This window comes from Salmo trutta, chromosome 4 (assembly GCF_901001165.1).
Source record: "Salmo trutta chromosome 4, fSalTru1.1, whole genome shotgun sequence".
NCBI lineage: Eukaryota > Metazoa > Chordata > Actinopteri > Salmoniformes > Salmonidae > Salmo > Salmo trutta.
Window position 1 is genome coordinate 34003395 of NC_042960.1, and position 144179 is coordinate 34147573.

The 144179-nt window shown below is 42.7% G+C and overlaps 2 protein-coding genes across 3 annotated transcripts; both read left to right on the top strand.

Annotated features, from left to right (window-relative positions):
• The first annotated feature begins 18452 nt into the window (after positions 1–18452).
• Positions 18453–103953, top strand: LOC115192273 (zinc finger CCCH domain-containing protein 3-like). 2 transcript variants are annotated; one of them, XM_029750584.1, is made up of 13 exons: positions 18453–18541; positions 18786–19034; positions 19131–20379; positions 20934–21154; positions 61845–61995; positions 70998–71167; positions 85179–85260; positions 85377–85532; positions 85648–85717; positions 88060–88191; positions 94977–95146; positions 95425–95615; positions 103630–103953. In XM_029750584.1, the coding sequence occupies exons 1-13, from the start codon at positions 18496–18498 to the stop codon at positions 103659–103661; spliced, it is 2919 nt and encodes a 972-aa protein (XP_029606444.1). In that variant the 5' UTR covers positions 18453–18495; the 3' UTR covers positions 103662–103953. The 2 variants fall into 2 exon arrangements, with proteins under 2 accessions (XP_029606444.1, XP_029606443.1); XM_029750583.1 differs by having other exon boundaries at positions 18786–20379.
• Positions 103954–113153: 9200 nt separating this feature from the next.
• On the top strand, positions 113154–117616 carry LOC115192274 (transcription factor MafAa). Its single transcript, XM_029750585.1, has one exon. The coding sequence runs from the start codon at positions 114310–114312 to the stop codon at positions 115234–115236; it is 927 nt and encodes a 308-aa protein (XP_029606445.1). The 5' UTR covers positions 113154–114309; the 3' UTR covers positions 115237–117616.
• The last annotated feature ends 26563 nt before the right edge of the window (positions 117617–144179 follow it).

The window sequence follows — 144179 nt, forward strand, 5'->3', positions numbered from 1 at the left end:
CATACTATATATTGACTTAGGGGTGTGAATACTTTAGGGGGTGTGAGTAGATCTGTATTTCATTTTAAGTACATTTGCAAAAACAAATAAAAACATGATTTCACTTTGTCATTATGGGGTTTTTTTGTGTGAGAGAAAAAAATATATTGAATCCATTTTGAACTCAGGCTGTGATACAACAAAATGTGGATGAAGTCAAGGGGTATGAATACTTTCTGAAATCCCTGTAAGCGTCAACCCTATGATACTCACCTTTCTCATTGAATGCCAAGTTTTGACATAAGCATCTATTGGTTGACACTCATCTCTTCCCATTGACTGCAATGTATTGACATAAGCACCAATTTGTTGATGATCATCTTTATAAACTCAGCAACAAAAAGAAACGTCCCTTTTTCAGGACCCTGTCTTTCAAAGATAATTTGTAAAAATCCAAATAACTAAACAGATCTTCATTGTAAATTGTTTAAACACTGTTTCCCATGCTTGTACAATGAACCATAAACAATTAATGAACATTCCCCTGTGGAACGGTCGTTAAGACACTAACAGCTTACAGATGGTAGGCAATTAAGGTCACAGTTATGAAAACTTAGGACACTAAAGAGGCCTTTCTATTGACTCTGAAAAACACCAAAAGAAAGATGCCCAGGATCCCTGCTCATCTGTGTGAACGTGCCTTAGGCATGCTGCAAGGAGGCATGGGGACTGCAGATGTGGCCAGGGCAATAAATTGCTATGTCCATACTGTGAGACGCCTAAGACAGCACTACAGGGAGACAGGACGGACAGCTGATCGTCCTCTCAGTGGCAGACCATGAGTAACAACACCTGCACAGGATCGGTACATCTGAACATCACACCTGCGGGACAGGTACAGGATGGCAACAACAACTGCCCGAGTTACACCAGGAATGCACAATCCCTCCATCAGTGCTCAGACTGTCCGCAATAGGCTGAGAGAGGCTGGACTGAGGGCTTGTAGGCCTGTTGCAAGGCAGGTCCTCACCAGACATCACCGGAAACAATGTCACCTATTGGCATACATAGGCATACATGCATTATCAGCAACCATCTCTCCTGTGTTCCAATGGCATGAAGTGTTAGCTAATCCAAGTTCATCATTTTAAAAGGACAATTTATCATTAGAAAAGTCTTTTGTAATTATGTTAGCACAGCTAAAAATTGTTGTCCTGATTAAAGAAGCAATAAAACTGGCCTTCTTTAGACTAGTTGAGTATCTGGAGCATCAGCATTTGTGGGTTTGATTACAGGCTCAAAATGACCAGAAACAAAGACATTTCTTCTGAAACTCATCAGTCTATTCTTGTTCTGAGAAATGAAGGCTATTCCATGCAAGAAATTGCAAAGAAACTGAAGATCTCGTACAACGGTGTGGACTACTCCCTTCTCAGAACAGCGCAAACTGGCTCTAACCAGAATAGAAAGAGGAGTGGGAGGCCCCGGTGCACAACTGAGCAAGAGGACAAGTACATTAGTGTCTAGTTTTGAGAAACATACTCCTCACAAGTCCTCAACTGGCAGCTTCATTAAATAGTACCTGCAAAACCCCAGTCTCAACGTCAACAGTGAAATAGGCGACTCCGGGATGCTGACCTTCGATAGCAAAGGGTCTGAATACTTACGTAAATAAGGTATTTCTGTTTATTTTTAATACATTTGCATAAACGTCTAAAAACCTGTTTTCACTTTGTCAAGGAAATACCATACACCTGGCGACCGTGTCAGCGTGCACTGCACCTGGCCCACCACAGGAGTCGCTAGTGTGCGATGGGACAAGGATATCCCTGCTGGCTAAAGCCTCCCCTAACCCGGACAGCACTGGGACAGTTGTGCGCCGCCCCATGGGTCTCCCGGTCGCGGCCGGCTGTGACAGAGCCTGGACTCGAACACAGAATCTCTAGTGGCACAGCTAGCACTGCAGTGCCTTAGACCAATGCGCCACTCGGGAGGCCCCTTTTCTCATCAATCTACACACAATACCCCATAGGGCCTCTCCCGAGTCCGTACGGGAGTTGCAGCGATGAGACAAGACTGTAACTACCAATTGGGGAGAAAAATGGGTAAAAATAAAATAAGTAAATAAAAAGATTGATTAGAATTTTTTTTATTTAATCCATTTTAGAATGAGTCTGTGATGTAACAAAGTGTGGCAAACGTCAAGGGGTCTGAATACTTTCAGAATTAGGTATGCATGATATATCGGTAAGCATATCGGAATCGGACGATATTAGCTAAAAATGCCAACATGGGCATCGGCCCGATATGTAGTTTTACGGTGATGTGCAAAACCGATGTCAAAGCTGACGTGCATGCCTATATAACGTAGGTAGATTACGTAATGACTCATTGAAAAATATAGCACTACACCTGCAACACAGCATTCCTAACCTAGCCCACAATGTCTGCTGTGTGGATCGAGCAGTCAACAAGTAGAGCAGTCATTTGAAAGAGTAAAACAATTTCAGTGAGACAACTCAAAGGCGAAATCAATTAAAGCAAAAATAATGGAATTCTTAGCCCTTGACAATCAACTGTTCTCTGTCGTGGATGATGTTGGCTTTTGCCGACTGGTCAAGCACCGGTACCCACTACCAAGTATCGTGCTATTTTTCAGATGTTGCCCTACCGGAGTTAGACAGTATTGTTGAAACGCACATCCATGAGCTACTTGCTATGGGCGTCACTGCTATTGGCTTCACCACTGACATTTGGACCAGCGATGTCAGCCCCATGACAGCAAAGTGGGTTGACGAGGATTTCATACTGAGGAAAGCTGTATTGCATGCTCAAGAATGTGATGGTTCTCATACTGCTGCTGCCATTTCAAAGGCCACACTCCTAACTCCATTCGAAGAACTGACTCGAGATTTAAGCTCAACTGCGTCTGTACAGCAACATTTGTAGACGACACTGCTGAACACCCATCACATGCACACATACTCAGCTGTGGGGCTTACAAGACTTCATATAATTTCATATCAATGTAAGACATCAATGTAGCAGTGGAACAATTGTCACAATATTGGAATATAACTTCAAATAAAATAAATCAATATAGGCTACAGCAGAACACACATATGAGAATATATAGCCCTCCTGCCTACGTTTACATTTACATTTACGTCATTTAGCAGACGCTCTTATCCAGAGCGACTTACAAATTGGTGCATTCACCTTAAGATATCCAGTGGAACAACCACTTTACAATAGTACATCTATATTTTTTTGGGGGGGGTGTAGAAGGATTACTATATCCTATCCCAGGTATTCCTTAAAGAGGTGGGGTTTCAGGTGTCTACGGAAGGTGGTGATTGACTCCGCTGTCCTGGCGTCGTGAGGGAGCTTGTTCCACCTTTGGGGTGCCAGAGCAGCGAACAGTTTTGACTGGGCTGAGCGGGAACTGTGCTTCCGCAGAGGTAGGGGGGCCAGCAGGCCACAGGTGGATGAACGCAGTGCCCTTGTTTGGGTGTAGGGCCTGATCAGAGCCTGAAGGTACGGAGGTGCCATTCCCCTCATAGCTCCGTAGGCAAGCACCATGGTCTTGTAGCAGATGCGAGCTTCAACTGGAAGCCAGTGGAGTGTGCGGAGGAGCGGGGTGACGTGAGAGAACTTGGGAAGGTTGAACACCAGATGGGCTGCGGCGTTCTGGATGAGTTGTAGGGGTTTAATGGCACAGGCAGGGAGCCCCGCCAACAGGGAGTTGCAGTAATCCAGACGGGAGATGACAAGTGCCTGGATTAGGACCTGCGCCGCTTCCTGTGTAAGGCAGGGTCGTACTCTGCGAATGTTGTATAGCATGAACCTACAGGATCGGGTCACCGCCTTGATGTTAGCGGAGAATGACAGGGTGTTGTCCAGGGTCACGCCGAGGCTCTTAGCACACATATTGATATTACAAACTTGTTCTGTGCTGTGAAGATAAAGGGGGAAAAAAATCTACCTTTGTATTCAAAACCTTCCACAATGACTCTCCCCGCGTCAAGTCCATGAGAGTCAACTCCTTGCTCAAAGCAATGAGCGGGCATGAGGCTGTGATGTGTAGCCTCCAAATGCTGTTCTGAAGACTCTGTAGGCTGTAGTGTCTATTTTTTTTTTCATTTTTGGTGTTAACCTGTGTATCCTCTTTAAGGTTAAAGATTATTTTTTTTCTTGCTTTGAGCAAGGAGTTGACTCTCATGGACTTGATATGGGGAGAGTCATTGTGGAAAGTTTTGAATACAAAGGTAGAATTTTTTCCCCCTTTATCTACTAAAGGACACCAATAATAAGAAGAGACTTGCTTGGGCCAAGAAATACGAGCAATGGACATTAGACCGGTGGAAATCTGTCCTTTGTTTGGATGAGTCCAAATTGGAGATTTTTGGTTCCAACCGCTGTCTTTGTAAGACTCAGAGTAGGTGAACGGATGATCTCCGCATGGGTGGTTCCCATCATGAAGCATGGAGGAGGAGGTGTGATGGTGCGGGGGTGCTTTTCTGGTGACACAGTCTGTGATTTATTTAGAATTCAAGGTACACTTAACCAGCATGGCTACTACAGCGTTCTGCGGCGATACCCCATCCCATCTGGTTTGCGCTTAGTGGGACTATCATTTGTTTTTCAACAGGACAATGACCCAACACACCTCCAGGCTATGTAAGGGCTATTTGACCAAGAAAGAGAGTGATGGAGTGCTGTGTCAAATGACCTGGCCTCCACAATCACCCGACCTCAACCCAATTGAGATGGTTTGGAATGAGTTGGACTGCAGAGTGAAGGAAAGCAGCCAACAAGTGCTCAGCATATGTGGGAACTCCTTCAAGACTGTTGGAAAAGCATTCCAGTTGAATCTGATTGAGAGAATGCCAAGAGTGTGCAAAGTTGTCATCAAGGCAAATGGTGGCTACTTTGAAGAATGTCAAATATAAAATATATTTAGATTTGTTTAACACTTTTTTGGTTACTACATGACTTAAATATGTGTAATGTATGTCTTCACTATTATTCTACAATGTAGAAAATAGTAAAAATTAAGAAAAACCCTTGAATGAGTAGATGTGTCCAAACTTTTGACTGGTACTATATATTAAGTTCACAATTTTTTAACAGATTGACCTATGGTGTTTATATAAATTGTGAAGAGAACAGGTCCCAAAATCGACCCATGTGGTACACCAGTATGCAATTCAGACTTAACCCCAAAAATCACGATGGCCTGAGTTCTGTCACTAAGATAATAATGAAACCATGACGAAGGTTCAGAGTTCAGGCCTACAGTATCAAGGACAACTTATTCAATAATCCTCTTTTAGTCCACAAGGCTTGCTGCCACCAAATGCGCCTTGGTTCAGGCATGTTCAAAAACATTTTTTCTGAGGGCTCTTTGTTGTTGTTATTTTTTACGTCTGATGCATAGGATGTTAAGATGTTACTGTACATTCCACCCACTCTTTTGCTTCCCTTCAGTTGTTTCTAGACCCAAACTCCCTACCTTTTTGCATATAGTACAGCCCAAGTTTGAATTCTGCATGACAAGCTAGTGGTTATACGTTTGCTTGTTCTTGAACTGCAAATTGCAGCTGCTCCGAGCACTTCGTGAGTGGATGCACTGCCCCCCTTCCCCCCATTGCCCCATCTCCCTCTCCCACTGAGCCTGACTCGCTAGTAGGCCTACTAGCTAGTGGAGATGCCGGTGGTGATGCTGAACTGTCGGGATTAGCATCGCCATAAGGAACAGTGTGCCCCTCACTCCTCCGGCACTGACAGTTCTCTGGCTCGTTCTGGGTTCAACTCACCATCTTTCTCTGGATTTTTGGACTTGAAAAATGTCAAACTCGATTGCCTTTTCTTATTTATTTTTTAGTTGGCTTTCCCACGATTCAAATTCAGAGATGGCTAGAAATAAAATCGAATTTTAATGGTCACATACACATATTTAGCAGATGTTAATGCAGGTGTAACGAAATGTTTGTGTTCCTAGCTCCAACAGTGCAGTAGTATCTAACAATTCACAACAGTGCGAATAGTGAAATAATTAATAAATCATGCCGCGAGAGGTACCGGATCTGGGCAAATAGGTGCCTAAGTCAAATCTGAGAGGTGCCTTATCAGCTTTGCACGCTCTTGGCATTCTCGCAACCAGCTTCATGATGTAGTTACCTGGATTTCAATTCAGTTGTGTTGTGACAAGGTAGGGGTGGTATACAGAAGAACTCTGTGAAGCTGTATCAAAAGCATTTGACAGGTCCACAAACAAAGCAGCACATTTAATTTTAGTGTCTAAAGCATTGACAAGATCATTAACAACTAAAGTGGTTGCTGTAATAGTGTAATGCCCAAGCCTAAACCCTGATTGGTTTACATTCAAAATACATTTCTCAGATAAAAAAAGAACAAAGTTGTACATTTACCAAGGATTCAAGAATCTTAGCTTGACAAGGAAGCCTTGAAATGGGGCAATAATTATTAAAAGCTTGCCAGTCCAGGCATAAGCCTGTGTTCCTGGCCTTGATCCAAGCATCATCTCTTTTATGAATAACTTCTGATAATTTTGGAGTGTACCAGGCATTTGACCTACCTTTTAACCCATTATTTTTTTGAAGGGAGCATGATTATCAACAATAGTATTGAAGACATCTACAAAAAAAGCTGAAATGTAAATCAGGTTCAGGGATAGGTGAAATACAATTAAGGTCACTAAAATGAAGATAATGAAAAAAGCCTGTTCACTGAAGTTTCGAAAGTTCCTTTTTGTAATATCACGAGGCTTCTATTTTTTTTAGAATTCTCCATACCTTATATTCCAATTCGTCCAACATTATGCATGCCCACTATGGTATTGGGCAGCCACTATTTGAGAACTCATCTGGTTTAGAAATCAAACTCTGGTTATCTTATTGCAAGGTATGCTATATGTCTAGGCTATGCCATATGTTTTGGCTTATTTGCATATGCAGATGTCATTTTTAAACCTCCATTCTAGAATACAGTACATGACACACACTGCCGTGTCTGGACTATCATTAAATGTGAAGACTGTTATTTTATCAAATCAATTCTCTATGTGTAATTATTATTATGTGATTAAATTAATCATGTAAACTTTAATTAACTAGGAAGTCGAGGCACCACGGGAAAATGTTTATAGAGTCTCTATTTCCCGAATCGACTCTTCAGATATTCTCACATCTTATCGATTAGTCTTCTATTAATGTATCATTATTACCTCATCAGTTCTCATTACTGAACGTTGCAAACCCTTGGATATCTGCACGAACCCTAGCCTAAATGATGAATCAGCGATATACAAATTGGCTTAATTATTTATTTACTAACTAACTAAATAATCACAGAAATACATAACAAAGAAACAGTACATATTGGTTACTAACACAATGCATTGATAAGTCCCTAGTGGGCTAAACCGGTATCACGGCTTGGTAGACAATGGAAAGGGGTGGGGACAGGAAAAGCGGGAAAGACAAAATGGATTCACTACACTCAGTTGATAATTATATTCATTGAAATGCTGATCCTTTGCACATGAATGGCCGCTCATTCAAAAATAATTGCAATGTATATATTTACACCCACATATCGTTGTTGTCTTCTCTGTTGGAATCGCCGATCCGTCTGTTGGAGAGTCAGTTCATCAGAGAGTCTCTGGTTAACTTCCCCAGAAGTCACAATGTCTTTCGTAGTTGTCGCTTTCTCAGTGGCGCTGGATAGTGTCTGTTGTAATGGATACATCAGGCATACAGATGGTCGTTGCATAGATAGATGCTTCCACGGTTGTCGGTATTCTCGTACTAGACTTATGTAATTTCCAGCTGCAGACTAGTAATTATACGTCTAGGATTTGCTCTTATGCTGTAGTGATTGATAGTCTCAGAGTTTAAACATTTCCAGCCATGTAGCCAAAACTACACGCTCTCTGGTCTCCTGGGCCTATAGAGCTGTAGTTCTTAACCATTTCAACATGTAGTGTCAGTTCCATATTTTCTGGTCTAATGTAAAGTTCATCAGGAGTGGGTTTATACACTTCTGAGAAAAGGGCGGTCCATGACGCCGACGTAATGTCTATGCTCATGTGGGCGTGGCCCCTGATTTGGTTAGCTTTATATGGAAATACATATTTTCTCATTTAGAAGGTTAACATCACATGACATCTTTTCACAAATAGTTTCATGTTTAATCACATACGCTTCACAATATTTAGATGTAAACCCCATAAGTAAGAAGTGTACACAACCAAAGACACAGTAATGAGTGTTTCCTGTCCTTCATGAGATCACCAAATAAAACCCACTCGTCATGACTGTCCCTTAAGTGTCCATGGACCACTCCCACATTCTCAAAAATAGAAATATTGTTTAATTATTCAAACTTTTGATGTCCAAGGGTCTCTCTGTGTTCCACAGTTTACATTCCAATCTCGAATACTACAGAGCATAGGGGCAGCGTATATTATGACCGACCATAAAACATCAGACTTCCCACTTTTACGAGGAGCACGCTGTAGAGGGGACCCACTGTAACTTGATCCTTCAGATCGTCACAGGAGAGTTATGACAACACACACACACACACACACACACACACACACACACACACACACACACACACACACACACACACACACACACACACACACACACACACACTTACCTTTCAATATACATGCTTTTATTTGGGTTTCTATACAAAGTATATGATTGAAAGTTTCTTTAAGCCTGCAGCTAGTTACTTGGAATGAGACATATATTCATGCCAAAACATGATAAAAAAAATACTTATTTGAGACTTGTGCTGTACAGTTTATAACTGTGGCAATGAACACAACAAAATACACCTTTTTTAACACACAAGGTATCTTTTGTCTAGCGGCAAACATTTACTACAGGCTGTGGTGTATCCACTAACATATCTTCACTAGCATCACTTGTTTTCTAAATTATATTCATTGCCTTCGCATAGGAGATTCGATTGACCACTAAAACTTTTGCCACTTCAATCTTCTTCACCCTTACAGGACACTCCAGGAACTCATGCTCGTGATCCCATCACAATTGCAACATCGTTGTCCTTCTACACACCGTTCTTCAGTATACTCTGTTCATCTGCATACACTTGAAACATGGCCAAATCCTTTACGATTCTTACACTGTAGTGGTTTGGGGATGAAAGCTCATACAACATATCTTACATAACCAAACTTCACATGCGTAGGTATTTGCTCTTTATCAAAAAAACAACAGGACTGACAGACTTTCTTTTTTTCTCCATTCACCCAGCGGGTCAGACACTGGGCACCAACTACACCAGGAATTATCTTCAGGTATTCAACCTGAACATCCGTCGTCAACCCTGAGATGACTCCTTTGACAGATGCTCTACTCCGAAGTTCAAATCACAAAACTTCTGTTGTCCGTATTCTTTTGAGGCCCACTGCAATCTTCCTCTGCTCTTCAGAATTACAATGAATCAAAATATGACCACTCCTGGTCACTCTGACAGACTTCACCTTTCCAAGCGCATACTTCACCATTTCCGACACCTCAAACGGGTTTCCAATATATGCATCCTTACTCAACAAACACATCCCCCAAAAAAGTGATTCATTATCATTCACACACGTATTCTCCACCCTAATTTTAGACAATTTCCTCTTTGTTCCAGTTTTTTATACTACTATTGTCCATTCAGAACGTTCGTCTTCACCGAATGTTCTCGACGCGCTGCTTGATTCGAACTCAGCATCCAATTCTGCCATATTCCCACCCTTTCCCAACTCGCGTTTTCACAAGAGGCTGTGTTTACATCATAGATAAAAGCATGCCAATGGCTGCCTTCAGCACAAGAGGTATGTTCAGGAGTTCTGATTGTGTTTGGCAAATTTGCCTAACAGACAGTGTTGAAATATACTCTTTATGAGAAATTGTGCAAGAATTGAAGGTGGCAACAAATGTCATCACAAGAATGCTTTACTGTCATATACAAATAGTCTGCTCCTTTGACAGGGATGATCAACTTCAAGGTTTTCAGCTTCGGCCCGCCACTTATTTGATATGAAGATGTTTTTGATGAAAATGAAAACGTGGCAGTTTGTAACTTTCACCAGGTTGGGGTAATAACATGTTGTTGTCAGGCATGGTTTGTCTGAGATGTTATTTCTATGTAAAATATTCTGTAACAAGTGTTGTTTATGTGCTCAATGGTGGATCTATTCATAATTATTTAAGGTATTGCTATCATTTTATTATACGGATTTAAATTGAAAATAAGTGATACAATTTTGTATCACTACATTTTTTGTCATCTTTGAATATGTTTTAGTTTGATTTAACTACTTAAGACATTGGTTGGATTCCAGGTTGTGCCTTTAGATTTAGAGAAAATGAACAACTAAAGAATCATTTTTCACTTCTCTCATTGGGCACGTTCCAGGGGATCACTTGTCTTAAGTCGGTGATCAACCATTTCAAAGTGTGTTCACATTATGGGGATAAAAATTGTCCGACTTGCGCCTAAATGTCAATTGTATGAACTTGACAAAATCATGTGATCATAGGTCATGAAGTTGGTTCAACGTAATTTTATAAAAATTACGTGGAAACAACTTTGATTCAACCAGTGTGTGCCCAGTGGGTATTGTGAACCAAGGGTGTTTTTGTTTGACCCATGTGAACGTGACCAAAGACATGACAAATAGGAACCAACTTTGCTGCAATTCATGAATACAGTGGATATGTGCAGATTAATGTGATATTTGAGTTTCTCTCTCACCAATTCATTGTACACATATATTTTTCAGTGTGTGTCATGTCCTGACCATAGAGAGCTCTTATTTTCTATGGTAGAGTAGGTCAGGGCGTGACTGGGTGGGTTTATCTAGTTTATTTAGTTCTATGTTGTTTGGTTGTAGTTTCTTTTTTCTATGTTGGGGTTTTTGTATAATCCCCAATTAGAGGCAGCTGGACATCATTGTCTCTAATTGTGGATCATATTTAAGTACTTGTTTTTCCCACTTGTGTTTGTGGGAGATTATTTTGAGTTAGTGCATGTAGCACCTCTGTCATCACGGTTTGTGGTTTGTTTATAGTTTATTGTTTGTCTTGCAAAGTTTCACATTAAAATAAAAGATGTGGAACGACACCCACGCTGCGCCTTGGTCTCCTTCCTACGACGATTGTGACAGTGTGTGATATAGGAGTTGGAGACATGTTTATTTCGACGTTTTAAAGAATAATTTGTATAAACAATGGCAACACTGCCATGTTGTGCTAAGCCTTGCTGTTGTCTTAGGTCTCTCCTTATGTAGTGTTGTGTTGTCTCTCTTGTCGTGATGTGTGTTTTGTCCTATATTGATATTTTAATTTTTACATTTTTAATCCCAGCCCCCGTCCCCGCAGGAGGCCTTTTGCCTTTTGGTAGGCCGTCATTAGAAATAAGAATTTGTTCTTAACTGACTTGCCTAGTTAAATAAAATAAATAAATCAAATGTTGGAAAACCACATCAGTGTCTGACTTTTGGCTGTCGCAGATGCACCTCCCCTGACTTCAAGCCTCGACTTTGGTCTGCAGTCGGTTGCTTTTTTCTTACCACTCAAATGCGCCTTGTGTCTGTGGTGCCACAGCGAGAGGGATAACTGGGCCCTAAATCAGTCTTCTTCAGCAGGTTGCGTTTTTTTTTTGGAGGAGTTTTTAAATGAGTGTTGAATTTGGTTAACAAAAAATGTAATGACTTATTTGCTACATGTGGCTTATTTGATCAAACTGAAGTTTCCTAATGCTTAGGTTGTTATGAGTGTGCTGATTAGTAGACGTGACATCCCGGCAATTTAGAGAAAAAACACTTTATGTCAGTGCCTGTTGTTCAAATTCGTATCTGCTCTCTCATTGGTTAGAATGGTCCCACCTTGCCTCCTCCCGACTCCCTTACATTTTGGAAAACATTTATTTTATTTTCATTGTTAGAGCGGCCTCTTGAGTATCTGGACAATATAATGGATAATCTGTGCCACAGTGGAAAAAATCTGGTCATCACTAGTTACCACTGCCACAAGGTCAGGATAAAGATGAGTCTGTGACAGTAGGGGTGAAGTTTTTGTAAAAAGTGGACCTTTGCCTTTTGGCTGATCCACAGAGTTGGGTGCTGCGGAATCGGTAAGGGTAACCAGAAGTGGTCTTGTGATAATTGTTTGTGTTTCTGCTGGTCAGAGGGAGAAGGCGCTCAGAGCTAAACAAATGGGGGCAATAAATACTAATTGTTTTGCTCTCAAGAAAAGGGCGCCATTGAAAGAAGTGATTACTTGGGTAGCAGTAAACATAAATGTTGACTAACTGAAGGGGAACATTACCGGTGTTTGTGATGCTCGTCGTTTGGTGTGACGCAGACAGGGTGGCGTGAGTGGTGAAACCAAAGAGTCATTGTCTGTTCTTTTGAGATTTGATGTTGAGTCTTTGACCGACAAAGTGATGTTAGGATATATAAGTTATCCTGTACGAGGTTCCTAGGTGTGAGAAGTGTGAGAAGTATGCAGAAGGGCATGAGACAAAGGAATGTGTCGCATTGGGGAAAGTAGTGGTATGTGTTAATTGTAGGGGTGCCCATGTGGCTGGGGATCAGAAACGTCCCGTGCGAGAGTGGCAGGTTGAGGTTTCCAGGGTTAGAGTACTGCAGAGGTTGTCATATGCTGAGAAGAAAGTAGAGGAAGATGGGTCAAGGGGGAGGGATCCTGAAAAGGGTGGTGTGAGTAGTAGATCTGTACCAGTACAGAGGGATAGGCCAACAAGTGATATATGTTTCAGTAAGATTGGATTTTTAGCATTTATAGCAATGTTTATCAATTGTACTGCAGGGATGGAACGTAAGTCGCAGAAAATTAAGATTGTGGTGGCAGCTGCAGAGAGGTATTTGTGTGTGCGAGACTTGACATCAGAAGAGTTACAGGGTGTGTTAAGTGGTGGTGTCCCATCCTTTCAGGTTGTTGGCCTGAGGTAAGACTAAATAGATTTAAATAGTGGAGTAGGGTGGGGTAATATATATATATATATATATATATATATATATATATATATTTTTTTTTTTTTTGTGAGTGTAGTGTAAGATGGTAGGGTATTTGCTTATTTATTTATTTTCAAGCAAAGTATAAGGGAGTTGTACTCCAGTCTAGTAGGTGGCGGTAATCCATCATTTATTGGATGCCAACCGCTGTTAAACCTCATCGAAGAAGAAGGACCAATTAACTAAACACATTCGGTAACAAGAACTGGCAACATCACTAAAATTCATAACATTGAGAAAGGACAAAAGTTCTGGGATAAAGGGTCAGTTGTATTTTCTTTGTTAGATAACTAGTAGCTAATTTTTGCTACCGTCATCTAAAATGAGCTAGCTAGCTAGAATAAATCAAGTCAAATCAAATGTTATTTGTCACATACACGTGTTTAGCAGATGTTATTGTGGGTGTAGCGAAATGCTTGTGCTTCTAGTTCCAACAGTGCGGCAATATCTAATAAGTAGTATCTAACAATTTCACAACAAATACCTAATACACACAAATCAGAGTAAAGGAATGGAATTAAGAATATATAAATATATGGATGAGCAATGTCAGAGCGGCATAGACTAAGATACAGTAGATAGTATAGAATACAGTATATACATATGAGATGAGCAATGCAAGATATGTAAACATTATTAAAGTGACATTATTAAAGTGACTGGTGTTCCATTTATTAAAGTGGTCAATGATTTAAGTCTGTATGTAGGCAGCAGCCTCTCTGTGTTAGTGATGGCTATTTAATAGTCTGATGGCCTTGAGATAGAAGCTGTTTTTCACTCTCTCAGTCCCAGCTTTGATGCACCTGTACTGACCTCGCCTTCTGGATGATATACTGACCTTGCCTTCTGGATGATAGCGGGGTGAACAGTCAGTGGCTTGAGTGGTTGTTGTCCTTGATGATCTTTTTGGCCTTCTTGTGACATTGGGTGTTGTAGGTGTCCTGGAGGGCAGATAGTTTGCCCCCGGTGATGCGTTGTGCAGACCGCACCACTCTCTGTAGAGCTCTGCGGTTGTGGGCGGTGCAGTTGCCTTACCAGGTGGTGATACAGCCCGACAGGACGCTCTCAACTGTGCATCTGTAAAAGTTTGTGAGGGTTTAGGTGACAAGCCAAATTTCTTCAGCCTCCTGAGTTTGAAGAGGTGCTGTTGCGCCTTCTTCACCACACTGTCTGTGTGGTTGGACCATTTCAGCTTGTCAGTGTTATGTACGCAGAGGAGCATAAAACTTTCCACCTTCTCTACTGCTGTTCTGTGGATGTGGATATGGATATGGGGGTATCCTCTTGTTGTTTCCTGAAGTCCACAATCATCTCCTTTGCTTTGTTGACGTTGAGTGAGAGGTTATTTTCCTGACTCCACACTCCCAGAGCCTTCACCTCCTCCCTGTAGGCTGTCTTGTCTTTGTTGGTAACCACGCCTACTACCTTTATGTCATCTGAAAACTTGATGATTGAGTTGGAGGCGTGCATGGCCACGCAGTCATGGGTGAACAGGGAGTACAGGAGGTGGCTGAGCATGCACACTTGTGGGGCCCAAGTGTTGAGGATCAGCAAAGTGAAGGTGTTGTTTCCTACCTTCACCACCTGGGGGTGGCCCGTCAGGAAGTCCAGGACCCAATTGCACAGGGCAGGGTTCAGACCCAGGGCCTCGAGCTTAATGATGAGCATGGAGGGGACTATGGTGTTGAATGCTGAGCTATAGTCAATGAACAGAATCCTTACATAGGTATTCCTCTTGTCCGGATGGGATAGGGCAGTGTGCAGTGTGATGACGATTGCATCGTCTGTGGATCTATTGGGGCGGTAAGCAAATTGAACTGGGTCTAGGGTGACAAGTAATGTGGAGGTGATATGATCCTTGACTAATCTCTCAAAGCACTTCATGATGACAGAAGTGAGTGCTACGGGGCGATAGTCATTTAGTTCAATTACCTTAGCATTCTTGGATACAGGAACAATTTTGAAGCACGTGGGAACAGCAGACTGGGATAGGGAGAGATTGAATATGTCCATAAACACACCAGCCAGCTGGTCTGCGCATGCTCTGAGGACGCGGCTAGGGATGCCATCTGGGCCGGCAGCCTTGAGAGGGTTATCACTTTGAAATGTCTTACTCACGTCAGCCATGGAGAAGGAGAGCCCACAGTCCTTGGTAGCTGGTCGCTTTGGTGGCACTGTGTTATCCTCGAAGCAGGCAAAGAACGTGTTTATCTTGTCCGGAAGCAAGACGTCGGTGTCTGCAACGTAGCTGTTTTTTTTGTTTTAGTCCGTAATTGTCTGTAGACCCTGCCACATACGTCTCGTGTCTGAGTCTTTGAATTGCGACTCCACTTTGTCTCTATACTGAAGTTTTCACCTGTGTGATTGCCTTGTGGAGGGAATGACCTCTCTGTTTGTATTCTGCCATGTTCCCAGTCACCTTGCCATGGTAAAATGCAATGGTTCGCGCTTTCAGTTTTGCACGAATGCTGCCATCTATCCACGGTTTCTGGTTAGGGTAGGTTTTAATAGTCACAGTGGGTACAACATCTCCTATACACTTCTTGATAAACTCAGTAACCGTCTTAGTGTGCACATCAATATTATTCTCCAAACTGCCCGGAACATATCCCAGTCCGCTTGATCAAAACAATCTTGAAGCGTTGTTTCCGATTGGTCAGACCATTATTGAATAGTCCTTAGCACGGGTACTTCCTGTTTGAGTTTCTGCCTATAGGAAGGGAGGAGCAAAATGCAATCGTGGTCAGATTTGCCGAAAGGAGGGCGGGGGAGGGCCTTGTATGCATCCTGGAAGTTGTAGTAACAATGACCGAGTGTTTTTCCAGCGAGAGTACTACAATCGATAAGCTGATAGAATTTAGGAAGCCTTTTCCTTAAATTTGCTTTGTTAATATCCCACGCTAAAATAAATGCAGCCTCAGAATATGTGGTTTCCAGTTTGCATAAAGTCCAGTGAAATTCCTTGAGGGCCACCGTGGTATCGGCTTGAGGGGGGATATAGACGGCTGTGACAATAAGCGAAGAGAATTCTCTTGGGAGATAATACGGTCAGCATTTGATTGTGGGGTATTCTAGGTTGGGTGAACAAAAGGACTTGAGTTCCTGTATGTTATTACAATTACACCATGAGTCATTAATCATGAAACATACACCACCGCTCTTCTTCTTCCCGGAGAGATGTTTATTCCTGTCGGCGCGATAGACCGAGAATCCAGATGGCTGGACTGACTTCGACAGTATATCCCGAGAGAGCCATGTTTCCGTGAAACAGAGTATGTTACAATCCCTGATGTCTCTCTGGCAAGAAACCCTTGCCCTGATCTCGTCAACCTTGTTATCCAGGGACTGAACATTAGTGAGTAATATACTCTGAAGTGGTGGGTGGTGTGCGCACCTCCAAAGTTTGACTAGAAGACCGCTCCGACTTCCTCTTCTCCGCGGGCATTGTTTTGGGTCGGCCTCTTGAATCAGTTCAATTGCCCTGGGTGGTGCGAACAAAGGATCCACTTCGGGCAAGTCGTATTCCTGGTCGTAATGCTGGTAATGCTGGTGAGTTACCGCCGCTCTGATACCTAATAGCTCTCCCCGCTTGTATGTAATAACACATAACATTTTCTGGGCTAACAATGTAAGAAATAATACATAAAAAACTAAATACAGCAAAGTTTCCTAACAACTACAAGCGAAGCAGCCCTCTGTCTGCACTATCTTATTTAAGGGATTCCATTCCAAGCATAGAAGAGTTATTCTATTTGACAGAGCAACGTTGTTAGTTTCCTACAAGCCTTTAATTCTAATAGTAATATATCATATTCTTGACCTTCAACAGAAGAACAGCCTTTGGCAGGAAAAAAACTCATTTGGAGAGTTAAAATCTCCCATTCAATGGTGTTCTGTCAAGTTGTGGGCACAAAGACGTATGAATGCCACCAGGGCAAAGACCGACAAACAAACGCCAAAGAGAAATATGCTGCTGAAATGAACATGAAGGCAGTAAGTTCAAAGAAAGATCACTGTAATTTATACTATATACTTTTACAACATTAATTTAATTTTAATAATGTTGAAATACCAACTAACAATGGAATGTTCCTCAATAAAATTGAAGAAGATGGGACTTCAAATGGGTGTCCTAACTCTGTGGTCACTAAAGATCCAATGACACTTATTACATGTGTATGCAATGATGAGTACCATTTTATGTGTAATGTGTATATCAAAATGTATTCTTATCATGTAATACTGTGTATAAAAGTACCCTGTATGTAAAGTGTATGAATAATGTATATATAACAAAATATCTGTAAAAAAAAGAAAAGTTAAACAAGTTTACTTTGGGCCAATAAAAGTAGAGTATGTAAGTTGGGTTAGCGTGGTGAGTTTCCCCGTACACTGTTTGGGTGCTTTGGGTGTTTAGAAAAGTGTCATTTAATTCCAATCAATTATTTATTATTAAATGTTTTGCCATCTTCCATAGCTTGAAGACCATGCCTTTGTACAGTGGCCAACTGGTTCAAAATACTGTAAAGGTGGACTGCATGGCTATGTTAAGTTAAATAAACAAATTACTATAGTAAGGGCCTAGGTGCCAAATAAAGTCACAGGGTTGAAGTTTATATCTTAAACCAGTTAAAAAATATATATATAATTCGGTGAACATTTCTGTTAAACTGTTGTGGATTTTGGAAATAAAAATCTAAAATGAAAATATGTCAATTTGTTTGTCTATATGCCATTTAAAATACAATGCAGATATTGGAGTAAACCTATTTTGGGGTAAGACAAGTAACTATGAGTAAAGGCAAATATCATGATACGCTTGCGAGCTGAGTTTGAATAAAACATCTGATTACCATTTTGCATTTACAACGTTTGGTTTTATTATAGTTAATAAATAACCACATCATTGGTGAATCACTAGATAAAACAAATGCATGTCTCTTTTTAAAATAAAATCTTAATTATGGTTAAGGAAACCGAGCAGCATATTCTCCTATAAAAAACAAAAGTCATCAAGAATATTAACAATTATAAAACTGTGAATATCTTACCATAATTGTTTTACATGTAGACAATACCAAAATAAACGCGAAACTGTTTCTGGATGCTCAACACAAAAAGTACAATCAATGTTCATGTCTTTTTTTTTAGTTTCTTCAGGTAATGATTCGCAGGGTAATACTTATGGATCATTCTGAAAGAGACCTCCTTGACCTTGTTAACAAGCACGTTTTTGTGTGGTAATATTAGTGACCAATGTATTCGAGTAAGTTGTGACATATTGCATGTCTAGTCTGGCCTTGCATCTGATTGGTCGAGTAGGTGGGATTTCTGACTTTGTGGCTGTGGTAACGACCAAACTCCTCCACACGTAATCTACAATCGCGACGCTGGATGATGACGTTTGAGTTTAGGACATAAACAACATGGATGAGAGAGAAGCGCTGAAAAGGCAAATCGATCTTTTGCAAAGTAATGTGGTGTTTTACAGTTCAGTTAACATTACTGATACACAATATTTAATAACTAATACTTACCAGTTACAATTGAAAGCTGTCACGTTGGCTGTTGGAACCACCACGTTCTATGTTGATGCCTGGCTAACGCTATCTAATTTAGCTGGCACAAATTGACGTTGCTAGCTAGATACACGCTTTTCAACTTTAATTAACCACTTTTGCCAGTTACTTCTTAACCTCTTTCTGTCATCTCACAGATCTCATCAATAACCATAGAAGTATCCATGGTGATGCCCCTTCTTGTTCTGGCCAGCAGTGGCACCCAGCGAGACCACCAGCCCGAGGCAGGAGTCCCAGCTCATTTTTCAGCCCTACATTCCCCTCGCGGGGTGGGCCTCAACCCACAGGACACTGGAGGAAGACCTACACTCTCAGTAGCAAGACCAGCGCATCCCAGCACAGTAGACCTACTACACGGACTGCCAAGCCCTCTCTAGAGCAGCAAGGTAGACCAATACAGATTACCAAGCCCTCTTTAGAGCAGGCCTTAGATTCTGCATCACCAAACTCCTCTACTGGCTTCCTGTCCCTTCATGTTGCAGATACCTTACAGTCCAGCCACAGCAGTAAGGACCCAGCTAGAGGAGAGAAGGATGGAACAAAATGTGCTACGTCTAGGGATCTAACAGGGCCAAGGGGCCAGCAGTACGCACTCACAGGGGGAGTGAGAAGATCTATGACGGGGACAGGCAGTGGATCCACAGCTATAGAGACAAAGACTGAACTCGGCAGAGGAAGGACAGAACCTGGGGGCAAGGCTGGGCTGGGAGTCTCGGGGCTTGAAGGGCCTGGACCTCCAGAGGACCAGCATAGAGAAACAAAACACGATATTCAGGCCAAGACTGAAGGGAAGAGCATAGGACTGGGACTGCCTCTGATGATTACCACCCCTGGACAAATGGACTTGTCAGGTTTCCCTACCTCAGCCAAAACGACCACCACTGCCACCAGGGTCCAGAGCACTGCTCAGCTACATATTAAACATTGTGTGACTGGGAAAACCAACACAGCAACTAAGCAGGTTGTCGCCAAGGCAACCTCCAACAACAACCCCACCCCTAGCGATGTCAATTCACTTCCTCTACCCCTTCCACCTCCTCTCTCTGCTCCCCCTAGTGCCTCTCTAAGTCCCAGGTCCAAGCTCACCCCAGCCCAGCCAGCCTCCTCTCCCCAGAACCACTCCAAGTTTACCTGGGTGAAGAGCCATCAGCTAGGAGGAGTCAGGCCCAGCAAGGTCAGAATAGAGTCCCGGCCCCCAGAAAATCAAATCACACCTGTCACCACCACAGTCTCCCATTCTGGGGTCCCTAGCAGTTTTTCTTCCAGCCCCAGTTCCAGTAGGAAAGCCTTTGCCCCCAGAAAGAAGGTTCCCCGTAGGCTCAGTTTATCCACTGCAGTCCCTAAGACCTCCAAGTACACCTGGGTGTCCTCCTCTGCAGGGGCCCAGGCTAGGCTGTCCCGGAAGCCCCTCTCACCCAAAGACCTCCTCAAAGAGGAGGGGGTAGCCAAGAAACCAAAATCCCAAAATCTTTTAGCCAAGCAGTGTAAGGCAGCAGGGGCCTCCTCCTCCACTACCCTCAGTAGTCGCTACCGCTGGAAGGCAGGGTCTGGGGGAGGGGGGCAGACTGGCTCCGGGACAGGGTCCAGAGGTGGGTCTCTGTTCCGCTGGACCTCAGAGAAAGAGAACGGGTCCAGTGTCCCTCCATCTGTAACTCAACGCACCGCCTCCTCTTCCCCTGGAGGGTTCAAACTCAGGAGCAGGATGAAGATCATCAGGAGGTCTGTTAGCAGGTGAGAAAGAAGAGGATGAGGGCAGCCAGTGATTTCATTTCTCATCCATTCTCTTACTATAGAGAGCAATAGTAATGGTGTCTTTTTGTAAGCACTAACTCCGCCATGGCTCTTTGGGTCAAAGTCTATGGGGAGCTGAATGGATTTTTGGGGGGAGATCTTATACAAGCTTAGGAGATCTTATACATTTTTTTTCTTTGAGATAAATTTCTTCTAACAACTTTTTGTGGATTTTGAAGCATTTATGTTAAAGAAAAAGGACTTAAAGCACATAAAGGCTTTACAATTCATAAAGGTCATGTTAACTCAGGGGTTCCCAAACTTTTTCGTTCAGGCCCCCCTTCCAGCATTAGGGAACATCTTGCGCCCCCCCTTCAAGCGCACACGCCATGTCTGTTACTATTGGCAAAAGCGCTATTCATGGCACAAACTGTTCACACCCCTCTTGGCAGAGGAATTCATATTATTTCCCCACTACCTCTAACACACACACGCACACACACCTACCTCTAACATACACATCTACCTCTAACACACACTCCTATGTATTACAGTGGGTCTGGGGCAGAACGGAGATCCAGCCCAGCAGCCATGACCCTGATCAGCCGCTACTCTCTGCGCCTTAGGACACACACTCCAGTCCGGACACACACTGCAGTAAGGACACGCACCCTTGTCCAGAGCCCGGGGGGTGTGAAGAGGACCCCGTCCCTTGAACTGGTCTCATTTGGCAGACACAAGCTACGACGTCTCTCCCCCAACCCCTCCAGGACAGGTAGGAAAAGAGAGCTGGGGAAAAGGGGGCAAACACACATGATGTACAGTCCTATTAGTGCCAGTAGGTTTTTCTGACATTGGCTAGTGACCTGAACAAAAAAAACATCTTCCATGTAACTCCAAAATCAATGTAGGAATTAATGGAGTTCTTTTCTATTCTAACATTTCAATAAAAAAATAAAAAAAGTTTTTATAAATTTTGCTAGCAGGGTTCAGGTGAATTCCACAAATAAAATTCCAATTCAATTCCCTCTCCCTATAAATTCCATCAATTCAACATTCCAGCAGGGTTGGGGTCAATTCCTGAAATTCAATTCCAATGTAATTCCCTCTCCATATAAATCCCATCAATTCAATACAAAATTCCATAGCAGTTCTTCAATTCAGAGTAAATTCAACTTGAATTCCATTTCTGAGTCAATAAAAAAATACAATTCCTAATTCATTATTCTGCCATAACAATTCACTCAATTCAATTAATCTCTAATACAAATTCTAAATCAATTCAAAACTACAGTTCTTAATTCAATATTCTGCCACAACAATTCAAATAATTACATTTCCTCACTCGACCAATTCCCTGAATTGAAATTCCTTCTTTCAACTGAAGCCAAACAACCCAACTACCTCAACTCGTGGCAGATTCCAAAGACAAACTTATCCTCTTGACAAATTAAGAGGGAATATTCCTGGTAAACGTCAATGTCCCAAGAATTCTGAAAACATTCATGAATTTGGGGAATTAGCTTAACATATCAAATAATACAATAAGATGCTTTTCAAATTAAAACATACCATCATAAAGATGTAAAACGTTATCCTAAATATAACCCATCCAATTTGTGAATATCATAGATAAGTTAAAGCTGTTTAATACGAACAGCATCAAATAATGCAGAAAATGCTGAATTCTCAGTTCCATTCGATAGCGGCTGCTGTTTTATTCATTAGTGTGTTATACAGTTTTTCCCCAATTGTTTTGGAACATTGTAGGGAACAAAGCTCAATGCTCTAAAAACACTTGCCAAACCTTTTTTTATGAGATTGGGAAAACACCTAAAACACATTTGCTTCATTTTTTTAATATTCAAACGAAACCCTTTATATAACATTCCCTTTATGTAACATTTACACATCAGTTGCCTAAATGTATAGTTCGAAACAAGATTCATGATAGAAATGAGAGTATCGTCCAGTGCCGTGGTCATGTGGACAACACTCCCAGCAACAAGCAAATGTGTGCTTCTGCACCGGAGACCAGTGTTCAATCCCCGTTTCCACCTTTCATGCAATTTGTCTGTCTAAATAAAGCACAAATTCTACAGGAAGAGTGGATTTCCACTCCAAATAATGTATTTTATTGGTTTATTAATTCAGTAGTTAAATTTACACTCAGTGTTGTAAAATAGGCCGTTGGTGTTAATAACTTGAGTTGTGTGTGATTGTCATTTTTACTCTGTGTAGAATAAAACATTCACATTCAAAACCATAGCCACCATTATCATATTTCCCAGCATACCTTAAATGATACTTTATTGCAGGTCGATTTTTAGAATTGTTTATTACAATTTCTGTGTTTTTGCATGCACATCGATTGATTGATTGATCTGATGCTGTACAAAGATAAATAACAAACAATTTTCTAATCTAATTCAATCCGTTAGTGGTTGGACTTATTGCACCCGTTAATGAGATCATTGTTCAAGTTGAAATGGTTTAGGTAGTTTCCTTTGTCCAATTCTCCCTACCTTGGCAGTCGTTATAAATGCAGGTTGTGGGTGATTTAAAAGTTCCAATTGCTGGATATCCATATCACTTTGCAAGCCAGCATAATGTGACTTGCTTGATGTGACCTGCAAACCATGAGATTCAGACCACTGTGTTATGGTAAAACTAGCCTGTTGCAGTATAGGCTAATGATATGTGTTGTCATAAAGGGTTACATTTGAAGGATAAGATATTCACTTAGGCCACTCAGGAACATTCAATGTCATCTTGGTAAGCAACTCCAGTGCATATTTGGCCTTGTCTGTTGGAAAGTAGACTGAACCAGGTTTTCCCCTAGGATTTTGCTTGTGCTTAGCTCTATTCCGTTTTATCCAAAATAACTACCTTGCCGTTGACAAACATACCCATAACATGATGCTTGAAAATATGAAGAGAGGTACTCAGTGTTGTTGGATTTGCTCCAAACATAATGTGTTGTATTCAGGACATAACGCTTTTTTTGTTGCAGTTTTACTTTAGTGCCCTATTGCAAACAGGATGCATGTTTTTTTATATTTTTCTTCTGTACAAGCTTCCTTAATTCACTCTTTCATGCAGGTTAGTATTGTGGAGTAACTACAATGTTGATCCATGCTCAGTTTTCTCCTATCACCTCCATTAAACTCTATATCTGTTTAAAGCCACAATCGGTGAAATCCCTGAGCGGTTTCCGTTTTTCCCGGCAACTGAGTTATGAAGGACGCCTGTATCTTTGTAGTGACTGGGTGTATTGATACACCATCCAAAGTGTAATTAATAACTTCCATATGCTCAAAGAGATATTCAATGTCTGCCCCCCCCCCCCAATCTTCTAATAGGTGCCCTACTTTGCGAGGCATTGGAAAACCTCCCTGGTCTTTGTGGTTGAATCTGTGTTTGAAATTCACTGGTCGACTGAGGGACCTTGCAGTTAATTGTATGTATGGGGTACAGAGATGAGGTAGTCATTCCAAAATAATTTGAAATACTATTATTGCACACAGAGTGAGTCCATGCAACTTATTATGTGACTTGTTAAGCACATTTTTACTACTGAACGTTAGGCTTTCAATAACAAAGGGGTTGAATATTTATTGACTCAAAACATTTATTGACTCAAGACAAAATCCTAGCGGAAAACCTGGTTCATTTCAGCTTTTCATTTTTAATTTGTACAAATGTCTAAAAACATAATTCCATTTTGACATGTACAGGGGGGCAAAAAAGTATTTAGTCAGCCACCAATTGTGCAAGTTCTCCCACTTAAAAAGATGAGAGGCCTGTAATTTTCATCAAAGGTACACGTCAACTATGACAGACAAAATGAGAAAAAAAATCCAGAAAATCACATTGTAGGATTTTTTATGAATTTATTTGCAAATTATGGTGGAAAATAAGTATTTGGTCACCTACAAACAAGTAAGATTTCTGGCTCTCACAGACCTGTAACTTCTTCTTTAAGAGGCTCCTCTGTCCTCCACTCGTTACCTGTATTAATGGCACCTGTTTGAACTTGTTATCAGTATAAAAGACACCTGTCCACAACCTCAATCAGTCACACTCCAAATTCCACTATGGCCAAGACCAAAGAGCTGTCAAAGGACACCAGAAACAAAATTGTAGACCTGCACCAGGCTGGGAAGACTGAATCTGCAATAGGTAAGCAGCTTGGTTTGAAGAAATCAACTGTGGGAGCAATTATTAGGAAATGGAAGACATACAAGACCACTGATAATCTCCCTCGATCTGGGGCTCCACGCAAGATCTCACCCCGTGGGGTCAAAATGATCACAAGAACGGTGAGCAAAAATCCCAGAACCACACGGGGGGACCTAGTGAATGACCTGCAGAGAGCTGGGACCAAAGTAACAAAGCCTACCATCAGTAACACACTACGCCACCAGGGACTCAAATCCTGCAGTGCCAGACGTGTCCCCCTGCTTAAGCCAGTACATGTCCAGGCCCGTCTGAAGTTTGGATGATCCAGAAGAGGATTGGGAGAATGTCATATGGTCAGATGAAACCAAAATATAACTTTTTGGTAAAAACTCAACTCGTCGTGTTTGGAGGACAAAGAATGCTGAGTTGCATCCAAAGAACACCATACCTACTGTGAAGCATGGGGGTGGAAACATCATGCTTTGGGGCTGTTTTTCTGCAAAGGGACCAGGACGACTGATCCGTGTAAAGGAAAGAATGAATGTATCGTGAGATTTTGAGTGAAAACCTCCTTCCATCAGCAAGGGCATTGAAGATGAAACGTGGCTGGGTCTTTCAGCATGACAATGATCCCAAACACACCGCCCGTGCAACGAAGGAGTGGCTTCGTAAGAAGCATTTCAAGGTCCTGGAGTGGCCTAGCCAGTCTCCAGATCTCAACCCCATAGAAAATCTTTGGAGGGAGTTGAAAGTCCGTGTTGCCCAGCGACAGCCCCAAAACATCACTGCTCTAGAGGAGATCTGCATGGAGGAATGGGCCAAAATACCAGCAACAGTGTGTGAAAACCTTGTGAAGACTTACAGAAAACGTTTGACCTGTGTCATTGCCAACAAAGGGTATATAACAAAGTATTGAGATAAACTTTTGTTATTGACCAAATACTTATTTTCCACCATAATTTGCAAATAAATTCATAAAAAATCCTACAATGTGATTTTCTGGATTTTTTTTCCTCATTTTGTCTGTCATAGTTGACGTGTACCTATGATGAAAATTACAGGCCTCTCTCATCATTTTAAGTGGGAGAACTTGCACAATTGGTTGCTGACTAAATAATTTTTTGCCCCACTGTATGTAGGGGTATTGTGTTTAGGCCAGTGACATAAAATCTCAATTTAATCCATTTAAAAATCAGGCTGTAACAACAAAATGTGGAAAAAGTGAAGTGGTGTGAATACTTTCTGAGGGCACTGTATGTTGTAGAATTAAAAAGCAATACAAAATAATTGACTAAACAATACTCAGTGAAATTTGAATTTTCTCTCCTTTATAAAAGGCGTCCTTAAATGATATTCACCCAAATTACAAAATGACAATACCATAGTTCAAAAACTGTTTACAGCTAAGGAAACCAACATGTAATTTTGGTGAACTATCATGTTAATTGGACCTGTATATTGCCCGTCGACTCCTCATTAGAAAACATGAAAATAATAATGTGTATACAGTATTGTATATAATAATGTGATTTAAAACTTTTGCATTGCAATTTCAATGCAATGCAACAATACATGGTCATAGCCTCTATGACCACATGATAAAAATGTCAGGACCAATGGCCTCTCATATATTATTGTTTTTATACAATGGGTTACCAGCATGAAAAAGCAAGATTCTTTCCCAAACCATCTTTTTTTCAACAAAACATAATGATACATTCACTAACACTGGTTGTCAAGTGCAATTTTAGGCATTCTCTGGTTGTTAGTTATTTTGGCTTTGACTGCCGTGTAAAGCAAAACTACCCAAGCGCTGGTTAATAGTTCCAGAACTTTGCAAGTTGCTATGGCAAACCAAAATGTTTGCTATGGAGGCTTTTCCCCCACCTTGCTAGTTTGCCAACTACACAGCTAAACACAATCACTTCAGACTGAAGCTAGAAAGACAGCAAAGTATCTGCATTTCTTTTCATTTTACCCGTTTTTCTATTGATATTTCTTTGTATATATCCATAGAAATTATGCTGATTCGTGATTTCAACTGTCTGAGAAAAATTGCCTGTCTCGTCCGGTCACGTTCATTATTCTTTTTATTTATTTTATTTTATTTCACCTTTATTTAACCAGGTAGGCAAGTTGAGAACAAGTTCTCATTTACGATAAAGCAAAGCAGTTTGACACATACAACAACACAGAGTTACACATGGAGTAAAACAAACCTACAGTCAATAATATAGTAGAAAAATAAGTCTATATACAAAGTGAGCAAATGAGGTGAGATAAGCGAGGTAAAGGCAAAAAAGGCCATGGTGGCGAAGTAAATACAATATAGCAAGTAAAACACTGGAATGGTAGATTTGCAGTGGAAGAAAGTGCAAAGTAGAAATAATGGGGTGCGAAGGAGCAAAATAAATAAATACAGTAGGGGAAGAGGTAGTTATGGGCCACAGTGGAAATCGAATTTCAATATTGTAACAATGTTGCAACAGTTGGAGACATTTTGTGATGCTTTTTACTGTGTTGATCAAGTTTATAAATTGTGCAGCTGGGCAGATGAGACAGTGGATCTGTAAAAGTAGTAGTCGTGTGTTGCTATGTAACGGTGTAAACAATGTCACATTTTATTAGGCCTGGGCGATATGGCCAAAATATCATAGTATATGGTATTTTAAATTTTTTTAACTTTATTTGACGGTATTTTATGTTTTTTGATTAATAAAAGTTCTACATTTGCTTTATGAGTAGTGTGTGACAACACATATATTCTAAATTATTTCAATGGGTCTTTCTCCATTTGGATTGTTTTATACTGTTCAATTCAACTTCAACCTAAAATAATTTCCTGCATTTCCATCAATTTCTGCATTTCCTGCACTCATTTGCCACGATATGGGCAAAAATACTAGGCCTTATTTTTTAACCAAGTGTTGCAATTGCGATTTAGATCAAAACACTTGTGTGAATTTTTGGAATCATGGAAATAAAATGTTTATTATAATTCTATAGTTAGAATATAAATAATCATGGGCACTTTGAAAACAGTGTTTGACATGACAACGAATTAAAATGCCATGGACGAGTTATTGTGACAGGGTAGGAACCAAAGTGATGTTCAGTGTTTCCTATGGGACCCTATAATCTTTGGCTACATTAAATCTTTATTCATATAGCCAACATATTCATGCTTCGCCTATTCCTCTTTGATTTAGAAGATACTGTTGCACAAACAACATGCTGATTTAAGACTCCACCAGTACTGGTATCAGGCTGTATTCGCTAGCTACGTTTGCTCTAACTCAGTACTTTTATTAGCTAGTTTGCTAGCCAACTAACTAGCGATTAGCATTAGTGGCTAGCACGATTTAGCTTAACTTGCTAAGAACATACAAACTAGCTGTTTGCAGATGTAAGAAACACAAACTAATATTGTAATTATAGAACGCTTGTGGATTTATATTAAGAGCAAAGTGGAAACAACATCGTTGTCATCAACATTGTTGCATGTGCTGCATTGACCATGTAGACTGAACGAAAGTGTCTCGTGGTCAAGCAACAACAAATGCGCTCCTTGAGTGACAGGGGGTGGGACTAGGTCTGTGTGGAAAGATGAATGGAGAGAGAGAGAGAGGGATGACTCAAGTAGCGGAGTAAACTATAAAAATGGACATTACACACGGCGTATCACTTTTAACAAACCAAACATTCAAATACCGTTATAGAAGGTAATGTAAAAACCCAAACCGGTCCGTGCATAAATACCGGTTATAGTAAAATACAATATACAGCCCAGCCCTACGTTTTATGAACGTACTGGCCATGTGTATGTTGTTTAGTATATCATCGGCAGGAAAGGTTGCTAGATCGAATCCCCGAGCTGACAAGGTAAAAATCTGTCGTTCTGCCCCTGAACGAGGCAGTTAACCCACTGTTCCTAGGCCGTCATTGTAAATAAGAATTTGTTCTTAACTGACTTGCCTAGTTAAATAAATGTTAAATAAAAAATACAATTCCATTCCAAGGACGCTTCATGTTAAATTTCATTTAAATTTAAAATCACAGTTTAAATTCCAGTTCCATTCCAGGTCTGATATTCTTTTAAAATGCAATTCAAATTCAGACAGTCTAAATTCCAGTTAAATTCCAATTAAGTTTTTTGGATGTAATTCTTCACTTCCTGCTTGAATTCCAAAATTTAATTTGGAATTTGAAATTAAATTGGAATTTACCCCCCAACCTTGATCACTAGCAATCACAGAATAAACACATTTTGAATTACATACCTACAGTAGAAAATAGGATAATATATTATTTCTAATGGTTTTAACTTTGTTTTTCAACTCCTAATATTTAAGCAAATTACATTCATTGGAGCCAATTTCACTCACTGGAGTAGCTGACATAAGCTTTGAAAAAGTACCTGTGAATAGGCTGGCTAATTATTCAGATAGCTGTGAGTGGTGTCTTAGTCTGTGTTAGCTACTGTGTGACTAATTCACTTAAAGATGAAATCCTTAATGTTGAAACTGACACTTCTGTTTGGGATATTACAGCACAGAGAGGTTACTGCAAACAATCACTGTTTGTTGCCATCTTTAATGAGTATATCCCTCTGTGTAGAATTACATGACATGGACTGGAGTAGTGTGGATATAATCTGTTTTAACAGCTCTATGGTTTAGTCATTTTAGGACACTGTGATCATTTTGCGCTTTGCAGTGCTCGAATCGGCCAATCTGCCGATGGTATCCCGCACTTTCTCCAGTCTCCTGCAGGGGGCAACATACCCATCTCTATGGGAGGCCTATGGAGCAATGCAATGTGGTCTTTGTGTGAGGTCGGCAGTTAAGAAGAGAGTGAGGGTGTGTGTGTGGGGGGGTGTAATTGATAGCCTGATTGAGCTGTGATGGTGAACAAGTGGTTTCAGTGGGTAATTTTCAGGGCTGGAGGTGGGGAAGAGAAGAGGCTCTACTATCAAGCCCTAACATCACCACACCACTCACCTCCCCATCTCCCCCAGCCAGCCCTCTAGATAAAAAGCAGCTTATGCATAATTATCATTTCGCAAATTGGATTGTTTTAACAAACTAGAGAATCTAGGCCTAACCTGATAGAAAGCAATCAGTGTTTTTACAACCCTCTACCCCTCTCTTCCTTCCATCCCCCGGTCATTCTGCTATAGCAGCCCCCGTCTGTGTAATCTCCCCCCAGTCAATGGAGTTGAGCAGACATTAGAAAAGACATCACTATTAACAATGGGCTTTATTCATCCTGATGGCTGGCTGTCTGGCCCTCTCCATCGCTCACTCTCTCTGTTTCTCTCCTTTCTCTCTCTTCATTCACCCTCCTCCTCTCACATCAACTCTCTGTCCTCCATTGTTTTCCTGCTGTTCTTCTCTTCTTGTACTATCTCTCACCCCTCTCTCCCCTATCCAGTCATTCTTTCTCCTAGTTCTGTGCCTTATCTTCCCTTGTAAGTGTCGAGATGAAGCTGGTCTGAAGCAGGACATGTTGTTTTTTTTGTCTGTGATGGAGGGAAGGAAGGAGAAACTGAGGAAAGAAGGGATGGAAAGAGAGAGGAAGATGGAACGAGGGAGAAAGAGAGGAAGATGGAACGAGGGGGAGAGAGAGGAAGATGGAACGAGGGAGGGAAAGTAGCCATCTATGCTGCAGATAAGAGCTGCTAATAAAGAGCAAATTTAATTACTAATGATAGGGAGCAGTCTTACAGCTCTGATGACCACACACACAATGTTGTTTTCTCTTCGATGATCTCTCTTTCTCTCAGTGCAGCAGTAGTGCAGGTGTTAATTTGGCTGTCTGGATATCTACGGTTTAATTTAAAGAGAGCGTAAAAGTGAGCATTCAAGGCCATTATGAATCGTGTGTGTGTGTGTGTGTATGTGCGCGCGCTTATCTGTGAGCCCAGATAACCTAATAAAGCAGATAAACGACAGGAATGGACAGAATGTGGAGTGGAGGAGTGCTGAGCCATGTTGGTTCAGGCCCCTTGTGATGGCTCGCTGGGAGTGGAGGGTCTCTCTCTCCCCCTCTCCATCTCTCTTTCAGCCTCTCTAAATCAAATCAAATGTAATTGTCACATACGCCGAATACAACAGGTGTAAACTTTACCGTGAAATACGTACTTACGAGCCCCTTCCCAACAATGCCGAATTAAAAAGTAATAGAAAATGTAAATAGTAGCACAATAAACAAATCTATATACAGTGCCTTGCAAAAGTATTCACCCCCTTGGCATTTTTCCTATTTTGTTGCATTACAACCTGTAATTTAAATAGATTTTTATTTGGATTTCATGTAATGGACATAAACAAACTAGTCCAAATTGGTGAAATGAAATGAAAAAAATAACTTGTTTCAAAAAATAATAAACTGAAAAGTGGTGCGTGCATATGTATTCACCCCCTTTGCTATGAAGCCCCCAAATAAGATCTGGTGCAACCAATTTCCTTCAGAAGTCACATTATTAGTTAAATAAAGTCCACCCGTGTGCAATCTAAGTGTCACATGATCTGTCACATGATCTCAGTATATATACACATGTTTTGAAAGGCCCCAGAGCCTGCAACATCACTAAGCAAGGGGCACCACCAAGCAAGTGGCACCATGAAGACCAAGGAGCTCTCCTAACAGGTCAGGGACAAAGTTGTGGAGAAGTGCAGATCAGGGTTGTGTTATAAAAAGAGAATAAAAAGAAACTTTGAACATCCCACAGAGCACCATTAAATCCATTATTAAAAAATGGAAAGAATATGGCACCACAACAAACCTGCCAAGAGAGGGTCCCCCACCAAAACTCGTGGACCAGGCAAGGAGTGCATTAATCAGAGAGGCAATAAGAGACCAAAGAGAATCCTGAAGGAGCTGCATAGCTCCACAGTGGAGATTGGAGTATCTGTCCATAGGACCACTTTAAGCCATACACTCCACAGAGCTGGGCTTTACGGAAGATGACCAGAAAAAACCCATTGCTTAAAGAAAATAATAAGCAAACACATTTGGTGTTTGCCAAAAGGCATGTGGGAAACTCCCCAAACATATGGAAGAAGGTACTCTGGTCAGATGAGACTAAAATTGAGCTTTTTTGGCCATCAAGGAAAACGCTATGTCTGGCGCCAACACCTCTCATCACCCCGAGAACGCCATCCCCAGAGTGAGCATGGTGGTGGCAGCATCATGCCGTGAGGATGTTTTTCATTGTCAGGGACTGGGAAACTGGTCAGAATTGAAGGAATGATGGATGGCGCTAAATACTTCCAGAGATTTGAGACTGGGACGGAGGTTCACCTTCCAGCAGGACAATGACCTGAAGCGTACTGCTAAAGCAAAACTTGAGTGGTTTAAGAGGAAACATGTAAATGTCTTAGAATGGCCTAGTCAAAGCCCAGACCTCAATCCAATTGAGAATCTCAAATCAAATTTTATTGGTCACATACACATGGTTAGCAGATGTTAATGCGAGTGTAGCGAAATGCTTTTGCTTCTAGTTCTGACCGTGCAGTAATATCTAACAAGTAATCTAACATTTTCATGCATAGTTTCCTAAGAACGCGAAGCGTGGCGTCCATCTCTGTCGGCGCCATCCCATCTGTGGTATGATTTAAAGATTGCTGTACACCAGTGGAACCTATCCAACTTGAAGGAGCTGGAGCAGTTTTGCCTTGAAGAATGGTCAAAAATCCCAGTGGCTAGATGTGCCAAGCTTATAGAGGCATGCCCCAAGTGACATGTGGGGGGTGGGGGGGGGGGGGAGAATAGTCATGCACGCTCAAGTGATCAGTTTTTTGGTCTTATTTCTTGTTTGTTTCACAATATAACATATTTTGCATCTTCAAAGTGGAAGACATGGAACATTTCTTTGATCTTTTATTTCAGCTCATGAAACATGGGACCAACACCACATTTTGAATTTATATTTTTGTTCAGTGTACATTGTAGAAATTAGATATAGGCCTAGCAAGGGTTTATTTAGTCTTCTGGGGTAACATATAATGACAGAAGAGAAGCTGCATGTATCTAACTATAGAAAAGTTTACCAACAATTAGCCTACCAAAATCTTTGAAATTCTAAGCAGAAACATAGCCTATGTAAATCAGGGAAAATTGTATATTTCCACTGTCTTTGACTGTAGCCTATAGCGCATTTTCTATATTAGCGGGTTAGGGTCGGGTGTGGGCCTCAGATTTTCACTTTATAACATCTAGTCTGCGGTTGTGGATGGGTTATTAGCAATTGCGGGCACTTGCGGGTGAACCAACAGCTGACCTGCCCACCACTAGTGTATGCATGTGTGCCTGCTTGCATACATGTATATGTTTTTATGAGTGTGAGTGAGCAGGCTGAGCCGGTGATTGAGGGACATGGGTGGAGGCAGAAACCGTAACGTCAGCGTGAACTCTTCCAAGTTAATGGGGTAAATGTTTTTGTAGGTATCCAGAGCAGTCAGAGCAGTGTCCTATGTGCACCGCTGGCTAGATAAATCAGAAACCGCAATAGGACAATACATACGCACGGACACACACACTCTCACAGGCTACTAATTATTTCCATAGACATGCCAACAGGGATATCAGTTAGTAGTAATAGGGACTGTCACTTGGTGGGTATGTTTCTATGTTAAACCACAAGGCCTTATGGGCCATGTAGCTATCACTGACATAGATTCTGTTAGATTTTCATTTTCACCTGATTACTGTTTAGCCAGTCATACATTGTTGCAATCTGTTTTAATGGCATATACTGTAGTACCATTTACATGGATTCATACAGACTATGTGTGACCTTTGCGTAGGCCTGGCTATTCGTTATAGTAGGAGTTTCTCCTTAAGTTCGTTTTTTTGACAATGGAAGACCATTGCCCCACTGGTTTAGGCTGTTGTTACCAACCTGATCGCTGCGTTCACAATTCTATAAGTGAAATAGAATGGTGAACACAGCAATTTGGCTGGTTCCACCAGGCTACCACTGGTTTTGCCTTGAAATAATATGTCAACATTACAAGATGTGGAGGAAAAAGACAAATCTTTCTCACATCCACCTGCTCAGAATAAAGCTTTTCAAGTGTTCAGTTTTGGGTACAGTACCCAGAATGTGTTCTGTGGTTTTGTTGTATTATGTAAAGCTCCAGGAATCTGCTCCAGTCCCTCAGTCAGTCAATCACAGAGCAGTATACTGGCATCTACCTCCTCACTCCCCCTATAGAGTACAATAGTATGAGTCATAATACCCATAAACCTAGCAGTCAAACAAGGAAATGGTTCCAATAAATTTTCCATCATTCATTTTTCCCCGTAGGGGTTTTTATAAACACTTAATGTAAGGGCTGGGTTTTGTGCAGGCATTACAAAATGTGGGGGGAAAAAGACAAATCTTTCTCACAGCTACATTTCTTTAAATTGACAATTCTGTGAACTGTCTTGTGCAAGTTTTAAATTGACCTGTTAGCAAAGGTGTCATCTAGAGATGACGTGCAGGAGCTTGCAGAGATTTGTAGTCTTGCATGACGTCTACTTTGACGCTAGTTAGCATTTTCGAATCTGAGGGTAAATAGAGTCGAATATATTGATGTCACCCTGTCCAAGAGAGGTTTACATGGTTATCAAAACGCCATGCCAGGGTAAGCCTACATGAAACACAGCCCTTATTTTAAGGGATTCTAAAATTCCCTTTGGGAAAAATGTATGTTGGAAAAACGATTGGAACCATTTCCGTGTTTGAATGCTAGGTTTAATGGGTATTATGACACGTCCGCTGTGGGGCTCTATCCCTCATACTCTCCCTCCCCATTACAGTAACCCAACACCAACTCCCTCCCTTCCATGTGTCTTTACAGAGTGAAATGTAACCATAATAATCATGGGGGTTTGGCATTTGCGTGTCCTTGGATCGCCTGGCATGTTAATTATGGGGCCTCCTCTCCCTGTCTCTCTACCTTCCTGTTTGCATGCAGGAACACTTCTGGTCCCATTGGGGCAGGGGTAGCGGGTGACGGGGTAGGGGGGGGTTAGGGACTTTAGAGCTTGGGAGTTGGGGTCCAAGCAGGGGGCTTGAACTGTGTCCCTTGGTTGGGGCGGAAGGGGTCAGGAGCAGCCCACCTCTGCTCTAGCCTTTAACCCCCTCTTGTAAGACAATCCTCCCTCTAGTCCAGTGGGTTTAGGATGGGGAACCTCAGAGGAGAGGAGACTGGCTTTACACTGGGTTACCCTCAGAGCTAGATAGGACATTAGCTGACTGTATGGCGTTACCTCACCACCAAATTGCTTTTTGGGCCTCATTAGGGAATATCTTTTACACCCTGTCTTACATATACTCACTCACTCACTCACTCACTCACTCTCCTCGTTTACACTCCCAAACTCCTTACTGACATACTCACACTCAGTAGGTTACTTATTTACACACATTCACTTTGTCTGTCAGTCAGTAGCACCAGTATCTCTCTTACTCACACTAATAGCACCTATAGTCAATCCCGCAGGGATGGAGAGATCAGTGGAGATGGGTAGGGGCATGTGCATGGGCCTGTCCCAGCCACTCTGACTGACCACAGGTTCAGGAACTATTCTGAGCTATTCTCCCCCCACCTCCTTGCTCACTCCCTCTCTCCTCGATCCCTCTTCCTCTCTTTCTCTTCTCCATCCCTCCCTCCTCGCTCCCTCTCTGTCCAGAGGGAGTAATGATATTTTCCTAATTAACTGGTTGGCTGGTGCTCTCCCAGGGCCAGCTGGGCAAGGCTAGGGGCCAGATCTCACCCCGCCTCCACCATCCCGTCCAGTGCTATCCCTGGTTCAGCTGGGTGAGGCTAAGGGCCAAATTACTCTTCACCCTGCTTCACCCCTTTCTCCCTCCCTCCCTCCCTCCTCCGCCTGGCTCTCTCCCCAAAAACAGCTCCAGCACCAGGCCCCTAGTAGCCCCTCCAGACATGGGGAAACCCAACCCTCTAATCTCTCTCTCTCTCTCTCTCTCTCTCTCTCTCTCACTGCCTGATATTTTTTGTCAGCCTTTCCAACTTTCCATTTCAGTCGTGCAGGCTGCAGGGCCGGACACCTGAACCCCCTGTCTATTCTGGTCCTCAGAGTTATCCAGCCAGCAACCTCTCTCCCCCCTCCCTGCCTGCCTGCCTCCCACCCTCCCTCCTCACACCCTCCTCTCTGCCCCAGTCCATCCCCTGGGGGCAGTTAAGTTTTCTCCAGTCTCTTGGGCCCCCCAGCTATGTGGCTATGTGCTTCAAGTCATGATAAGTATGCAAGCCTTTAAACTCAACACCAGCCTTTCTCCTAAGCCTCTGCCCTGACCTCCCCCACCTGCCCCCTGACTCTTGGTGTTCTATGCCTGGGCACACACACACAAAAACTGTCCTCACCATCCTATCCCCACAGGTGTGCCCATCATCTACCTCAACAGAGGAAGGTGACAGACAGGTGTAAACTGAATGATGGATGGGTGAAACATATATGAACCCGGTCTCGCCCTATCTCCATCTCTCCCTCCCTCTCTCCCTCCACTGTCTCACTCCTCCGCCTCCTCCCTCCTACCCTTTATCCATCTCCTTCTCTCCCCCTCCATCACTCCTCGAGCTCACCCCAAGCCCTGGTTGTGTGTGTGTGTGTGTCTCTGCGTCTGAAAAGTTCATGCTTAACCTATTTCATTAGGGAGATTTGCAGAGTAATTGAGTCCTCTTAACTGTGTGTGTGTGTGTGTCTGTGACTGACTGACTGTTAGTGTAAACATTCTAACACAGCGATGGCAGCATCGGGCGACTGTAAGAAGAGTCTGAGGAGCCACCAGTCTCTATCCCTCTCTCTCCTTTTCACAGTTACCTAGTTTATTTAATTCTCTCTCTCACTCTCTCTCACTCTCATTCTCACACACACACACACACACACACACACACACACACCGTTTCCTGCTAACCAAATCGGTCTTTCACAATACTTGGCGGTGCTGGGGATTGGCCGTCTTGGTGATCGTGGCACAATACTAGCGTTGTTGGTAATATCCTGGTCAGATGGGTGACTGACGTGGCTACAGACGAGTAGTGCCTTCATTACTGGTCTCTAATACTCATCGTGTCTCTCTCAGGGCTTGGCAGGCTGTTTTTATTTATTTAACTAGGCAGTTGGGACAACACTGCGGTTAGGGTCAGCGTCCAATACTAATTATACACACCTGTCCTAAACCGTGTTAAGTGTACAGCCAGGACCAGGGAATACAAATGCGCGTGTGCATGCATACACCCGCATACACACGTATTTGTCAGCTGCTTGTATTTCTGCTCATGGACTGCAGAGGGGGCTGTGCACTGTGTGTGCAGGCAGGACCAGGCCCGGTGACCTGAATGATCTCAGAGGATGGTCTATCTATGAGCCTTACATCTGACATTGTCGGTCTGGCTGAATGTGTGAAAGTACGTGTGAGATGCATGTTGCAGGTGTCCTCTACCCTCAACTGTATGTCACTAAGGTAATCACAGACAGGACAATCCTGAACATAAGAATGTAGGTGTCCACCACAGCCTCCAGCTAGACCTAACCCTCTCTGTAACTGGTTGGGGGAGGTGACAGTGGAGAGTGCTGAACAGGAGATGGATTAGATTTTGGCTTTAGGCCCTCAAAGGATCAAGAATAGGAGCACTACTCTTAACTTAACCACATTTTCCAGCCAGATCCACTCCTTAATGCCCTCTCTGTAACAGTAATGTGTTCTGTGTATGGGGGCTGCGGAGTTGACCGCATCATAAGATGGTGTGAGGGGGAGTCTGAATGTCACACCTGACCCTCCACACCTGTCCATCTGTATGATGCTTAACGTCACCCTTCTCCAGACAGCTCTGCGCCTGCTGCTTAATACTAATATGTACACTAGGCACATATGCACGCAAGCATGACAATTACACACATACAGTGCATTCGGAAAGTATTCAGACCCCTTCCCTTTTTCCACATTTTGTTACGTAACAGCCTTATTCTAAAACGGGTTCAATCATTTTTTTCCCCTCATTAATCTACACACAATACCCCATAATGACAAAGCGAAAAAACGTTTTTTAGAAATGTTTGCAAATGTATAAAAAAAACTAGAACAGGAAATACCTTATTTACTTAAGTATTCAGACCCTTTGCTATGAGACTCAAAATCCTGTTTCCTTTGATCGTCCTTGAGATGTTTCTAAAACTTGATTGGCGTCCACCTGTGGTAAATTCAATTGATTGGAAGTTATCTAGAAATGCACAAACCTGTCAATATAAAGGTCCCACAGTTGAGAGTGCATGTCAGAGCAAAAACCAAGCTATGAGGTCAAAGGAGCTCCGAGACAGGATTGTGTTGAGGAACAGATCTGGGGAACGCTACCAGAACATTTCTACAGCATTGAACACAGTGGCCTCCATCATTCTTAAATGGAAGAAGTTTGGAACCTACAAGACACTTCCGAGTGCCTCCCGCCCGGCCAAACTGAGCAATCGGGGGAGAAGTGCCTTGGTCAGGGAGGTGACCAAGAACCCGATGATCACTCTGACAGAGCTCCAGAGTTCCTCTGTGGAGATGGGAGAACCTTCCAGGAGGACAACCATCTCTGCAGCACTCCACCAATCAGGCCTTTATGGTAGAGTGGCCAGACGGAAGTCACTTCTCAGTAAAAGGCACATGACAGCCTGCTTGGAATTTGCCAAAAGGCACCTAAAGGACTCTCAGACCATGAGAAACAAGATTCTCTGGTCCGATGAAACCAAGATTGAACACTTTGGCTTGAATGCCAAGTTTCAGGTTTGGAGGAAACCTGGCACCATCATGATGTGGGGATGTTTTTCAGTGAAGGGACACACTCAATTGCATACTTTAAAAAATCTGAAATACTATTTCAAAATACTCTGCACCCCACACACTACTCTATTTGAGAGAGACAGGGAAGAGGAGAGAGAGAGAAAGAAAAGGAGGGGGTGAGAGGAGAGCGACTGTGAGAGAGAGTACAGTATTGATTTGGGGGCAGTTCATTCTGTGCTGTCCCTGGTGAGTTGCTCTGGGGGAAATAGCTAGTTTGTCTCCTGTCACTTTGGCTTCACAGTTAAAGAAAGAAAAGAGTGGAGAAAGAAAACCACTTGTCTCCATAGACGAGAGCATCAACATCAAAGGGACCTGGGGAGATCTAGAACAGACGGTGCGTGCTTGCGTGCGGTGGAGAAGGTTGTATTGATCATTGGTCGTTTACTGTCCCTCGTTCCCTGGTCAATTGCACTGTGGGAAGTGGTTAATTTGTCGTCTGTCCAGGGGGGGCTTAGACAAGATGCATGCATACAGTATCTGTCTGTGTGGTCATTTGTCTCCTACCCTGAGTCGTCCTCAACTGTTAAAAGCCTCGCTCTGTCTCTGTGGTGACAATGTGATGTCATTAATCCCTCTGTCCAATGACAGTAATGCTGGACTAACTGGCCTCATTAACGTAATGTATTCATTATATACTGTAGAAATTGTATTGGAAGAAAATAACAGTTATGAAAGAATGGAGAAGAATTGTACTCTTTGTGATCTAGGAGGCTAAAAGCCTATTCAAATTGAAGAGAGTTGAAGCATTGGTATGCAGACAAAATTTTATTTCATATAATATGTACATAAACCTTTCAATTTACATTTGCAACAGAATGTCTTGTGCCGATAGGGTTCTGGGACATTTACCTTAAATATCCCATTTTTGCAACCTATTTTCGAACCTGTATGGTGCAGCTGTCAAGTTTTTGGTCCTCAAATAAAACTGCTATACTTTTTTATTTATCACAATTTTCTTTAGCCAATTTTTATTTTTTTATGCAGGGCCGACAGACAAGTTCTTTACCTTCTCCACTTTCCACTTGCCTCCTCCATTTCTGCGGTAATGCTGCAATCAGTTAGTTGTAAGTTTTGTGTAGAGCAGACTTCCATATATTTTGGTTAACTGCGTGTGTGACAACTCCACCAGTCCTATTTATGATATTATTTACAATTATATATTATTATAAAATATATATTTCTTTTTATCAATCGTACATTTGAGTTAAACCATAATATTTGTTCTGTCTGTTCTGGTGGATTAAACTGAAATTGAAACCAGTTTTCTATTGCTTGTTTTAAAAATAGCGATATTTTGAAAATTATTTCATTTTCAAATAACCGAAAGTGAGAGGTGGTAATCTGATGAAGGGAAACAGGCCATCCTTGAACACGGGGTGAGCCATTCTTACTAATCTGCTAGAGAACCGGTTCGGATTTAAGTATAGCTTTTGTATGACTGAAGCCTTTAGTGAGCGATCCAATGCTCTAATATTTTATAATTTCTGCCCACCTAATTCCTATTCATTATATGAATATGTCAATTTAATTTTGTCTGGCTTGCCATTCCAAATAAAGTGGTATATTTATTGCTCATTTTTAAAAAGACACGTTGTTAGGTGTAGGCAGTGCCATAAGTAAATAGGTAAACTTGTAACATGACTAAAGAATTAATCAGGGTGATTTTTCCACAAATAGACAGGTGTTGTCCTTTTCATGGTAACAACATCTTATCTAATTTGGCTAACTTTCTATTAAAATGTATTGTAGTGAGAATTTATTTTGGGATATGACTACCGATCATGTCCACTTAACCATCAGACCATTTTATTGGTAAATTACACAGTAATGTAAAAGTTGTATTTTTTAGATATCCAATATGTAATATGGTGCATTTATCATAATTCAGTTTTAATCCAGAGAGGTCTGAAAAATTGTCTAGATCCTCTGAGGCTGTGCAGGGATCCAAATTGCAGATTTAAAAGAAAGCATAAATTGTCAGCGTACAATGACACCTTTGTTTTTAAGCCCTGGATTTCTAGCCCCTTATTATTATTGTTGGATCTGATTTTTAACAGCTAACATTTTGATGGCCATAATAAATAGATGTGCCGATAGTGAACAGCCTTCTTTTACTTCTCTTGACAATTTAAAATTGAGAAGTAGCCGTTATTTATTATTTTACACCTGAGGTTACTATACATAAGTTTAACCCAAGAGATTCTCCTAAATTAAATTGTCCAGCCATTTATATATACAGTGGGAAGAAAAAGTATGTGAACCCTTTAGAATTACCTGGATTTCTGCATAAATTGGTCATGGCATTTTATCTGATCTTCCTCTAAGTCACAACAATAGACAAACACAGTCCGCTTAAACTAATAAAACACAAACAATTCTCATTTTTAATGTCTTTATTGAACACACCGTGTAAACATTCACAGTGCAGGGTGGAAAAAGTATGTGAACCCAGCAATAACCTCAGCAATAACCTCAACCAAACGTTTTCTGTAGTTGCGGATCAGACCTGCACAACGGTCAGGAGGGATTTTGGACCATTCCTCTTTACAAAACTGTTTCAGTTCCACAATATTCTTGGGATGTATGATGTGAATCCCTCTCTTGAGGTCATGCCACAGCATCTCAATTGGGTTGAGGTTAGGACTGACTGGGCCACTCCAGAAGGCTTATTTTCTTCTGTTCAAGCCTTTCTGTTGTTGATTTACTTCTGTCTTTTGGGTTGTTGTCCTGTTGCATCACCTAACTTCTGTTGCGCTTCAATTGGCGGACAGATAGCCTTACATTCTCCTGCAAAATCTCTTGATAAACTTGGGAATTCATTCTTCCGTCGATGATAGCAAGCTGTCCAGGCCCTGAGGCAGCGAAGCAGCCCCAAACCATGATGCTCCCTCCACCGTACTTTAAAGTTGGGATTGAGGTTTTGATGTTGGTGTGCTGTGCCTTCTTTTCTCCACACATAGTGTTGTGTGTTCCTCCCAAACAACTCAACTGTAGTTTCATCTGTCCACAGAATATTTTGCCAGTAACGCTGTGGAACATCCAGGTGCTCTTTTGCGAACTTCAGATGTGCAGCAATGTTTTTTTGGACAGCAGTGGCTTCTTCCATGGTGTCCTCCCATGAACACCATTCTTGTTTAGTGTTTTACATATTGTAGACTCGTCAACAGCGATGTTGGCGTCTTCCAGAGATTTCTCTAAGTCTTTAGCTGACACTCTAGGATTCTTCTTAACCTCATTGAGCATTCTGCACTGTGCTCTTGCAGTCATCTTTGCAGGACGGCCAGGGAGAGTAGCAACAGTGCTGAAATTTCTCCATTTAAAGACAATTTGTCTTACCGTGGACTGACTTTGAGATACTTTTGTAACCCTTCCAGCTTTATGCAAGGCAACAATTCTTAATCTTAGGTCTTCTGAGATCTCTTTTGTTTGAGGCATGGTTCACATCAGGTAATGCTTCTTGTGAATAGCAAACTCAAATGTTGTTAGTGGGGCAGGGCAGCTCTAACCAAAATCTCCAATCTCGTCTCATTGATTCAACTCCAGGTTAGTTGACTCCTGACTCCAATTAGATGTTGGAGAAGTCATTAACCTAGGGGTTCACATACTTTTTCCAATCTACACTGTGAATGTTTAATATAGACAACAAAAATAAAATTATTGGTGTGTTATTAGTTTAAGCACATTGTGTTTGTCTATTGTTGTGACTTAGATGAAGATCAGATCAAATTTTATGTAAAATTCATGCAGAAATCTAGGTAATTCCAAAGGGTTCACATACTTTTTCTTGCCACTGTAAATTCCAGTCATACTTTTTCAAAGGCCTTTTCAAAGTCAGCTTTGAATACCACATATATACATACACACACACACACACACACACACACACACAGTTGAAGTCTGAAGTTTACATACACCTTAGCTAAATGCCGACCGAATTATCTACCAAGAGAATTCTCATCGATTATAGTCACAGCTTTGTATATCCTCCCCCCCCAAAGCAGATACTTCGACGGCACTGAAAGAACTTCACTGGACTCTATGTAAACTGGAAACAATATATCCTGAGGTTGCACTTATTGTAGCTGGGGATTTTAACAAAGCTAATCTGAGAAGAAGGCTTCCTAAATTCTATCTGCATATCAAATGCGCGACACGAGCCGGTAGCATTCTGGACCATTGCAACTCTAACTTCTGCGATGCATACAAAGCCCTCCCCCGCCAAATCTGACCATGACTCTGACCATGACATTTTGTTGCTCCCAGCCTATAGACTGAAACTTAAACAGGAAACGCCCGTGCACAGGTCTATCCAACGCTGGTCTGACCAATCGGATTCCACGCTTCAAGATTGCTTCGATCACGTGGACTGGGATATGTTCCGGGTAGCCTCAGACAACAACATTGACATATACGCTGACTCAGTGAGACAGTTTATTAGCAAGTGCATCAGTGATGTTGTACCCACTGTGACTATTAAAACCTTCCCTAACCAGAAACCGTGGATTGATGGCAGCATTCGGGCAAAACTGAAAGCGCGAACCACCACTTTTAATCATGGCAAGGCGAATGGAAACATGACCGAATACAAACAGTGTAGCTATTCCCTCCGCAAGGCAATCAAACAAGAAAAGTGTCAGTATAGAAACAAAGTAGAGTTGCAATTCAACGGCTCAAACACGAGATGTCTGTGGCAGGGTCTACAGTCAATCACGGGTTACAAAAACAAAATCCCACGTCGCAGACATCGACGTCTTGCTCCCAGACAAATTAAACAACTCCTTTGCTCGCTTTGAGGACAATACAGTGCCACTGAAATGGCCCGCTACCAAAGCCTGAGGACTCTCCTTCACAGTGGCCAACGTGAGTAAAACATTGAAACGTGTTAACCCTCGCAAGGTTGCCGGCCCAGACGGCATCCCTAGCCGCGTCCTCAGAGCATGCGCAGACCAGCTGGCTAGTGTGTTTACGGACATATTCAATCAATCCCTATCCCAGTCTGCTGTGGCCACATGCTTCAAGATGGCCACCATTGTTCCTGTTCCCAAGAAAGCTAAGGTAACTGAACTAATAAATGACTATCGCCCCGTAGCACTCACTTCTGTCATCATGAAGTGCTTTGAGAGACTAGTCAAGGATCATATCAGCTCCACCCTACCTGATACCCTAGACCCACTCCAATTTGCTTACCGCCCAATAGGTCCACAGACGACGTAATGGCCATCACACTGTCCTATCCCATCTGGACAAGAGGAATACCTATGTAAGAATGCTGTTCATTGACTACAGCTCAGCATTTAACACCATAGTTCATTCCAAACTCGTCACTAAGCTCGGGACCCTGGATCTCGACCTCGCCCTGTGCAACTGGGTCCTGGACTTTCTGACGGGCTAGTCCCAGGTGGTGAGGGTAGGAAACAACAGCTCCACCCCGCTGATCCTCAACACTGGGGCCCCACAAGGGTGCATTCTCAGCCCTCTCCTGTACTCCCTGTTCACCCATGACTGTGTGGCCATGCACGCCTCTAACTCAATCATCAAGTTTGCAGATGTCACTACAGCGGTAGGCTTGATTACCAACTATGAGGAGACGGCCTACAGGGAGGAGGTGAGGGCCCTCAGAGTGTGGTGTCAGAAAAATAACCTCTCACTCAACATCTGCTGCCAATGACTGGAACGAATTGCAAAAATCGCTGAAGCTTGAGACTTATATTTCCCTCACTAACTTTAAACATCAGCTATCTGAGCAGCTAACCGATTGCTGCAGCTGTACATAGCCCATCTGTAAATAGCCCACCCAATCTACCTACCTCATCCCCATATTGTTTTTATTTACTTTTCTGCTCTTTTGCACACCAGTATTTCTACATGCACATCATCATCTGCTCATCTATCACTCTAGTGTTAATTTGCTAAATTGTAATTACTTCGCAACTATGGCCTATTTATTGCCTTACCTCCTCACGCCATTTGCACACACTATATATATACTTTCTTTTTTTCTATTGTGTTATTGACTGTACGCTTGTTTATTCCATGTGTAACTCTGTGTTGTTGTTTGTGTCGCACTGCTTTGCTTTATCTTGGCCAGGTCGCAGTTGTAAATGAGAACTTCTCAACTAGCTTACCTGGTTAAATAAAGGTGAAATAATTTTTTTAATTAAAATACATCAACAAAACAAAAGGAGATGATCGTGGACTTCAGGAAAAGGCAGAGGGAGCATCCCCCCATCCACATCGACGGGACAGTAGTGGAGAAGGTGGAAAGTTTTAAGTTCCTCGGCATACACATCACGGACAAACTGAAATGGTCCACCCAAACAGTTGGAAGTTTACATACACCTTAACCAAATACATTTAAACTCAGTTTTTCACAATTCCTGACATTTAATCCTAGTAAAAATTGCCTGTCTTAGGTCAGTTAGGATCACCACTTTATTTTAAGAATGTGAAATGTCAGAATAATAGTAGAGAATGATTTATTTAAGCTTTTATATATTTTATCACATTCCCAGTGGGTCAGAAGTTTACATACACTCAATTAGTATTTGGTAGCATTGCCTTTACATTTTTTAATTTGGGTCAAATGTTTCGGGTAGCCTTCCACAAGCTTCCCACAATAAGTTGGGTGAATTTTGGCCCATTCCTCCTGACAGAGCTGGTGTAACTGAGTCAGGTTTGTAGGCCTCCTTGCTCGCACACACTTTTTCAGTTCTTCCCACAAATTTTCTATAGGATTGAGGTCAGGGCTTTGTGATGGCCACTTCAATACCTTGACTTTGTAGTCCTTAAGCCATTTTGCCACAACCTTGGAGGTATGCTTGGGGTCATTGTCCATTTGGAAGACCCATTTGCGACCAAGCTTTAACTTCCTGACTGATGTCTTGAGATGTTGCTTCAATATATCCACATATTTTCCCTGCCTCATGATGCCATCTATTTTGTGAAGTGCACCAGTCTCTCCTGCAGCAAAGCACCCCCACAACATGATGCTGCCACCCCCGTGCTTCACGGTTGGGATGGTGTTCTTTGGCTTGCAAGCCTCCCCCTTTTTCCTCCAAGCATAACGGTGTTCATTATGGCCAAGCAGTTCTATTTTTGTTTCATCAGACCAGAGGACATTTCTCCAAAAAGTACGATCTTTGTCCCCATGTGCAGTTGCAAACCATAGCCTGGCTTTTTTATGGCGGTTTTGGAGCAGTGGCTTCTTTCTTGCTGAGCGGCCTTATTGGTTATGTCAATATAGGACTCGTTTTACTGTGGATAAAAATACTTTTGTACTTGTTTCCTCCAGCGTCTTTACAAGGTCCTTTGCTGCTGTTCTGGGATTGATTTGCACTTTTCGCACCAAAGTACGTTCATCTCTAGGAGACAGAACGCGTCTCCTTCCTGAGCGGTATGACGGCTACGTGTTCCCATGGTGTTTATACTTGCGTTCTATTGTTTGTACAGATGAACGTGGTACCTTCAGGCATTTGGAAATTGCTCCCAAGGATGAACCAGACTTGTGTAGGTCTACAATTTTTTTGATGTCTTGGCTGATTTCTTTTGATTTTCCCATGATGTCAAGCAGAGGCACTGAGTTTGAAGGTAGGCCTTGAAATACATCCACAGGTACACCTCCAATTGACTCATGGTGTCAGCTAGCCTATAAGAAGCTTCTAAAGCCATGACATCATTTTCTGGAATTTTCCAAGCTGTTCAAAGGCACAGTCAACTTAGTGTATGTAAACTTCTGACCCACTGGAATTGTGATACAGTGAATTATAAGTGAAATATTCTGTCTGTAAACAATTGTTGGAAAAAGTACTTGTGTCATGCACAAAGTAGATGTCCTAACCGACTTGCCAAAACTATAGTTTGTTAACAAGAAATTTGTGGAGTGGTTGAAAAAGTGAGTTTTAATGACTCCAACCTAAGTGTATAACTTCCGACTGTCTCTCTCACACACACAAATTTGCCCTTAATCGAACAATAGGTTCTCATTTTGGGTTCATGATTAAACTCCTCCACCCATTTTTTTCTTCATATTGCATAAAGTAATTTTTTTTAATCATATCTATGTCTCTCTTATTTTGGTTTTCGTACAGACTCTTGAAAAAGGTCAGACATTTCAGTTGCACAGGCTCCCCCTATGGATAGATCCCATTGAAAAACGTTACTAGCTTTTCTGGCAGTTGGTATATCCATCAGTCTATTCCAAAGTCTCACCGTACACACCTTCCATCTCACCTCACAGGGTTCCCAGCCCAGTTATTGCAAGTACAAGTGCAAACTTGTGAACACCTAAAAAGTAACGTACTGCTCTGTTATGGACATGTTCATTTTTAAAATACCTCTTAGCACCCCACACTCCTGCTGAATAATCCAGAACTGGACACGCATGTCTGATACAGTTTGGAATATGTAGCAAAACCAATATCTTTGAGTGTTTTTGTTGATGTGGATGTTGGTTTGTGTGTACAATATGTTGAGTGTGTTGGTTTGTGCGTTTGATATCGGCCTACCTACATGGATGTGTGAGCCTCTGTGGGTGTGTTTGTGCCTTTCCTTTTTTGACCAAATGATTTAGTAAATTTCATTTGTGTCCGTGGAATGCTTGTGTGTGCTTGCTTCAGTGCATGTGTGCACTTGTGTGAGTCTGTGTTTGCTTGTTTGCTAATGTGTGATTGTGTGTTTATCTCTCGATCAATGTAATCTTGCTGTACTCCATGCTTCCCTGTCTCAAAAGGAGTTTGTGCCCCTGATCTATTTTAGAGACGATTACACCCCCTCTACTACCCTTACCCTCCCTCCTTCCTCCGGTTAGCCTTTCAGGGCATTCTTAGCCTAACAAGTTTGTACATATTAATGACCAACTTGCAGCGCTGCCTCTCCAGTTACCACGATGACAGGGACCCTTTCACTAACGCAACACCCCTCTGCCAGGCCCAGCCCTAGTGCTGGTCCTCTCGCTTTATCTCTGACTCTCTAACACTCTATTCCCTTTTTTCCCCCCTCTATCTCTCTTTTACTTCATCTATCTTCACTTAGACATTCTACTCGGTCTATTGGTGAAGATGAGTAATGGTTAGAAAGTTATGAACCATGTCCGTTGTTCCAGTCACTCTGAGAGTCGCAGTGTGGTGTGTGTGTCTCTGTGTGGTGTGTGTGTGTCTGTGTGCAGGGCCTCACTCTACACATCTGAGTTGCCGATGCTTAGCTTGGTATACAGTATTTTGTCATTGTACGTTCATTTCTGGGACCTTTTCCATTGTGTGCGCGCAGATGCCCGGTCGCATAGATGCCTGTTCCTCCTGGCGATGCTGAGCATTTTAGAGTGGGTCCGGTGCCAGTCTAGCCCTGCCCAGAGGGACCAATTACAGCACAGCAGCTGCACCCAGGCTCACACACATACAAGCACGCACACACCAGGAAAATGTGACGCCGGACAATGTGACCGGGAAGATTTTAATTTGTTGGCCATTTGAGAAATGTACTGCTCTATATGCACTGGTGCATAACCCATTAGAGCATCCACCCACAGTAATCAGAATGAACAAAATCACATTTAGATTATAGTAATGCATCTTAACAGAACATGCAACTCCTGTAATGAAGCAACCAGTAAAACGTCATTTTCAAACATTTGCCAAAATGCATTTTGCTGGAAAACACCATTCTCACAGCACACCTGACGCGAGTGGTTCCATATGTGAAACAGAAAGAGGGGGAATCTAAATATGCAACAACTAGGATGGGTAATGGGTTGTTAATATGACTAGGAGTGTGCCTTTGGCTTCTGGACAACGAAAGAAAGTTGATATGACAACCAATAGAACAGGAGAGTAAGGGCATATGAGGAAGTCTTTCATAGGCAGCTCATTCAATAGCTTCCACTAAAGCAAATTGAAATACATTGGCCAAAATAATATAATTACTCTTGTCTACACAGAAATTAATTCAATCATTCAAAATACTGCATCAGAGAGGATGACTTAGCCACAGAGGAGTTAAAGATCAGTAGCTTCTTTAAGAAAAGTAACTGTGGATTGTTTCAAACCACCAGCTCGTACAGGCCCTATGCCTATTTGAGCAGCGTGTGTGGCAATAGGCCTAGCTGATTAGCTGTCAGTGAAAAGCATCTAAAATATGTGTGACGATAATGTGTCTTGACTATGATTTAAAATGTTGAGACAAGAAGAAGGGGACGGGTGTGTGGCGACAATAGAGGGCTGTATCTCTCCAGAATGCATGCTCTGAGCTCTTCAGAATGCATGCTCTGAGCTCTCCAGAATGCATGCACTGAGCTCTCCAGAATGCAAGCTCTGAGCTCTCCAGAATGCATGCTCTGAGCTCTTCAGAATGCACTTAGCTGTCTCCCGCCAATTCTTGCCAATTCATTGTTTCATTTTGTGAATTGTTTGCCTTTTGATTGTTTATTTTGATCAATTCCCCATTACATATGTCACCAGTAGTAAATGTACCGTTAATCCCCATCATTTGATGACATACATTTCTGTTAATTCATGTATTAATTACACTAACTTGCCGTTCTCATTCTCGCAGTGGAAACATTGTTTGCAGAGATCACAAGCTGCTTCACTTGTGAGAAACAAGTTTTAGTTGACTTAATAACCACAATTTTGTCATTGTCTTTTGTTTGGAGTGCTCCATGTGAGCAATGAGCATGTCTGGGTTTCTCTGTCCTGTTAATGTTGAGGGAGCCCACACGCAAAAAAATGCCTGGCCTGCTGCGTACAAATTTCTGATTTGTCTTAACTCACCACATCCATCACTAATAAGCTGAGCTTCTCAGTAATTGTTCCACTACGAGTGATAATAGTATTTGAAAATCTACCCTCGATAATCACCAAGCCTCGGTGTGAAAGACCAAAATATAATTATCTGATGATCCCGTATATCCAGTGGAAACGTCATATAATACCGGAATACTTTTCCCTTGTTCAAAAACAGCTTTCTGTCCCAGGCTCACTGGCCAGGAAACTCTGATCACCCAGAATAGGCTTGTTGATATAATGCTGCAAGTTCGCAAGCAACAGCTTCTGGCCAGACCCAGTTGATTGATTTGATACAATGCTGCACTTCATTAGCAATAACTCAAGTCAAGACCGGTGAAAGTAGAGTAGAGTAGAGATATGAATGCAATTGAAAGAACCCACATTTTCATCAGGGTATTTTTTTGTTGCTGGTTTTGTTTGTGGGCTTTATGTATTTTTACTTAGTTAACAACTGGAATTTAGAAGCTTAAAGCTGCATTGGCCTAGGCTTTCTCTCAGTTCCATTTCTTTAGCCACCGATGGATCATGGTCGTGTCCATATGGGAGAGGCTGATTTAACCACGTGACAATCATTTTTCGAAATGAAAACGTTATTATTTAAATGAAACTGTTACACGAAAATGCCCATATGAAAATCATAACTGGCATGCAGAGCTGTAGAAAATGGTCGGATAAATTGTCTTCTGTACGCGCCGCCAATGAAGTCTTAATAAAATAGTTGTCCCCACGTTTTCGAATTTTGTCTAAGCTACATTGAAGGAAGGAAAGGCATGCCTCAAAATATGAGGTATGACAATCATATTTCAAACAATGAGGTATGTTTTCAAAATGCATAGCTCACATTGCAAAGTGGTGGGTGACGCGCTGATAGCCTGCCTACCGTTGCCTGCACTTGAATGTGAGCACTTCAATGACCAAATAAAAATAGTAGGCTATCTCTTTTTAAACGTGGCCATCAAAACAGTTTTTAACATGCGATTGCGTTTAGAATTGTTGCGCAAAGACTGGGCTTATAAAAGCACATGTTTTACTCCAGCAACAACCAGCTGAGGAGCTGCGGGCAGGAATCCTGCTCAAAATAGGCTCTGTAAGCCTATGCTGTGCGCATGTGATAGTTGTTTTGGATAAATAAGATACATCGCGACTAACAAAAATACACACACACCAATTGAATTCCACTAAATTATGCAAATTAACCTATAGACCGATAGGCATGGCGGTCAAATGTATTTCCATCAATGATTAAAAAAATCATTATTTTGCAATTGGATCGTTTTTTTTCTCCCAGTCAAATTGGCTGGCAACTATTTTATTTATTGGGTTTCATTTATTTTTATCGTTCAAAAGCTAACGGAAGCCCTGGTGCGCACACACACGCTCACTGCCTGTAGTGCCACCAATAAGGAGAGCAAGAGAAAGGGGGAGGGGAGGGAGAAGAGAGGGTGTGAGAAGGAGACGACGTGATAGGTTAGATATTCACTTGGAGAAAGGAGAGATACGAATCTGTATGGGGCAGAGTGAAAAGAGAGAGGGAGTGTTCGAAATAGAGGAGGTGGGTGGGATGATAGAGACGATGTTGGATGGAGGGAGTGAAGAAAGAGATGGATGACTTGAAAGCTGGAGATGAGAAAGGTGGAAAGGAGGTGGAGGGAGAGAGCGAAGGGTCTTCGGAGCACCTGCTTGACTTCAAAAGGGCTGGAAAGGAGGGAGCCAAAGTCCCCTCTGCCCCACCAAATTAGCACCCTGACTGACTGGGTTAGAGAGGCCTCACTATCCCCCTGTCACGAGGCCCCCTATCCCCTTCCTCAACCACCTGACCCCTCACCCCTGACCACTGTAAATGTAGCCCTCACTGTAGCTGTGGGCCATGCCGCTAACCTTTACGCTAACAGCTACAGTGAGTGGCCAGACAGTAGCTCGTTTGCTTAGCATTAGATATGAATAATAAGGTCAGGGTCAGGGCCAGGTCAGGGTCAGGGCCAGCACCGGTGATCATTCTCCGAGAGCCACGGGTTTCCAGTAACGTAAATAAGACCACAGTTTGTGAGAAGCGCTGAGGGTTTTGTTCATAACTCATAGCCTATAGGCTACGGTGTGTTTTCTGTGTTTCTCCGCCTTGCCTGCCTAGGAGCCAGTCATGTTGGATAGCTCTCTTTACTCATCTCCTACTCTTTTATAAGCAGTTGTCTGATAAGGTAATGGGGAAGACTCAATCTCAATGAGTCATTTCATCATACTGACCTTGTTGTAACAGCATGAGGCTCTATTATAGATAGACCTATCCTAGAGAACACACACACACACACACACACACACACACACACACACACACACACACACACACACACACACAGACCTCAACTACCAGGTGTCAAACTTAAAAGTTCAACACCTGGTAGCTCAGTGTGTGACGCACATGGGCTGTGTTGTTGTGTCTCAACCTTGCCAGTGTGTTACTGTGTAATGGAGACCCCATGAAAGGTGGATCCCTTTTTAAAAAGAGGGTGTAAAGAAGGCCTAAATACACCCTAAGAACAGCCTCCAGTCCTCCGACTCTTTCCTGTTCCCCGTTCTCCCTCTCTCTCTCTCTTTTACACACGAGTCGTCTTTCTAACCCCCTCTCTAGCTACTGTAACCCCTTCTCTCTCTCTCTAACCCCCGTCCTTCTCTCTCTATAACCTCCACTCTCTCTCCCCTCTGCCCCCTCTTTCGCTTTACTTATCCCTTGACCCTCTCTCTAACCTCCCTCTGCCCTCTCAAACCACCTCCCTCTTCGTCCTTGGCCCTCTCTCTCTGCCCTCTGCCCTCAGCCATCTTTATAACCCTCCCTCCCTCCCTAACCCCCTTTGTTATCACTTTGACACTGAATGGCGGTTGCAAGTCTCTCTGCATGTCTCTCTTCGGGGCTGTAAGTCACCTCTTGGTCTCTCACTCAGCGTCTGAAAGGAAGAGGAGCTAACACCAGGGTTAGTGTCTGACCAGCCGGCCCCCATCACTCACTCACTGGCCCCGCGGCATTGCCCAAATGATGGATGTTGGCCAGACAGGCGGCATGTGGTTCAACCAGAACCTTACCCTGGGTTTAGATACTCATACCAGAGAGCCCCAGATTAGTGTGTGTGGAGGGGGGGGGGGGGGGGGTTGTGCATACGAGTGTACTATATCTCATTCTTCTCTGGTCTGTCACACTCAGCAAAACATATGTACTCCTCTCTCACACACTCTCTCTCACGCTCACACACACAGACATGCTTTCCTTTGCCATGTCTCCTGGGACTGCTTAGTAAGTAGTTCAGAGCTCTTGACATGTATCAGGAGAGTCAGGCAGGGGTTCATTTCCCATGTGGACTCTGTTGTTGTCCTCTGGAGAGAGAGAGATACCTAACCTTGGTGTGCCCTCTTACTTAGGGGAGGGTCACACACACACACACTCACACACAGACCCCATCAACTACTACAACTGACGTGTGTGACTGACGCAAGCAAACACACACACACTAGGGCTGACCCCATTTAGTCGACTGGTCGATTGTTTGGTCGATATGCTGTGGTCAACTGAGATTTCTTTAGTAGAGCAGTTTCAGTAAAAAAAAAATGGTACACAAGGTCTGATTCGCGCCTGCCTCACTGGACTAATCCATTGTGGAGGCCACTGGGATGGCACAGTCCATCACTCCAAGACGTGATACTGAAATTGTATATGGTTATGTAAAAATAATGGTGGAACACTAATTAAATAGAATATTATTTTATGACATGTGCTTTCTCCCGCGCTGGACATGGTTGCTGTCCGCGGTTCTGAAACAATCTTCAGTGCGGCGTAGAATTGGCGCCTTCCACTATGTGCATAATTGCAAAGTTAACCAGCATATTGGGACTGAGAACAATGCGGCGCAGGCAGCAGCAGCGATGAGGAAACAGCCTTTGCTTTAGCCTAATTGTCTAAGAAAATTGAGGAGAGCGGAAACCCCAACTTATCTAGGTCGATAATCAATAGCCTAACTTTTAAATGTGCCTGGCTTCATAAATGATCTATATATATCTACAGAAATAAGACAGAGCTTGCTTCAGTTGCCTGTTTTGAGTGTTTGTTTAATAGCCTGAGCACCAAGCCTAATGCAACGGCAAAATGTCTGATAAAGCAATTTTACGGCTGTTTTTCTATGCTGTAATAAAGGCTTTATCATTTTTTCTGTTTAATTTATTTAGTGTTGTTTACACTGTTCCAAACAGGCAGAAAAATATTGTAGTTTAACAGCACCTGTTTGTCACACATAATATGCAAGCACCGGTCGCTCATTTTTCTTGATCTTCTTATTGTTATTTTTGCAATTTTTCTTATGATCGTTATTATAATAATACGTAATGTCGTTATCATTAGTAGCTTTATATATTAGCCTTGTATAACCACAATCGAGCTGTAGGCCTAAGAGAGCGTCCTGTTAAGTCTTAATATCGTAACTTACTTAGGCCTTACTTAAGCCTATATTTCTCTAACCACTAGGCTACCTGGGGTGGCAGTAACCAAAGGTTTGCTAGATCGGATCCCCGAGCTGACACGGTAAAAATCTGTCTTTCTGCCCCTGAACAAGGCAGTTAACCCACTGTTCCTAGGCCATCATTGTAAATAAGAATTTGTTCTTAACTGACTTGCCTAGTTAAATAAAGGTAAAAAAAAATTATAATAATATATATGCTACTGTATCAATCAATGATTAATTAGTTCATGCCATCACACATCATACGAGACATTCATGCTTTGAAATGCAATCAAGCCTTTTAGTTTTCAAATTAAATAATAAAAGGGAACTTTGAATAATTAGCCTAAACAATAAATACACTTAAATTCACGAATGCATGCAACTGTTTTTAGTCTGCTGTAATAAAGGCTTTATATATTTTTGTTGTTGTTAGAACAGACTCTCTGGTACACTTATTTATTTCGTGTTTACACTTCCCAATAGCCATGAATAATAATAATATTGTAATCTAACAGCAACTGTTTGGCACACATAATACTCACGCGGTGCTTGCTCCTATACCCTCCTTTTTCTTGATCTCCAGTAGTTTCCACAACAAACTCAATGTCTTCCACAGATCTGACTTCCCCTTTCCCTCCTGAGCAACCAGTAAACATTTGCCCATTTCAAGTTTCTTTTTCACGTCCTTCTCATCCATTTTGATGTCACGTTTTGATGTAGTGTGTTTGGAGTTTGTTAAAACCTTATTTATTGATGTGATTATGATAGGCTATAGGTCAGCCCCTATTGGTCAGTTGCATGCGATGCTTACATGTTTCACGTAAAGAGAGCAAGGGTTGAGGGAATAGGGAATGTTTTTTTTTTCCTAAACAAATTAGGAAACATGTAAGAAACTACTGAATAAAAATCTAAATGCAACATTCAACGATTTTACTGAGTTACAGATCATATAAGGAAATCAATCAATTGAAATAAATTCATTAGGCTCTAATCTATGGATTTCCCATGACTGGACAGGGGTGCAGCCATGGGTGGGCCTGGGAGGGCATAGGCCCACCCACTGGGGAGCCAGGCCCAGCCAATCAGAATGAATTTTCCCCACAAGAGGGCTTTATTACAGACAGAAATACTTGTCAGTTTCATCAGCTGTCCAGGTGGCTGCTCGGATGATCCCGCAGGTGAAGAAGCCGGATGTGGAGGTCCTGGGCTGGCATAGTTATACGTGGTCTGTGGTTGTGAGGCCGGTTGGACGTACTGCCAAATTCTCTAAAACTGCGTTTAATCAACTTCTTGATATGACACACCTGTCAGGTGAATGGATTATGCTCACTAACAGGAATATAAACACATTTGTGCATAACATTTGAGAGAAATACGCATTTTGTGCATATGAAACATTACTGGGATCTTTTATTTCAGCTCATGAAACATGGGACTAACACTTTACATTCATATTTTTGTTCAGTATAAATGGTTGAAATGATGTTACAGTTTCAGCACGGACAGCACAATAAACACTTGCTGTGGTGTGGTGCCTTTTCACTGCAGTAGGAAAGAGAACGAGACAACTGTGCTTAAAGCATTAGACAAGCTCAGTGCATATGTTGTTGTTGACACACATGGTGTCTGTCTATAAATGGAAAAAATAAGGTTAAACATGTCAACCAATCGATTGGTCGAAAGAACAGGACGACTCTCGGGTGACCCAAGATTTGTTTTAGTCGGGGACAGCCCTACAACACACAAACACACAGACCCACTCACTCTAATGGCTGATCCTTAAATGGACAATGCCTGAGGCTCTTCCCTTTCAGGCCCCTCTTAACCCCCTGACGGGGTATATTTGATTGACAGCCAGTCACTCCCCTTTGACTCCACAACACGTTAACATGTCACATGAGTGACACTGAACCGAGCTGTCGGACGATTCGGTCCTTGGAACCAAAAAAAGCATGCGAGCGTCACTAGTGGTTCGTCACAAAGCGAGCCCCTGTCTTCTCCAATCATCTGACTGGGGTCAGGGTCAAGTCTCTCCGGAGGTGTGTTTGTCTCATCTGTATGATGTTTTTTTTTTATGAGTCTTTAACGTATAGAAGTTGTGTGTGTTTGCGTTCGTGTACGGTATGTGCATGCGCATGTGCGTGCCCGTGTGTCAGTCCCTTTAAGTGAATTGAAGTGATGCAAGCGTGTGTATGAAGGACTGGATATTTATTGAAAGTGTGGTAAAAATCCATCCCTGTCCCCTTGATGGGCCGAGAGGTGTATGTCCGTCTCACTCTCGTCCCGCCCAACACATATCCTTCCTCTGATCTGTCCCATGGATATACACTCCCCTCCGTATGTATTTGGACAGTGAAACTAACATTTGGGCGCTATACTCCAGCATTTCATATTTGAGATGTAATGTTTCATATTAGGCGACATTACAGAATGTCAGCTTTTATTTGAAAGTTTTTCATACATTTCTGTTTTACCGTTTAGAAATGAAAGCACTTTCTGTGTTTAGTCCACCCCCCCCCTCCCCCCTTAGTATTTGGACAAATCCACTAATAGTTTATAAAAGTAGTCAAAAGGTTAGTATTGTGACTCTTTTGGTTGTTTTGGATTATGTTTTGCCCAATAGGAACTGAATATGCTTTCATGTTTTAACAGTAAAACAGATGTATGAAAATACCCTCAAATAAATGCTGACATTCTGTACTGTCGCCTCATAAGACATTTGATCTCAAATCCAAAATGCTGGAGTTTAGAGCCAAATTTAAAAGGTTAGCTTCACTGTCCAAATATGGAAGGGAGTGTATTTACTTTGTAATAAATACTTTTCCCAGTATGTCAGATAGCGTGAGTGGTGGTGGAAAATAGGAGACTTCAGAGGGGGGTAAGGTGTTACCCTAACTAACTTGAAGGAGGTAGGGTGTTACACTACCCCTCCTGGAGGGCAGTGGAAGAAGAATCAGCACGTGTTGGGAGGTGGTGGGGACAGGGGGTGTGGTTTACAGACGATTGCTCCACACACACGCGCACAGATGATGGCTTCACTGCGATGACAGACGAGGCGTAGCCCCTCGAGCGACACCCGAATCTCTTCTCTCCCCCCCCCCCCCCCCCAAACCCCCTACCCCTACCCAACAACCACAATGACTCCTCTGCCCTAGTGACATCATCACTTATCGGGCCCTAGGGTGTCCATGGCACCGTCTCTCCTTCAACCTGTCAGTACACCTCTCTCATCCCGCCATCTCATATACCCTCTTACGCCGCTTATTCTAACCCTCACCCCCCCTCCAACTCAACAACAGAGAAAAACACTTTCTTTCCCTCTAAACGTATGTAGCACATCTTTAAAGTCCATTATTGTGATCCACACCAATACTTTCCGTGTAGGAAGCATGAGAAAACACGGCACAGCTGGCTTAACAGAACAGCACAAATTCAGATCATAAGATTTCTGGCATTTTACATTACGTTTATTGTGTGCTTGTTCATGAACTGAAGGCAAACACATGTTATAGCATGCCCAGACAGGAGGCCCTTAGTAGGAAACACTCTGGCCATCATCACTTCTGAATCCTACAGGCTCTCAAGGCAGCTCTGTTTTTATCCTAAGGAACGCCTCAAGGTCACACACACACCATCTAACCCCTGACAGCAGGTCTGGGACCAGAGGCTGGGTCTCCTTCCTATAGCATTTGTCCACAACACAGAGGGCAGAGCTCATTTCTCTTCTTTCTTTCTTTCTTTCTTTCTTTCTTTCTTTCTTTCTTTCTTTCTTTCTTTTCTTTCTTTCTTTCTTTCTTTCTTTCTCTCGCTCTCTCTCTCTCTCTCTCTCTCTCTCTCTCTCTCTCTCTCTCTCTCTCTCTCTCTCTCTCTCTCTCTCTCTCTCTCTCTCTCTCTCTCTCTCTCTCTCTCTCTCTCTCTCTCTCTCTCTCTCTCTCTCTCTCTCTCTCTCTCTCTCTCTCTCTCTCTCTCTCTCTCCTCTCTCTCTCTCTCTCTCTCTCTCTCTCTCTCTCTCTCTCTCTCTCTCTCTCTCTCTCTTCCCTCATTCTCCATTTTGATATTTCTCACTCCCTCTCTCACCACCCTTCTCTCTTTCTCTTCCCCCCCTTAATCTGAGACACTAGTATGTACTCACACATCCCCGAAACACACACACACACACATTAGAGTATTTGTGATCATACGACACCAACACTATCTCACACGACACCACTAAGCTCTCTCTCATACACACCCATGAGCACACAGACATGCCAGTCAGTGTGAGATAGTGCACAGAACAGGCCATATTTTTTCTGGGTGGGGCAGTGGAGTGCTACTAATATTGCTAACTGATAGTACGTGCCAGAATCTGCTCTCACTCTAACTTACTATACATATGTATCTATGAGTGAAACTACTGCCTGCCTGAGCTTAGCATTGGGTGTTAAACTATATGCTAGTAACTTGAGCACCAAGTTGGTGGTTAACCGCATGACATTTGGTATGGATTTAAACATGATATCCTCCCAAAGGCAATTAAAGTGCAGCATTAGCTTAGCATTGGCCACGTTAAGTTAGCCTATCGTTGGGCATGTCTATCAGATTCCCACTGGGATGCAGAGGATGAGCCCCGGGGAATTTGAATGGAGACGGGGGGGGGGGGGTTGTACAGCAGAAGGGGGGTATAGAAGCTCCAGTATCAGACTGACTGTCAATAACAAGATTAATGGTTTACCGAGTCTCCGGAGGCGGTGGTGGTGGTGGTGGTGGTGTGGGGGGGTGCTGTTAGCTGGAATTAGCCGTCAGGTAAGGAGAAGTGTCGCTTGCCAGACTCACAGCGGCTGTGTGAAGGGACTAGATAGGGAGAGGCAGGGGATCACAGAGCAGGTAGGGGGAGGAGAGGGACAGATAGCAGCCTGTCTCTACAGACGCCACACGGTGTCACGATGCCATTCTTTGATCGTCCCTAAGAGGATGGGGTGGAGTGGTGCTGTGGTGAGCGTCATGCCGCTCTGTCACTCTGCAGTCAGGGAAAAGACTAGAGCAAGAGCGTGAGACTGGGTGAAGAGAGCAGGAGGGGGAGGTCCGGAGTGGCAGGCACAGTAAGATCTACTCTACCCGTCCGTCTCATAGAAGACGTAACAGTCTTCACGTCCCAGTCCCGGTCGATCAGATGTAGCAGCTACATTATAGAAGAAACAGCCGTTGATCTGTTTCGGGGGGCTGTTGCTACATAATAGGAGAGCATGGAAATTGTCCATCCGTGGCTGCTGCTGAATCGCAGCCAAAGGGGATCTAGATTCAATCCGTGTACAACTCTAGTTATTCGGTGTTTAGAGAGTTTGTGGAGGGTTGAGTGTGTAAGTTCAGTAGTAGCAGCAGCCCAGAGCAGAAGGTGTGAGGTGGGCTTGCGGAGAAATGCGCAGTGCAGAGTGAGTAGACTAGATCATCTGTGGTTTCACAGCATGGAGTTGTGTGTCATCTTGGGATGGATGGGTTTGATCTGTGTGCGTGTACGGGTGTGTGTGTCAGCGTGGGATGAATGGAGGGTGTGCTCTGATTGTAAACCCCAGCAGGTTGTGTTGGTTGAGTGGGTCTGGGAGCAATAGGGACTCAATCTTCTTCTACTAGACCACCGCGAACACACACACACACACAAACGGGGGTCTTAATCTTCCTCTAATAGGCCTTTGACAGCAAGATGGGGGAGCGAGAGAGAGCGCTACCCTTCTACTATACACGCACACAGACTCTCAAGCGTGTAGCTACACTACAAACTGGGCCTGTCATTAAACAACGGCTAAAGCGGAACATCATTGTGAGTCGCTGTTGGGACTAGGTGGACACCCCTAACACTAGGTGTGTTAGGGGTGTTTGGAATAGGACTGAGGGAGGGGTAGATGTGGGGGGTAGGGTGTGACGGGGAGGCGGTAAGAGGTTTGGGGTGCGGGGCACGGCAGCGGTCTTTGACAGGCCCTATTTGTCATCTGCCAGGAGGCCCGAATAGCTCTGAATGCAATACAGATGACTGCTGGGAAGAGAAGGGACTACAGTCCAGGCAACTAATCCTGCACAACCATGCCACCCCCCCCACCTCACAGCAGGGTTATTATAGTAAATGAAAACTGAAACAAAAACAAAAATTGGAAAAACTATTTAGTAAACTGAAATAAAACAATTAAGAAAAACATTTGAAAAACTATACTGAAACCGTCTTTGGCTGCAAAATGAAATAAAATGAAATAAAAACCATCATAAGTGTTAGTTTTTGTTTTTTTCAAGCTTTTTTTTCCAAATGGGGTTTACAAGCTTCTGAATCTGGCAGGTAAATGCTGCGAGTTGATGGCGATGTTTCAAATAGTTTTTACGCTATCACTAGCTAGTGATAGCGTGAACCATAGGTGTGAACAATAGCGGCAACAAAAGGTAAAGCTGAAACTAAAAAAGATAAAAACAAAATAAAAATGGTTTTATAAAACTCAAACTAAATAAAACCTTGTAAATCAATTTTGAAAATGAAATTAAACTAAACTGAATACAGTTTACCGCATTCATACAGAGGGACGTGTGTGTGTGGGCAGGTCCCGTGCGAGCGTGTGTGTGTTTGGGGTAGGTTCCAGCATGATGTGTGGTGATTCATGGGTAAATGTTTGTCTGAAATGAATTATCCAGCTGATCCGGAGCTGTGTGTGTGCTGCCTGACAAGTGAAACACACTCCTCGTCCCCGGAATGTAAGATAAGAGAGAGAGGGTGGAGGAAGATAAATCATTTTGTTGTGTCATTGCTCCAAGCTGCTATTTGCTTCCTGGTCATGCTTTGTTATTAAATGCTAATTAACATGACAACAATCATGGCAATTGGCACTTAAAGATATCAGATACAAATAATTGAAATTAAGTAGAAAGGGTACATTGTTGGGTGTCTCTCTCTCTCTCTCTTTCTCTCTCTCTCTCTCTCTCTCTCTCTCTCTCTCTCAATTTCCTTCCTCACTCATTAAGAAGACAAAGTGTTGTCACTGTGAGAGATGGGTGGTGGGGGGGGGGGGCAGGGAGTAAAAAAGAGAGAGATTTTCTTTGTCACCGACATCTCTCATTTTCTCCTGCTGGGTCTCAGCGTTTGTCTGAATGAACAGAAGATGATTTATGTGAGGTTTGAGCTGGGAGACTTCTGTTTTAGACCTTCCACAGCACAGCTCTGGTTCAGTTGGAGATTCACTTGTATATTTCAACTCTAGAATTGACCCAAAGTTTTATTTAAATTAGAACCCACTGTATTCATCCCAGTCCTCTCCGATCTTCAGAATCATCAGTCTTATTCATTCTTCCACAGTCATCAGACACAACCTGAATCGTCACAGTACACTGCCTGATCCTGAAAGCTAAATCATAACTCCTGGCTTTGATAAATCCTCTAGTTTGTTAAATTGGTTTAAAGCAGCGGTTTCAGATCCTCGCGGATGCAAATGCCGTCCTTTACCCAGCGCAGCGTGTACGTCAGCCAATCCCAGCCATCATAAAGCAATATGATGCATACACACCCAAATAAATAAATAACAAACACTCCTATTCTTTTTTTCTCCTCCCCTCTTTTATGGATCTGCAAAATGATATAACCTAGGAGACTTTAAGAGAGAAATCGGGAGGGAGGGAAAGAGACAGAGGATAGGAATTATTAGGCTCATATATATATTCCTCCTTTTGTTATTCACTCTCATCTTTACATGTGAAGCTGGTTAAAGAGCACACCTGCCTGCCACAGAGTTCTAGGTGTGTGTGTGCGCCCTGCGCATGTGTGTCTGTGTCCTATTTGTGTTGTATCTGCTAACTTGACCCTGAACCCGGGCTTGACCCTGAACCCGGGCTTGACCCTAAACCCAGGCTTGACCCTAAACCCAGGCTTGACCCTAAACCCAATAAACCCAGGCTTCACCCTAAACCTAGGCTTGACCCCAGGCTTGACCCTAAACCCAGGCTTGACCCTAAACCCAGGCTTGAACCCAGGTTTGACCCTAAACCCAGGCTTGTACCCAGGTTTGACCCTAAACCCAGGCTTGTCAGCCAATTCCTCAGTGGTGCATTGGCAGGTTGTAGTTTGTACATATGAGTTAGCATGGGCATATGCACAAATGACATGCCCTGTATTGGTTTCTTGACCTGTCAATCTGATGTCAATCTGATGTCAATCACTTCCTCTGTCTTCCCCAGGTCCCGCCTCTCTGTCCCTGCATAGCCAATCGTCTCAGCGGGTTTTCAGGACGCGCTATAAGATAGTGACGCGCCTGGGCGGAGCCACCTCGCACACACCCCACTATAGCCACACCCTCTCCTGGAGAGCCAAGAGGATCCATACGGCCAGGTAATGCGTGCACACACACACACACACACACACACACACACACACACACACACACACACACTGCATACAATATTCCACTATTTGAAATACGCAGTTTATACATAGGCTGCACTCTGTAACACATGGTACGTAACACACACAGGCCCCCACACACTCTGGTTCTTATGTTTAGTGTGTCTCCCTTCTTAATATCACTCAGCAGCACCATAACCCAGGAAGGAGGGCCTGTCTTTAAAGTAGCAGACAGGTGTGCCGTTGTGTGTTAGCCTGTGCGTGGAGCGGAGAGGGACCCCGAGAATTTATGGAGCTTATTTTTGCGCAGTAGATGACCCAGGGAATAAAACATTTACACGGTCCTCGGCTCTGTACACTCCGAGCATGAATTTACACCTCTTACAATGGGATCTCAGAGAAGACCCCGTCAGAAGGGAGGGGAGTGGGCAGGTGGAGGGGGGGGGGGGGGCTCTTCTCCGAATGTCATTACAACCTCCCGTCTCTCTTTTCCTCTCTGTCTTTATTGCTCTCTTTCTTCCTTTCACCCTTTCATTTTGAGAATGAGGGAATTCACGGAAATGAAGCTAAATGCATTTACTTAATAAGCACTCAATGAACCTGTGATTTACAGGGCTCCAACTTAACCCCTAGCTCTTTATCCCTCCTCATGTCTTTTACCGCTCTCATCCTCACATCCATTCTATCCATCCTGTCCTCCTTTCTCCCTGGAAGTGAGAATGATGCTCGGTGCTCAAACAGAGATTCTAGCAAGTAAAGGATATAAATGAGATGAGGAGAAGGTACGAAGTGGATAATATGAAGTGGTTATGAGGTCATAACTGGGGGACGGAGGGAGAGGTAATGAATCCTTATGATGATCTCATTATTGGCCCGACGGGCAATAAGTTCATGTGTTATTCATGACCTCATCACCGTGAGACGGACAGTTAGACAGTTAGTTAATGTTTTATTATGATTGTTATTAGCATAGACTTATGGTTTTATTGCACTGCTAGTTAAAAGGTAATATGGTTATGGAGTTGGTTAATGTATTATTCTACTATTCTGATAGGCCTGTGAAATGGCTTAGTGTCTTAATGATACTCTGTTTTCCTAAGCCTCCTAATGGGCTGTGGCGGGAGGAGATTACAAGCTGTTGCATATCGCACAGGCACGCGCACAGACACACACATACACCGTTGTGTTCATAGCGCGAAGGGTTCAGTTGGTGTGCTGTGCAGGTGTGTTTTTGTCTTTGTGGCTGTGGCCTTCTGCTGTGCAGGTGTGTTTTTGTCTTTGTGGCCGTCTGCTGTGCAGGTGGGTTTTTGTCTTTGTGGCTGTGGCCTTCTGCTGTGCAGGTGTGTTTTTGTCTTTGTGGCTGTGGCCTTCTGCTGTGCAGGTGGGTTTTTGTCTTTGTGGCTGTGGCCGTCTGCTGTGCAGGTGTGTTTTTGTCTTTGTGGCTGTGGCCGTCTGCTGTGCAGGTGTGTTTTTGTCTTTGTGGCTGTGGCCGTCTGCTGTGCAGGTGTGTTTTTGTCTTTGTGGCCGTCTGCTGTGCAGGTGTGTTTTTGTCTTTGTGGCTGTGGCCGTCTGCTGTGCAGGTGTGTTTGCAGGTGTCTGTAGCCGTGTGAGACGTCCACTGACTCAGATGAGATACAGACACACAGGCTCCCATGACAAGGGGAGACACATGGTTACATTTCAGCTTGGAGAGATACAGTAGTTTCTCTCTCTCTCTCCCCCGTAAGGAAGATTATGTTACTGTATGCCAGTTTGGATTTGTGTGTTCTTCATGTGTTATACAGTTATCTTAATTGCCTCTGTGAGTTTTTTTGTTGTTGTGTGTTTGGTTGTATGTCTGTGTGTGGTGTCTCAATTTGTGTAGTTCAGGTTGAGCTAGGTGAAACAGTGAGACTGGCTGCATGAGGCTGAGAATGGAGCTAGGGCCTCTGGTGACTTATTGCTATTCATTTAGCCGCTGCAGTAAATATTGATTAATCAAGGGATTTTCAATTTGAGCCGTGCGACATCCTGTGAAATATCACCAAGTCTGGAGATTGGGGGGGCGGAGGGGGGCTGGACAGGTCCCATGGGAGAGAGGACGTTCTCCTAAGACCCTCCCCCCAACACACTTACTTCCCCTCACTACCTCAATCTGTCTGACTCTCTCTAACACCCCTGAACCTTTTATTAGTTCTATCCTAAGCCTTATAGCAGTCCTAGCTAGAGGTCGACTGATTAATCGGAATGGCCGATTAATTAGGGCTGATTTCAAGTTTTCATAACAATCGGTAATCTGTATTTTTTATTTTTTTTACACCTTTATTTAACTAGGCAAGTCAGATTAAGAACACATTCTTATTTTCAATGACGGCCTGGGAACGGGGGTTAACTGTCTTGTTCAGGGGGGATTCAGGGATTCGTTTTTGCAACCTTCCGGTTACTAGTCCAACGCTCTAACCACCTGCCTTACATTGCACTCCACGAGGAGCCTGCATGGCAGGCTGACTACCAGTTACGCGAGGGCAGCAAGAAGCCAAGGTAAGTTGCAAGCTAGCATTAAACTTATCTTATAAAAAACTATCAATCTTAACATAATCACTAGTTAACTACACATGGTTGATGATATTAGTAGTTTATCTAACGTGTCCTGCGTTGCATATAATCGATGCGGTGCCTGTTAATTTCTCATCGAATCACAGCCTACTTCAACAAACGGGTGATGATTTAACAAGCGCATTTGCGAAAAAAAGCACTGTCGTTGCACCAATGTACCTAACCATAAACATCAATGGCTTTCTTTAAAATCAATACACAAGTATATATTTTTAAACCTCCATATTTAGTTAATATTGCCTGCTAACATGAATTTGTGTCACTTCTTTAGCGTTCCGTGCAAGCAGTCAGGGTATATACAGCAGTTTGGGCCGCCTGGCTCATTGCGGACTGTGTGAAGTCCATTTATTCCTAACAAAGGCCGTAATTAATTTGCCAGAATTGTACATAATTATGACATAACATTGAAGGTTGTGCAATGTAACAGGAATATTTAGACTTAGGGATGCCACCCTTTAGATAAAATACGGAACGGTTCCGTACTTCACTAAAATAATAAACGTTTCGTTTTCGAAATGATAGTTTACGGATTCGACCATATTAATGACCAAAGGCTCGTATTTCTGTGTGTTATGTTATAATTAAGTCTATGATTCATTCAAACAGCACCTTTGTGCGTTTTGCCAGCAGCTCTTCGCAATTCTTCAAGCATTGCGCTGTTTATGACTTCAAGCCTATCAACTTCCAAGATTAGGCTGGTGTAACCGATGTGAAATGGCTAGCTAGTTAGCGGGTGCGCGCTAATAGCGTTTCAAACGTCACTCGCTCTGAGACTTGGAGTAGTTGTTCCCCTTGCTCTACATGGGTAACACTGCTTCGAGGGTGGCTGTTGTCGATGTGTTACTGGTTCGAGCCCAGGTAGGAGCGAGGAGAGGGACGGAAGTTATACTGTTACACTGGCAATACTAAAGTGCCTATAAGAACATCCAATAGTCAAAGGTATATGAAATACAAATCGTATAGAGAGAAATAGTCCTATAATAACTACAACCTAAAACTTCTTACCTGGGAATATTGAAGACTCATGTTAAAAGGAACCACCAGCTTTCATATGTTCTCATGTTCTGAGCAAGGAACTTAAACGTTAGCTTTTTTACATGGCACATATGGCACTTTTACTTTCTTCTCCAACACTTTGTTTTTGCATTATTTAAACCAAATTGAACATGTTTCATTATTTATTTGAGGCTAAATTGATAGTATCTATGTATTAAGTTAAAATAAGTGTTTATTCAGTATTGTTGTAATTGTCATTATTACAAATAAATACATTGTTAAAAAATCGGCCGATTTAATCGGTAGCGGCTTTTTTTTGGTCCTCCAATAATCGGTATCGGCGTTGAAAGATCATAATCTGTCGACCTCTAGTCCTAGCTCATCTATAGCAGTCTCATCTCATCTTACGCCCTGCACTGAGTTCTGTCCTACCTCTGCAGCCCTCTCATATCATCCCCACTCGGGTGTTCCCGAAGCTTTAGAGAGGCCCAAGATGTAGCCTCGCTGTGGGAATAAATATGGTTCATTCTGATTTCCATAGTGGGGCTAATGCCCTTGGCACAGAGTGTCTAGCACCAGCCACACATGATCAGTAGGCACCTCTACCTATCTGAGCACTCCTGTCACCCTTAACTCCCCTCTCTACTCTGTTAGTCTCCCACCCAGACCCAAGGGAAGTGAGCTGACCTGTCCCTTACCCAGCATGCCGTGCGGTTCTCAGTGTGGTGTCAGCAGTAATGGGCATTGTGGGTGATTGGTTGCTGGGGGAAGCGGATGGGGGGGGCGTATTCCAGCCCCTGCCACCAGGAAAGAGATATAATCTCAACATTAAGTCCATTAATAGTAGCAGGAGTTGAATTAAGAAAGCCGTAAAACATGCAGCGCACCCCAGGATAAATGACTGTCCCAGCCCTCCCCTCCCTCGCTCCAGCCGTCCCTCTCTCCGCCCGTCTCCTCCATCCCTTCTTTTCTCGCCTACTCTGTTGCTTATTTGCCTCCCTCATGTTCTATGTTTTCTCTCTTTCTCTCTATCCATATCGTTGTGTTGCTGCTCGTCTTTATCTTCCCGTTGTCTGTCCGTTCATCTCTTATTGTTTCTCTTCTCATCCTCAGCTCTTTTTCATACGTTTTCAGTATCACCTTATCTCTGCTTCTCAGCTCTTTTCCACCTACTTCACTCTCTTGCACGCGCTATCATCTTGTCAGTTCTCTTTGGGATTTAATGGTGCTTGATTGTTTGTTTTTTTGAGCTACTGTTGAGAGACACACACACACACACACACATGGTCTCTCATCTCGTCTAGTGCTCGTCTATTGATCAGGATGTGGGAGACGGCAATAAAGGCTGCGCCGCTCTCCTCTCCTCTCTCCCATCACTTACACACTCATTCACTCCTCCATACATCCCTCCTTCACACCAGTTCATATGGCAATTTTACTCCTCTACTCGTCACTTATCATATTTATCTTCCTATCGCTTTCTCACTTATCCCTTCTTACTTACGGTCTATTCTAACATTCATGTTTTTACTTCTCTTTTGCGCTTTTCTAGTCTCCCCTCTTTCTTACACATGCATACTCTCATCTACAGATTTCTGATTGCTTTGTCTTAATTTGATGTTGTTTTGCCCCAGAGGTGTCCCTTACTCTCATACGATTAGTGTAGATTGAATTGTTTTAATGCGTAATGAGTGTGTTTAGGACCACTGTTACTGCATTGCTGTAAGCAGAGCGCAGTCCTCCTCTCCTCGCTATAGAAATTAGCTAGACTGTTTGCGCTGCTCAGTCTGTTCCAAGGGTAACTGTTTTCCCAGTATGAGCTTACTAATGCTTTCGCTGCATGCAAACAGGCCAGAGCAGCATTATTCAGAGCACTCGCGCGACCCCCAAATTCTTCCCTGTCACCAAAACAAAAGTCAGATCGTTCATCAACGGCAGTAGTAGTGCTGAATCGCTCTCTCCTTCATCTGTGTGTCGTGCATGGTGAGAGCTGTACACACAAACACACTCACGCACAATTTCACTGGCATGCAAACACTCAGAATATACTCACAAGGGAGTTCTTCTCTGCTATTTTCTCCACCTCTTCTACCTCCTCTCTTCTCCTCCTCTACACTCACCACCTACAACTCTGTGGGATCATGGTCCATGGGGTCAACTTATCCCTGCTGTAAATATACAGTGCATTCGGACCCCTTGACTTTTTCCACATTTCGTTACTAAAATTGATTAAATAAAAGATTTTCCTCATCAATTTATTCACAATACCTCATAATGAAAAAGTGAATACAGGGTTTTAGAAATTTTTGCAAATGTATTAAAAATAAACACAGAAATACCGTATTTACATAAGTATGCAGACCCTTTGCTGTGAGACTCTAAATTCATATCAGGTGCATCCTGTTTCCATTGATTATCCTTGAAATGTTTCTACAACTTGATTGGAGTCCACCTGTGGTAAATTCAATTGATTGGACATGATTTGTAAAGGCACACACCTGTCTACACACCACTGTTGACAGTGCAGGTCAGAGCAAAAACCAAACCATGAGGTCGAAGGAATTGTCCGTAGAGCTCCGAGACAGGATTGTGTCGAGGCACAGATCTGGGGAAGGGTACCAAAAAATGTCTGCAGGCATTGAAGGTCCCCAAGAACGCAGTGGCCTCATCATTCTTAAATGGAAGAAGTTTTGAACCACCAAGACTCTTCCGAAGAAGGGCCTTTGTCGGGGAGGTGACCAAGAACCCGATGGTGACACTGACAGAGCACCAGAGTTCCTCTGTGTAGATGGGAGAACCTTCCAGAAGGACCTAAAGGACTCTCAGACCATGAGAAACAAGATTCTCTGGTCTGATGAAACCAAGATTGAACTCTTTGGCCTGAATGCCAAGCGTCACGGCTGGAGGAAATCTGGCACCATCCCTATGTTAAAGCATGGTGGTGACAGCATCATGCTTTGGGTTTGTTTTTCAGCGGCAGGGACTGGGAGACTAGTCAGGATTGAGGGAAAGATGATCTGAGGTCCTTGATGAAAACCTGCTCCAGAACGCTCAGAATCTCAGACTGGGGCGAATGTTCACCTTCACACCTACACACACCTACACACACACACACACACACACACACACACACACACACACACACACACACACAGCTCAAAATCTCTCTTCTCCCCCATAGTTTGTCCCATTAATGAATCACCATGGTGATTGGGATGAGGTGTGTGCAGCTAGGATGTGTCCCCCAGGGCTGCTGGGGGGCAGAGTGGTATGTTGGCGTGTTGGTGAAAAGGCTCCCCCTGAAACGAACGTGCTGTCCGGCAGGGGAGGATTTGTGTGGCGGACAGGCCTGGAGTACCTTTGATAACAGATCTCTTGCATGGGGGTCAAGGGCGGCACAGGAATAGGTCAAGGAGAGAGAAGAGGGGATAAGGAAAGAGAAGAGATGGCTCTCTCTTCTCCTTCTCCAGTAGTATCACTTGGGGCTTTTTTAAATTCTCATTATCTCTCTCTCTCCCTCCCTCCCTTTCCCCTCTTTCCATCCTCCCCTCTCTCTCATTAATAGGGAGATTACATGGCGATAGTAGTGGAAATAGTGGTGGTGTACAGGAAGTAATATGTATAATGTTCAGTAATGATGTTGTGCTGGAGGGGGAAACTCATTCAGACAGCTGCCTACCTCACATTACTACCCTCATTTACACGCACACACACACACAGACACTCATGATGCACTCTTATATAGGCACACACTTTCTTTCATACTGTATGTATGCTCACACACACTCAACAACACACATTGCCTTTTTGCCCCAATACTCCCTCACCAGGTGTCTAGTCCTCCTCCCCCTCCTCCCCTCCCAAGTCCTGCACCATGTGTCAGGGTTAACTGCTGTCTATGTTAAGTGTTCATGTCATATCCACATTAACCTCCATGATGGCTCCTCTGGCTGTTGGGCCCTGCTAAAGCCTCCCTGGGAGGCAGTCACTGCTCCTACATTAGCCTCCATTATGGCTCCCTGGGCTCCAGTTGCCCTGTGTAGGGCACACACTGATCTTATATTTGTGAAACTGAGTGTCTCTGCTGGTGAGTTATGGCCTGGTGCGGGAGAGGGAGAGAGGTAGCTAACTAGCGATCTGTGAATGTGATGTTCCTTCTCTTGTTCTTCTTTCTTCACTCAGCTACACACAAGCTCTCCACTTCGTGTGTGTGTGTGTGTGTGTGTGTGTGTGTGTGTGTGTGTGTGTGTGTGTGTGTGTGTGTGTGTGTGTGTGTGTGTGTGTGTGTGTGTGTGTGTGTGTGTGTGTGTGTGTGTGTGTGTATCTCGCTGGCTGTGTGTCCTTGTGTGTGATTCTCTGTGTGTGTTTCTGTGTCTGTTATTGTGTAACTGTAGTTGTAGTGTGTGAGTGTTTACCTTAGCGTAGTTGTTTATGTGTGTGTTTGGGGTCCCCGCTCTGTTCTCTGTAATGGGAGGCACGAACTCTGGCTCCAAACACATTGCCAGCCCATCTGATCTACAGCAGCAAATTACCTCCAGCGCACTGCACACCAGCCCCAATCCCACCCAAATAAAAGTGACAGTCCAGTACAATTTATTGCCACAACCCCTGCCCCCCCCCAACATTCCCCCCCACACACACACACAGTTACACACATAGCACAGAGGGTGACTTCCTTCACTTCTGCATGTCATTTTGTGAATATTTATTTGTGTGTATTCTGTAGGCTTTGTGTGTGTGTGTGTGTGTGTGTGTGTGTGTGTGTGTGTGTGTGTGTGTGTGTGTGTGTCTGCGATTACGACTCTGCGTTTGTGTGTCTGTTCGGCACCACGCGTTGCTTCAGGACCCGGGGGCAGCCCTCCCTGCTCTGGCCTCCTGCCCTACCTATTATCTCATTGATTTCCTCCTCTTTTCAATTCTCTCCATTTCCACACTGCCGCCCTTTCCATTAGGGCAGCAATTTAACAGAGTGCTGTGACACGGGAGAGAAAGAGGGAGGTGAGGAGGGAGGGTAGGACTGGGAAGCGTAAAGAGGGAGATGAGAAGGGGAGATAAAGTGGAAGAGGAGTGCAAAAGACAGGCAGAAAGAGAAGGGGTGTAGATGTGGTGGGGAAGTGAGCAAATTACAAGAGCAGTATCATTCAGCTCATTACTACTTTGTGGTTATACCGAATTGATCTTTTTGCCCAAGTACTGCATTCTCCAGGAGTTATCATACCATGATGTTTCCTCCCATAGAAAATACCATCCCAAAACCTGGAATTGTCAAACTGTTCAAACAAGATGTTCTGTGTATCCATGTATGCTTTTCCTAATGCTTTGCCAATTTCTCCCTCCCTCACTCTATTCTGCTTCTTCTCCTCTCTCTTTCTCTTTCTCTCTCTCTCTGTGTCCTCCAGGAGTGTGCTCCAGAGCCGTCTGCGTCCCGCCGGACAGGACAGGCACCCCCCGGCCCAACACTGGAGAGGCAGAGGGCGGGGCATGCGCTGGATTGGCGGAAACCTTTACAGCGTCTCAGCCAATAAGCTGTCCCGCACTGTGACAACCAGTGCGCCAATCAACAGGACAGGTACTACACACACACCTTACAAATACAGTTGAAGTGGGAAGTTTACATGCACTTAGGTTGGAATCATTAAAACTCATTTTTCAACCACTCCACAAATTTCTTGTTAACAAACTACAGTTTTGGCAAGTCGGTTAGGACATCTACTTTGTGCATGACACAAGTAATTTTTCCCACAATTGTTTACAAACAGATTATTTCACATATAATTCACTATCACAATTCCAGTGGGTCAGAAGTTTACATACACTAAGTTGACTGTGCCTTTAAACAGCATGGAAAATTCCAGAAAATGATGTCATGGCTTTAGAATCTTCTGATAGGCTAATTTACAACATTTGAGTCAATTGGAGGTGTACCTGTGGATGTATTTCAAGGCCAACATTCATACTCAGTGCCTCTTTGCTTGACATCATGGGAAAATCAAAAGACATCAGCCAAGACCTCAGAAAAACAATTGTAGTCCTCCACAAGTCTGGTTCATCCTTGGGAGCCATTTCCAAATGCCTGAAGGTACCACATTCATCTGTACAAACAATAGTACGCAAGTATAAACACCATGGGACCACGCAGCCATCATACCGCTCAGGAAGGAGACGCGTTCTGTCTCCTAGAGATGAACATACTTTGGTACAAAAAGTGCAAATCATTCCCAGAACAGCAGCAAAGGACCTTGTGAAGATGCTGGAGGAAACAGGTACAAAATTATCTGTATCCACAGTAAAATGAGTCCTATATCGACATAACCTGAAAGGCTGCTCAGCAAGAAAGAAGCCACTACTCCAAAACCGCCATAAAAAAGCCAGACTACGGTTTGGAACTGCACATGGGGACAAAGGTTGTCCTCTGGTGTCCTCTGGTCTGATGAAACAAAAATAGAACTGCATGGCCATAATGACCATCGTTATGTTTGGAGGAAAAAGAGGGAGGCTTGCAAGCCAAAAGACACCATCCCAACTGTGAAGCACGGGGGTGGCAGCATCATGTTGTGGGGGTGCTTTTCTGCAGGAGGGACTGGTGCACTTCACAAAATATATGGCATCATGAGGCAAGAAAATGATGTGCATACATTTAAGCAACATCTCAAGACATCAGTCAGGAAGTTAAAGCTTGGTCGCAAATGGGTCTTCCAAATGGACAATGACCCCAAGCATACTTCCAAAGTTGTGGCAAAATGGCTTAAGGACTACAAAGTCAAGGTATTGAAGTGGCCATCACAAAGCCCTCACCTCAATCCCATAGAAAATTTGTGGGCAGGACTGAAAAAGCATGTGCGAGCAAGGAGGCCTACAAACCTAACTCAGTTACGCCAGCTCTGTCAGGAGGAATGGGCCAAAATTCACCCAACTTATTGTGGGAAGCTTGTGGAAGGCTACCCGAAAGGTTTGAGCAAAGTTAAACAATTTAAAGGCAATGCTACCAAATATTAATTGAGTGTATGTAAACTTCTGACCAACTGGGAATGTGATGAAAGAAATAAAAGTTGAAATAAATCACTACTATTAATCTGACATTTCACATTCTTAAAATAAAGTGGTGATCCTAACTGACCTAAGACAGGGATTTTTTACTATGATTAAATGTCAGGAATTCAGAAAAACTGAGTTTAAATGTATTTGGCTAAGGTGTATGTAAACTTTTGACTTCAACTGTACACTGTGCCAATCATTGTAGGCAAAGGTTATGCACTTGTTATAGACCACTGAGTGAGTGTGTATCTTGACGTTTGATATTGTGCAGTCACGGAAGTAGCACTATGGTAGACGAGGAGGAAATATAAGGTGTGTTAGGCATCTGAAATAATCAAGTTGTCATCAGTCAGTGGGACAGGAGGAGGGGCTGCTGTGGGGAGAACTGGACGACACAGATTAAACCCAGCCGTGAGCTGCTCTCTCAATCTCTCGCTAACTCAATCGCTTTCTCGCTCTCGTGCTCTCTGGCTCTCTCTCTCTCTCTCCCCTTACAGAAAAACCACATGATTTTACACGTGGAAAATCCTGTGAAAACGTGTTTTTTGGAACACTTTCCATGTGACATTTCACGTGAAAACATGTTTTTGGAACACTTCACATTACCTTTTACATGTGAAAACGTGGTTTTGGAACACAACACGTGAAAACGTTGTGCTTTTAACATAGTGTTTTCAACGTACATTTTTTACACGCTTTGACATACATAACTGCATTGTGTATGTTTAATTATACAACATTTATTTTTCAACGTGTCCTCACCTGGTATTTGAACTGAGTTCATCTGTATTCTTACACTTTGGACTTCAAAGTGAATCTCAAATTTGTTAAAAATAAACTCAAAACTCTTATTTATCATAGTGATTCAGGAGTAACATTGAAGCAAAATAATATGGCCCACCAACATTAGACAACTATATAGAAAACCCTCAAATTGCCGAAATTAGTAAATGAAATCAATGATGAACAAATAGTTTAATTGATAACTCAAATAGCAATGCAGATGCCAGTCTTTTTTTGCTAAGTGCAGAGATGTATTATAGGTAATGAATGTGTATGGGTGCAGATTAGTGCACCTCAAATCCAGAGGTTGTGAGTTCAAATCCCAAGGGGGGTCATATTTTAGCTAAGCAGTGTACCACTAACTTTTAAACCACCATTTCACAACTTTACTTATAATGATTTGGGATAGTTTGAGACCATCTGGGACCATCGTGTAACTTCCTGACGACTGGTAAAACAAATGGCTTGAGAAACTCTTACAAACATCGTGAATTGGTCCTCACCTTTACGGAAAAACTAAATGTCACGTGGGAAACGTTCCAAAAACACATTTTCAGGGAAGTGGCAGGGAAGTGAGTATTACATTGAAATGGTGACTAGCTATAAATGAAATATTGTATGTTTATTTTGTAACACAAGCACTTACAGTGCCTTCAGAAAGTATTTCTCACATTTTGTTGTGTTGTAGCCTGAATTGAAAATTGATTACATTTAGATTGTTTTGTCACTGGCCTACACACACACATACTCCATAAGGTCAAAGTGGAATTATGTTTTGAGAAGTTTTTACAAATTAATGAAAAATTAAAAGCTGAAATGTCTTAAGTCAATAAGTATTCATCCCTTTGTTATAGCATTTCTAAATAAGTTCAGGAGTAAAAATGTGCTTAACAAGTCACAATAAGTTGCAATGACTCACTCTGTGTGCAATAATATTGTTGAACATGATTTTTGAATGACTACCTCATCTCTGTACTCCACATATACAATTATCTGTAAGGTCCCACAGTCGAGCAGTGAATTTCAAACACAGATTTAACCACAAAGACCAGGGAGGTTTTCCAATGCCTTCAAATGGTAGATGGACAAACAAAAAAGCAGACATTGAATATCCCTTTGAGCATGTTGAAGTTTTTAATTACACTTTGGTAGGTCTCTTAATACACCCAGTCACTACAAAGATACAGGCGTCCTTCCTAACTCAGTTGCCAGAGAGGAAGGAAACCGCTCAAGGATTTCACCATGAGTCCAATGGTGACTTTAAAACAGTTACAGAGTTTAATGCAGTAGTCACCAACCTTTTCTGAGTCGAGATCACTTTCACAGTCAAAAAGCAAGCTGAGGTCTACTGCTAAGATTTTTTTTCTTTTTTACATTTAACCTCACACAAACAGTTTTGTAGGAATAAGGTTTGCGCAGTACGCCTAATACATTATCACAGCATATTGGCTATATGATTGGCCTGCCAATATTGTTAATCAGACCATATTATACACCGCTCAAAAAAATAAAGGGAACGCTTAAACAACACAATGTAACTCCAAGTCAATCACACTTCTGTGAAATCAAACTTTCCACTTAGGAAGCAACACTGATTGACAATAAATTTCACATGCTGTTGTGCAAATGGAATAGACAACAGGTGGAAATTATAGGCAATTAGCAAGACACCCCCAATAAAGGAGTGGTTCTGCAGGTGGGGACCACAGACCACTTCTCAGTTCCTATGCTTCCTGGCTGATGTTTTGGTCACTTTTGAATGCTGGCGGTGCTTTCACTCTAGTGGTAGCATGAGACGGAGTCTACAACCCACACAAGTGGCTCAGGTAGTGCAGCTCATCCAGGATGGCACATCAATGCCAGCTGTGGCAAGAAGGTTTGCTGTGTCTGTCAGCGTAGTGTCCAGAGCATGGAGGCGCTACCAGGAGACAGACCAGTACATCAGGAGACGTGGAGGAGGCCGTAGGAGGGCAACAACCCAGCAGCAGGACCGCTACCTCCGCCTTTGTGCAAGGAGGAGCAGGAGGAGCACTGCCAGAGCCCTGCAAAATGACCTCCAGCAGGCCACAAATGTGCATGTGTCTGCTCAAACAGTCAGAAACAGACTCCATGAGGGTGGTATGAGGGCCCGACGTCCACAGGTGGGGGTTGTGCTTACAGCCCAACACCGTGCAGGACGTTTGGCATTTGCCAGAGAACACCAAGACTGGCAAATTCGCCACTGGCGCCCTGTGCTCTTCACAGATGAAAGCAGGTTCACACTGAGCACGTGACAGACGTGACAGAGTCTGGAGACGCCGTGGAGAACGTTCTGCTGCCTGCAACATCCTCCAGCATGACCGGTTTGGCGGTGGGCTTTGTAGGGAGGTCATACAGGCACGTGGAGGCCACACACACTACTGAGCCTCATTTTGACTTGTTTTAAGGACATTACATCGAAGTTGGATCAGCCTGTAGTGTAGTTTTCCACTTTAATTTTGAGTGTGACTCCAAATCCAGACCTCCATGGGTTGATAAATTGGATTTCCAATTGATTATTTTCGTGTGATTTTGTTGTCAGCACATTCAACTATGTAAAGAAAAAAGTATTTAAGAAGATTATTTCTTTCATTCAGATCTAGGATGTGTTGTTTAAGTGTTCCCTTTATTTTTTTGAGCAGTATATTTTAAAACTAGAGCTTTGATAACAAAATAGATCAGTTGGTTTAGCACTTGTGAGGCACTGTGGAGCATGAATTGAAATAATTTGCTTTTTTATTTTACTCGACTGACGGTACCTGCATCTGATGGTCAATGAGGTCAAGTCATGACGTCGGTGATCTTCAGGTTGAAAAGTTGGAGCTCTAGAAAGATGCCCGAGTTTCCGACTTGAAATTCCGAGTTGGATGACCGTTCAGAACAATTTTTCCCAACTGCCTCTCACGATTTAAAAAAAGGAGCGCAAGCCTTTATCGTTAATTGGCTTTTCTACATAAATATTTGGTGATCGACTAGTAATGCCTTGAAGATCGACCAATTGGTGACCACTGGTTTAATGGATGTGATAGGAGAAAACTGAGGATGGATCAACAACAACGTAGTAACTCCACAATACGAACCTAACTGACAGTGAAAAGAAAGAAGCCTGTTCATAGTAAAAAAACATTCCAAAACATGCATCCTGTTTGCAACAAAGTACTAAAGTAATACTGCAAAACGTGGCAAAGCAATTCACTTTTTGTCCCTTATAAACTCAGCAAAAAAAGGAACGTCCCTTTTTCAGGACCCTGTCTTTCAAAGATAATTTGTAAAAATCCAAAATAACTTCATAGATCTTCATTGTTTCCCATGCTTGTTCAATGAACCATAAACAATTAATGAACATGCTCCTGTGGAACGGTCGTTAAGACACTAACAGCTTACAGACTTAGGCAATTAAGGTCACAGTTATGAAAACTTAGGACACTAAAGAGGCTTTTCTACTGACTCTGAAAAACACCAAAAGAAAGATGCCCAGGGTCCTTGCTCATCTGCGTGAAAGTGCCTTAGGCATGCTGCAAGGAGGCATGAGGACTGCAGATGTGGCCAGGGCAATAAATTGCAATGTCCATACTGTGAGGCGCCTAAGACAGCGCTACAGGGAGACAGGACGGACAGCTGATCGTCCTGGCAGTGGCAGACAACGTATAACAACACCTGCACAGGATCGGTACATCAGAACATCACACATGTGCGACAGGTACAGGATGGCATCAACAACTGCCCGAGTTACACCAGGAATGCACAATCCCTCCATCAGTGCTCAGACTGTCCACAATCGGCTGAGAGAGGCTGTACTGAGGGCTTATAGACCTGTTGTAAGGCAGGTCCTCACCAGACATCACCGGCAACAACGTCGCCTATGGGCACAAACCCAACGTCGATGGACCAGACAGGACTGGCAAAAAGTGCTCTTCACTGACGAGTCGCAGGTTTGTCTCAACAGGGGTGATGGTCGGATTTGCGTTTATCGTTGAAGGAATGAGCGTTACACCGAGGCCTGTACTCTGGAGCAGGATTGATTTGGAGGTGGAGGGTCAGTCATGGTCTGGGGCAGTGTGTCACAGCATCATCGGACTGAGCTTGCTGACATTGCAGTCAATCTCAACGCTGTGCGTTACAGGGAAGACATCCTCCTCCCTCATGTGGTACACTTCCTGCAGACTCATCCTGACATGACCTTCCAACATGACAATGCCACCAGCCATACTGCTTGTTCTGTGTGGGATTTCCTGCAAGACAGGAATGTCAGTGTTCTGCCATGGCCAGCGAAGAGCCCGGATCTCAATCCCATTGAGCACGTCTGGGACCTGTTGGATCGGAGGGTGAGGGCTAGAGCCATACCCCCCAGAAATGTCCGGGAACTTGCAGGTGTCTTGGTGGAAGATCTCACACAAGAACTGGCAAATATGGTGCAGTGCATGAGGAGGAGATGCACTGCAGTACTTAATTCAGCTGGTGGCCACACCAGATACTGACTGTTGCTTTTGATTTTGACCCCCCCCCCCCTTTGTTCAGGGACACATTATTTCATTTCTGTTAGTCACATGTCTGTGGAACTTGTTCAGTTTATGTCTCAGTTGTTGAATCTTATGTTCATACAAATATTTACACATGTTAAGTTTGCTGAAAATAAACACAGTTGACAGTGGGAGGATGTTTCTTTTTTGCTGAGTTTAGTTCTCCTTTCCTTAAAATGTATTTAAAAACCTATCTTGGGTCGGAAGTAGGCTAAAATACAATCAATTGACAAGGAAAGTATGAAGGGGACAGCTACAGTTGAAGTCAGAAGTTTACATAAACTTAGGTTGGAGTCATTAAAACAACTTTTTCAACCACTCCACAAATGTCTTATTAACAAACTATAGTTTTGGCAAGTCAGTTAGGACATCTACTTTGTGCATGACACAAGTCATTTTTCCAACAATTGTTTACAGACAGATTATTTCACATAGAATTCACTGTATCACAATTCCATAAACTAAGTTGATAAACAGCTTGGAAAATTCCAGAAAATTATGTCATAGCTTTAGAAGATTCTGATAGACTAATTGACATAATTTGCGTCAATTGGAGGTGTACCTGTGGATGTATTTCAAGGCCTACCTTCAAACTCAGTGCCTCTTTGCTTGGCATCATGGGGAAATCAAAAGAAATCAGCCAAGACCTCAGAAAAACAATTGTAGACCTCCACAAGTCTGGTTCATCCTTGGGAGCAATTTCCAAACGCCTGAAGGTACCACGTTCATCTGTACAAACAATAGTACACAAGTATAAACACCATGGGACCACGCAGCCATCATACCGCTCAGGAAGGAGACGCGTTCTGTCTCCTACAGATGAACGTACTTTGGTGCAAAAAGTGCAAATCAATCCCAGAACAACAGCAAAAGACCTTGTGAAGATGCTGGAGGAGACAGGTACAAAAGTATCTATATACACAGTAAAACGAGTCCTATATTGACACAACCTGAAAGGCCGCTCAGCAAGGAAGAAGCCACTGCTCCAAAACCGCCATTAAAAAAGCCAGACTACGGTTTGCAACTGCACATGGGGACAAAGATCGTACTTTTTTCAGAAATGTCCTCTGGTCTGATGAAACAAAAATAGAACTCTTTGGCCATAATGACCATCGTTATGTTTGGAGGAAAAAGGGGCAGGCTTGCAAACCGAAAAACACTGTCCCAACTGTGAAGCACGGGGGTGGCAGCATCATGTTGTGGGGGTGCTTTGCTGCAGGAGGGACTGGTGCACTTCACAAAATAGATGGCATCATGAGGAGGAAAAATTATGTGGATATATTGAAGCAACATCTCAAGACATCAGTCAGGAAGTTAAAGCTTGGTCGCAAATGGGTCTTCCAAATGGACAATGACCTCAAGCATACTTCCAAAGTTGTGGCAAAATGGCTTAAGGACAACAAAGTCAAGGTATTGGAGTGGCCATCACAAAGCCCTGACCTCAGTCCTATTGAAAATTTGTGGGCAGAACTGAAAAAGCGTGTGCAAGCAAGGAGGCCTACAAACCTGACTCAGTTACACCAGCTCTGTCAGGAGGAATGGGCCAAAATTCACCCAACCTATTGTGGGAAGCTTGTGGAAGGCTACCCAAAATGTTTGACCCAAGTTAAACAATTTAAAGGCAATGCTGTCAAATACTAATTGAGTGTATGTAAACTTCTGACCGAGTGGGAATGTGATGAAAGAAATAAAAGCTGAAATAAATCATTCTCTCTACTATTATTCTGACATTTCACATTCATAAAATAAAGTGCTGATCCTTACTGACCTAAGACAGGGAGTTTTTACTAGGATTAAATGTCAGGAATTGTGAAAAACTGAGTTTAAATGTATTTGGCTAAGGTGTATGTAAACTTCAGACTTCAACTGTATGCTATAGTATGAAGATGAAATTGACAATATTTAAAATAGAAACAAATACACGCAACATGTACATAGCACATCTGTCAGCGACACTGATTATCGTTGGGGAGAGTGTTAGAACAAATTTTCTAAAATCTGTAAGGAACTATAATCATTTGAATGGTTGTAAAGTAAAATAAAATAAAAAGGACTTTGTTGACTTACTATGTGAGGTAAAGAAAAAATGAGTGAGAAGCCCAGCTGTGAACTTTCCCACATTTGGGATTTGAAGCAGGCCAGGTACTAATATGTGTGCTCAAGCGCGCGCTCCGCCAACATTAACAAGACAGAGAAACCAGACACATTCTCATTGCTCTCATGGAGCGCTTACATGATGGTAAGAAATAAACCAAAATTAACCAAGAAGGTTGTGAACTCTGCAAACAACGTTTCCACTCTGAGAATGAGAACGGTAAATTACTGTAATTAATACATGCATTAACATAAATACATGAATCCAAGTGACAGGGATTAACAGTAAATTGCCTGTTTTGCGAACGGTACTCTACCACATGGGCATTCATAAAAGTGAATTTCGGGCTGACACTGTAGCCTAGACTACTATTCTACTTTGCGGGTATAGGAGGGCGGCAATTTTTGGGGTCTCAGCCTATGGAGGCATATCAACCAGAACCGGCCTGATCAGCGTTGATTAGTCAATAAATTAAGAAGAGATTCTGTATCAAATTATACCATGCCAGATTGGAGAGGATTGGCACATTGTCCATTTGACACAACAGTGCATATAGTCCTCAGAGCCAGAACAACCTTGTCACCTGCTGTTGAATAATTAATGAATGACCAGACACATCTAACCTTTTGTAAAACATTTACATTTTTACATGTTAGTCATTTAGCAGACGCTCTTATCCGGAGCGATTTACAGTAGTGAATGCATACATTTCATAGTTTTTTATTCTTTTTAATTATTTTTTTTGTACTGGCCCCCCGTGGGAATCGAACCCACAACCCTGGTGTTGCACACACCATGCTGGCGTTGCAAACACCATGCTCTACCAACTGAGCCACAGGGAAGCTAAAAGAAGATTGATGTAATTATTTACTAGCAAGCAATTAAAACGTGCTCCACATCCCAGCGCATTTTGCGGATTAGCTGCTCGCGCATCAAAGGTCAATTGGAAAGAAGAGGAGATATAGAATGTTTAATTGACAGACTAAGTTAGCAAAACAATCGCTTATAACCATTAGTTAGGTAAAGTTGATCTACATGAAAGTAAAGTTAATAAAAAAGAATCATAAAATGGATATAGGCCTATTTAAACGGTTTGGAAGATTATTTGGAGGGTCTTCGTCCATGACTGTCAGTTACACGGTTAGTCATTCAATTACCGTCACAGGGTTTTCCCTTGTGCTCAAATGTTGTCACATGTTATTTCATGTTATCACATGTTGAAATGTTTCATCCCCGTGTTACATTTATTTCACACGTGCTCACCATGTTGTCACTTTATCGCATTAACTTCACATAAAATCACTCGAGCTCACGTGAAACATTTTCGTAAGGGGTCTCTCTCCTCCTTCTGTCACATACAGACTGTCTTTCTTTCTCTCCCCCTCTCTTTCTTTGATTTACAGTCCTCTCTTACTCTCTCTCTCTGCCAAAACATGTGGCTGGAATTGAAGAGTTCCCTTCTGTTCCTGCAGCTTGTGACTCGCCTCCTGATACACAAACACACACACACACACACACACACACACACACAGAAGTGCCATTTTCACACACCCACTCTCCACAACACCACATTCCAGCATGCTCTGAAAATGCCTTCAGTGTCCACCACAACAGCGGTTATAATTTCAGATCTCACCAGTCCAGTGAGCTGAGATTACACTACTTCTCTTATTTTCCTGGTCATCTGCCAGTGGCCTCCCATCATAGTGTCAAGATCACAGGAACACACACTGATGAAGAAGATATATTTTACATCTGAAATATTCCAAAATTAGAGACTTGGCTAGGTATCAACCCTCCTTACCTTACCTCACCTCCCCCCCCCCCCCCTCTTTTCCACCATACCCATATCTCATTCCCTGCTTCCTTCCCCCCGTCCAAAACTAGAGGCTTGGAGAGCTATCAGGTCTCCGGTACACTCTTAGAAAAAAAAGGTGCTATGTAAAACCATGTAGGGTTCTTCGGCTTGTCCCCGTAGGGGAACCGCTTTTGGTGCTAGGTTGATCCCTTTGCAGAGGTTTTTACCTGGAACCCTTTGCAGTTTTTTACCTAGAACCCTTTGCAGAGGTTTCTACTTAGAACCCTTTGCAGAGGGTTCTAGCTATTGTAAGATGACATGAAAATAGAGCTCTTTGGCCACGCACACCAGTGGTAGGTTTGGGGCAGTGGTGGGTTTGGCGATGAAAAACAGAAGCATATGCAGAAAAGTACTTCATACCTACGGTAAAATATGGTTATCTGTATAATGATGCTAAAAACAAAATGTATATACATACAATACACTGCTGGTTCACTCAGACTCCCTTCTATTCTCCTACTCTCTGCTTAATAAAATCACCGAAAATGCTACACTGAACAAAAATATAAACACAACATGCAACAATTTCAAAGTTACAGCTCATTTAAGGAAATCAGTCAATTGAAATAAATTCATTAGGCCCTAATCTATGGATTTCACATGACTGGGAAGACAGATCTGCATCTGTTCATCAGCTGTCCGGTTGGCTGGTCTCAGACGAATCCCGCAGGTGAAGAAGCCGGATGTGGAGGTCCTGGGCTGGCGTGGTTACACGTGGTTGTTAGGCCAGTTGGACTTCTGCCAAATTGTCTAAAAGGACGTTGAAGTCAGCTTATGGAAGATACAGTGGCTTGTGAAAGTATTCACCCCCTTGGCATTTTTCCTATTTCGTTGCCTTTTCAACCTGGAATAGATTTTGGGGGGGTTTGCATCATTTGATTTACACAACATGCCTACTACTTTGAAGATGCAAAATATTTTAAATTGTGAAACAAACAAGAAATAAGACAAAAAACAGAAAACTTGATGTGCATACCTATTTCCCCCCCCCCCCCCCCCCCCAAAGTCAATACTTTGTAGAGCCACCTTTTGCAGCAATTACAGCTGCAAGTCTCTTGGGGCATGTCTCTATAAGCTTGGCACATCTAGCCACTGAGATTTTTGCCCATTCTTCAAGGCAAAACTGCTTTAGCTCCTTCAAGTTGGATGGGTTCCACTGGTATACTGCAATCTTTAAGTCATACCAGATTCTCAACTGGATTGAGGTCTGGGCCTTGACTAGGCCATTCCAAGACATCTAAATGTTTCCCCTTAAACCACTCAAGTGTTGCTTTAGCAGTATGCTTAGGTTCATTGTCTTGCTGGAAGGTGACCCTCTGTCCCATTCTCAAATCTCTGGAAGACTGAAACAGGTTTCCCTCAAGAATTTCCCTGTATTTAGCGCCATCCATCATTCCTTAAATTCTGAACAGTTTCCCAGTCCCTGCTGATGAAAAACATCCCCACAGCATGATGCTGCCACCACCATGCTTCACTGCGGGGATGGTGTTCTCGGGGTGATGAGAGGTGTTGGGTTTGCGCCAGACATAGCATTTTCCTTTATGGCCAAAAAGCTAAATTTTGTCTCATCTGACCAGAGTACCTTCTTCCATATGTTTGGGGAGTCTCCCACATGCCTTTTGGCGAACATCAAACGTGTTTGCTTATTCTTTTCTTTAAGCAATGGCTTTTTTTCTGGCCACTCTTCCGTAAAGCCCAGCTCTGTGGAGTGTATGGCTTAAAGTGGTCGTATGGACAGATACTCCAATCTCCGCTATGGAGCTTTGCAGCTCCTTCAGGGTTATCTTTGGTCTCTTTGTTGCCTCTCTGATTAATGCCCTCCTTGCCTGGTCCATGAGTTTCGGTGGGCGGCCCTCTCTTGGCAGGTTTGTTGTGGTGCCATATTCTTTCAATTTTTTAATAATGGATTTAATGGCGCTCCGTGGGATATTCAAAGTTTCGGATATTTTTTTATAACCCAACCCTGGTCTGTACTTCTCCACAAATTTGTCCCTAACCTGTTTGGAGAGCTCCTTGGTGGTGCCCCTTGCTTAGTGGTGTTGCAGACTCTGGGGCCTTTCAGAACTAATGTATATATACTGAGATCATGTGACAGATCATGTGATACTTAGATTGCACACAGGTGGACTTTAATTAACTAATTATGTGACTTCTGAAGGTAATTGGTTGCAGCAGATCTTATTTAAGGGCTTCATAGCAAAGGGGTGAATACATATGCACGCACCATTTTTCCGTTTTTTTGTTTTTGTATTTTCATTTCACTTCACCAATTTCGACTATTTTGTGTATGTCCATTTCATGAAATCCTCATAAAAATCTATTTAAATTACAGGTTGTGATGCAACAAAATAGGAAAAACACCAAGGCGGGTGAATACTTTTGCAAGGCATTGTAAATGACCATTCAAATCTCTGGCAACAGCTCTGGTGGACATTCCTGCAGTCAGCATGCCAATTGCACACTCCCTCAACTTGAGACATCTGTGGCATTGTGTTGTGTGACAAAACTGCACATTTTAGAGTGGCCTTTTATTGTCCGCAGCACACGGTGCACCTGTGTAATGATTATGCTGTTTAATCAGCTTCTTGATAATCCATCCACCTGACAGGTGTGGCATATCTTGGCAAAAGAGAAATGCACACAGTGGAAATGGCCTGCAGTGATGGCAGAGGCTTGAGGACTGTAATAGCCTACTCTAGGCTACTGATGAGTGGTGAGCTTTCTGGTGCCAGAGGCTGCCGGGGCATCACCCATGTGGGTGCTACTTGTTGGTAGTGGAGGAGTGGCTACAAAGTCAAGCGGCTATGCTACAAATGGCTGTCTGTGTCGTGCACGGCGAGGTGCGCTGCTAAACAACGGCTCCAGGACTGTCTGATCCTCACCCACGACTCCCCCCTGGCTGTGACCATTATGCTTCATCCCTGTGCTATTTCCTTCCACCGCTCAGGCCATTGACGCTATGAAAACAAACTGCTTCAGGAGACATCGTGATTTTGAACGGCTTTACTTTACCTGTTTAATTACTTGTATGTGCTATGTAAGTAATTCAGCTCTTAGCTGGCAAGTACAGCCTACATGTAATGTAATAAAACTACTACTACTGCAGTGTAAACACAGACATGGACATGCACGCGTGTCCGCACACACACACAAACCACTCACACAAAATATGTCAGTCGCAATGGTGTATTAATAATGCCATATTACCCCATTTTTTTAATGTTTAGTCTTTATAGAGGTGGTTTCTTTTTTTCTCATTCTCCCCAAACAGTGCGGTTGTCCAGTCCACAGGAAGTCTCCCACACCACCTCTAGCACTTTCATCCGGCCCTCCAGCACTCGTTTTGTGGCTAGGTAAGCACTTTAGTATATACGCACACACGCACACACACACACACACACACCCTCTGCTACCTGTACATAATTGCACAACTATATGCTTTCTTGATTGTGTGTGTTCTGTCTTCCAGTCGTGCGGTTCAGAGGAGTCTAGCCATCATCAGGCATGCTCGTCAGAAGAAGTCCCAGAAACAGTACTGTATGTACTACAACCGCTTTGGCAAGTGTAACCGTGGCAATACCTGCCCCTACATCCACGATCCTGATAAGGTGGCCGTCTGTACCAGGTAACACACACACACCTAACATGCACAGATCACCTCAAAACCACCTGTACAGACTGGGTGGGCTCTCTGATTGGCTGCGCTGTGATCTGATGACTCTTCCCATTGGTTCCTGCAGGTTCCTGAGGGGTACGTGTAAGCAGACAGGTGGGACCTGTCCATTCTCCCATAAGGTGGCCAAGGAGAAGGTGAAACTGTGACACACACACACACACACACACACAACGACCTTGAGGTGAGAGTATGTGAAACGTCATTGTCTCTCTCACACCAGCTGGGTTGGAGTGTACTGTGTAGTTAGTCAGTTAGCGTTTGGCCCCGTCAGGTATATAGCCAGGGAGGAGGTGAGAATATGGTGTCACACACTTACAGATCTGCAAACATCGAAGGATTAATGCTAGGGGGTAGGGAAAGGGATTACATTAGGACCGACTGTTAGTCTACCACCCAGAGATAGATATGGAGACATGTCACATACAATACGTGGTTTTTAGAGTTATGGTTGGTGTAAGAAGTGGTGTATAGAGATACAGCTAGAGTCACATTCACTCGATTGGCACAGCTCCTGTCTCTGTGCTTTCACTGGCCGTATTAAGATATATACACACACACACACACACACTCCCACTGGTAGTGTACACACTCAGAGACGTGACCTGATTCTATGGTTAGGGGGGGTGCGTGTTGAAAGGAGTCGGGGTACGGGCGATGGGGGTATCATGACCAAAATGGTGGTCCCTGTCCCAGGTTTCAGATGTCCCAACATGGTTTACACCTGAACACGTACACCTTAATAGGCATGGGTACAGAGAGTATGGCATGAGTACACAACCCCTTAATTAACTAGAAGACACACCTACACACAGCTGGTTACACATACCCAATATGTTCACAGCCAGTCACACAAACTCTTGTTAAAGGTCTGAGACACACACGCACACACACCTGAACTGGATAAATCACAAATAGGTCAGAAGTATGACTCTTGTTTCAAAACTGTTTAAATTTGGCGCCAATTGGTACCATGCCAATTGCATGCTCCCTCAAAACTTGAGAAATCTGTGGCATTGTGTTGTGTGACAAATTGCACATTTTAGATTGGCCTTTTATTGTCCCCCAGCACAAGGTGCACCTGTGTAATGATCATGCTGTTTAATCAGCTTCTTGATATGCCACACCTGTCAGGTGGATGGATTATCTTGGCAATGGAGAAATGCTCGCTAACAGGGATGTAAACAAATTTGTGCACAACATACGAGAGAAATACGCTTTTTGTGCGTATGGAAAATCTTTTATTTCAGCTCATGAAACATGGGACCAACACTTCACATGTTGCGTTTGTATATTTGCTCAGTATAGGTCATTGGTTGCATCTTTAACTTCATCTAAACGACTCCCTTTCTAACAGAGAAAGAGTACAAACTAAAAGATAATAATCACATGTTTAGTACTACCAACAGTCAACACAATGGTTCATCTTCGATTATTCATTCTGCTTCATAGCTACTAATTACATAGTTACATAGTAATAAGTGTAGTTAAAATGTCTCATTTGTTTATCTGGCCCCATAGCACAGAATAGGGTCATGTAGTGGTGTTTAACTAGGTGTTTAACTAGGTCAGTCCGTATAGGGTAAAGGAAAGTGGTTACACTGGACAGGGAAAGATGTTTTTCTTTAGACAAACAACCCACAGACAGGTGTCCTGTCCAGCCTCGCAACCCAATACACACGCATACTAGTAGGGACTGGGGATAGACGAGGAGCCCCAATCCTGTATCCCCCCCCCCCCAGAAATAACTCCCGAAACTAGACCCTCTGTACCCCCCACCTCCGCCCGTCCCCCCTTCCTACCCCCTCAGGCCCTGGTGACCATAACTCGTACACACAGCCAGCACATAAACGCATCATGATAGCTAGCTGGACAAGCTGCGGCCTGGATAAATATTTCTGTAGCAGTTAATTAGGTAGAACTGATCCCATCCCAACGAGCCGCCCTGATTCTCTCATTACCCCCCCACCACCCCACCCTGGCCCTCTCCGTATAGCTCTCCCTCTCCAAGCTCCTTTTCCCTTGCTCTCTGTCTCGCACCGCTATCACTCTCTCTCTACATGGTGTATATTTAGACTGGCCTGCACTACTCTCACACAGCGTACCTTACTCACACACAAGAGGACATTTCACACCTGCATGCAGGCTGTCACACGCGCACACACACACACACACACACTCTTTCTCTGTCAACTGCAATTAAGGCCATTTAACAGCAGAGGCAGTGACAGATAGTAGAAGGCAGGACCAATTTGAATGGTGGATTGGCTTGTTGACTTCTTTAACTCTACATCTGACTATGTTTTCTCTAGTATGCTATGAATGAACTCTTTCTTTCTCTTTCTCTCTGTCTTCCCTCTCTCGTTCTCTCTCTCAATTAAATGTTCAAATCCTTTGAAAATGCTTTATTGGTGTGACATTTTTATGGAGATATTTCCAAGCAGATATCGGTAACAACAACTTCTCTCTCTCTCTCTAGATGCCTGTGTGTTCGTACTTCCTGAAGGGTATATGTAACAACAGTAGCTGTCCCTACAGCCATGTGTACGTGTCCCGCAAGGCTGCTTTGTGCCAGGACTTCATCAGGGGATACTGCCCTCAGGGAGAGAAGGTATGACACACACACACACACACACACACATAAGAATACACACACACAATCAGTCAGTCCCACACACATGTATGTACACACGCACTCACACACACCTACTCTCTCTCACAGACACAGACACTCTTTGCACACACGTGCACAAAGTGTCAGTCACACATGTACAGACAGTCAGTCACACATGTACACAGTCAGTCAGTCACACACGCACAGGGACAGACACAGACATTCTCTCTTTCTCTTTATCATGATCTGATGACCTATGGTAGAGAAGGTAGATATACCCAGTGGTGTAGTGGAGGGTATACGCCGTTTACCCACTCAGTGGGCATTGCGTATTTAAGTGATAATGCCCGAGAAGCCGGTGTTTGGAGGATAGATTGGCACGGGTGTTAGGCCCGAGACAAAGTCCCTTCGAGGGGCATTATTAATTTTACACAACGGGTTACCAACATATTCAAATAATGATTGACATGTTTTCATTAAAAACCTTATTTCGATGAATTTATTCATATTATTTCATCCTTCCACAAGATACAGTCCCGAAACAAATCTACTGTAGGAGTGCTACCCAAGCCGGTTGGTCGTTCGTTCTATTGGTTCGGTTGCCAGAGACGGGACCCAGTCGTTCAGTCTTTTTGTTCTGTATAAATGGACACGACCCAGTCATTCATTCTAAATGTTCCTTATCCCTTGCTTGCTAGCTAGCCAACTACGGTTAACTTACAGTCGCGTCAATCAGTGCAGACAGAATAACAACAGCAGCTGCATTTGTTTAAGCTGTTTTTAAGTGACATTTATTTGGATATATCCATAACGAGCTAATGAGGCACGATTTTGCCTGGCATAGAAAATGTGCTCTCTTGGTAGGACACTGTTGTTCAGAGGAGCTAGCCAACAACACAGCTAACACAAAAACTTCAAACTGAAGCTGGAAAGACTGCAAACTAGCTGCAATTCGTTTCGTTTGACCTTTTTTCAATTGACATTTCTCCTGATCCCTACACGTTCATTACTATGGGACAGTTGGAGATCGAATTTGAATATTAAAACACTGTTGCAAATGTCAGAGAGACAGACTGCAAGGTTTATACAAATCTTCGCTGTTGAAAACTAAATGTTATTCTGAAAGAAATGTGAGAATGTTTAGATGCTTTTTATAGTGGAGATCAGGCTGGAGTGTGCTTTTAACCAATCAGCATTCAGGATTAGACCCACTCATTGTATAAACACACTTATTAATCCCCAGGATGAGTATCAAAGTAGTGTAGTGGTAGGTTTACGCCATATCAATTAATAAGGCTGATGGAACAGATCAGAATGTTTAGCTTAAAATTATGATAAACTATAATTTTTTCACATTTTCACCGCAGAAATGTGAACACGGCAGTAGGCCTAGAATGGAGCGAATGTTCCAAAATGCAATTTGCAGGAAAACACAGTTCTAAAATACACACCACACATGCGAGCGATTTCATGGACAGAGATGGAAAAAATCCATTTAAAATTTTGAAAGTGGGGAGATCTAAAGATGCAACAACAATCATGGGTTGCTAATATGACTGATAATGCGTTTGGCTGCTAGACGATGAAATAAAGTTGAAAGAAAGCCAATAGAACAGGAGAACGCATATGAGGATGTCTTTATAAAATAATTGCCTCCACATTTCTATGGTGGGATTGTGGCTTTAGGCTACTTTGAAGCAAGTTAAGACATGCCTCATAATATGAAGTAAAACGTCCAGGTTTCAAACAATTAAAGAACAGGAAAAATATAGCGATGCTAATGATAGGCCTAACCGTCTTCTGGTAGATTCAAAGGCTTTTGCAAACTCCATCTCATGTGCTACAGAAACATCACTAACCAAACACATATATTAAAGGGTAACTACACTCAAAAATCCTTACAGTGATGGAAAAAAGTATTTGATCCCCTGCTGATTTTGTACGTTTGCCCACTGACAAAGAAATGATCAGTCTATAATTTGAATGGTAGGTTCATTTGAACAGTGAGAGACAGAATAACAACAAAAACATCCTGAAAAACACATGTCAAAAATGTTATAAATTAATTTGCATTTTAATGAGGGAAATAAGTATTTGACCGCTCTGCAAAACATTACTTAGTACTTGGTGGCAAAACCCTTGTTGGCAATCACAGAGGTCAGACAATTCTTGTAGTTGGCCACCAGGTTTGCACACATCTCAGGAGGGATTTTGTCCCACTCCTCTTTGCAGATCTTCTCCAAGTCATTAAGGTTTCGAGGCTGACGTTTGGCAACTCGAACCTTCAGCTCCCTCCACAGATTTTCTATGGGATTAAGGTCTGGAGACTGGCTAGGCCACTCCAGGACCTTAATGTGCTTCTTCTTGAGCCACTCCTTTGTTGCCTTGGCCGTGTGTTTTGGGTCATTGTCATGCAGGAATACCCATCCACGACCCATTTTCAATGCCCTGGCTGAGGGAAGGAGGTTCTCACCCAAGATTTGACGGTACATGGCCCTGTCCATCGTCCCTTTGATACGGTGAAGTTGTCCTGTCCCCTTAGCAGAAAAACACCCCCAAAGCATAATGTTTCCACCTCCATGTTTGACGGTGGGGATGGTATTCTTGGGGTCATAGGCAGCATTCCTCCTCCTCCAAACACGGCGAGTTGAGTTGATGCCAAAGAGCTCCCTTTTGGTCTCATCTGACCACAACACTTTCACCCAGTTGTCCTCTGAATCATTCAGATGTTCATTGGCAAACTTCAGACGGGCATGTATATGTGCTTTCTTGAGCAGGGGGACCTTGCGGGCGCTGCAGGATTTCAGTCCTTCACGGCGTAGTGTGTTACCGATTGTTTTCTTGGTAACTATGGTCCCAGCTGCCTTGAGATTATTGACAAGATCCTCCCATGTAGTTCTGGGCTGATTCCTCACCGTTCTCATGATCATTGCAACTCCACGAGGTGAGATCTTGCATGGAGCCCCGGGCCGAGGGAGATTAACAGTTCTTTTGTGTTTCTTCCATTTGCGAATAATCGCACCAACTGTTGTCACCTTCTCACCAAGCTGCTTGGCGATGGTCTTGTAGCCCATTCCAGCCTTGTGTAGGTCTACAATCTTGTCCCTGACATCCTTGGAGAGCTCTTTTGTCTTGGCCATGGTGGAGAGTTTGGAATCTGATTGATTGCTTCTCTGGACAGGTGTCTTTTATACAGGTAACAACCTGAGATTAGGAGCACTCCCTTTAAGAGAGTGTGCTCCTAATCTCAGCTCGTTACCTGTATAAAAGACACCTGGGAGCCAGAAATCTTTCTGATTGAGAGGGGGTGAAATATTTATTTCCCTCATTAAAATGCAAATCAATTTATAACATTTTTGACATGAGTTTTTCTGGATTTTTTGTTGTTGTTATTCTGTCTCTCACTGTTCAAATAAACCTACCATTAAAATTATAGACTGATCATTTCTTTGTCAGTGGGCAAACGTACAAAATCAGCAGGGGATCAAATACTTTTTTCCCTCACTGTACAGCGAGCTGAGATTAGGAGCACACTCTTAAAGGGATCAGCCCAGAACTACACGGGAGGATCTTGTCAATGATCTCAAGGCAGCTGGGACCAATGTCACCAAGAAAACAATTGGTAACACACTACGCCGTGAAGGACTGAAATCCTGCAGCACCCGCAAGGTCCCCCTGCTCAAGAAAGCACATATACATGCCCGCCTGAACAGAACAAAAACAAACCTGTGAATTTCTGACTCAGTTGACAGCCTCATTTATCTGTTTCAATAGTAGGCCTACTATTAACCTACTTGCACAGTGCAGCTTGGGTTGGCCTGACTTTGAAAGACCAAAATGGGATGTATCATTTTAGGTCATTCAGAGTGTATGTCGCTGTTTCTCAAATCCTTTTTCACAAAGGGCACCTTTCCTTTGTGCACCGTTTGGGAAATGTTTGGTAAAATTTGTGTATACCCACTTCTCCAGGCACCGCTACACCACTGTACACACCCTCGTGGACATACTCTCCACACAAACATATAAACTGTCCTCCAAACAACCCTGGGTATGAAGGGACAGCTGTTGAGAGTGAGGGCTTGTCAATAGTGACATAATTCTAGTGTCTGAGTGACACATTGAGGACCAGAGGTTAACAGTGCAAGGCCACACAGACACACATGACCCCCCCAAAAAATGTAGAGTTCCCATACACACACTGTTTCCACATTCACCGCTATGCCCACTCCTATCCTCTCTTTCCGTCTGTCTCTGTCCCTACCAATCCTATATCTGTTCATCTATCCCCTCCCTCCCTCCTATAATCCTCTCTCTGTCTCAGTTGTTGTTTATGAGTGTCTGTGTAACACATGCTTTTTCACACTGTCAGGCCTCATTTAAATATAGCACAGAGAAATGAGGATATATAAAACCAAAGGGCATTAATATTTATTCTATTAGCTGAAGTGCTTAGGTCTGGTGTGTGTGTGTGTGTGTGTGCTCGCGTTTGTGCGTGCACATGTGCTTGCTAGCTGGTGGCTGTGGGAGGGATAGCAGGCAGTAATTACAGATGGAGGAAGTGCTGAGGATGGCACTATGGGGCAGGCAGGCAGACACTCCAGCAGCTCGGGTTAACCCCGCTTCCCTCTCCATCTCCATCCTCTTTTCTCGTTCCATCTCTCGCTTTGTCTCGCGCTCACTATCCCTCCCTTCCTAACACTCTTTCTCTCTCTCTTTTATATATATCCCCCATCACTACCTTCTCCCGCTTTTCTATTCTGTGTTACTCTTTTGCACCTGTCTCTCTCGTTTTATCCAATTTGGACCCTCTTGGTCCCTTTCGCCTTCTCTCATTCCCTTGATCTCCCACCTTTCTCTTGTTTCTCCATCTCCACCACTCTTTCAACTTCCCTTCATCTCCTTTGAACCCCGATCCACCCCCCCTTCCGTTTCCCTCTCCTCTCTCCTCTCCCTCTCTCCCCCTCCCCTCTCTCTTCCCCTCCTTTATCTCCCTTCCTCTTTGCCCCTCTCTTCCCTCCCTCTCCCTCTCTGTAATGGTAAATGTGCTGACTCGTCCTGGTTTGGAACGCAGTGGAGAGAGAGCTCTTCTAATAGACCCCTGAGACGTCCCAGCATTTCTTAAATCAAGTGGAAAATGATTAACTTGGTGTGGAATAAAGATGTTCTGTCCGCTTTCACTTTTTTTTTTTTTTATCTTCCGTTTCTTGGCTCTCGCTCTCTTTCCCTCTTTTCAGTGTTTTATGAAAATGAGAATGTATTCGACTGCTGGCAATTGAGTCTTAGTAGATTTGGCATTTGGCTCAGTTTTCCCTCTTCTCCTTACGCTGGAGAAAAGCTCTAAAAACGGTTGTAAGTCTTTGTATGGTCCCATTCCCTGGTCTAAAGACGACCACTTCTTGGTTGGATTGATTAAAAACAATGTAAAGCGTCTTCAATCTGCATCTCTGCTCTCAGACTCTTGAATTGTAACAGACTGATAACATAATAGAGACAGACAGGCTTTGCTAAATTTGGCAAATAGTGTCAATGTTTACGTTAGGGCATGAAAACATATAGCATTACGGTGTGACTTTGTGTGTTTTGGTTTGCCGCCTCAGAAAAGCTGAAAGTGAGATAAGTCTAAGACCTACACTGATCTGACCCCTAGGGTGCAGGAACATGGGTGGGAGAAGGGCAGGGGGTCTGAGTTTGGGAGTTAGTGGTACTGGCTATAGTGAGGGGTTGGGGGTATAGCGGAGAGAGAGGTGCCTCATCGGGGAGAGGAGAGGGGTGCCCGGACTGGTTCAGGGCTGAGGGGACCATGGGGTGAACTGGAGTCCAAACTGTTCCTGGAAACTCAATCTGCAGACCCCCACCCCTCACACAAACGCACACCCCTTACCCCCAACCTCACTCTATTTCTGGACCAACCTGCTCCAGGCTGCCCCCCACACACCACATACACACAAACACGGCTCGCACCCCATAGTGAGTATAATTAGCTTTTCTGACAGGTGGGAGGGATCGAATCTCCCTCAGAATGAAGTTACCAATTTACGCCCATATTACACCGTCACACACACTCTCACTGTCACATACACTCTCACCAGACCTTCATCTGTATACTCACTCAGGCACACGCAGTGCTCTTAAGATGACCATGTTCAAGCGCACACACACACTCAAAAACAAAGCTTTGAAACACATACACTGAGTATACAAAACATTAGGAACATGACAGACTGACCAGGTGAATCCAGGTGAAAACTATGATCCCTTATTGAGGTCACCTGTTAAATCCACTTCAGTCAGTGTAGATGAAGGGGAGGGAGGCGGTTAAAGAAGGATTTTTAAGCCTTGAGACAATTGAAACATGGATTGTGTATGTGTGCCATTCAGAGGGTGAATGGGCAAGACATAATATTTAAGTGCCTTTGAATGGGTATGGTAGTAGGTACCAGGCACACCGGTTTGAGTGTGTCAAGAACTGCAACGCTGCTGGGTTTCAAGAATGGTCCACCACCCAAAAGACATCCAGCCGACTTGACACAACTGTGGCAAGTATTGGAGTCAACATGGGCCAGCATCCCTGTGGAACGCTTTCGACACCTTGTAGAGTCCATGCCCCGACGAATTGAGGTTTTTCTGAGGGCAAAAGGGGGTTTAACTCAATATTAGGAAGTAAACAACATGTTTTTTACACTCCGTGTAGTAACAGACCAGTCTAAAACTGTCTTCTCGGGTTATGTTAACCTCCTGTGTGTTTGATATAATAAGTGGTATCGGTCTGTCCTCTCCTCCAGTGTAAGAAGAAGCACACCTTGGTGTGTCCAGACTTCTCCAGTAGTGGCTCCTGTCCTCGAGGGGCCCAGTGTAAGCTCCAGCACCGTCAGAGGGCCAAACGCACCGCTCCTAACCCCAACCCCACCACAGGCCCCTCCGCTGCCCCGGCCAAGAAGGCCCGCACCAAGAGGTCAAGAACAGGCCCTCTGTCAAAATAATTAAATGACAAAGTGAAATTAATTAGATACAATTTATATATTTTTTAAAATGTAATAAAACAGAGCAAATAGATTACATTACAAATTGAAAACAGACATTTTGGAAAATGCATAGGCAACAACCATAAACCAACACAGTAAAAACAGACATTAATTTATATTGCCAGATGTGCACAGATTAGATTACATTTCGATGTCAACGATGTTTTCTAATCTCCTCCTTTTCCACTTCCCCCTCTCCTCTCTTCAGGCCTAGCCTGTCAGTGGTTCTACCTGATGACCAGGCGGCAGAGAGTTCTGCTCAGGCAGATCCAGGGACACCCTCGTCTTCTTCCTTGGGTCCTCACAAGACCAAGCTCCCGTCGTTCATCTCCCTCTCCAGCTCCCCCGAAGACACAGACGCTCCGGACACGCCCCCTGCCGACGGGGCAGAGGTCACAGGTGAGAGGTGATACAGTGACCAGGAAAGTTAGTCTAGTTCAGGGTTGTGTCCTACAGAGGTCAGGAAACTGCCTCTATGGACGCAATGTTGACTCCTATGACCTGGAGGGGTGGGCTCATCAAACAGGGCATTGGAAAATTGTGGTAATCATAGCGACCACTGTGATTCTTCCAACTGCCCCATGTTTTTAAAACATTGCTCAGATGGTCCACTGCTAATCGAGGAAAGATGTTGAATGGATAAAAAAAAAAAAAGATCAAATCAAGATCCATTCAAATTATTTGTCACATGCTTCATAAACAGGTGTAGACTAACAGTGAAATGTTTACTTACGGGCCCTTTACTTAGGAGTAAAGTGACTAGGTAACAGAATAGATAATAAGCAGTAGCAGCAGTGTATGTGATGAATCAAAATATTTAGGGCAAAATAGTCAATGCAGATAGTCCGGGTTAGCTATTTGGTTAACTGTTTAGCAGTCTTATGGCTCGGGGGGTAGAAGCTGTTTAGGGTCCTGTTGGTTTCAGACTTGGTGTATTGGTACCGCTTGCCATGCAGTAGCAGAGAGAACAGTCTTTGGTGGTTGGCGTCTGTGAAAATGTTTAGTGACTTCCTCTGATACCACCTGGTATAGATGTCCTGGATGGCAGGGAGCTCAGCCCCAGTGATGTACTGGGCCATACGCACTACCCTCTGGAGCACCTTGCGGTCGGATGCCAAGTAGTTGCCATGCCAAGCAGTGATGCAGCCAGTCAAGATGTTGTCAGTGGTGCAGCAGTATAACTTTTTGAGGATCTGAAGGCCCATGCCAAATCTTTTTAGCCTCCTGAGCGGGAAGAGGCGTCGTCGTGCCTTCTTCACGACTGTTGGTGTGTGTGGACCATGTTAATTCCTTAGTAATGTGGACACTGAGGAACTTGAAGCTCTCAACCCGCTCCACTACAGCCCCGTCAATGTGCATGGGGGCGGCCCTCCATTTCCTGTAGTTCAGGATCAGTTGCTTTGTCTTGCTGACGTTGAGGGAAAGGTTGATGTCCTGGCACCACACCATCCTCGTCAGTGATCAGGCCTACCACCGTTGTGTCGTCAGCAAACTTAATAATGATGTTGGAGTCGTGCGCAAACAGGGAGTACAGGAGGGGACAAAGCACGGACCCCTGAGGGCACCATTGCCATGGGGTAAATATTAGTGGATGAGGAAATAAGGTTTAGGAACGCCCTGATATTGGGGTACTTAGGTACTTTTAGGACGTTGATAATGGTTGCAGTAGAAGGTAATATTTGAGTATGATAATACTTAGCTGGAAGTGTAATAGTGCTTAGTGGGAGAGAGGTAATAATATTTAGGTTTGGGGCAAGAGGGAGGCACAGCTGGGCTCTCTGTTGACAGACTGACAGATAGAGGATTAGAAGAGGGCCTCCCTCCCCCGTCACCCTCCCTCATTCCCCCTGTCGGCCTCCCCCAGTCGCCTACTCTCTCTTCTATGTCCACCTGCCTCTGCCCCTCCCTGACATAGAGGAACCCTCAATCACACACTAACACACACATTTACTCTCACTGTCCAGTAGTGAAGAAACAGACAGACACCACAAATGAACTTACCACTTCAATTCTCTTTCTATTGCCCTCCTTCTCATATTATCTTTCAGTAACGGTACATTTTAACAATGTCTACATTTTGCTTGAAAGAAATAAACAATCTGTTTCTACCTAATACTAAGTAGTACCTTGCGGTACAGTACATGATGTAATAACTCCAAAAGAAAGTGTTAATACATTACTATGTTATTAGCATATTACCATTACATTTCTAAGTAAATACCAGGAAGACGGCGACTGTAAATTACACCAGAAGCTTTCTCTCACTTTCTCTCCATCTGTCATCCCTCTCTCCCTCACTCTGTCACCATCCCTCTCTCCATGTCTGTTTCGGTTCATATTTAGTCTCTCTTCTCCAGGAAACAACTCTGACCTTTCACCTTTAGCTGCCCCTGTGTGATCTGGACATCCTGCATGGCACTCCCTTACCGCTAGCTACCATGACACACACACATACACAAACACACATATATATATATATCTCACGCACATGGGATCTCTCTCCTTCACTTCATCTCAATGTATCTTGCTCCCTTTACATGGACTCTGGAACTCAGTCTCTCTCCATCTGTCATCCCCCCCTCTCTCTCCCCTGTGTCCCCCTCTTTCTTCTCTTCTCTCTCTCTATTCTCCTCCTTAACCCTCACTTCATCCCAGCTTTAGTATGTCTTTAAATCCTGCAGAGGGTCTTGCCTGCATCATTGGTTATTCCTGTCTGGGTTAGCTGGCTGTAGCACATGCTGACTGGGGTGTATATGTGTGAGTGTGTAGAGCCAGGGCTTATTTGGAACCAGGGCTCCCTTCCGGGAACACAGCAGTCAGAGCTCAGTCTATAGCTGCTGTGGTGCCCTGTGGCAGTCTCCCATGGGCACGGAAGGCTATTTTAATGTCTGGGTACAGTGGTAGCAGGGTACAGAGCAGCTACCAGTCACAGCAAAAACTCAGTATATACAGACAAAGAAGAACAATGAGGCAGACCATATACAGTGCATTCGGAAAGTATTCAGACACCTTGACTTTTTTCCACATTTTGTTACATTTTAGAATAAGGCTGTAATGTATTAAATAATTTTTTCCCTCATCAATCTACACACAATGCCCCATAATGACTAAGAGGAAACAGTTTTTTAGAAATGTTTGAAAATGGATTACAAATGAAAAATGTAAATACCTTATTTACATAAGTATTCAGGCCCTTTGTTATGAGACTCAAAATTGAGCTCAGGTGCATCCTGTTTCCATTGATCATCCTTGAGATGATCAATGTGGTAAATTGATTGGACATGATTTGGAAAGGCACACACCTGGTGGCAACATCATGTTGTGGGGATGTTTTCAGCCACAGGTACTGAGAGACTAGTCAGGATCGAGGGAAAGATGAACAGAGAAAAGTACAGAGAGATACTTGATGAAAACCTGAGCACTCAGGACCTCAGACTGCGGTAAGGTTCACCTTCCAACAGGACAACAACCCGAAGCACACAGCCAAGACAATGCAAGGGTGGCTTCGGGACAAGTCTCTGAATGTCCTTGAGTGGCCCAACCAGGGCCCAGACTTCAACCCGATAGAACATCTCTGGAGAGACCTGAAAATAGCTGTTCAGCGACGCTCCCCATCCAACCTGACAGAGCTTGAGATTATCTGCAGAGAAGAATGGGAGAAACTCCCCAACTACAGGTGTGCCAAGTAGGGCTGACCCCAATTAGTCGACTGGTCTATTGTTCGGTCGTTAGGTTGTTGGTCACCCGAGATTGCTTTAGTCGAGCAGTAACAAATATTTACAGTACCAGTCAGAAGGATGGACTAATCCTTCATCTGAAAATGTTGTCTTAGGCTGCATGTGGACGGCGTGACGCAATTGCGGCGCCTCCAGAGGCATGCAGAGGCCAAATCGAGCTCCGTACCGCATCGCCATGCGCCTCCCACATTTTTTTAACAATGCGGAGGGCTCTCTATAGGTCCGCATTGACATGATTGGTTGACATCCTGTATGAACACAAACTCACCTTGACAACAGCTCTGCACTGCTCTGCGAAGCGCAAGAAGTATGCTGAGGCCATATCAACGTTAAATGCTGCCGGGCCAATGCAGACGACAGATTGACCATGCACCCAGATGCATTTCTCTCTCCAGATTGCGCTCTCTCTCCCCCCGTTTGTACACGTTCATTGTATATATCACCTGTAGTACATTTACCGTTAAATTATAGGAATTTTCGTCTACAATGTTTGTTACTTCGGTTACGGTAATTTATTTTAATGCGTTCAATATTATTCCGGTCTTCCCGTTCTCATTATCGGAGTGGACACATTGTTTGCGGAGTCCACAACCTATATTACACTTGTGAAAAAGTGTTGGTTTATTTCATTCCATTTATGAGTTTTGTCAATTTAGTAATTTTCTTTGGTTTGGAGCTCTCCTGTCAATGTTGCGTAAGGACGTGCACGCATAGAAGTAGACCTAAAGGTTACTTGGCCTGGGCGCCAATGTAGGCTTTACTTTTTAGGTTTGTATCATTTTCATTTAGATTTGGATCAAATTTTGATTAACCACATGACAATGATTTTGACATATGAAGATGTTATTATACATTAAACGAATCTGTTTCACCAAAATGTGCATATGAAAACCATAACTGTCGCCCTCTTGAGGCATTTGACTTATTTCATCAAACCGTAAACTTTAAGCATCGGACAAGCTCAATGCATATAGTTGATTTTATTCAAACATAGGGTGTGTCTATATATGGAAAGATGCACGTTTAAAAATGTTGACCAACAGATTGGTCGAAAGATCAGACGACCTTCGGTCGGCCAAGATACATTTTTTTTGTCCTACTGCCAAGAAGACTCAAGGCTGTAATTGCTGCCTAAGGTGCTTCAACAAAGTCTTGAGAAAAGGGTCTGATATTTCAGTTTTTACTGTTTTTGCTTTGTCATTATCGGGTATTGTGTGTAGATTGATGGGGTGGAGGGGGGACTATTTAATCAATTTTAGAATAAGGCTGTAACCAGTGGTGTAAAACTACTTTAAAGTACTACTTAAGTAGTTTTGGGGGTATCTGTACTTTACTTTACTATTTATATTTTAGCATTTTACTGGGTGACTTTTACTTGAGTCATTTTCTATTAAGGTATCTTTACTTTTACTCAAGTATGACAATTGAGTACTGTTTCCACCACTGGCTGTAATGTAACAAAATGTGGAAAAAGTGAAGGGGTCTGAACACTTTCCGAATGCACTGTACACACACACACACACACACACACACACACACACACACCATACACACACACTTAGGCACACAAACACACGATCCTCCTGAGACACAGCAAGTGGTCGGTTACACACACATACACACACAGACCACCTTCAACTCTGTGTCCAGTGCAGTTAAGTGTTACTAATGAGCGCTGGTTTATCCCCCAACACACACACACCTTCACACACTTTCCACACCCCTGTGGCTTGTTAAGGGTGGAAAGAATCCAAACAAGTTCCTCTCCACTGGGGCTGTTGCAGTGACCGTATTACTGCCACACCAGCAGTCATGAGTCATGACCGTAGTAAAATTCCATGTGACCATTGAGTCACGGGAATCTCCTTTCACGCACTCTGGACATGCGTTGGTAGTATCCAATTCGCTAACTACCATCAGGTCCTCATGGACTGGTACTCAGGGCTCTATTGTCCCTCTAACCACTCTGACGTCAATGCAAATGCAATGGAAAAGTCACATCAAACACTTATCATCAAAACAGTATCATGCTTTTAAAACTCACCTCACTGTGATGATCAATTTGAAGAAAGAAGTTCAAAAGCAGTTTGAAACTGAGTGTAAAACATGGTTGTTGTGGATGTTTCAACACAGTGAGACGGACAGCGCTTTCTAAGGTGATGATTAATTCAAAACACCCTTGTGCATTTTAGAGCTTATGCATATGCATAGGCTTATGAGCCCAAGCCTGGGGGGAAAAAAACGTAATTAAATGGATTGTGCTGTTATACAATACATAGCCTACCGCATATTACGCATTGCAGAAAACATAAAACAAAACCGATTTAAGATGTCTTTGGTACATAATTGGTTTAGAGTGAAATAAGGGTTTATTATGTTTATATTTATTTATTTCTCATCTGCTCATATTAAGCACAACTCCGCTATCAAACTGAAGTTGCCTATCTGGCGTCATTGATCAACAAACTAGCGGGAAAGCTTTTTTTTCTGACTTTCTCAAATCATCAATTAGCCTATAGTCACATCATGCAGCCCATACTGTGCATTCGGACCTCTTGACTTTTTCCACATTTTGTTACGTTACAGCCTTATTCTAAAATTGATTATATATTTTTTCCCCCTCAATCTACACACAATACCCCAAAATGACAAAGCAAAACAGTTTTATTTTTATTTTTTTAATCTAATTTATGAAATACAAAAAAGGTGGAAGGTGAACCTCTGCCCCAGTCTGAGGTCCTGAGCGCTCTAGAGCAAGTTTTAATCAAGAATCTCTGTAATTTGCTCTGTTCAACTTTCCCCCGATCCTAACTAGTCTCCCAGTCCCTGGTGCTGAAAAACATCCCAACAGCATGATGCTGCCACAACCATGCTTCACCGTAGGGATGGTGCCGAGTTTCCTCCAGACGTGACGCTTGGCATTCAGGCCAAAGAGTTCAAACTTGGTTTCATCAGACCAGAGTATCTTGTTTCTCATGGTCTGAGAGTCTTTAGGTGCGTTTTGGCAAACTCCAAGCGGGCTGTCATGTGGCTTCCGTCTGACCACTCTACCATAAAGGCCTTATTGGTAGAGATGGTTGTCCTTCTGATCCCATCTCTAGAGAGGAACTCTGGAGCAGTGACCATCGGGTCCTTGGGGACTTCCCTGACCAAGGCCCTTCTCTCCCGATTGCTCAGTTTGGCTGGGCGGCCAGCTCTAGGAAGAGTCTTGGTTGTTCCAAAATTCTTCTATTTAAGAATGATGGAGGCCACTGTGTTCTTGGGGACCTTCAAAGTTACAGAAATATTTTGGTACCCTTCCCCAGATATGTGCCTCGAAGAAATCCTGTCTCTGAGCTCTATGGACAATTCCTTCGATCTCATGGCTTGGTTTTTGCTCTGACATGCACTGTCAACTGTGGGACCTTATATTGACTGGTGTGTGCCTTTCCAAATCATGTCCAATCATTTGAATTTGCCACGTGTGGACTTCAATCAAGTTGTAGAAACGTCTCAAGGTTGATCAATGGAAACAGGATGCACCTGATCTCATTTTCGAGTCTCGTAGCAAAGAGTCTGAATACTTATGTAAATAAGGTATCTGTTTTTTTTATTTTCAATACATTTGCAAAAAAATAAAAAATCTTAAAACCTGTTTTCACTTTGTCATGATGGGGTATTGTGTGTAGAGGAGAACAATTTTTTAAAAAGCCGTTTTAGAATACGCCTGTAACGTAACAAAGTGGAAAAAGTCGAGGTCTGAATACTTTCCGAATATGTTTTGATTTCTAAGACATTCTAAGGTTCGTATCATTTACAACTAAAGCTGCCAAATAACTCTTAATCGTGTGTAGAAGACCTGTTTCAAATGATCACTTTCATGCTCATCGTAGCCACTTTATATGCGCACTTGCTCCAGATTGGTAAGAATATCCTTTCTATTTTATTCAGCTAGGTTCAATTATATTCTTCTTACTATAAAATCATACAATATAAAATAATGGCATGGGACTTATAGGCATATATTGTCAGCTAAATCAACAAGCCTACTGCTTACGGCATGGCGCATATGCACAGATAACATACAGTAGGCAAACTCATATTCTGTTCTTCTGAAATGCATTTTCTTCATAACATAATTTTTCTTTAGAACTGACAAAAATAAATTATGGATTTATTTTGATTGTGTATGTTAAATTGATTTATTACACTTTTTAAATGTAGATTCCAAAGGCACACATCAGCAGCTTGTGTGTGTGGAGGCCTGGAGATGCTAAACTTTTTTTATGTTAATTAATGGTCAATTACCGTGATACCGGCAGGCTTTTGCATGACAATAACCGTCTGACAACATTTCATGACCGCCACAGCCCTGCTCTCCACTTTACATAACTTTACATAACGCATGCACACACACCCCTGTTCTCCCATTCATTCAGTTCCCAGTTTGCTCATCAGCGGAGATGCCATCACTCAGGCTTTCAGTAGGAAAGAGAGCCCTGCGTTTCACCCATTCACATCCTCAGGCACACCATCAGTCACACACACACACACACACACACACACACACAGCCTGTCGTTTTGTACACCCCTGTGGTTGTAGAGCGATCTCTCTGCTGTCTGACATGTTAGTTTTGTTGATATCTTTAATCTCAGTCTGTTTCTGTCTTGCCTGTCTGTCTGTCTGTCCTCCACAGAGAGAATACTGCAGATCAAGCCTCGACTCTAGAACTACAGGAACTAGAATGGATACTGCCTGAACACCAAGTGAGCTTTGAAAATACTCCAGAGACGTATGTATTGAATGCTTATGGAAGCTCTGACGTTTCTCAGACCCATATCTGTATCTGCTCTCAACCATACTCAGGGTCTTTAATGTAGCTAAAAGTTTGCTTTATGGACTCATACATTTCATACAGCAATGATGTTTGTAATACAGATTGTATTGATATTTGAACATGTTTTTTTTTTTGTAAACTGGAGATTGACGAATTTGGAATAAAATGTATGTTATTACTGTACATGCCTTTGTTGGACTTTGTTTTGCTCTTGGGTCGGGGGGGGGGGGTGTGCTAGCCTCTGATTGTCTGCTTTAAGGCCCATCCTTCTGATAAAATAACTATTACCCACCAACCTCTCTCCCTCCTACCTTCTCTCATCTTCCATCCCTCTCCAAGATCGTTCTCTTCTCCTTGATCGTGCTCGGTCTCTCTCACACCGTCTCTTTGTGTCATATAATTAGTGTGTAGGGAGATGGAGAGTGGCACAGAGAGGATGTAGGGATGTGTAATCCATCCATTACCTGCCTACTGAGCCCAAAGCAGCCCCTGATAATAAAACTATTACTACGCCCTTTGTGTGTTTGTGTGTGTGTGTGTGTCTCTAGTGTGTGTGTGTCTCTAGTGTGTGTGTATATGTATATATGTGTACAGCTCCTGATATTTTGACCATTAATACGCTATTTAACCGAGGCGTCGTCACAGTGACAAATGACTGTTGCGTCGCCCTGGGGAGCATGTTCACACCCCGGAGCTTACCACGGCAACACAGAGCATTAATTCACGCTAAGGAGCTCACACACACAATGTAGACCAAGGTTATTGTAGTAGCTAAACTAAAACTGAAACGAATACAAAAACGAATCATGAAAAAACGATTTAATAAACTGAAATAAAATAATTTACAAAACTAAAACTATCCTATTTGACTCCAAAACGAACTAAAATTCAATAAAAACCATCATGAATTATGTTCAGTTAGTTTTCTTCCTAAACTTTTGGTAAAAATCTAATGGAGGTTTTCAAGCTTTTGGGGGGGTTCAAGCTCCTGAATCTAGCAGGCAAATGATGTTAGGAGATGGCAATGTTTCCAATAGGTCTAGCTTGTGCACCACTATCACTAGCTGAACCGGGGAAAAATGGCTAGGTGGCTAACTTGATTATTCTTACAAGTTAAAAGGCATTTGATTGGCGTAAACCACTATGCATCAGTGGTGTGAACATGGGTGAAACACGAGTTTCCTTCCACCATATTTTTTTGCACCAGTCTCAGCGCTATTCCTTTTAAATCCAAGTAATATTGAGATTGACTTAATAATTGAAATGTAACCTATGATCTGACCCATCACCTTATGTATAACTGCCCCCCAATGCAAGAAGTGACTTCCCAAAAAACACTATGCAACAATATTTACTATGTATCTTACAGGATGAATGTGCAACAAGCTCTCACTGCAGAATCCGTTTGTCCATAAACGTAAAATGTCAAAGTTTAAGATGAGGCATTCATTCCGAATGACTAAGTCAAGGGTTAAGGTTTGGGATAGGGTTAAAGCAAAACAACTCCAAGGTTAAGTTTAGGCATTAACTCAACCGTTAAAGTAACTGCCCAGTGTTTCCAGATTTCTATTAAATATGCATACAATATAAATGTTTTTCTTTCCAATTTGTTTTTATTAGGTATGCTAAAAAACTGCTTTTCTGAGTTGGAATGGTGTGGGTTTCCCCAACAACAGAATGGTGTGGACGTATACCGGTCATAAAAAATATCCATGCAAGTAGACCGCTGATTGGCTAGCTCATTCTCCTCTAGACCGCTGATTAGCCAGCTCATCCTTCTCAGGGAGATGACATCATGTTCTATGAGGACATTGCAAGCATTTTTTTTAAATGGTCTGTTTGAGATAGAAGTTTGAGGTGGATTTCTTTGTGTTTTTTTCTCCAATATATGCTTTGGTCACAAATACGAGTATAGGACGAGTCAACAACATCATTTGGTTATGAGTTAACAGAATATGAACTCTTCAAAGTAAGATTTCCTGTGGGCAGTTATTTTAAGGTAAGGATTGAGGTTTGTGATAGGGTTAAAACAAAAAACAGTGCCTAGAACTGGAATTGAGCTCGCGACCCTCGGAGCCGGAGCTCGCGACCCTCGTAGCCAGAGCTCGCGACCCTCGTAGCCAGAGCTCGCGACCCTCGGAGCCAGAGCTCGCGACCTTCGGAGCCAGAGCTCGCGACCCTCGGAGCCAGAGCTCGCGACCCTCGGAGCCGGAGCTTATGGCTTACAACCATCCGCCATCCCCGTCTACAACGCCGTAGAAAACCCCAAGCCTACTTGGTGGTTATAGCACTCACCCTTTCCCCTAGTGGCCGGTTTTGTAGTAATCTCCCGACGTCCTGCTTACCTGGACAGTCGTCGAATTTCACAGTGGATCTTGAGCGACCAAGCTGGAACGAGGACAGGATTGGATGATTAGGAAACAACGACTACTCTTTCTTTCACTGTCTTTTTTTTCTCAATATATCTAGATGCAGAAAGTGCACACAAGTTCTGCCCACTGTAACCATCAATGTGTGCATGTGACTAATCCACCTGATTCTCTATGTGATCTATTGACAGTGGAGAGAGACAGCTGGACATGATTGTAACACGAGACAAAATTCACAAATTCTACACTACAATGTAGTCATGTCTTAAAGATGTAATATGCAGAAATCGCTTTCCTGGTTGCTAAAATTCTACAGTAGCATTTGGTGGACCGGAAAAACTAATTGGTACAATTTAAGGCCATGTGGCAATCAATAATGCAGGCACTAGGCATGGGAGCATGAGGGTCTGTGCTGATCAGATGTAGTCGTTGTTTGTGTGCATCTGTAAGTTGATGGTTGCATGTGTATGTTTGTATCTGGTGTGGATTATTTATTTTTTTATGACAAATAAAATATTTTTTAAAGAAAAGGAAGCACACACCCCAAACCCCACGAGGGTTTGATTTCTAAAAGATGTGTCCGGAGATTTGGTCTAAAATCCTAAATTAATCAGGAATGAGCAAGGTCAACTATACCATAAGGAGCCCTTATTCATGTCCTCATTACTTGTTGTGCAAAAAGACCACTCATGGTATGTAAAGTTTAAACAAACAATATTGTAATCACCATGGTCACAACCATAAACTGTCAACTCCATCTGCCTGATAGGTTAAGATGTAATATTAATTTTGGTTCAAATATGTTACATTCAATTAGGTTTTAGTTATAAAGAAACTGCGATTAAAAAAAATGCTACTGTGTATACCACTACAATGAAGAAGAAAAAAATGTATACAGTAGCAGTCAAAAGTTTGGACACCTACTCATTCCAGGGTCTTTATTTTTTTTTTTACTATTTTCTACATTGTAGAATAATAGTGAAGATATCTAAACTATGAAATAACACATATGGAATCATGTAGTAACCAGTGTTAAACAAATCAAAATATATGTTATATTTAACATTCTTCAAAGTAGCCACCCTTTGCCTTGATGACAGCTTTGCACACTCTTGGCATGGTAAATCCGACAAGTTGCATTTTATGAAGACATTTTTGGGGGTTATTGTGTGATAGCTGATACTTTGGTCTATCAAGCATATATATTAAGACAAATATCTGTGGGGAGAAAGTTTAGATTGTCCCGTCTTTCAAGAATTATTGTGCTCTAAAACAGCAACATTTTCTCTCAGCCTCGTGGCAAAATGTGTAATACACTGTGTGGTTCGAGCCCTGAATGCTGATTTGGCTGGAAGCCACGGTGTATCAGACCATGGGTATTACGGAACATATTTGATAAAATATTACTGTTCTAATTAAGTTGGTAACCAGTTTATATTAGCAATAAGGCCCCGGAGGGGTATGGCCAATATAACAAGGCTAAGGGCTGTATCCAGGCACTCCTCATTGCATCGTGCGTAAGAACAGCCATGGTATATTGGCCATATACAACACCACCTCGTGCCTTATTGCTTAAAAATAGCATGAGATTAGCTATTAACCTGTCTGGGCTAGGGGGCAGTATTGAGAATTTTGGAAAAATATGTTCCCATTTTTAACTGCCTCCTACACCAACTCAGAAGCTAGAATATGCATATTATTGTTCAGGTTTGGATAGAAAACACTCTGAATTTTCTAAAACTGTTTGAATGGTGTCTGTGAGTATAACAGAACTCCTATGGCAGGCAAAAACCTGACAAGGTTTCAAGCAGGAAGTACCCTGTCTGACAAGGAGTCGTGCGTCTTGCATCTTTTTATTGAAAAGTAAGGATCTTAGCTGTAATGTGACAATTCCCAGGGCTCCAATAGGCTCTCAGAGCCCGCGAAATAACTGAAGGTTTACGAGGGAGCCTCAGGTTGAAACATATTATCGCCTTTTGTAAGTGGATGCTCCGAGGACCTTTGAATGATGCGCGTGCATGAGTCGCTTCTGAGGAGAAATTTTATTCGGCTGTTTAGGCTCAATGCATACTCCCGGTCGGAATATTATCACTTCTCTACGACAAAAATGGCATAAAAATTGGTTTTAAACAGAGGTTGACATGCTTCGAAGTACGGTAATGGAATATTTAGACATTTTTGACACGCCAATGCGCCATGCGCGAAACCGGGAAGAAGCATTCTAGAACTCACGAACAAAACGTCGCTGTTTGGATATAACGATGGATTATTTGGGACCAAACCAACATTTGTTATTGAAGTAGAAGTCCTGGCAGTGTATTCTGATGAAGAACAAGCAAGGTAAGAACATTTTTCTTATAGGAAATGTGATTTTGGTGGATGCTGACCTGGGTGGGTATCTAAATAGCTAGCCCTGTAATGCCGGCTATGTACTTAGATTATTGCAAAATGTGCTTCATCCGAAAAGCTATTTTAAAATCGGACATATCGAGTGCATAGAGGAGTAATGTATCTATAATTCTTAAAATAATTGTTATGCTTTTTGTGAACGTTTATCGTGAGTAATTTAGCAAACTGTTAGTAAATTCAACGGAAGTTTGCCGGGGGTTATGCGTTTTCTGAACGTCACATGCTAATGCAAAAAGCTCTTTTTTGATATAAATATGAACTTGATTGAACAGACATGCATGTATTGTATAACACAATGTCCTAGGTGTGTCATCTGATGAAGATCATCAAAGGTTAGTGCTGCATTTAGCTGTGGTTTGGGTTTATGTGACATGATATGCTAGCTTGAAAAATGGCTGTCTGATTTTTTCTGGCTGGGCACTCTGCTGACATAATCTAATGTTTTGCTTTCGTTGTAAAGCCTTTTTGAAATCGGACAGTGGGGTTAGATTAACGAGATTCTTGTCTTTAAATAGCTGTAAAATAGTCATATGTTTGAGAAATTGAAGTAATAGTATTTCTAACGATTCAAAAATCGCGCCACTGGAATATCAGTAGCTGTTACGTAGGTGGGACGAAATCGTCCCACATACCCCAGACAGGTTAAACTACAAATGTTTTTCTGTGTCCCATGGCAACAAAAAAAGTTTGGAGAGGGGGGCTTGCTCGAAACCTTGCGGGCAATTTCGCGCTACGCCACTGTAGGAGACCGGGAGCTATCACTCTTCCATCCTTCCATTCCATCTTGTTTCCCTACTCCCTCTCCCTCTTGCTGAAGATGTAAGTGCCTTAGACAGGTGTCTGCTGCTGCTTGTCTCAAACCCTCAACACAGGCTGCTGAGCTCGGCAAAGCCTAATTAAGATCAATATTTGAATGTTTTGTAAAAGCGCACAAGAAAAGGGAGAGGAGAGAGAGAGAGAGAGGTGTGTGGGGGGGGGGGGGGGGTGTTATGTGTGTTTTTTCTCCCCGGTAGATAGCAGTAGCATAAAAAATGCTAACTTATTATAAAGTGGCTATTCCATTAATAAAGATCAGTTTCTTTGTGAGAAATGATTCATTAGCTCTCTCTCCTCACTCGTCCAACTATTTTATTTCCTTCGGTCAATTACCTCTCCCCCTACATTATCTTCATGTCTCATAGATTCAAGATGTGCAAGTATTGGATAAAGAAACTTACTTTTTCACTGACTCAACGTAAGCTTTGGCAAACGTCTTACAACATGTAGTAGTAGGCAAGTATGTAGGGTTTTCTGTCAAATCTCCATTTAACATGTTGCCTCTTTCTGTTGACCTTCTATTGGCTTCATAAAGTGTGCATGTGACTCTGTGTCCCTCTAGAAATTGAAACTGATTCCTTAAGACTAGCATTTAAGATGGCCACAAAAACTCTGTCTCTGATAACCTTAACACCCCCCCCCCCCCCCCCCCCCCCCCCCCACACACACACACAGACCAAGGAGAAGACTTTGGATAGAAGAGGGTTAACTTCGCCCAAAGCTTGCGCTTGTGCCCACCCTGCTCAAATAATCTCCCACTCGCTATGTGGATCTCCCGCGTGCTGATGTCCATTTTTGCTTAAATCGGTAAGAACTGCACCAGCAGCGAACACCCAATATGCAAAGGCACAATGAAATCCCTGACTTCTTCTAAATGTATGTCTCAAGGCCTCGGCCACACACACTTCCCTCTCACAATGAATGGACCTAATGGCAGATCTTCTTAAATGTGGCATTTCAATGCGGACTGCTTAGCTTGGCGTTTGGGGTCCGGCTCCTGCTTATTTGATAAAGCCCCAACCCCCGTTATGATGACTTAGTGCACCTTAAACTTCAAATACCTTGATATTTCTGTCCCGTTTCATCTTACAGTCCTACTTTTCTTTTCATCCTAGCCAGCAGATTTGAGCCAGGAAGAGAGAATGCATCCCAACTGGCACCCTATTCCCTATATAGTGCACTTCTTTTGACCAGAGCCCTATTGCCCATGGTCAAAGTGGTGCACTACAATCGGAATAAGATGCCATTTGGAAGGCAAATAGTGTATTTCACATCTGTAGTGTTGGACAGGAAGTTGAGCTCAGCGCAGTGTCAGGACGCACACAGTGTATTTCACAGCTGTAGTGTTTGGACAGGAAGTTGAGCTCAGCGCAGTCAGGTGCAGGTTTTATGGTGACTATAGGCTACTCTTCTGCCCTATTCATCTCATATTATACCTGACTAAGGTAACTTACTGCTTGCCCTCCACCGTTTTTTCATCTCAATATCACTAGACCACACGAGTCTGGGGGGCCTAGGGGCCTTGTAGGCTAATTTGACAATGCACTACCATTACACATTGCCCCTTAACCATTATTAACTTAGGTTACTGCCGTTTTTCATCTTATCACTAGACCACACCAGTTTCTCTGCAGGGCCTGAAGGGCTATGAGAAATATATTCCTTTAATTTATACTAAACAAAAATATAAATGCAACATGCAACAATTTCAAACATTTTACTATATGGAAATCAGTCCAATATAAATACATTCCGTAGGCCCTAATCTATGGATTTCACATGACTGGGAATACAGATATGCATCTGTTGGTCACAAATACCTTTTTTAAAAAAGGTAGGGGCATGGATCGGAAAACAGTATCTGGTGTGGCCAACATTTGCCACAACTATCATGCTGAAACAAGAGGTTAGGGTATCGGATGAACAGCACGACAATGGGCCTCAGGATCTCGTCACAGTTTCTCTGCATTCAAATTGCCATCGATAAAATGCAATTGTGTTCTTTGTCCGTAGCATATGCCTGCCCATGCCATAACCCCACCGCCAACATGGAACACTCTGTTCACGTTTACATTAGCAAACCACTCACCCACACGACACCATACACGTGGTCTGCGGTTGTAAGGCCGGTTGGACATACTGCTAAATTCTCTAAAATTACATTGGAGGTGGCTTGTGGTAGAGAAACTAACATTAAATGATCTGGTAACAGCTCTAGTGGACATTCCTGCAGTCAGCATGCCAACTGCACACTCCCTCAACTTGTGACATCAGGCATTGTGTTGTGTGACAAAATTGCACATTTTAGAGTGGCCTTTAATTGTCCCAAGCCCAAGTTGCACCTGTGTAATCAGCTTCTTGATTTGCCACACCTGTCAGGTGGATGGATTATTTTGGAAAAGGAGAAACGCTCACTAACAGGGATGTAAATACATTTGTGCACACAATTTAAGAGAAATAAGCTTTTTGTGCATATGAAACATTTCTGGGGTCTTTTATTTTAGCTCATGAAACATGGGACCAACACTTTACATGTTGTGTTTGTATTTTTGTTCAGTGTAATTTGATAAAGAACTATTCTTCCATTATGCTTTAATTGTCCCTCGACTAACCGCCTAACCCAATTTGCAGAGAAAAGACACAAGTGAGCAGAATCTCAGTATTCATCCTACCCTCCCTTGAGACACATATCACTGGTATCGACGTTCTGCTCAACCCTCTGCTTTGATTTTCTTTAACCCGGGTGCCTCTCCAGATGAAGACGTATGTCTCCATGATGGGGGGGGGGGGGGGGCGCACGATGGGGGCGCACGTTGCACGCAAAGTTTAATTATTTGTCGATCCGCGGAGATGGGTCGGCATGCAATTTGTAGTTAATTGCGACTTAAAACCCTGCGCAAGGGCCATCACGTGGAATAGCCTAATTGTAATTAAACCCCTCACACCCATCGTCCGGACCCTCAGCCCGACGGAAAATGTGGCTTGATTTTATGGGCGCGTGGCACTAAATCCATCACCACATAGGGTGGACTCGTGATTAGGGAGGCCTGGCCGGGGATACCAGGTTCTTTCTTGTCCCTCAGACCACAGCTGCATAGGACATGTGTCCTTGTATGTGGCATAATATACATCAAATAAGAAGCGTTATAATTACACCTCTCCAACTTTTACCATCTCACTTCATCCCAATATTATCTCCTGCTTGTTTTCTATACGCTTTTCATTAGGTGTTTCATTCAGTTTTGAAGTGAATCCTGAGACAACTTTTTGTTGTATAATTGTTTTTTATGAGAGCGTTAACGGGAGTCCCATGCTACCAGTGCTCCCAGATGGGCTTTACGGAGTGGCCAAGCACCTCAAAGTTAACCAGCCTCACTTATTCCTCCCTTGTTTAGTCTGTTTTGTCATATAATATTGACAATTCTAACGTTTCTGTTATAGACTGTAATAGATCTATTATCACCACTGTTCATTTTTTTTTTTCGTTGTTTGCTATCAATCATGTGGAAGTAAGCTAGCCTAGCGGGGCGCCTCGCGCGTAGTTTACATGTGCCTGCCTCTCTCCTCTCGGTGCAGTAGCACGATCTCGTCGCTAGAGGGGGGAGATGCACCTCTTCCGCGAGCATGAGTTCTGCGTTCCGACAGCTGCCGGCTGGTCCCAGCGCGAGATGTTGCTATAGGATAATGCAAATCCACCGCTGTCATCTTCTCCCATTGGTCCGTCACATACGAGGTGGGAGGGTCGGGCGCGTGGTGTCTTTAAAAGTGCAAATTGCCTTTCCCAGCGTCTCAGTGACACTGCGATGTTGCGCTGCACTGCAGAGCCGAAAGTAACGGCCATCTGCCGGATAGAGAGAACCAACTGTGAAAGGAATTCATCAGCTCACACACACATATACACACACTCTCACACACAGGACGCAACGTTCCCAGAGTGAAGGGGAAAACCGTGGGGACCGGCGCATTCGTGAGTACACAGCAAACTGATAAATCTGGACTGACCATTCAGAAACGGCACCACTTAGTCCTGTGTCCCACCACCGCTTAAGGAATATCTATTTTTAATATACATACCTATTTTTTGCTTGTAAGAACTCTTGAGAACTGTTTTTCTCCGAACCATTCCATTGTGGACTCCAGCAGATGCAGAAAGTGGGACTTATTTTTTATTAATTTTTTTTAAACATGTTTACGCATCTTTTATGCGCGCGTGTCTAGTGCACAGTGACTTTTTTTCCGAGCAGTCATGTGTGTGTCTTGTGTGGAAAGTTTTATTCTGGTCATATGTAACACATGCTGCATGCTGCAGTAACTTCAGTCGCGAGCACCGCGAGCCTTCCTGCTCTCCTCCTGCAGAGAGCCTGGACTCGCTGTCCTTGCGTCAGTCGAGGCGAAGAAGAAGAATACAGGAAAATATATACATTTTAAAAAAAAACAGACAACAAGAGAGCAACAACTCCAGAACGGGAGAGGAGAAAATAAAATCATCCCCTGTGCTGTTTTCCTTCACAACCACTGACTGAAGGACAGTAAATCAGAAGGCGCGAGCCGGTACAGAGGTGGAGGGAGGACAGGACCGGTTGGTGTCTCCAAATTTCACCAGGGGGCTCGAGTTTCAGCCGGCCCTGGGCCGTGGTATTAAAAAGTGAATTTGACCTGTGATAAATTGTCAACAAGAAAATCGGCAGAGGAGAACTGGCAGGTGTACAAGTTAATTTGCGTGCATACATACATTAACACCGGCGCCGCTATACATAGTAGTTGTTTTAAGGACTAGCAGCTTAATACGAAGTACCCCCTCATCTATACAACCTTACAACTCCACGCATCGGGCACACAGACGTCCTCTTCGAATCGAAGAAGCAATCTGCATCCGCGAGGGCTGCCCAGTGTCCTGCCCGGTGTTGGTTTGGCTGTGAGGGCGGGAGTCGTCGCATGGACTGACATGGCCACCGACCTCGCCATGAGCGCAGAGCTGCCCAATAGCCCACTGGCCATCGAGTACGTCAACGACTTCGACCTAATGAAGTTCGAAGTAAAGAAGGAGCCTCCAGAGGCTGACCGTTACTGCCACCGCCTCCCCCCGGGATCCCTCTCCTCCACCCCGATTAGCACGCCCTGCTCCTCCGTGCCTTCCTCGCCCAGCTTCTGCGCCCCCAGCCCCGGTGGCCAGTCGGGCCAAAACCTGGCCAACGGCGTCAACAGCAACAACAGCGGCAGCAGCAGCAACACCCAGAGTGTTGGCGGTAAGCCTCAGTTGGAGGACCTGTACTGGATCCCCAGCTACCAGCACCACATCAACCCCGAAGCACTCAACCTGACCCCCGAGGATGCGGTGGAGGCCCTCATCGGCAACGCCCATCACCACCATCACCACCACCAGGGCTACGAGGGCTTCCGCGGCCAGCAGTATGTAGGGGAGGATCTATCCGCGACCTCGGCCGGTCACCATCACCAGGCCCACCATCACCACCACCACCACGGACACCGCCTCGAGGACCGCTTCTCGGACGAGCAGCTGGTCAGCATGACAGTGCGCGAGCTCAACCGGCAACTGAGGGGGTTCAGCAAAGAGGAGGTGATCCGCCTAAAGCAGAAGAGACGCACGCTCAAGAACCGAGGTTACGCGCAGTCCTGCCGCTACAAGCGCGTGCAGCAGAGGCACATGCTGGAGAGCGAGAAGTGCACGCTCCTGAGCCAGGTGGAACAGCTGAAGCAGGACGTTGCGCGTTTGGCCAAAGAGCGGGACCTCTACAAGGAGAAGTACGACAAGCTGGCGAGCCGAAGCTACAACGGTTGCGGGCCCGGTAACAACAGAGACCCCTCCAACGGAAACCACGGGAAACTGGCCTCCACGGAATTCTTCATGTAAGAGACTGATTCGTGACGTGACTTTTGCCCCCTTCTTATATTATTTATAATTTTCTGTTTGCATTTTTTTGTTTACAGTTATTCCTTTAGGAAAAACACTCAGTGTACATTTTAAAAGTACAACATAGCATAATGCTTCATATTTAAAGAAACAAGCAAGGTAGGTGCGCACATAGGCTAAGTAGACTATTCTATGTGCGCAGATATAATTGTTCGATAAGTCTTAAAGATGCTCTTTGAATGAACTTCAATACACCAAGACCTCTTGATCTAGACATGGGATCACAAACTGTCAAATCGATAGACTGATTCATATTTTATGATGCAATAGATCTCAGAGAAACCCTGATTAACATTTGGAGTCTTTCTGAAACATGTGAATCAAGCTTGGCAAAGTAGACCTACTGGACAGAAAAACAAAACTGAAATCCTTATGTTTTTCTCAGACATTAAATCCGTACCTGTTTGTTTTGATTCTTTATATGGCATCTTAAAAGGGAGCCTTGAGCATCTTGAAGCTGGTGGGACTCAAGGAAGAGAACCCGGTATTTATTTTATCATTGGGACTGAATTGAAATCAAAGTGATCGAAACCACGGAAAAAGCAATACACCTTTGCAGCTCCTGCAAGCCCCGTTGTAGTACCGGACTGTGATGATGGGAGGGGACTCCCTGATATAGCCTTCCATCCCCGTTAACGGAAAGGGAACATTTGAATATTGCAAGTCTAGTTCCATCCCTTTTAGCAACCCTGCATGCAGGACATGTATGGTACGGTACCCCAAACCTCCAGTCATCTAACACGAAAGCATGGCCCATGGTTCTTTCCTCTCCTCCTCTCTCATCCCTCTCTTCCTAGAATAAGGCCAAGGACGCGTCTTAACCGATATTTTCAATCGATTTTTCTATTGTTTTAAAACAAAACAAAAACAAAACAAAAATAAATGATCAACTGAGCCAGATATTAGACTTTATTTATTCCCAAGTGTACATATGTGTAGAGAACAGTTTTTGTGTTATTTAGTTACCTTACTTTTCAAAGCTTTTGTTGCTTGATGATGATTCAGAATGTCTTAATACAATGTTACAGCATGCAAATAGTCTATGATATTCTCTTACTTCTACTGGACATGTGGCCCATATGATGGAAACGAGAAGCCTAACTGCACTAAGATAAGAAACATTTTGGGGTAAAACATTTTTTATGGCGTATTGATAGTTAAGGTAATAAGGTCGATATAAAAATTCGATGGGAGGTGATTTACATAATCGCTACAAATAAAAGGATGGCATTCGCTCCTAAAACTTTATGCACCAACTTATCTAAACTCTTAAAAAAAAGTGTATAATAAAAGTAATAATAGAGGTGATCTGGAGGCTTGTGAATACTAATTAATTAAGTCCGCAGTACGGTGTCTTATAGCTCAATATATCTTCTGTCTGATCTGATGTGTAGAGAGATGGCTACAGAGGTTGCTTGATTTTTAGCATACAAATTAGAATATTTTGATCTGAGGGTATGGTGCCGACTTAGACTAACTAAAAAATCCTTACTCTCATCAAGAAATCCCCGGATGGTGTGTTACCTGCTGCCTCGATATATGATGTGCAGAAGTTCTGAACCACCTTGTCAATGCCAGGTGTTAGTGCAAGGCTGATGGCGACCTGTGTAGGAATACAGCCAGGTTGACACGACAAGGATAATTATGAGAGGTGTTTGCAAGTCGAATCATAATTAAGTGGAATAGAGGTGTTGTTTTCTACCTCCCAACATGCTGTACAGAAGAAGATAATGAATTATCTTAGATAATTGCATAGATTCTAAGTGAACTTCATTGTGGTGCAAATGCAATTCGTCTTAACTTAACGAAATAACTTGTTTTGGTACTTTTTCTGATCTTAAACATTTTACAAAAAATATGTCCTATTTTAGTGAAAAGTTATTATTGATCGATTATCAATCAATTCATTCATCACTCAATCAGACAATAAAGCGGAGAGATGTGTCATTGGCCTCTGAGATTTAACCTGTGTTTTTGGTGCTAAAATTATTTCGAATTTTTAGAATTCCAACGTGAAACAGGCTTCAACACCAGCATCATGGCAAGATGGTGAAGTAAGTATATTCTGCACGGTGCAGTCGATGCCGCGTTAACGTGATCGTCGGAACTAGGAAACTCGGAAATATCCGACTTCCGAGTTTCCTAGTTCCGACTAGTATGTGAACGCTATATCTGTAGGCTATATATGATTTCTATATATTTATTCGAGAAACATTTAAATGTCCAAAGTGTGAATAAGTCAAAACAAAGACATGTTTCAAAATGGAATGTTGTTGAGAATCTTGTTTTCAAAATGTTTAATAAAAAATTCTGTCCAAAATCTGTTCATCCTTCCCCATGTCTTTCGTTTAAATGTGCCTTCAAGCATTGAAGAGTTAGGCTCCGCCTAAATATAATGTTTACTCAATACACACAAAAGGTTAAAACATCTACAGTAGCCTTATAAGAAAATAAATTGCAGTTTTTTTATAGGCCTATGAATTATTTCGAAAATAATTGTGCAAATGAAACACCTCTCGCCTGAAGCGCTCGCCTGTTTGAAATAGTAAAGATACCTGGATTGCCTTTAGAGAACGAATATCTCACGTTTCAATTAAATTATAGATTTTCTAATTTTGAGAATATCCAGTGAAACACCAGCGGATGTTTTAGCTATAACCGAGCAATTCAAGAATCGTCCATAAGCGTAATATATATATAGGCCTATAATGAAAAAGGAATCAGGCAAAATGTAATGACAATTTTCTACTTAGCCTATAGGCTAGCTCAGAGTTAAACAAATGAACGTAATTATAATAGTTCAGATATCCTATGTTTGTGCATTAGGCTATATATAAGATACGTTTCAGGTTCTGCAACGACTGGCCATCTAAATAAGGCTACTTAGCTCCAACGAAATGAGAAGCAATCTGTTGCAAAAAGTATAACATACAGAACCGAAACCACAATACTCACATTTGTCTTATTTAAAATGTACAATTATGATATTATTATTATGACCCTTTCATCATTATCCTGACGTTCGTGTTGTGCTGTATTTTAACCGAGATAAGCTACACGTGAACTTGCCTACTTTCCTCATGTCAAACGAAACAGTGTAGTCTATATCACACATCAACTGCAATTTCTGTAATGACTCACAGTAGTCTAATTTAACCGCCGTTCGACAGACAATTGGCACGAGCTTCTCCACGTCCCTCTGCTCGGTATCCGGTAACGCCACTGGACTAAATTGTCTTTCTATGCAGCCGTTTAGGCTAGTCAACTACTCTGTGTGCAGCTCTTTCTCCCCTGGCCACGAGCTTCCCACTAGGCAAAAACTGTTCCCATGTCATTTCAACAAAAACATTATTTGTGATGAAGTTGAATCAACGTGGAAAACTGATTGGACTTCAAATAAGGGAATTTCGTTGTTTTTTTTTCACCCAACCTTTAACCTAAACCCAATGACATGGTGCATGTTTTTCTTGAATTCACGTTAGTTGAAAACTCAACGAAATGTAAATCAAAACTAGATGTTGAACTGAGTCTGTGCCCAGTGGGTTTTATTGTCCGGGGAAAGCCCTGCGCGTCACCATGTGATGGATGGATGGCTCATGGACTTCGCGCGCGTTTACTGCCCTGGGCTGGCAATGCTCGCACCGCAAGGGGGAGGTTCAGAGACGTCGCTGGTATAAAAGGTAGGAGAGCAGACATCGCTCTCTAACCGCAGTGAGCATGTTTGTTTGGAATGTGGAGTGTTTAAACTGTGCGTTTAGAGCAGCCAGGCCGAATTTGGGTCCATCCCTTACAAAACAAGATTGCAGTTAGAGTGCATTATAACTGCAGAATGCTGCAATCTTGTTGTGTAAGGGATGGACCAAAATTAGGCCTGACTGCTCTAAACACAATGTTTAAACACTCCACATTACAAACTAATTAATGCAATAATTATGCAGTGAAATGCAGTTACAGTGCAGTATTACTGCAATTCGTCTGCAGTACACTGCAGTTATTCTGCAATTACTGCATCCAGAATACCACAGTTGACTGCAGTTACTGCACTTTTACTGCAGTTTCAAAACGAATCTTTTTATGCAAAGGATTCATTCAGGTGTGTGTGTGTGTGTGTGTGTGTGTGTGTGTGTGTGTGTGTGTGTGTGTGTGTGTGTGTGTGTGTGTGTGTGTGTGTGTGTGACAGAGTGGGGGTCAGTGCTGTTTAAGATGAGGGAGGATAATACTTTTTTTTTATGAGCATGACCTTATTTCTATTACAGCATATTGGATGACTGTCATTCATATTATATTCACCCAGCTCAATGTAACATCAATAGGTTTAGGCTACTACATGATGCTCAAAGTTTCCCTGTACTCATCACGAGGTTGCTACAACAGGTTTAGAGAAAAATGTGAGTAATCAAGGTGGCAGACAGTGAGACCGTCAATACCGCCTTGCACACTCTTCCCTGCATCTAGCTGACCTAGAGTATAATCCTTAGTCCAACAGTTGCAAATTAGAGTTTCTATTGGAGAAATTCAGGTATGTTTATCCCTGTTTTGTTGCGTTTGTTTTCGCTTAAGAAACATTTTTCAACAGAATCAGCGGAATGAATACAGTGCCATGAAAAGTATTTTCCTTCATTCTAATTTTCTCTACTTTTGCATATTTTTTATAATAAATGTTATCAGATCTTCAATCAAAACCTAACATTAGATAAAGGGAACTTGACTGAACAAGTAACACATCAATTACATACTTATTTCATTCATTTTATAAACAAAGTTATGCAACACCCAATGCCCCTGTGTGAAAAAGTAATTGACCCCTTGTGTAATCGGTGTGAAATGGCTAGCTAGTTAGCGGGGTGGGCGCTAATAGCGTTTCAATCGGTGACGTCACTCGCTCTGAGACTTGAAGTAGTTGTTTCCCTTGCTCTGCAAGGACCGCGGCTTTTGTGGAGCGATAGGTAACGATACTTCGAGGGTGACTGTTGTCGATGTGTGCAGAGGGTCCCTGGTTCGAGCCCAGGTAGGGGCGAGGAGAGGGACAGAAGCAAAACTGTTGCACTCAATAACTGGTGTGCTACCTTTAGCTGCAATGTCTCCAACCAAACCCTTGTAGTTGTTGATCAGTCTCTCAAGTCGCTGTGGAGGAATTCTGGATGACTCTTCCGTGAAGAACTGCTGTAACTTAGTGACATTTGCTGGTTTTCAAGCCTGAACTGCTTGTTTCAAGTCCTGCCACAACATCTCAATTGGGATTAGGTCTGGACTTTGATTAACGTCAAATTTGCGGCTTTTTAGCCATTTTCGTAAGGTTTTTTTCCCTGGTCACAGACAGCTGATGTGTTGTGCACTGAAGTCCACAACTGAAAAGAAAAGGTGAGAGGAGGAGAGCGGCTGTAATAGAATGAAGGTCATCCTCATTAAAATGTTAAAAATCATTGTCCAACATCTTAAATGACACCGAGCGCCACTGAAGGGGACTGTATGAGACATGCATACAATTCTGTCTATGCATGTGTTACTTATTTTTGTGTGTAGGTATTGCACTGCTTGCATCTGTGTATTCGTCTTTGTGTGTTACTGTTTGCACAAGCGTATGTAGCTATGTGGCATAGGGCATGTCAAATAGCAGGTTTGTTTTCTGGTCTCAGTGCTGTATCACAGTATTCTGTTTACTGGAGGGCAGGGAGAGAGGCTCCGAGTACGTGTGATATTTAAGCAATAAGGCCAGATAAGGTGTGGTATATGGCCAATATACCACGGCTAAGGGCTGTTCTTATCCACGCAATGCGGAGTGCCTGCATACAGCACTTCGTCGGGGTATATTGGCCATATATCACAAATCCAAGGTGCCTTATTGCTATTATAAACTGGTCACCAACTTAATTAGAACAGTAAACAAGTCATTTTTCAGCATACCCGTGGTATATTTAAGCAATAAGGCCGGAGGAGGTGTGGTTTCTGGCCAATATACCACGGCTATTGGCTGACACAATGCGGAGTGCTTGTACACAGCCCTTAGCCGTGGTATATTGGCCATATATCACAAACCCCTGAGGTGCCTTATTGCTATTATAAACTGGTTACCAACGTAATTAGAGCAGTAAAAATAAATGTTTTTTCCTACCCGTGGTATACGGCTGTCAGCCAATCAGCATTCAGGGCTCGACCCACCCAATTTATAATGTCTGATATACCACGACATTCAGCCAATCAGCATCCTGGACCCAAACTACTCGGTTTATAATTAAGCTATAGTGCCTGAGGGGGTGTGGTATATTTAATCAATAACACCCGATGGGGTGTGGTATATGGCCAATCTACCATGGCTATGGGCTGTTCACTGGGTTGTTCGAGCCCTGAATGCTGATTGGCTGAAAGCCGTGGTATATCAGACCGTATACCAAGGGTATGACAAAACATTTCTTGTTACTGCCCTAATTACATTGGTAACCAGTTTATAATAGCATTAAGGCACCTCTGGGGTTTGTGGTATATGGCCAATATACCACGGCTAAAAGCTGTATACAGGCCCTCCGTGTTGTGTCGTGAATAGGAACAGCTCTTAGCCGTGGTATATTGTCCATATATGCCACACCCCCTGTGCATTATTGCTGGAATACAACCAGGAAAATAGCTGAAGAGTGACCTCAAAATTGGATGTCTATCCATGTCATAAGGAAGTTGGGAAATGCCTTCAAAACCAGCTTCTTTTTTTTTTACCCTATCCCAAACCTTAACCATTCTGAAATCAGTGGTGGAAAAAGTATCAAATTTTCATACTTGAGTATAGATACCTTAATAGAAAGCTACTCAAGTAAAAGTGAAAGTCAGCCAAAAGTAAAAGTAAAATATACGTAAGTATCAAAAGTAAAAGTATAAATCATTTAAAATTCCTTATATTAAGCAAAGCAGACAGCACCATTTTCTTGTTTTTAAAATGTATGTATTGCCAAGGGCACACTCCAGCACTCAGACATTATTTACAAAAGATGCATTTGCGTTGAGTGAGTCTGCCAGGCCAGAGGCAAAATTTGACAATTTTCCTGTCCTGCTAAGCATTCAAAATGTAACGAGTACTTTTGGTTGTCAGGGAAAATGTATGGAGTAAAAAGTACAATATTTTCTTTAGGAATGTAGTGAAGTAAAAGTAAAAGTTTTCAAAAATATAAATATTATTGTACAGATACTCCAAAAAAACGACTTAATAATACTTTAAAGTATTTCTACTTAAGTACTTTACACCACTGTCTGGAAGGAATGCCTAAACTTAAAGACATGCTCTGGTATTTTGGCAACTAAAAATTTATTTTTTAAACCTCCCCCTTTGGCCTGGATGTGTCCATGTGTAGTTCAGACATGCATAATCTTTGAGCAGAATTTTTGTTCTATCGCAATTATCCATGAAATCCCTAGTTTGAAGCTGTGCTGTGCCATGCCATTTTCTCTACATTTCCCCCCACGTGGGCCAGCCTCCTAGCAATTTGTGTTCTAGCCAGTGAACTTCAGCCTCTCGCATTTGAGTGAAAACTAGAAGAGACCTGCCCAGTGTTATCCAATTAAGTTGCAGGGCGGGCCCAACAGCTCAGTGGACACAGCAGATAGAGTGGTGCACTTATCTGCACATACGTGATGTAGTACGCAATTTTCGGGGACCACTTTTGGCTCATGAGTGCTACTAACTACCGGCTAAAAAGTATATAAAAGTACCTTAGAAGCTCTTTAAAGTTTAACCTTATCCAAAACCTTAACCCCTAACTTCAAAATGTGATGTTTGGAGCAGCTTCTAAATTATACCTTTGGAGAAATGGAATGATGCTGAGTAGGAGCAGCAGCGCAGGGTATCAAAAACACTTTGAAGTTTGATGTTTGGAACATCTTTGCAATTTTACCTTTGGAGAAATAGAACAAAGCTAAGCTGGAGGTGAAACTTGAAAATTAGACGTTTGGAGAAACGTGGGGAAATGTCTAATTCTGCTGTGAGAGCTTGTTGCAGCTCTGCTTTGTGTCGAGCCTAAGAACAGCCCTTAGTCATGGTATACAGGACAAATATTACAAACCCCTGAGGTGCCTTATTGCTATTATAAACTGGTTACCAACATAAATAGAACAAACAAGTATTTTTGTATCAAAACTGTTGTATTTTGTCTGATATATACTCGTCTGAAATGCTTTTTCAGCCATTTAGCATTCAGGACCCAAACTACAAATGGCCAATATACCACACACTCTCAGGCCTTATTGCTCAAATAGTAAACAAGTCTGGCATAGTGTAGTCAATGATGCTGTGGTTTAGTGGAAGCTGTTTTTTTTAGGGCCAGACCTGTGTGTGTGTGTGTGTGTGTGTGTGTGTGTGTGTGTGTGTGTGTGTGTGTGTGTGTGTGTGAGCTGACTGAGCAAAAACTAGAGGGGGAGTATAGGAACAGAGGAGAAATGCTAGAGAGGAGGCTGAGTGTGTGTGTGCACATATGGTGTAATTGTTGTTGTTGTTACGTGTTCCACTCCCCTCATTTCTGCTGATATGTCTAGGGAAATTATGCAAATTCCTATAGCTTTCCTTTTGGATTACTGGTCTATATGTTATTCCATTAACTGCTAATGATCTCAGCACCCTTTACATTTAAATTACATTTAATTGGATATTGTTTACTTATTATTTCCACATAGCTTTCCCGTATTTATATAGTGAAGCTAAACCCGTTGTTAAAAGGTTTTGCTTTGAGTATGGACACAATCATTTCATTCGTCTCCTCAATTTCATCTATAGGTCCATTGTTTCCTCTTCCCTGCCTCTCTTCTCTCTTTCCTCTCTTCCCTCTCTCTTTTTCCACACCTCTCTCGCCTCTCTATCTATCCTCCCCCTATTCCTCAGTTTTTTGCTGAGTCAGAGGATTCACTGGGCAGTCTGACAGCCATCACTTCACCCTGCTACTGTTCCTAACCTGACCAAAACACACACACAAACACATTTTCTAGATACACAGACTCTGATTTGTGTGTGTGGCATTGTGTGTTTTTATTATGGGTGTGTGTGTGTAGTGCAGGCTACACTTGTGCTTCCCTGTGTAAGGTTACTTACGGCCCAAGGTGCACTTGAAAGAGATAGAGGGGGAGATAGACGGGTATAGAAAGAGGTAATGAAAACAAAGGACAGTGATAGAGCTAGAGGGAGAGGGATGGAAGAGGTGCTGTGTGTCTCTGACGTCTGAGCTGCTGCTACTGCAGCTGAGATTTCCCACAGTCAGCGTCTCTTAGGCTCAGCTTACCCACTCACCAGAGAGAAAGAGAGAGTACAATACACACTCTAACACACATACACTCAGACATACACACACACACCATATAAACTCACACAGGCACACAATGTACACACACACCCACACACGCATATAGAAACAAGGTATTTGACAAAAGCTGACTGAAAAAAAGACTACTGTCTGTGTAGTGTCGGAAATTAGGTTACATTTAGGCTAGCTCACATATTCTGCACCTGTGTGTTAAAATTATTTCTGCCTTTGACTGTTCTGTAGGCCTATAGATATGGTAAAGGAGTCAATGGAATGCAAACGTTCCATTGCCCAGATTGGCGCACACAATACAGTGGGGGAAAAAAGTATTTGATCCCCTGCTGATTTTGTACGTTTGCCCACTTACAAAGAAATGATCAGTCTATAATTTTAATAGTAGGTTTATTTGAACAGTGAGAGACAGAATAACAACAAAAATATCCAGAAAAACTCATGTCAAAAATGTTATAAAATGATTTGCATTTTAATGAGGGAAATAAGTATTTGACCCCTCTGCAAAACATGACTTAGCACTTGGTGGCAAAACCCTTGTTGGCAATCACAGAGGTCAGACGTTTCTTGTAGTTGGCCACCAGGTTTGCACACATCTCAGGAGGGATTTTGCCCCACTCCTCTTTGCAGATCTTCTCCAAGTCATTAAGGTTTCGAGGCTGACGTTTGGCAACTCGAACCTTCAGCTCCCTCCACAGATTTTCTGTGGGATTAAGGTCTGGAGACTGGCTAGTCCATTCCAGGACCTTAATGTGCTTCTTCTTGAGCCACTCCTTTGTTGCCTTGGCAGTGTGTTTTGGGTCATTGTCATGCTGTAACACCGATCCACGACCCATTTTCAATGCCCTGGTTGAGGGAAGGAGGTTCTCACCCAAGATTTGACGGTACATGGCCCCGTCCATCGTCCCTTTGATGCGGTGAAGTTGTCCTGTCCCCTTAGCAGAAAAACACCCCCAAAGCATAATGTTTCCACCTCAATGTTTGACGGTGGGGATGGTGTTCTTGGGGTCATAGGCAGCATTCCTCCTCCAAACACGGCGAGTTGAGTTGATGCCAAAGAGCTCCATTTTGGTCTCATCTGACCACAACTCTTTCACCCAGTTGTCCTCTGAATCATTCAGATGTTCATTTGCAAACTTCAGACAGGCATGTATATGTGCTTTCTTGAGCAGGGGGACCTTGCGGGCGCTGCAGGATTTCAGTTCTTCATGGCATAGTGTTACCAATTGTTGTCTTGGTGACTATGGTCACCAGTACAAAAAAAAAAAATAAACAACAAAAAATAAATACTAAAATATAAAAATAAAAATAACATTTAAAAAAATGCATGAAATGAAATGTATGCATAAGTCGCTCTGGATAAGAGCGTCTGCTAAATGACTAAAATAATAAATAAAATAAATATGGTCCCAGCTGCCTTGAGATCATTGACAAGATCCTCCCGTGTAGTTCTGGGCTGATTCCTCACCGTTCTCATGATCATTGCAACTCCATGAGGTAGATCTTGCATGGAGCCCCAGTCCGAGGGAGATTGACAGTTCTTTTGTGTTTCTTCCATTTGCGAATAATTGCACCAACTGTTGTCACCTTCTCACCAAGCTGCTTGGTGATGGTCTTGTAGCCCATTCCAGTCTTGTGTAGGTCTACAATCTTGTCCCTGACATCCTTGGAGAGCTCTTTGGTCTTGGCCATGGTGGAGAGTTTGGAATCTGATTGATTGATTGCTTCTGTGGACAGGTGTCTTTTTTACAGATAACAAGCTGCGGTTAAGAGCACTCCCTTTAAGAGTGTGCTCCTAATCTCAGCTCGTTACCTGTATAAAAGACACCTTGGAGCCAGAAATCTTTCTGATTGAGAGGGGGTCAAATACTTATTTCCCTCATTAAAATGCAAATCAATTTATAACATTTTTGACATGCGTTTTTCTGGATTTTTTTGTTGTTATTCTGTCTCTCTGTCACGTCCTGACCAGCAGATGGAGCTATTGTTTTAGTTTTGGGGTCAGGACGTGGCAGTTTTGTGTATGGGAATGTTTATGTTGTTGATTGGGACTTCCAATTGAAGGCAGGTGTGTTGAGTTGCCTTTGATTGGAAGTCCTATATAGGTGTGTGTGTTTTTCTTTGGGGTTGTGGGTGGTTGTTTTTGCACTGCGTTTATAGCCTGCAGAACTGTTGCTGTTGTCACCTTTATTGTTTTGTTAAGTGGATGCTTTACTCCTTATTTGAAATTAAATATGACTATTCACATACCTGCTGCGCCTTGGTCCATTTCTGAAGACAGCCATTACACTCTCACTGTTCAAATAAACCTACCATTAAAATTATAGACTGATCATTTCTTTGTCAGTGGGCAAATGTTCAAAATCAGCAGGGGATCAAATACTTTTTTCCCCCACTGTAAATCTGATTTAACAGACTGGATATTTGTCATGATTTATGTATTGTAACAAGCCCAGAATGTGGTTACTTAAGTCTGATTTGGATATACAGTTTTGATATACAATACTTCAGAAAGTATTCACACACCATGTCACTACAAAGATACAGGCGTCTCTCATAACTCAGCTGACGGAGAGGAAGGAAACTGCTCAGAGATTTCACCATCAAGCCAATGGGGACTTTAAAACAGTTACAGAGTTGGCTGTGATAGGAGAAAACTGAGGATGGATCAATGACTTTGTAGTTACTCTCCAATACTAACCTAATTGACAGAGGGAAAAAAAGGAAGCCTGTACAGAATAAAAATATTCCAAAACATGCATCCTGTTTGCAAAAAGGCACTAAAGTAATACAACTAAAAATGTACCAAAGCAATTCACTTTTTGTCCTGAATTTTATGAATTTTATTAAGTATTTTATGTTTGGGGCCAATCCAAAACGACACATTACTGAGTACCAATCTCCATATTTTCAAGCATTGTGGTGGTTGCATCATGTTATGGGTATATTTGTAATTGTTAAGGACTGGGGAGTTTTTCAGGATTACAATTTTTTTTAAGAACTAGGTAGGGGTGGTATACAGAAGATAGCCCTATTTGGTAAAATACCAAGTCCATATTATGGCAAGAACAGCTCAAATAAGCAAAGAGAAATGACAGTCCATCATTACTTTAAGGCATGAAGGTCAGTCAAACTTTGAAAGTTTCTTCAAGTGCAGTCACAAAAACCATCAAGCGCTATGATGAAAACTGGCTTTCATGAGGACCACCACAGAAAAGGAAGACCCAGAGTTACCTTTGCTGCAGAAGATAAGTTCATTAGATTTACCAGCCTCAGAAATTGCAGCCCAAGTAAATGCTTCACAGAGTTCAAGTAACAGACACATCTCAACATCAACTGTTCTGAGGAGACTGCGTGAATTAGGCCTTCATGGTCAAATTGCTACAAAGAAGCCACTACTAAAGGACACCAATAAGAAGAGGAGACTTACTTGGGCCAAGAAACACAAGCAATGGACATTAGACCGATGGAAATCTGTCCTTTGGTCTGATGAGTCCAAATTTGAGATTTGCGGTTCCAACCGCTGTGTCTTTGTGAGACGCAGAGTAGGTGAACAGATGATCTCCGCATGTGTGGTTCCCACCGTGAAGCATGGAGGAGGTGTGATGGTGTGGGAGGGCTTTGCTGGTGACACTGTCAGTGATTTCTTTAGAATTCAAGGCACCCTTAACCAACAGGCTACCACAGCATTCTGCAGTGATACGCCATCCTGTCTGGTTTGCACTTAGTGGGACTATCATTTGTTTTTCAACAGGACAATGACCCAACACACCTCCAATCTGTGTAAGGGCTATTTGACCAAGGAGAGTGATGGAGTGCTGCATCAGATGACCTGGCCTCCACAATCACCCGACCTCAACCCAATTGAGATGGTTTGGGATGAGTTGGACCGCAGAGTGAAGGAAAAGCAGCCAACAAATGCTCAGCATATAGTGGCAAGAAAAAAATATGTGAACCCTTTGGAAATATCTGGATTTCTGCATAAATTGGTCATAAAATTTTAACTGATCTTCATCTAGGTCACAACAATAGACAAACACAGTCTACTTAAACTAATAACACACAAACAATTATACATTTTCATGTCTTTATTGAACACACCGTGTAAACATTCACAGCGCAGGGTTGAAAAAGTATGTGAACCCTTGGATTTAATAACTGGTTGACCCTCGTTTGGCAGCAATAACCTCAACCAAATGTTTTCTGTAGTTGCGGATCAGCAATGCAGCAATGTTTTTTTTGGACAGCAGTGACTTCTTCCGTGGTGTCCTCCCATGAACACCATACTTGTTCTGTGTTTTACGTATCGTAGACTTGTCAACTGAGATATTAGCATGTTCCAGAGATTTCTGTAAGTCTTTAGCTGACAGTCTAGGATTCTTCTTAACCTCATTGAGCATTCTGCGCTGTGCTCTTGCAGTCATCTTTGCAGGACGGCTACTCCTAGGGAGAGTAGCAACAGTGCTGAACTTTCTCCATTTACAGAAAATGTGTCTTACCGTGGACTGATGAACATCAAGGCTTTTAGAGATACTTTTGTAACCCTTTCCAGCTTTATGCAAGTCAACAATTCTTAATCTTAGGTCTTCTGAGATCTCTTTTGTTCGAGGCATGGTTCACATCAGGCAATGCTTCTTGTGAATAGCAAACTCAAATTTTGTGAGTGTTTTTTATAGGGCAAGGCAGCTCGAACCATCATCTCCAATCTCGTCTCAATGATTGGACTCCAGGTTAGCTGACTCCTGACTCCAATTAACTTTTGGAGAAGTCATTAGCCTAGGGGTTCACATACATTTTCCAACCTAGTGTTTAAATGATGTACTCAATATATACAAGAAAAATACAATAATTTGTGTATTAGTTTAAGCACACTATGTTTGTATATTGTTGTGACTTAGATGAAGATCAGTTCAAATTTGATGACCAATTTATTCAGAAATCCAGGTAATTCCAAAGGGTTCAAACACTTTTTCTTGCAACCATGTGGAAACTCCTTCAAGACTGTTGGAAAAGTATTTCTCATGAAGCTGGTTAAGAGAATGACAAGAGTGTGCAAAGCTGTCATCAAGGCAAAGGGTGGCTACTTTGAAGAATCTAAAATTGAAAATATATTTAGATATGTTTAAAACAATTTTGGTTACTACATGATTACATATGTCTTATTTCAACGTTTTTATCTCTTCACTATTATTCTACAATGTAGACAATAGTAAAAAATTAAGACAAACCCTTGAATGAGTAGGTGTGTCTAACCTTTTGACTAGTATTGCATCTAAATGAGATATTTATGTATTTCATGTTCAATAAATTAGCAAACATTTCTAAAAACATGTTTTCACTTGTCATTATGGGGTATTTTGTGTAGATGGGAGAGAAATGAAAACATTTAATCCATTATGAATTCAGGCTGTAACACGACAAAATTTGGAATAAGTCAAGGGGTATGAATACTTTCTGAAGGCACTTTATTTTTTTGTTTTCGCTGCAAAATATCTAGATAAGTGTCAATTTTCAGGTTTAAAAGAAGTGACTGCTAAATGCTAACTCCAGTTCATATAAGCTGGTTAGCCTAGCTAGCATACATAAATCGGTGGTGGTAGTCAAAGTCATTTTTAACTGTAATGCAGTTGATTGGTAACGATGACATAAACATGTTTTGGGGTTGACATCCATACAGGCATTATACTCAGATTTTTACGTCAACATAGTGTGAAATACACATACAAAAAATAGCCTAAATGTAGGCTAATTTTGCTGGGGAGTAATGAGGAGACTCAGGATCTTTACCCCACGGCCCTTTCCCCCAAGTATCTTTACCGCATCTATTGGTTCCTTCTTTTGGAAATCATAACACCTGTGATATAAACTAATCTTTATATGGATGCTCAGTAAAAAAAAAAAAGTATTAGGGGAAAATAACAGTTTGTATTTAATTCTATATGAAAGTTGTAGGAATTAAATAAAAATGTTCTCTGGAATTTTCCCTATCCCTTTCTAAGCCTACACGTTCATTTTTACTTAAGATGTAGGGCCTATGCGTGCAATAGAGGTATGTTTAAGCAATAAGGGGGTGTGGTATATTATATACCATGGCTAAGAGCTGTTCTTAGGCACTACGCAACGTTTTGTCACACCCGTTGGTATATGGTCTGATATAACACGGCTGTCAGCCAATCAGCATTCAGGGCTCAAACCACCCAGTTTATAATTAGATTTGAACAGTCACCCCTCGCAAATAAATCTACAGTTTGATAAATCGCCCATGAAGTGCTATTAACGCTCACAGGGTATTAATCATTATTATGTTTGATCTTGTGATTGAGCCACTGACCCGGGGCGTGCACCTGGCAAGATCCCCATAGTGGCGAAGTCATTACAGTGGAACGGTTTCCAACACCGTGGCCGGGGACTCTCACCACAGTTCCACCCAACCTGCCTCCGAGGAAAAAAAAGAAAGTAATTTACCTTGGGAGCATGAGCGTGTGCCGGAGCTGACCCCTGCCGCGCCTCCACCGGCTTCGCACTGTCACACACATGCTCTGACACGCACCCTGCTGAGTAGGCAAACCCAAACATGCTATCACAAGGGGAAAAATATGGCCAAACAGCGATTTTGTCTGTTTTCCGTGCTCTGAAAATAAACAAACAAACCAACAAACACAGAAGACATAGGCCGGAGTCAAGTAATTATTAAAAATGTAAAGGAGTGATGCTTTGTGATGCGGGTATACCAAGTTTGGGGAAAATACAGACTTTTAAACCAATTAGACTGCACGTCATTTTGCATCATGCACTTCACTGCTACAAAACTAAGCTCTGCAACCACTATAGTTTCCCTGCTTTGCAGCAAGAATTTTTATCAGTAAAACTGTTCAATCATTGTAGTTTATATACAAAAGTAACTTTTATTTAATCTGATGAAGATACTAAATCTTCTCTCACATACTCTGTTCAAAGTGTTATTTCATGATTAGTGATATGTTGCACACACACACACACACACCACACCACACCACACCACACCACACCACACCACACCACACCACACCACACCACACTCACACTCACACTCACACTCACACTCACACTCACACTCACACACACACAATTAGGAACAAATCATTTAAGGGTCGACAGTAAGCTGTCACGTTGTTGTTCTTTTTCATCGTGCTCAGGGAGTGGACATCTGACTACTAGAGGAATAATGTTCCTTTATGCTATCATATTCAATATATCCATGATGAGGCTAGTTCCTGGCTCTTTCATAATGCCATAAGTTATGAAGATATTGGTCCATTGATTGATCTTTTTTCTGATCTTTGTCGCTGTTCAAATATGAGCTGTATGACTGATAGTGACCTCATGGTGGAGGGTCAAGTTTTTGCTGAATCACAATCAGATCATGGCCATGGTTGGGTAGGTTACGTTCTAAATGTAATCCGTTACAGTTATTAGTTACCTGTCCAAAATTGTAATCAGTAACATAACTTTTGGAATACACAAACTCAGTAATGTAATCGGATTGCATTCAGTTACTTATAGATTACTTTCCTATTAAAAGACAAATGCATTTTACCAATTGAACGACATCTATTGCAAGATAAATCAATGTTAGACTTTACATAGTTGGCTTTAAATGGATGTTTGCATTTTACTTTATGGGTTACGTAGTCTTCTTACCCATTGCTTTCTACTTTAATACATATAATAAAACAAGTAGGCTATTCACACCCCTTGACTTTTTGACAATTTTGTTGTGTTACAGCCTGAATTTGAATGAAATTGAGATTTTGTGTCACTGATCTACACCCAATACCCCATAATGTCAAAGTGGATTTAAAAATGTTTTTTTTTTTGTTACTAATTAATAGAAAATGAAAAGCTGAAATGTCTTGACTCAATAAGTATTCAAGCCCTTTGTTATGACAAGCCAAAAAAAGTTCAGGAGAACATACACTTATGTTGGAGTCATTAAAACTTGTTTTTCAACCACTCCACACATTTCTTGTTAACAAACTATAGTTTCGGCAAGTCAGTTAGGACATCTACTTTGTGCATGACACAAGTTATTTTTTCCGACAATTGTTTACAGGCAGATTATTTCACTTATAATTCACTGTATCACAATTCCAGTGGGTCAGAAGTTTACATACACTAAGTTGACTGTGCCTATAAACAGCTTGGAAAATTCCAGAAAATTATGTCATGCCTTTAGAAGATTCTGATAGGCTAATTGACATAATTTGAGTCAATTGGAGGTGTACCTGTGGATGTATTTCAAAGCCTACCTTCAAAATCAGTGCCTCTTTGCTTGACATCATGGGAAAATCAAAAGAAATCAGCCAAGACCTCAGAAAAAAATTGTAGACCTCCACAAGTCTGGTTCATCCTTGGGAGCAATTTCCAAATGCCTGAAGGTACCACGTTCATCTGTACAAACAATAGTACGCAAGTATAAACACCCTGGGACCACACAGCCATCATACCGCTCAGGAAGGAGACACGTTCTGTCTCCTAGAGATGAACGTACTTTGGTGCGAAAAGTGCAAATCAATCCTAAAACAACAGCAAAGGACCCTGTGAAGATGCTGGAGGAAACATGTACAAAAGTATCTATATCCACAGTAAAACAAGTCCTACATTGACATAACCTGAAAGGCTGCTCAGCAAGGAAGAAGCCACTGCTCCAAAACCACCATAAGCCAGACTACAATTTGCAACTGCGCATGGGGACAAAGATCGTACTTTTTGGAGAAACGTCCTCTGGTCTGATGAAACAAAAATAGAACTGTTTGGCCATAATGACCATCATTATGTTTGGAGGAAAAAGGGGGAGGCTTGCAATCTGAAGAACACCGTCCCAACTGTGAAGCTCGGGGGTGGCAGAATCATGTTGTGTGGGTGCTTTGCTGCAGGAGGGACTGGTGCACTTCACAAAATAGATGGCATCATGAGGGAAGGAAATTATGTGGATATATTTAAGCAACATCTCAAGACATCAGTCAGGAAGTTAAAGCTTGTTCGCAAATGGGTCTTCCAAATGGACAATGACCCCAAGCATACTTCCAAAGTTATGGCAAAATGGCTTAAGGACATCAAAGTCAAGGTATTGGAGTGGGCCCTGACCTCAATACCATAGAAAATTTGTGGGCAGAACTGAAAAAGCGTGTGCGAGCAAGGACGCCTACAAATTTGCCTCAGTTACACCAGCTCTGTCAGGAGGAATGGGCCAAAATCCACCCAATTTATTTTGGGAAGCTTGTGGAAGGCTACCTGAAACGTTTGAGCCAAGTTAAACAATTTAAAGGCAATGCTACCAAATACTAATTGAGTGTATGTAAACTTCTGACTCACTGGGAATGTGATGAAATAAATAAAATAAATAAATCATTCTCTCTACTATTGTTCTGACATTTCACATTCTTAAAATAAAGTGGTGATCCTAACTGACCTAAGACAGGGCATTTTTACTAGGAGTAAATGTCAGGAATTGTGAAAAATTGAGTTTAAATGTATTTGGCTAAGGTGTATGTAAACTTCCGACTTCAAATGTAAGTTACAGGGATTCACTCTGTGGGCAAGAATAGTATTTAACATGTTTTTTGAATGAATACTGTATTTACACCACGCACACAGTTATCTGTAAGGTCCCTTAGTCGAGTAGTCAATTTTAAGCACAGATTCAACCACAAAGACCAGAGAGGATTTCCAATGCCTCGCAAAGAAGGGCACCTATTGATATATGGTTAAAAAATAAAAGAAGCAGATACTGAATATCCCTTTGAGCATGGTGAAGTTATCAATTACGCTTTGGATGGTGAATCAATACACCCAGTCACTACAAAGATACAGGCATCCTTCCTAACTCAGTTGCCGGAGAGGAAGGAAACCTCTCAGGGATTTCAACATGAGGCCAATGGGGATTTTAAAACAGTTGTACAGTTTAATGTCTGTGATAGGAGATGGATCAACAACATTGTAGTTATTCCACAATACTAACTTGTATGTCAGAGTGAATAAAGAAGCCTGTACATAAGAAAAATATTCCAAAACATTTGCAATAAGGCACTAAAGTAAAACTGCAAAAATGTGGAAAAAGAAATTAACTTTATGTCCTGAAAAGCATTATGTTTGGGGCAAATCCAACACAACACGTCACTTAGTATAACTTCTCATATTTTCAAGCATGGTGGTGGCTGTATCATGTTATGGGTATGCTTGTCATCGCAAGGACTAGGACGTTTTTTGGGTTAAAAATAAACATAATAGAGCCTAACACAGGCAAAATCCTAAAGGAAAACCTGATTCAGACAGAGCTTGAAGAATTTTTTAATGAATAATAGGCAAATATTGTACAATCCAGGTGTGCAAGGCTCTTAGAGACTTACCTCAAAAGACTCACAGATGAAATCACTGTCAAAGGTGATTCTAACATTGACTCAGGGGTTGAATACTTACTGAAGGCACCTTATTTACATTAAAAACCATAGTCTATCAGATTTCCAGTCATTCCAATTATTTAAATAACCATCGATCTTCAAGAATAAGACTAGGAAATATGGAATATGGAAAAATAAATACTGCTGTCATTGAATGGTGTTTCTTGAGAACTACCAAACAAAGAAATCTCTGGGGAAGCCAAGCCAGAAAAAACCTACAGCATCAGTCAAAAGTTTGGACACACCTACTCATTCAAGAGTTTTTCTTTATTTTTACTATGTTCTACATTGTAGAATAATAGTGAAGACATCACAACTGTGAAATAACACATATGGAATCATGTAGTAACCAAAAATTGTTAAACAAATCAAAAAATATTTTAGATTTTAGATTCTTCAAAGTAGCCACCCTTTGCCTTGATGACAGCTTTGCACACTATTGTGCAAAAACATGTTTTTAGAAATGTTTGCTAATTTTTTGAACATGAAATGCATAAATATCTCATTTAGATGCAGTAATAGTCAAAAGGTTAGACACACCTACTCATTCAAGGGTTTGTCTTTATTTTTACTATTGTCTACATTGTAGAATAATAGTGAAGACATAACAACGTTGAAATAAGACATATGTAATCATGTAGTAACCAAAATTGTTTTAAACATATCTAAATATATTTTAGATTTTAGATTCTTCAAAGTAGCCACCCTTTGCCTTGATGACAGGTTTGCACACTATTGGCATTCTCTCAACCAGCTTCACCTGGAATGCTTTTCCAACAGTCTTGAAGGAGTTCCCACATATGCTGAGTACTTGTTGGCTGCTTTTTTTCACTCTGTGGTCCAACTCATCCCAAACAATCTCAATTGGGTTGAGGCCAGGTGATTGTGGAGGCCAGGTCATCCGATGCAGCACTCAATCACTCTTCTTCTTGGTCAAATAGCCCTTACACAGCCTGGAGGTGTGTTGGTTCATTGTCCTGTTGAAAAACAAATGATAGTCCCACTAAGCGCAAACCAGATGGGATGGCCTATTGCTGTAGAATGAGTAGGTGTGTCCAAACGTTTGACTGGTACTGTATGTGTTGAGGTAATTGCGTTGTTTGATCTATAACCTGTTACTTCATATGCCTTGCGACCATGATCTATAGACCTAAGGCAGAGACAATAAGAATACACAGTGGCAGAATAAATTCAACTACAAAACCCGGAGAGCGTCCTCTGTCCGGCTGAAGTCCACAAAGCATTTTGCATGTAACAAACAGTTACATGACGTTTAGCATGGTCAAACAAGCAAATTAATGTTTCCGCCATTTTCGGACTACTAAACAACTATTGATTTACAACCACAGAGTTACCGCAAGTCGCAAAAAGAAGACTGGAGCTGCCTCCACTATTCCAGCCCATTTCAACCTCAACATTTCATCACCTATGCTTAGTCTAATATACTAAAAGATATCAAAAACAATAAAGACCAATCAACATAAGCTAAATATGATGTGACTGTCCATGGTTCTGATTTCTCTCTCCCTCTCTGTGTGTGTGTGTGTGTGTGCGTGCGTGTGTGCGTTTGTTCGTGAGGGTGCGTTCATGCAAGTAGAAAAAACATATTGACTCACCCTACTTGTAGAAAAACGCCAATGCCATCCTCCTGTCTTTCATGTTGATGAAACGGTCTATGACTGTAGGCTACCTGGCTAAAATGCTTGCCCGCTAGCCTATCTTTCATGAGCAACAATGAACCAGCTAGTTAATGTTAGCCTTCTACATCTAGCTACAGTATATATTGAACTTCCAATCTCTAAGGCCAGGGGCACAATGTATGAGTTTATGGTTGGATCAGAATCGCTCTTATAATAATTGGCCAGTACGGAGAATTAAGCAAAACCACAAGTCCAAATCCCTATCTACATCCATGGCTAATTTAGGAAAGGGCCAATTTTAGCTAGCTAGCCACCGGAGGACAACAACACAACGAGATGCATCAATTCAAGTTGTTTCTGTCAATGACATTTTGCTCTCGATGTGATGCGATTGGAGTGAAGCCAAATCCAAACTGGCTTCCCTTTTTGATGCGCCAGGACCATAGTCTGCCACAATGGACGCGTCGTAATACCTGTAAAACCTAGTGCTTAAACACGGAAATGGTTCCAATCGTTTTCCACCTTAAGTTTTTTTACATAGTGATTTTTACAAACACTTCAAATTAAGTATGTGTTTGGTGTAGGCTTAACTTGGTGTGAGTTTTATCAAAATATTCACCTCAATTTACTCTCAAAATTTGAAATGCTATTTAGCAACAGCGAAGACCTTAGCCAGACTACAAATTCCTGCTGGAAGCTCCTGCGCATCATCTCTAGCTGACACTTTCTGCTACCGTTCACCAGCGCGATCAGAGACCTGTGTCCAATCCATGATGAATCCATGTGCTGTATTGGAACAAATTTAATAACGTTTTGAAACTCCTCCATCCCTTTTCTCTGTCTTAGCTAGACACTGACTACACTTTAACTACCTAGTTAGCAGAGCAGTTGATAAAAAATATGTTTTGTATTACTTAGTCTAGATAATTGTTTGTACAGTATGTCGACTTTGGTGTCCATTTCAGACCTCATGGCATTTTTCAAGGATGAGCATAAGAGCATCAAAAGAGGAGAAGACCACTATAAGTCTGGCCATGTGGAGAAGTGCAGCTATAGTGAGGGGCAACTTACCGGTTTGGTCAGGGCCAGCATGAAGGATAAAGTTAATCCTGTGTCAGTGAGTGTAGCTATTAAGTTAAGTTTGAGGATCTTAGCATTACAATGTCTTATATACAGCTGTCAACATTCTACAAGAGTCACGTTTAAGCAATAAGGCCTGAGGCGGTGTGGTATACGGCCAATATCCCACGGCTAAGGGCTGTTCTCAGCACGACACAACGCAGAGTGCCTGGATTCAGGCCTTAGCCATGGTATATTGGCCATATACCACAAACCCCAGAGGTGCTTTATTGCTATTATAAACTGGTAGCCAATGTAATTATAGCAGTATAAATACATGTTTTGTCATACCCGTGGTATACAGTCTGATATGCCACGACTGTCAGCCAATCAGCATTCAGGGCTTGAACCAACCAGTTTATAAAATCAATTATATAATCGTTAACCAGATTACCCCGGATACCGGACTTAGATGAGTGATAACTCAGTTCTAGAATGTTGTCATTGATGAGAATTTATCTAAAAATCGATTGACATTCAGAATTTACTTAGTTTAGACATTTATTGTAGTTTCATGAACAGAGACAAATCTTCAAAGGCACAGTATTTATTTATTGGGAGTGGTACATGCATTCACACAGTCTTGATTTATAGGATCCTTCCCACTATAGGATTTTTATGTCAACTGATAAAGTCCCAAGTTGTCCTCCTGTGAAAATTACAGTTTATAAAATATTCTACAGCTGTCTTGTCATCAATCAAATCAAACTTTATCTATATAGCACATTTCTTACAACAAATGCATTTCAAGGTGTTCAAAGTCATGCATTGAAAGGCATGTGGCACTTAACATCCTTCCTCTCTGCAGGTCTCTATAGGTGACCAGGGGATTCTCTATACCACATGCTAATGCCTCTGTGGAGCTCATACGTGTAGCCATGCAGCCTGTTTTGGCTGTTCACAATATTGGCTGTATGGATGTGGAATGCAAGTGGAGGAAGCCAGCCGTGCCTAACCAAGTGCAGTCAGTAGAGGACCTGTACCCGGCCGAAGACTACAACCCTCTGTCCCGCGACCCCACAGAGGAGGATTTTCAGTGGCTAAGGAACCTTCTCCTGAGCAGGTTCAGTTGAACGGTATGTCTCCTTGAATCTGAACCAGGACAACCGCTACCCTCCCTGTCATCCCTGTCTTTACCGGGCATTGTTAAAAATGAGGGCACCTGGGGCATGCAGGTATTATGGCTGGCATGGCGCTGTCGGTGGAGCAGCAGGAGACCATACGGCAGGCAACAGTTGGACAGAGCACCACCCCTAACTGGCGCACCATGAGGAGAGGGAGGTTGGCGGCCAGCAATTATGGAGCAGTGGTTAGGGCCAAATGTGTTACTCTGTCGCTGCTAAAAACGGGTCCTCAGTTCACAGTCTTTGGATGGGGTGTTGTCTGTAAAGTGGGGCACAGATAACGAAGGGTAGGGCATCAAGGAATTCAAAATGGATACAGGGATGGATATGCATGAGTAAAGGCTTTTGGTCACAGGGTCTGGGATCCTGGGTGCCTCTCAGTGGTGGAGGTCAAGTGTCCCTATGGTGCAAGAGACCTTACCATTGAAGACGCGGTGAGGTCAAAGGATTTCTAGGAGGGTGGGTTTTACCACCTCCGGGAAGACCATCTGTATTGGCACCAGGTCTAAGGTCAGCTCCATATCACTGGAAGGGACACCTGCTTCTTCATTGTGTGGATCATCAAAGCCTCCATCACCATCCCCATACAGCGTTACGACCTCTGACAGACTCATATTGTTCCTACTGGCAGTACACACACACACACACACACACACACACACACACACACACACACACACACACACACACACGCTCCTAGAATAGGTTATATTACGTACAAGTTTTGCTCAAAGCAGCCAACTAAAGTAATGTAGTTAATTGTATCATTGGCACAGTGGGAATTTATGTCTTTGATATTCATATTATTTCTTACCCCCTGTGTCTTACTTGCTGAAGGCCCCAGTCATCCCTGCCTGTACCTGAGATTGTTGAAAAATGATCATACACAAGGATCATTTTGCTATTTGATTTAGAATTTTAAGATTTCTTGAAGTACCCACCCCCCCCAAAAAAATATATTTATTATTATTATTGGCCTTACTGCTATTAGCCCATACAAACGCAATGAGTAACAGATTCCCTACATGGAACAACATATATTGTGTGTTGCCCAAACTGTTCGGACGCTACAGACAGAAGTTGGCAGATCGGCTGTACCGACTTCAGACGAGTCCCAAGACACGTTTGGGGGTCGTAGAGCACAACGGAGAACACCATATTGTTCATGAGAGTCTCATCTTTCCATAGATAGTAGGCCAAACCGTTTAGATGCTACAGATGCTTTTGTGAGAAGACATTTTGGGATGTCTCATGGACTGACAAACACGACTCTAGCTCTGTCAGCTTTCACTGCAGATGTGGAAGTGTTACATAGGCGGATGCGGTGGATTGAGGCACATCCAAACAGATATCTCTAGCTTAAACTGACAGATTTATATCGGGCTTTTTTTTATTATGCTAAATATATTTTTGCGAGGGCTTGGACATCAACCTTAGGGTTATTAATGTGAGTTCAATCACAAAGGCTGGTCTGAGTGCTTCTCCTCACAGTTTCATTCAGTAGTACAACACAATTCACATTGAATTTTATTATGGGCACAGTGGGAATTCATATCTGTAATGTTTAAATTATGTCTTACCTCCAGAGTGAGAGACAGTGTACATCACTTCCAGCAGATCTTCTTGCTGAGGGTGGTGTTGATCATGCGCTGCTTCTCATGGGGGGAGCCTGATGTTCCGCATGTCAAGCCTCATGTCTAAAACATGATCCACAGATGACGCAATCTCAATCGCACTCCACAATGCCCTTTCCCACATGGACAAAATGAACACCTATGTGACAATGATGTTCATTGACTACAGCTCAGCGTTCAACACCATAGTGTCCTCAAAGCTCATCACTAAGCTAAGGACCCTGGAACTAAATACCTCCCTCTGCAACTGGATCTAGGACTTCTTGATGGGCCACCCTCCAGGTGGTAAGGATAGGCAACAACACATCTGCCACGCTAATCCTCAACACGGGAGACCCTCAGGGGTGTGTGCTTAGTCCCCTCCTGTACTCCCTGGTCACCCACGACTGCGTGCCCAAGCACGACTCCAACACCATCATTAAGTTTGCTGACGACACAACAGTGGTAGGCCTGATCACCGGCAACGATGAGACAGCCTATAGGATGGAGGTCAGAGACCTGGCAGTGTTGTGCAAGGACAACAACCACTCCCTCAATGTGAGCAAGACAAAGGAGATGATTGTGGACTACAGGAAAAGGAGGGCCGAACACGCCCCCATTCACATTGACGGGGCTGTAGTGGAGCGGGTCGAGAGTTTCAAGTTCCTTGGTGTCCACATCAACAACAAACTATCATGGTCCAAACACACCAAAACAATTGTGAAGAGGGCACGACAACACCTTTTTCCCCCTTAGGAGATTTGGCATTGGTCCCCAGAGCCTCAAAAGGTTATACAACTGCACCATCGAGAGCATCCTGACCAGTTGCATCACCGCCTGGTATGGCAACTGCTCGGTATCCGACCTTAAGGTGCTACAGAAGGTAGTGTGTACGGTCCAGTACATCACTGTGGCCAAGCTTCCTGTCATCCAGGACCTATATACTAGGCAGTGTCAGAGGAAGGCCCAAAAAATTGACAAAGACTCCAGTCACCCAAGTCATAGACTGTTCTTTCTGCTACCGCATGGCAAGCGATACCGGAGCGCAAAGTCTAGGTCAAAAAATGCTACTTTACAGCTTCTACCCCCAAGCCATAAGACTGCTGAACAATTAATCAAATGGCCACCTGGACTATTTACATTGACACCCACTCCCCCTTTGTTTTTGTTTTTACACTGCTGCTACTCGCTGTTTATTATCTATGCATAGACACTTTACCCCTACCTACATGTACAAACGACCTCGACTAACTTGTACCCCCACACATTGACTTGGTACCCCCTGTATATAGCCTTGTTACTTTTTATTATATTTTTTACTTTAGTTTATTTAGTAAATATTTTCTCTTAACTCTATTTCTTGAACTGCATTGTGACAAATACAATTTGATTTGATTTGACATATTGTCAAAATGTCGATACATCTACACATTCAATGTTTATACAAAATATTGTATCATATTTGATGAGTTGCTGACCTGTCTGTCCACAGGCTCGATGTGCTGTAGTCTCCACAACTGGACGCTGTGCTTGGATCCCACTGGCACAGGATGTTGATGCATCGGATGGTCTGAGGGATGCACTCCTGTTGGACTGGAAAACAAAGAGACTTTTGGTCAGTTCTTGGTCTTTTTCAATGCTGTATCACCATCTTTATCTGGACAGAAAACACATTGTTTATCACAATACAAACCCACCTTAGACAGTGTGACAAGTGGTCCCTCAACACCAAATCCACATGTTTCATTGTTTGTTTTTGTTTCCCAATCAACAGTCTGGATATTCCTCTTCGGCCATGGTGGATGAGCTACTTTTTCTCGTAAATATAGGGACATTTCTCTTTCTTGCCTGTAAAAGGCAACTGCAGAACTGACTGTTGTTAACTGGGTTTCCGTTCCGTCCATCTGAGAGACAAAAAAAAGAAGACTTTTACTTGCTAACTAAGTTGATTGCTAAAATAGTAACATCTATTTTAAAATACCATAACCCACAGACTTGATTATAGTAACGGCAAAATAGACTGGGCTTTGGTCTATCTGCACATCTAAAATAATGCTATGTGGCTGGGACATTTCTGCTGGGATGGAGGAATTATCTGGAATGCTCATCTAGATGATCATGACAGTCTAGGGTACTATTTGCCCAAAGAGGTGAAGAATTGCAATGAGCTATTCGACTGTACTTTTGATTCTAATTCTCAAGAGGAAAGTTAAAACCCTCAATCACGAGGGCACTGAAGAAAACCAACAGTGATAAGGGATCACCTGAAAGGGACTGACATGCAGGGTTGGAACATAAGGATTTTGGGCACTGACCAGCAGACCATGATTTCTACTAGCACGGCTAACATTCAGGTCATTAGCTAATGTAGCAAGGTGCCTAACTTGCTAGCCCACCAGGCGATATTTAGCTAGGTATATCCCTGCCCTGGTGGGCTAACGTTAGCATGTCACCACGTGAAAAAGTATGACTACACAAACCGTGAGCTAATGTTAACTAGCTGGCTAGCTCACAAAGGACTTGACAATCGTAAAAGGTCACAACAAGCTAGTCTATGCTGGTTTTTTAAAGCATCTAGCTAACCACAGATCTTTGACCTAACCAACATATCTTGTTAGCAGCAAGCAAACAGGGCTTACCTTGTCACACAGCTCCAGAAATGCCTCTTGCTTACATAGCTTGGAAAATTATAAAATGCACGTGTGCTTATCAGAGTAGTGGTTATAATCCGGTACATAGCACAGAACCATCCTTGCTTCTGATCGACGGAGAGACCTAAGGTTAGCAAGTTAGCTACTAAGGCCAGGGTAATTTAACAATTCTAGTAATTCAATAATTCTAAGGTAGCTAGCTAGGTCTTTTAGAAAATGCTAAACAAGAATACACCCGAGAAATACACTAGCTGTCATGCTCTGACCTAAGAGAGCTGGTTTTTCTCTGTTTAGTTAGGTCAGGGTGTGATAGGGGGTGGGCATTCTATGTTATGTTTTCTATGTTTTGGCCGGGTATGGTTTCCAATCAGAGGCAGCTGTCTATCGTTGTCTCTGATTGGAAGCCATACTTAGGCAGCCTTTTTCCCTCTTGGTTTTCGTGGGTAGTTGTTTTCTGTTTTGTTAGTATAACCTGACAGAACTGTTGGCTACCGTTTTGTTTTCTTTGTTTAAGTGTTTTCATTAAAAGTAAAGATGAGCACTCAACACGCTGCGCCTTGGTCCCCTTTATACGACGCCTGTTACAGAACTACCCACCACGATTGGATCAAGCGGCGTGCCTGGGCAGAGATGGATACCTGGTTGATGAAGGAGTGGACCGAAAGGAGAAACTGGACTTGGGGCCAGGTAATAGACAGGTATCGTAGCCTACCGGGGAAGAACGAGAGGCAGCCCCCAAAAATCTTTTTCGGGGGGCACACATGTAGTTTGGCTGGGCCAGGGGTGAGACCTGAGCCAACTCCCCGGGCTTATTGTGGTGAGTATGTGCCTGCCTCTCGCACTCTCCTTCCAGTGCGCCTCCATAGCCCAGTACGTCCTGTGCCTGCTCCTCGCACTCTCCCTCCAGTGCGCCTCCATAGCCCGGTATGGCCGGTGCCTGCTCTGAGCACCCTGTCCTCAGTGCGTCTCTCCAGTCCGGTGAGACCTGTTCCAGCTCCACGAGAAAAGCCTCC

Coding starts and splice junctions, on each gene's coding strand:
- LOC115192273 (XM_029750583.1), top strand. CDS start 18,496: ATGGATGAGAGAGAAGCGCTGAAAAGGCAAATCGATCTTTTGCAAA. Junction 85,718..88,059: donor ATAAGGTGGCCAAGGAGAAG/GTGAAACTGTGA, acceptor CTCTCTCTCTAG/ATGCCTGTGTGTTCGTACTT. Junction 95,616..103,629: donor CGACGGGGCAGAGGTCACAG/GTGAGAGGTGAT, acceptor TGTCCTCCACAG/AGAGAATACTGCAGATCAAG.
- LOC115192274 (XM_029750585.1), top strand. CDS start 114,310: ATGGCCACCGACCTCGCCATGAGCGCAGAGCTGCCCAATAGCCCACTG.